The sequence below is a fragment of the Arvicola amphibius genome, chromosome X (genome assembly GCF_903992535.2).
Source record: "Arvicola amphibius chromosome X, mArvAmp1.2, whole genome shotgun sequence".
Classification (NCBI taxonomy): Eukaryota; Metazoa; Chordata; class Mammalia; order Rodentia; family Cricetidae; genus Arvicola; species Arvicola amphibius.
Genome location: NC_052065.1, coordinates 24175121 through 24319299, shown reverse-complemented (window position 1 = coordinate 24319299; position 144179 = coordinate 24175121). Strand labels below are relative to the sequence as shown.

The following is a 144179-nucleotide window of genomic DNA, read 5'->3' as shown; positions in this document are numbered from 1 at the left end:
AGAAGTCAAGAAAGTAATCACATGCATTATGAGAAGGCTTGCTAATATACTAAACACGCCCTATGACAACTAACCCACTGTTAGAGACAGCAGAATGGGAGGTGAAGCCCTTTAGGATTCAATTACTTTAAAATTTCATAGGATAATTTAATATTTTATTTGTTTTCTTTTGTATATATGAGTGTATTGCCTGCATGTGCATATGTGTAGAATGGGTGTGTACTGCCCACAGAGGCCAGAAAAGGGTGTCCTATCTTCTGGAACTGACATTACTAGTGGTTGTGAGTCACCATGTGAGTGTTAGGAGCCAATGCTCTTAACTGCTCAACCATCTCTCCGGCCCCATGGTTATAAAACTTTAACATGAATTTTGGAAAAGACCTTCATTCTTAGCATCAGTATGGCTTTCCAATATTAAGTGATAGATGTAGTGAGCCACGTGTTTTGATTTTTCTAGTATCAAATCAATTTGCATTTCTGAAGTCAGCTAAACAATGACTTGTTTTTTATTTATTTATTTATTTATTTATTTATTTATTGCCTTTGTTTTTGCTTGGGGTTTAAAAACCCATTTGGTTTTGTTTCTATTTTTCATAGTCATCCTTTTGTACATTTCAAGATTCTTTTTTATTTTAATTTATTTTTTAAATTTCATTTTGCATTCCATTCATAGTTCCCCCCTCACCCCTCCTCCTGCTTCCCTGTCTTTCCCCCCCCCCCAGAACACCCCCAATCAACTGCTCCCAAAGCGTAAAGGCTCCCATGGGAAGTCAACAAAGTCTGGCACATTAAGTTGGGGGCCAAGGCCCTTCCCCCTGCATTAAGGCTGATCATTGCATCCCAACATAAGGAATGGGCTCCAATAAGCTAACTCAAGCACCAGAGATAGATCCTGGTCCTACTGCCTGTTGCCTCACAGATAGTCCAAGCTTCACAACTTTCTCCCACATATGAAGAGCCTAGTTCAGTCTCATGGAGGCTCCACAGCTATCAGTCTAAAGTTCATGAGTTTCCACGAGCTTGGTCCAGCTGTCTCTGTAGATTTCTTCATCATGATCTTGACCTCTCTTGCTCATATATACCCTCATCCTTCTCTTGGATGAATCCTGAAGCTCTGCCTGGTGCTTTGTTCTGGATCTCTGCATCTGGTTCCATCAGTTGCTAGATGAAGGCTCTATGACGATAGTTGGGGTATTCACCAATCTGATTACAGAGAAAGGCCAGTTCAGCCTCCTTCTCCACTATTGCTAGGAGTCTTAGCTGGGGTCATCCTTGTGGATTCTTGGGGATTTTCCTAGCACCAGGTTTCTTCCTGACCCCATATTTCTCTATCAAGATCTCTCTTTCATTGCTCTTCCACTCTGTGTCTCTCCCCCTTCATGTTCTCCTCTCTCATCCCGCGTACCTCCAGTTTACCCAAGAGATCTCATTTAAGTCCACTTCCCTGGGCAATTCATGAGTCCCTCTTAGGGTCTTCCTTGATACCTAGCTTTTCTGGAGCTGTGGATTGTAGCCTGGTTATCCTTTGTCACATTTCAAGATTCTTAATGAAGTGTCTAAGACTCCTTCATGTATACTCAGTGATGACAATAAGCCATGTTTTTCTCTTCTTGTACTATGCTTGATTGATTATTGAATCAAAATTGTGCTAACCTTATCCAATGAATTGGAGTGTTTCCTTTTTTTTGGATTCATGACATGTATTTGATTTTACTGACATCCAGATATAAGTATTGTTTATGTGAACAGGATTGGCAAGATCCTCATTAAAGAAAGGTTCTCCTTACTTTTTATATCTGGCATGACAGACAGACTGTAAATACAATGTTTAAAGTGTGTTGATGGGGCCAAATTTGTTGATTGCCATAATTAAATCCACATCTTACTACTTTTCTGTTTTCCTTAATTCCTGAGGTAAATTTGTTAGTATTTTTCTATGAAAATCATAGATGTGTTCATTTCTTCTTGTATTCTTATTCTTTTTTATTGATTTTTATTGAGCTCTACATTTTTCTCTGCTCCCCTCCCTGTCTTACCCCTCCCCTTCAACCCTCTCCCAAGGTCCCCATGTTCCCAATTTACTCAGGAAATCTGGTCTTTTTCTTCTTCCCACATAGATTAGATCTATGTATGTCTCTCTTAGGGTCCTCATTGTTATCTAGGTTCTCTGGGATCACTCTCACCACTGGACAGGTCAGTCAGACAAAAAAAATTTACAGAAAAATAGGGGAACTAACAGATGTTATGACTCAAATGGACTTAACAGACATCTACAGAATATTCCATCCAAACAGAAAAGAATATACCTTCTTCTCAGCACCTCATGGAACCTTCTCAAAAATTGATCACATACTACATAACAAAACAAACCTCAACAAATACAAAAAAAAATAGAATAGCCCAATGTACCTTATCAGATCACCATAGTTTAAAAGTATAAGTCAACAGCAATACTAATTTCAGAAACCCACAAACACATGGAAATTAAACAATGCTCATCTGAATCATCAATGGGCCAAGGAAGAAATAAAGAGAGAAATTAAAGACTTCCTAAAATTAGATGAAAATGACCACACAACATACCCAAATTTATGGGACACAATGAAAGCAGTGTTAAGAGGCAAGTTCATAGCACTAAATATCTACATAAAGAAGCTGGAAAAATCCCACACTAGTGAATTAACAAACATTTGAAAACTTTAGAAGAAAAAGAAGCAAACTCACCTAAGAGAACTAGACAGCCAGAAATAATCAAATTGAGAACTGAAATCAACAAAATAGACAGACCTCTATCCAAATTAACCAAAAGGCAGAGAGAATATCCAAATTAACAAAATCAGAAATGAAAAAGGGGACATAACAAGAGACATGGAGGAAATCCAGAAAATCATCAAAAACCTGTACTCCACAAAATTGGAAAACTTAAAGGAAATGGACAACTTTCTGGATAAATATCACTTACCAAAATTAAATCAAGACCAAATAAGCAAATTAAACAGACCTATAACTGCTGAAGAAATAGAAACAGTCATCAAAAGTCTCCCAACCAAGAAAAGCCTAGGACCAGATGGTTTCAGCTCAGAATTCTACAAGATTTTCAAAGAAGAACTAATACCAACACTCCTCAAATTGTTACACACAATAGAAACAGAAGGAACATTGCCAAACTCTTCTTGTATTTATATTCTTACATGGCATATGCAAATGTATTATGTTACATCTTCTTGTTGACTTAAAATATGGTAAGAAAGAAACATGTTTATCCTTCTCTTGAGCAACACAAATATCCTAAGGCTTTCTCTTAAGACAACTTTTAGGCAGGTGGTGGTAGCATGCACCTTAATCCCAGCACTTGTAAGGCAGAGGCAGGTGAGTTTCTGAGTTCAAGGCCAGCCTGGTCTATAGAGTAAGGGCTACACAGAGGAACTCTGTTATGAAAAATAAAAAATTAAAAAGATAGCTTTACATGCAAACATAATTTTTAGTATGTTAGTTTTATATTATTTAGATGTCACTATCAGTATATATCAGTATATTTACTTGTTTTCGATATTCAATTTGATTCTACTCTTTAGCATTTGTCCTTAGCTCTGAGATTAGTTTTTCTTACTCAGACATGGCAGTTTTCGAGTGTTAGTGGGTGTGGTGGTTTGAATAAGAATGACCTCCATAGGCTCATCTATTTGAAAGCTTAGTCATCAGGTAGTGGCACTATTTGAGAGGGATTAGGAGGCGTGGACTTGTTGGAGGACATGTGTCATTGAGGTCGACTTTGAGGTTTCAAAAGCCCAAGCCAAACGCCAGTGTCTCTCTCTTCCTGCTGCCCGTGGCAGCTCTTCCAGCATCATGTCTCTGTGTTGCCAGGCTTCCCACCATGATGACAATGAACTCAATCTCTGAAACTGGAAGCCAGCCTCAGTTAAATGTTTTCCAACAAGAGGTGTTGTGGTCATGGTGTCTTGTCACAGCAATAGAACACTGACTAAGACAGGGGTTGGAAAAGCAGCACAATGTGAGATTTGATCCTCATTACAGAAAAAAAAATCTTCAATAAAGCATCTAACTTTAGTGAAACTTAGCAGAAACCTTCCAGACTTTCTATACTACATTGGGAATGCTGAGGCACCCCACCTTCTGGACTGACCTGCATCCAGTTGTCAGCCTGCCCGTATGAGAGAGCCACTGTGACCACTCTGACACCTGAGGCACAAAGCCTGGAACTGTTTCTGCTTGGTAATCTCCACTTTTTCAATCTCCTCCTAATTCTTTTTTTCTTCCTTCAGCATCACAGAAACAGCGCTCCCCCCTCCCCCGCAACACACACATACAAGTTAACTGGCTAAGGAGACATATGGTGAAAGAGTAAAAACTCGATCTGAGGCGATTTTCCTGAGGCCTCCATCTTGGCTTTGAAAATGTCAAGCACCTTCTCTCCAATCCAGTAAGAGAAAGGAAAAGGGTACCGGTAAGGGGTTACAACAACTTACTTTACAGATACTAAGCAGCCAAGGGAGCCCCCTCTCCATCTTCAGGTCTAGTTTTCCCATTGTTTTGACTAAAAGAGGTGTTGCATGGACTCTGTTTGGTTGTGAGTTCTTTCACTTTTAGAAACTTTGTTTTCTGTACTGTGTTTTAATCATGCTCTCGCCACTTCTCCAGCTCTTCCTGGATCCAATGGCCTTCTATACCCTCCTGACTTTGTGGGTCCTCCTTTTGTTTTGCCCATTAAATCTGATTTGTGCTGTCATATAGTCTTGGCTATATAGTCTTCCGCTAGAAAGGGCTTGATTGACCAGGGCCTAAACTCTTAGCAAAAAACTGATTCTTTCTCCCGGAAGCTATCACTGGCCAATTACTCTTCAGCCAGGGGTGAGAATTAATGTCCACCTCTCCTCTCCCTTCTGAGATTTGGTGTGGTTTCAACTTCCACAGCGCTAGTACATGCTGTCAGAATCACTGTGAGTTCATATATGGGGAGCTACCCTGCTGTGTCCAGTGGACACTGTTTCCTTAGAGTCCTTCACTATTCTGACACTTAGCATCCTTTCTACTGCCTCTTCTATAATGACCCTTGAGCCTTTGGAGGAGGGATGTTGTATATGTCAGATCCAAAGGAAACCCGGGCTTCTCCAGATTCCAAAAGGCAGAGGGGACAAATGACTATCAGAGGTGCCTATTAGCATATCAAAGAGCATGTTGGCCTCCAGGCTCCCTCAGTAAGACAAACACTTGCTACACATTTCAGAGTCCATGCTAGCAACTCAGCTCTTCTCACTTCCTCCCATACCATAAACTTCCCCCGCTCACAGGCTCATCTCTCCCTAGTTACTCATTTTTGGCTATGGCTGCTCTGTCTTCTTCTCTCCCTCTCTCTCTATGGCCCCTACCAGTTCTGTTCTTGCTTTTCTCATGGTCAGGTCAGATCTGCAGGGTATGTTCCATCTACTAATTTCTCTTTCCAATCTGGACTCTTTCAGATACCTCTAGCTGCTTTCCTGCATATATTTATATTAAAAACCTTCCCCTTAACCATCCCATGGAACAGGCATGCCATCAGTTTATATAGCATGTTTGTTCATTTAGGGGTAAACAGTCTGTGAGTCTCTTAGTCTCTGAGCCTTCAACAGTTGTGGTTCTCTTTGTTAATCACCATCTACTACACATAAAGGCTTCTCAAATCAGCACTGAGAGATGAATTAATCTATGGCTCCACAAAACTTAGGCAGGCTAGAGGGTCCATAGTGGGCAAAGTCCGGGTTTTAGCAAGTCCAAATGGGTGGTTGGAAACCTGGTTAGCAGCTGCAGAGTGGCCAGAATTGGAGAGGGAGTGATCTGTACATGTGATTAAAAAAATATTTAGCCGGGCGGTGGTGGCGCACGCCTTTAATCCCAGCACTCGGGAGGCAGAGGCAGGCGGATCTCTGTGAGTTCGAGACCAGCCTGGTCTACAGAGCTAGTTCCAGGACAGGCTCCAAAGCCACAGAGAAACCCTGTCTCGAAAAACAAAAAAATAAATAAATAAAATAAAAAAAAATTTAAATCACTTTCCTTACAGGTGAGTGACTCTTTGAACTTAGATTTAGGATGTTAATTGGTCATTTGTCATAGGCTTGAGGCATTAATTCTAATTTCAAAGAAACGGGAAATCTTTTTCAGTATCTGGTTCTACAGAGAAGTATTATTTCTGAGAATTTCTGAATTATCACTGTCAGTTGGGTCCACAACTCTACTCTTCAGTATACTGCGCTTTAGCTCAACTAATTAAATGAATAATGGAATAATATTTACTAGTCACTAAATTCTCTTTTTAAAAATTTCGTGTGACATGCACGTGTGTGTATGTATGTGTGTGTGTGTGTGTGTGTGTGTGTGTGTTATGTGCACATTTGCCATGTGTGATCCTGTGCAAAAGACTGTGGAGGCTGTTTCTTCCACTGCTTTCCACCTTGGTTTTTGAGACAGTTTCTCACTGAACATGAAGTTCATCAGTTGGGCTAGGCTGGTTGTCCAACAAGCTCCCAGGATCATTGTCTCCACCCAACAATGATGGGACTACAAGCACAGCTGGCCATGCCTGCTCTCTTCTGTGGGAGCTAAATTCAGATACTCTTATTTCCACAACAAGAGCTCTTAATCACTGAATCATCTCCCTAGCCATCCCTAAATATTCTTGAGCTCTTAATTCTGATATTAGAATTTACTTCCCTATTCCTGACAGGGGAACAGGAAGGCCAACTGCAGATCTTTACCCTTCCTCCAGTCCGAGACCAATCCTCTAGTCTCATCCCCAACTCTGGAGCAGACTACCCACTCTCTGCACCCATTCCCAGGGGACTAGGCAGATGCCAGGGGAACATCCTGCTTTCCTCCCTCCTGTGAAGGCCCTCCGCCACATCCAGCCCATCCCCATTTCTAAGTGTCGGGTCCCAAGACCTAGAAACACATTTAAACTGAATTCCCCAGAGGCCATGCCTATTAGGATCCTAGAAGAATTTCCTACCAGGAAACACATAGCTACCATACTCTGCAAAGAACCAGAGAGGAAACAGAAACCAAGGAACAAAACAAGCACCTAACAGAAAAGATCAGATATCCGAACCTAGAGTTACAATGTTCCTAAACCCACATGCCTAGGCACCCGGACAGAACAAAATCAATAACACCCAGGACAGTGACGCTTCCACTAGAGCCCAGCATTCATAGCACTGCAGGCCCTGAGTATGCATCAAATCTGGAACCCAAGAAAAAGACCTTTAAAACACCATGTATGAAGATCATAGAGGTTCTAAAAAGGAAATGAATACATCCCTTAAAGAAATCCAGGAAAATACAACAAACAGTGGAAGGAAATAAATAAAACTGTTTAAGACTTGAAACCAGACCCAAAAAGCGGAATATGGTACGTACTCACTCATAAGTGGATTCTAGCCATAAATAAAAGACATGGAGCCTATAATTCGTGATCCTAGAGAAGCTAAATAAAAAGGTCAACCCAAAGAGAAACATAATTGTTATCTTCCTGGATATTGGAAATTGACAAAATTGCCGGGCAGGGGTTGGGAGCACGGGGGTGGGGGTGAGGTGGGGATAAGGGAAGATGAGGGGAGAGAAGGGAGAAAGAGAGGATGGGGAGAGCTTGAGGGAATGGGATGGTTGGGATGAAGGAGGGGGAATATGGGAGCAGGGAAGTATATATCTTAATTACGGGAGCCATTTTAGGGTTGGCAAAAGACTTGACTCTAGAGGGGTTCCCAGATGTCCAAGGAGATGTCCGCAGCTTGTTCCTTGGGAAGCAGAAGAAAAGGTGCCTGAACTGGCCTTGTCCTATAGCCACACTGATGATTATCTTGCATATCACCATAGAACCTTCATCTGGTGATGGATGGAGATAGAGACAGAGACACACATTGGAGCACTGGACTGAGCACCCAAGGTCCTAATGAGGAGCAGAAGGAGGGAGAACATGAGCAAGGAAGTCAGGACAGCGAGGGGTACATTCACCCACTGAGATGGTAGGACAGATCTAATGAGAGATCACCAAGGCCAGTTGGAATGGGACTGATGGAGCATGTGATCAAACCGGACTCTTTGAATGTGGCTGATGGTGAAGGCTGACTGAGAAGCCAAGGACAATGGTGCTGAGCTTTGATTCTACTGTATGAACGGGCTCTGTGGGAGTCTTGTCAATTTGGATGCTCACCTTCCTGGACCTGGGGGGAATTGGAAGGACCTTGGACTTCCCATAGTGTAGAGAAACCTGACTGCTCTTTGGCCTGGAGAGGGAGGGAGTGGGTGTGTGGGTAGAGGGGAGGAGAGGGAAATGGGAGGAGGGGAGGAGATGGAAATTTTTAATAAAAATAAATAAGTGAATAAAAAAGAAAAAACAAACTGAGAAAAAACTGGAAATGAAAAACTTAGGAATTTGAACAGGAACCTTATAGGCAAGCCTTGCCAATAGAATAGAAGAGAAGGAAGAAAGAACCTCAGGCACTGGATACATGATAGAAGAAATGGATTCCTTGGTTAAAGAAAATGTTAAAACTAAAAAAAAAAAGTCCTGGCACAAAACATTCAGGAAGAAAATGATAGTATAAAAAGACCAACTATAAGAATAATAAGGTTAGGGGCTGGAGAGATGGCTCAGAGGTTAAGAGCATTGACTGCTCTTCCTGAGGTCCTGAGTTCAATTCCCAGCAACCACATGGTGGCTCTCAACGATCTGTAATGTGATCTGGTGCCCTCTCTGGCATGGAAATACACAGGCAGTAGGAACGTTGTATATACACAATAAATAAATCTTTAAAAAAAGAATAATAAGGTTAGAGGAAAGAGAAGAAACACAGGTCAAAGGTACAGAAAATATTCTCAACAAAATTATAGGGAATTTCTATATCCTAGAGAAAAAGATGTCTATATAGGTACAAGAAGCATAAAGAACACTAAATAGACTGGCCGGGAAAAGAAAGTGCCTTTGTCACATAATAATTCAAACACTAAAAGTACTGAACAAGAAAGAATATTAAAAACTATAAGGGGAAAATACTAAGTAACATATAAAGGCAAACATATTAGAATAACACCTTCTCAATGGAAACTTTGAAAGCCAGAAGGGCCTGGACAGATGTTCTACATTCCCTAAGAGACCACAGATGCCAGCCCAGACTACCATATCCAGCAAAAATTTCAGTCACATTCAATGGAGAAAATATGATGAATGTTAAAACCATGATGAAACCAAATTCATACTATCTATAAATATAACCCCACTGAAGGGGCTAGAAGGAAGATATCATTCATATCTCAACAACATATATGTTACAGTTGTGTAGCTTGGTCCTCTTGTGGACCTACTAACAGCAGAATAGGGACTGTCTTCAACTTTTTCATAGGCTTTTGGGACCTACCTCCTCATACTGGGTCACCTTGCCCAGTCTTAATACACAGGAGGGTGTTTAGTCTTACTGCAACTTGATATGCCATGTTTTGCTAATATTTATGGGGGCTCTGACCGTTCCTAAATAGAAAGAAGGTGTGGATTGGGGGGATGGGAACAGGAAGGTGTGGGGGAGGTGAAATCGGCCAGGGTGTAAAATAAATAAGCAGATAGATAGGTAGATAGATAGATAGATAGATAGATAGATAGATAGATAGATAGATAGGAAGGAAGGGAGAGAGAGAGAGAGAGAGAGAGAGAGAGAGAGAGAGAGAGAGAGAGATGAAATGGGACACAGATCTCAAAAGAGGAATCTCAAATGGATAAGAAGCACTTAAAAATTGCTAAAATCCATAGTCAGCAAGGAAATGCAAATAACTAAAACTACTAATAACTAAAAAACTAAGTTATCATCCTATACCCTTCAGAATGGCTAAGATCGTTAAAACAGTGACAGCTTATTCTGAGGAGGATGTGGAGTAAGGGAAACACTCAGACATTGCTGGTTAGAGTGCAAACTTGTACAGCCATCATGGAAATCAGTGTGGCATTTCCTCAGAAAGATGGAATTAATCTACCTCACAATCCAACTATTCTGCTCTTGGGCATGTACCCAAAGGTTGTTTCATCCTTCTACAGAGATACTTGTTCAACCATATTCATTTCTGTTTTCTTCTTAAGAGCCAGAAATGGGTAAGAACCTACATGTCCCTCAAAATATTGGATAAAGAAATGTACTAATCTACACAATGTAGTATTACTCAGCTGTTAAAAATGAAATAACGAAATTGACATGTAAATGGATAGAACTAGAAAAAAATGTATCCTAAGTGAGGTATCTCAGACCCATAAAGAGAAATGTGTAATGTATTCTTTTATATGTGGTTGTCAAGTCAATGATTACTAAGCTGCAATATGTAGTATCAGAGAGGTTAGGTATTGAATAAGGAACTAGGGGAGACAGATCTCATTAGGAAAAGGAAATAGAATAGACAGCTATGGATGGATGGGTGGGCCGGAATGGAAGATCAAGTAGGGAAGCAGAGGGAAAAAAGGGACATGGTAGGGAATATGGGAGAGACAGCTAAAATTTGAGGTCATTTGAGGGATAGTATGGAAACATAATTTAGTAGACACTTCCAAAATATATATACATATATGAATGTTATCTAAAAGATATTACCAAATAATGGGGGACACGGAGTCCCAATTGGCCACCTCTTGTCACCACATGAAGCTCCAGTACCAGGATTGGGTTACATCTAATTGAGTTGTTGACCAAAGGGTTGCCATGGAAGTCCCCCAAACAACCCAGGTGTTGCCAAGTCTATATAGGTTGCTCTCCACAAACTCACAGCAAAGGCCCTGCTGCTGAAGGCAACACGTAACACTCCTCATTGAACATGGAGAAGTCAAGCTGGTGCCTACATAGAGCTTTCACCCCTATGTTCTAGTATCTTTAGTTCAGGAAGGTTCTCTGACTGATACCAAAAAAGAAACATAAACATAACCACAAATCCTTGGATCAACATTGGTGTCCTGCCTTCAAGACATGCTAGTGTAATGTGGTACAAAGCTTGTGGGGAGTAACCAATCTATGTATGATTTGACTTAAGGTCCACTTGAGGAGTAGCAACCAATCCCCATCACTGCATGGGTGACCAAGAACTGAGAATAGCTAGCATAGGAACTAAGGGTAAAACCAAATACTACTAGTTTTAAAAAATAGCAATAAATATTCCTAAAGATAATCTGGCTGGGCAGTGGTGGCACACTCCTTTAATACCAGTACTGGGGAGGCAGAGGCAGGCACATCTCTGTGAATTTGAAGCCAGCCTGGTCCACAGAGGTAGTTCCAAGACAGCTAGGGCTGTTACACAGAGAAACCCTTTCTCAAAAGACAAACAGGAAAAAAACTAAACAAACAAAAGAATATTCTGCTTTACGCATAGATCAGTGCCTTGCTCAACCATCATCAGAGAAGCTTCCTCCTGAGGCAGATGGGAACAAATACAGATTCACAGATTTTGGGATGCTCAGCCATAAATGGAATGTCTCTATCATATCTCTCCCCTAAGGGTACAGGGAACCCTGCAGAAGAGGAGGCCTAAAGAATGTAAGAGCCAGTGGGGATTGGGGATACCAAAAAAGCAGGGCCTTTTAAGTCAATGTGATTAAATCTCATACACACTCAACAGAGACTAAGATAGCATGCACAGGGCCTGCACAGGTCTGCACCGGGTCCTTTCATGGCTTCTAATTTAGTGTTTCTATGAGATTTCTGAGTCTGTAGAAAAGTAGATCTCCAATTCTTGTGCCTTCCCTTGGGCTCTTTTTCTTTCATTTGTTTGTTCGGTACAATTTGTATCCATTAGTTTCTGTTTCATATTATTATATTTCATTTTAGTATTATCCTTTAGAAGCTTATTTGTTTTCTAATGAGAGACAGAAAGGAATGGATCATATTAGAGGGGATGTGGGGAGGAACTGGGAGAAATAAAAGGCAGGAGATACCTGCCTTATATATTATGCGAGAAAAAATCCTAATTTCAATAAAAGGGAAAAATTTAAAAATAGAACTGACTAGTTTATAATAAGATACTACTTATATCTACTATACTTTCATAAACAGTTTGCAAGATATGTAGTCTACAGAGCTCAGTACACTGTATCCTTATCTTGAGTATTCCTTCAAAGCAAAAGCAAACAAACAAAAACATCAACTTCTGGTTAGCTTTCCAAATTAGAGTGAGTACATGCACGAACTATTGATTGTCTGGATGAGCACACAATAACATCATCCATTAAGAACTCTAATTAGGAGAGCATCAATTAATGCAAATCAGGCCTTTGGCTGACAATAGACATGACAGAAAGAAGTCAGGATCTACTAATTACCTAATCATTAATGGACATTTGGAAGTTGAAGGGCAATATGACTCTCACAAAAACAATGAAAATTTAAAGGAAAATGCTACATGTTTATTATAAAAGAAGTTTAAAATGATAAACATGAAGAGAATATAATCATCTTAGCAAATACCATGACCTACACAGAGATACTAATAATATTTTTTAAATATTTTTCTAGAAATTCTCATGAGCTTCTATGTTTTTATGTGTATGTGTTTTGCCAGCATTTATGTGTGTACACCACATGTGTGCCTCGTGCCTGCAGAGGTCAGAAGAGGGTATCAGAATCCTAGAAACTGCAGTTATAGTCAGTTGTGATCCACGACGTGGATGTTAAAAATGGAACCCCCATTCTCTGCAAGAACAAGATAACAGGTGAACTACCTCTCCAGTCTCAGCCATAGTCTCGAAAAGAATCCCACTTTATCATGGTTTTGAGTATGCTATACATTTTATTTTCAAAAGTTTTCCAGTATTCACCATAAATTTCCCATGTTTCCATTTTATGGGTTACAAAAGATTAGCCTCTGTCTATCTGTAGCTGAAATGGTCATCCTTAAGAACACAATGCAGAGAGGCTTATGGGACCCATTGAAAAGCAGCTAAACATTTGGTTAACTATAGTGTTAGGGAAACCTACCAATACTGATGAGGAAGAGTATATTTAAAGTCATGGTGTTAGCATGTCCATTTTGCCTTATTGATCCCATGCTGGTGTTAAAGTCGTGGTAAGTTCATTTTGGTTTCCTTCTACATGGCTCTTCTTTATAACTGTTGTCTTTGTAATACTTCTTTTCATTGCTAAGCCACCTAACTTCAGTTGTTTACGTTTCCAGAATGTGATTGCTTCCATCAGGTAATGAATGGTCAAGATGGAGGGCCTGTCAAATTCCCTTAACAGTTATCTTTATCACAGAGCAAAGAATCTCTTCATTTGGAAGATTGGGGTTCAGGTCTGATTATAGTACTATTGTCAGGAATGAAGTTTTCAGAAGAAAAAGTAGAACAGTTTCTCCTTGCGTGATCAGGAGATAACATGAAAGAACAGAACCATTGGTTATGCAGAGGATGAAGCAAAGAGGAGTGTGTCAAGGTTCTTGCTTGGGCAATGAGGGCACCCTTCTTCTACCAGGAAATTGATTCTAAGTTGCACACATCACTCATATTACCAGGTGCCTTGTAATAGAAATAGTTGTTTGAATGGTCATCTCAATCTATAGTCCTTAACACTGCTTGCACATTAGAAATTTCTGAGATGCTTTTAAACTGCCTCAATTACTCGTTCTCATCTCCAGAGACACCGATTTAGACAGTGATTGTTCTACGATGTTCCTTAGGCATTGGATATCTAGAAGATTCTCAGTGATTCTAACACTCATAGTTTCAAATCGCAGGTGGAAATAAATAGAAAAGAGAAGCCTCATTAAATTTTAAATCTATAATTTAAAACATGTAAGATGTCACCTTGAACAGATTCTCAAACTCTGGGAGAGGAGAAAGAGAGTAGAGGGAAGACTTAGGGAGTGTTGCTTTCTTGTGCTTTGGTATTGTTGGTCTACAGATGGGATGATCATATGGTTGATCATCCAATTAAGGACACATTATACAGTGAAATGAAACTATTAGTAATGATACAGAACAAAAAATGTTAATTGTAACCATTCGTGCTACGTAATTGCCACTCTGCTTAGAACTATGTTTTGCCTCTATCAGTAACTGCTCAATGTTAAACTACAATGTTGTTGATGTTTTAATATTTCCCTGATTGGAAGAGTTTGAAGACACTTGTAAAAAGCGTATGCTGTCACCATACCAATTTGGGGAAACTTTTTAAAGAGTTTAAAACTTCTTTGCCCCAACATTTTATATTCACCTCTACTCTACCACTCTCTTCCAAGAGATGGGAAACGAAAACTACATAGGTGGGCATTAAAATAATTTAACCACAATAGGATACTCTCTAGGACCAGAGTTTAGTGAAATATAAGTTAGAAACTATGGTCTTCAATTAAGCTTTTTGATTTTATGTAATTTTTACACAAAAATAAGTTCATTTTTCATTAACAAAGAAAATTAATGTCATTGGAACTTAAGACAATCATGAATTCATAGTCTTAGTTAATTCCCTTTATTCATCAGCTCTGTTCTTCTGGCTAATGAAATGCCATTGAAAGCTACCCAAAGAAGTAGAAAGTACCTTCTAAATTAAAGTCATTATTATATCACAGAAAATTTAAAATGTATTTGTTTTGGGAGAGAAGGAGAGAGAGAATACATTTGTGTATGTGTGCACATTGTGGGGCATCACAGTGCATCTATGGAGAGGATAACTTTTGAAGATTTGCTCTCTTCTTTCACCTGGTGGATCCTAGGGATTGAACTCAGCTTGATAGGCTTGGGACAAAACACATTCACTTGCTGAACAATCTATATTTTATTTTATTTTTATTATTTTATTATTTTTATTTCTTTTATTAAAAATTTCCATCTTCTCCCCTCCTCCTCCCCCTTCCCTCCCCTCCCCTCCACCCATACCCCCACTTCCTCCCTCTCCAGGCCAAAGAGCCATCAGGGTTCCCTTCACTATGTTAAGTCCAAGGTCCTCCCAACTTTCCTCAGTTCCAGGAAGGTGAGCAACCAGACTGACAAGGCTCACACAGAGCCCATCCATGCCATAGAGTCCAAGCCCATCGCCATTGTCCTTGGTTTCTCAGTCAGCCTCCACCGTCAGCCACATTCAGAGAGTCCAGTTTGGTCGCATGTTCCATCAGTCCCATTCCAGCTGGGCTTGGTGATCTCCCGTTAGTTCTGTCCCATCGTCTCAGTGGGTGAATGCACCCCTCACAGTCATGACTTTATTTCTCATGTTCTCCCTCCTTCTGTTCCTCATCAGGACCTTGGGAGCTCAGTCTGGTGCTCCAATGTGGGGCTCTGTCTCCATCTCTATCCATCGCCAGGTGGAGGTTCTGTGGTGATATGCAAGTTATTCATGAGTATGGCTCCCTCTCCTCAGCTGCCCAAGGAACTAGCTGGGGGCATCTCCCTGGATACCTGGGAACCCCTCTAGAGTCAAGTCTCTTGACAACCCTAAGATGGCTCCCTTAATTAAGATATATGCTTCCCTGCTCCCATATCCACCCTTCCTATGTCCCAACCATCCCATTCCCCCAAGCTCTCCCCATCCTCCCCTTGGGAACATGGGGGTGGGGTGGGTTGGGGGCAAGGGGAGATGGGGAGAGAACAATCTATATTTTAAAACGACAACAAAAGATTAGCTTTCTGCTATAGTCTGAAATATTAGTGTACTTCTTGAAGTTTTCTTTCTAGTTGGGGGAGATTAATGTAGTCTACCACCAGTCTGCCATTCTAGAATGATGCTTGAGTCAAAGAGGATAGCTATAATATATTTCTGCCAATGAGAATTTACACACATCTAATACTGTCTACTTTCATACAATAAAATCATTCCTAATACTTTTTTAAAGTTGAGAGAAAATACAGGACAGAAATGTAGCTTCTGAGTTAAAGAACATTCTAAGCAGAACCTTATTTTCTGTATTTACTATTTTTAATAGTCAGGTATGGTGGTTTGAAGGAGAATGGCCTCGCAAAGTCTCATATATTTTCATGCTTAGTCCCAAGTTGATGAAATTTTTGGAATAATTAGGTAGTATGACCTGTTGTAGTAGGAATTTTCTAGTTGGGGGAGGTGTGTCACTGGGAGTGAGCTTTAAGGTTTCAAAAGCCCACATCAGACCTAGTCTCTCTCTCTGCCTGCTGCCTGTGGATCAGGATGCAAAGCACTCAGCTACTGCTACAGAACCATGCCTGTCTACTTCCCGCCATGATCATACTGGACTGACCCTCTAAAAATGTAAGCAAGCCCCCACTTTAATGCTTTCTTCTATAAGTTAGTTGCCTTGGTCCTGGTGTCTCTTCACAGCAACAGAATGGTAATTAAGTTACAAAGCCAACAGAGTTCACCCACTCTTGAAATTTTCTTCTCATAGATCAATAGTTAATGAATGGATGAATAAATTGTAGTATATCAATAAGAGGACCAGATCTCAAAAACATTGTGAATGAAAAGATGTTAGATACAAAAGACCACTTTTTGATTCTACTTCATAATACTTGAGGAAAGGCAGATCTGGTATCTAGAAGCAGAAAGCAGATCAATGCTGCCTATACTTGGAAGTGGAGAGGACTGACTAAAATAGAGTACAGTTCTAAATCCTTGGGGTTTGGAAACATTTTCTATTTATATGGTGAAGCTTCCAAGAATTTTTATATATTTGTCAAACTAACCAAAATATTCATTAAAAAGTAAGTGCATCTCCGGGGTCAAAAAAGTGGCATAGCAGGTACAGATGCTTCCCACCAAGCTGGGCAACATAAGTTTAATACCTGGGTCCCTCATGGTAAGAAAAAACTGACTCTTTCAAGTTGTTCTCTGACATCCTCACATTACAATAGTTCATGCCTCCAACACGAAGGAAAGGGAGGAAGTAAAATGATAAGATTCTATTTCAATTAAAAATTTATTTTTTAAATTTATTTTAAAAGAAATATGTAAAAATGTAAGAATGTAAGTACATTTTAGTGTATATAAACAGCATGTAAGTTTAGTTGATTAAAATGTCTTATTTTCAAACAAGCAGCTACTTGTTCTTGACAGTGACGAAATATTATGTTGAAACAGTCTCCTGTGTTATATAGACGAGTTGGTCTGCTTTCATCCCTTAGACATGATTCTATATCTTAAATTTATAAATTTTAAATGCAAATGCCAGTTCTATATTCACTCTTTACTTTATCCTCTGGATTATTATTTTTATTAATCTAATTTATATCCTCTAAATTATTTTTATTTAAGCCTCATCTTAATTCTTGTCTTTATACATCTTTTAGTATTTTCACACATATACACAAAAATACTGTCCACTACGAGACTTGGAAATTCAGTGATTCTGGTCAATTTCAAAAGGCATCTCATTACTGTGGTTAGTTCAAAAAATGAATGTTTCTTATATTCTATAAGTCTTTTCTTGAAATAAGCAGAAATTCAACCAAATGGGTTTAACAGGAGATATCCTGTTGATGAGAAATCTGGTTAAAAAAATTCTAAACAAATATACTATGGATTTAGGTATTTGTTCTTATTGTTATTGGTGGCAATGGAGATTAAAAAGTTCCTAAATATAAGGTTATTTAGGGATATTCACAGTAAACTTTTCCTTCCTAGAATCAAAACTGTCTCATGATATTGATGAAATGTGTTGTTTAGAGAAGATTTGCCATTGGGAAATGTGCCCAAAGGAAAGTATATAAGTGAGATTATAAATAACAAGTCAATGAAATAAATGTAGGAAAACCTATTAAGTAATTTCACTTCTTGGTGTAGGAGGTTATTCTATCTATGTGTTGCTTTCATTGGTTAATTAATAAAGAAACTGCTTGGCCTGATAGGGCAGAACATAGGTAGGCAGGGTAGACAGAACTGAATTCTGGGAGGAAGAAAGCAGGATCAGAGATTGCCACCATGGAGCCAGCCACCAGGTCAGACATGCTGAATCTTTCCCGGTAAGCCATTACCTCGTGGTGACATACAGATTATTAGAAATGGGTTGAATCAAGATGTGAGACTAGAGCTTATGGGCCAAGCAGTAATTTAATTAATACAGTTTCTGTGTGGTTATTTCTGGGGTTAAGCTAGCTGGGCAGCAGGACGCAGACCCCCATCCTACAACAACTTCTTGCGTATGAAGTATTTCAAAATCCTATAGAAATGAGCCCTTGTAAAGTTACAATAAGGATAAGAATGCAGAACACTGAGTTAAGGTAAAGCTGGTCTATATGTGATTGGAATAGGAATGTGTAGTGAAGACCTGCAAACAAAATTTAAACTAAGAAAAGGCCAAGTTCAAAACGTGTCCAGAAATTTAAAGACTATTATAAAAGACATACAAAGTTGAACAGCAATCATGATTTTTTTTCTATCATTAAAATATTTTTGCTATAAATTAAATATCCTTTCTTTCAAAGTGTTTTATAATGATAAATATACTTTTGTTTAGTAAGTTAATTTTTCTTCCTTCTTGTGAATGTTCCTAAGGAAATAATATTATCAGATAAACATTTTTCTTAAGTTGAAAGGAGAGTCAAGCTTAAGACTAAATTTGAAATATTGTGTATTGGCAGCAAAATTTGCTATCTACATTATCCCAGTCCTTAACTCTTGCTATTTCAAGTGTCGATAGCTAGTCCATAGCTAGACTGCAGCTATAAGGATCGCCTAAAATCGTTAAACGCTGATGGACCCCACACTCTACTTTTTGAATCAGAATCTGCATGCTACAAAACCCCAGAAGATCTGGGTACAATGCAGTTTGAGAAATTCATTCCTAAATTACTAATGTAACCAAACTTATTCAAGAAATTGCTATGATAAGTGGCCACCTCTGTTTAACTATATCTGGGACTAAGAGATGTTATCTTGTACTTGAGTTCAGCTTTAGAACTGGGGAGGAAAGTTTCTAGTCATGGATGTTATGAGCATGCTATATCAGAAACACATGTCTTTCCATAGTATTAGAATTTATTAATTAATAATCAGTTCACAAACTATGTCAGTTTTTTGCTGACTACAGTTTACCTAGTAATCCCCATTTCCCTTGATAGTGTCATAATTGCAATCACAAATCACTTTTTTCAAATAGAAATTACTAATATTAGCTTGCAGATTTCACATTACACTTTATGCAATAGTGTGTGTGTGTGTGTGTGTGTGTGTGTGTGTGTGTGTTGTGTGTACATGCATGTGCACATAAAACAGAATGGATATGTCCCTAAGATAGGGTTGAAGATGCTGCAGAGGTCATGAGAACACACTGGAAGCAGAAGCGGATGTAGAGACAAAGATAATCACTGCAGATGGCTTGATGAGATATTAATGAACCCTGTTGGAACACTGCTGGAGGGCGTGCAGAGCTGAGCTGCTTCAAGAAAGAGCTAGTTCAGGCAAGTCAAAGCAAGACACCAAACAGTCTAGGTAGACAAAGAGCAATTCAAGTTGTCAGTGTCGAGCAGTGGGACTAGGAAAGACGAATTCCTGGAGACAGTTGGGAGTTCCCTGCCTATTTGTGGGTTTTCACCTAGTGCAATGCTAGGTGTCCCTCTTTTTCTCCAGCCCTCCATTTAGGTGGAAGGGTGTATTCACTGACATTGTTTTTCCAAGATGGTTTTGATATGCTCATGATCCCACATGTTCACAATGAATTTGAATTGGTTTATAGGTGGTGCCTGTTCGCTGCATGAATAAGTTGTCAGTCAGCTCATTTGACTCTGTGGTGTCCGCGTGGACGAGCAAGATTCAGAATCATCTCACCTCTGCATTTTCACTCAGCGTGGAGCTAACTAGAAGACAAGGTAGACTTCCACAGACCTTCTCCCTTCTGTGTTTCCTGAGACACAGTCCCCCAGTCTCATCCCTAGTACTGTAACAAGGCACCAGCTGCAGCCTTCCCTCACCCCTGTCCACATCTCCTGTAGATCTACACAGACCTCCCTCATAACCTCCCCCGTCTTGATGCTTCATCCCAGATCCCAACTCCAGCAGGCATCCCTGCTAACCCAAAGACTGCTCCTCCCAAGGCAACAAGTACGCTGAAGGCAGACCCACACCATTCCTAGTGCTCCTAAGATCCAATCCCCTCAGTCTTGTTCCTCGCTCTGTAGCAGGAAACCTGCTATGGTCTCCCTTTCCTCTCTGATCCCATCCCCAAGGGATTACAGAGACCTTCTCATCCAAACTTCCTGTCCCCATGTCATGCCAGTATCCAGGCCTCCAGCACCAAAAAGCATTTCCTGTGAACACTCCAGCTGAACAGGCCAGGAAAATAGGCAACACTCAACAATCACCCTGTCAGAATATCCAGGGAGGAAACAGAAACCAAAAACAAAACACTCATCCAATGACGACAAATCCAGAAATCAGCACCTAGACCTGTAATCATCAACACCCAGAACCTAGATGTCATAAAAACACAATCAATAACAAACAGGGCAATATGTCTTCAATGGGGAGCCCAACAACCCCACAACAGCAGGCCCTGAGTATTCCGACATAGCTAAAGCACAAGAAAAAGAGCTTAAAGCAGCCTTATGAATATTACAGAGGTCCAGGAAAACACAGATATAGCGCAAGGAAATGAATAAAACTACTCAAGACCAGAAAATTAGAATAGAATCATTAAAGAAAACCCAAACTCAGGTAATTCAAAAATGAAACATCTAGAAATTTGCACAGGAACCCCAGAGGCAAATTTCACCAGTAGAACAAAAGAATTGGGAGAGAGGGCCTCAAGTGGATGTGTCGTCTACAAGAGCCAGTTCCAAGACAGGCTCCAAAACTACAGAGAAACTCTGTCTCACCCCCCCCCCCCCCCACACACACACAAAGCCCAGGTCCAGATGGTTAGTACTGCCTTTTGCCTTTAAAAAAGAGTTAATGCCAATACTCCTCAATTATTCTGCAAAATAGAAACAGAGGGGGCATTGTCCAATTCATTTTTACCCTGATGCCCAAGCCACAGACAGATTCAACAAAGAAACAGGATTGCAGACCCATTTCCATTATGAACACAGATGCAAAAACACAAAAAAAGGGTGCAAATCGAACCTAAGAACACATCAAATAATCATCTGCCGTGATCAAGTAGGCTCCATCCCAGAAATGCAGGGATGGTTCAACATACAAAAATCTGTCAACGTAATTCACCATGTAAACAAACTGAAAGATAAAACCCACAAATCATCTCCTTAGATAGAGAAAAAACATTTGACAAAATTCAGCATCTTTCGTGATTAAAGTCCTGGAAAGAATAGGGATACAAAGGACATTCCAAAACATAATAAAGGCAATTTCCAGAATGCCTATGGTCAACATCAACTTAAATGGAGAGAAACTCAAAGCAAGTCCACTAAAATGAGGAACAAGACAAGGCTGTCCACTCTCTATATATCTATTTAATATAATACTTGAAGCTTTATCTTGAACAATAAGATAACTACGGAAGACCAAGGGGATACAAGTTGGAAAGGAAAAAGTCAAAGTAGCATGATCTGCAGATGATATGATAGTATATATAATGACCCTAAAAATTCCATTAGGTAACCTTTACAGCTCATAAAAGTAGCTGAATACAAAATTAACTAAAACAATCAGTAACCCTTCTATATACAAACGATAAATAGACTGAGAAATAAATCTGGAAAATAGCATTTTTCACAAAAGCCTCAAATAATATAAAATATCTCTGGGTAACTCTAACTAAGCAAATTAAAGACTTGTATGATAAGAACCTTCAAGTCTTTTAAGAATGAAATTGAAGAAGATATCAGAAGATGAGAAGCTCTCCCATGCTCATGAATCAGTAGGATTAACATAGTAAAAATGGCCACCCTACCAAAAGAAATCTACAGATCCAACACAATCCCCATCAAAATTCCAACAGAATTCTTTATAGACCTTGAAAGGACAATTCTCAACTACATATGAAAAATACAATCAACAACAACAACAAAAACAAAGATAGCTAAAATAATCATGAACAATAAAGATTTGCTGGAGGTCCCATCATTCCCAATTTCAAGCTGTACTACAGAGCTATAGTCATAAAAACTGCATGGTGTTGGCATAAAAACATACATGTTGATCAATGGAATTGAGTTGAAGACACAGACATAAATCCATGCACCTATGGACACCTGATTTTTGATAAAGAAGCCAGAAGTACACACTAGAAAAAGGAGAACATCTTCAACAAATGGAATTAGTCAAACTGGATGTCTGCATGTAGAAGAATCCAAATAGATTCATATTTATCACCCTGCACAAAACTTAAGTCCAAGTAGATCAAAGACCTCAACGTAAATCCAGATAAAGTGAACCTACCAAAGGAGAAAGTAGCGAATATTCTTGAATATATTGACACAGGAGACAAGTTCCTACACAGACCACCAATAGTGCAGGCACTAAGAACAACAATCAATAAATGGGACCTCATTAAACTGAAAAGCTCCTGTGTGACAAAGGACACCATCAATAGGACAAAACAGTAGCCTACAGAATGGGAAGGTTTTCACCACCTCCATAACAGACAGAGGGCTAATATCCAAAATACATAAAGAACTCAAGACACTAAATTCCAACAATTAAAATGGGGTACATTAAAACGGGCTACAAATCTAAACAGAATTATCAACAAAGGAATATCAAATGGCTGAGAAACACTCAAAGAAATGTTCAACATCCTTAGTCATGAGGGAAATACAAATCAAAACTACTTTGAGATTCCATCCTATACCTGTCAGAATGGCCAAGTTCAATAACACAAGTGACAGCTCTTGCTGGCAAGGATATGGAGCAAGAGGAACACTCCTCCACTGCTGGCTGGAGTACGAACTTGTACAGCCACTATGGAAACCAGCATAGCAGTTCCTTAGAAAGTTGGAAATCGAGCTACCTCAAGACTCAGCTTTATCCCTCTTCAGCATATACTCAAAGGGTGCTCCATCCTGCCACAAGGACACTTTCTCATCCATGGTCATTGTGGCTTTACTCCTGAAAGCCAGAAACTGGAAACAACCTAGATGTCCCTCAACAGAAGAATGGATAAAGAAAATGGTGTATATTGATACAAATGAGTACTACTCAGATGTTTTTACAAAATGACATCATGAAATTTGCAAGCAAATGGATGGAACTAGAAAAAAATAATCCTGAGTGAGGTAACCCAGACCAAGAAAGACAAATGTCATATATACCTTCTTCTAAGTGGATTAAGTAAATGATACCCAAGCTATAATTCATAGACACAGAAAGCTTAGGTAAAGAAGAAGGGCAGGGGGGTACATGGCTCTCCCTGGGAGAGGGGCATAGAACAGATTTCATGGGCATGCTTGGAGTGAGTGAGGGTGAGAATGGGTGGATAAGGTTAGTGGGGGAAGGGGTAGAGGGAGAGAGTGTGGGGAAAGAAGTCTTGATTTGGCAGGTATTTGGGGGGTGGTGTGGAAACCTAGTACAGTGTTAATACAGAATCTCAACTGACAATCTCTTGTGGCTGGGCAAGTCTTCCAGTGGTGGGATTAGGTTGTATTCGATTAAGGTGTTGGCCAATGGGGTCCTATGGGAATCCCCAAACAACCCAGGTTATTACTAAGACAAAGAGCTGCTCTCTATATAAACTGACAGCAGGGCCCATTTGCCAGTGACAGTACCCACACTGGTCCCTACATGGAGCCTTCACTACTAAGTTCTAGTGTCTTTGGTATAGGAAGGAACTCTGCAGGCTACCAAAAGAGAAATGTAAACACCAACCCAACAACAAAACCTTTGACCTACAATCTGTCCTGACAGCAAAAGATGCCAGCTCAGTGTGGCACAAAGGTTAAGGTAGTAACCAACCAATGTCCCATTTTACTTAAGGCCCACTCCATGAGACAGAGCCCATCCCTAACACTGCTTGATTGACCAAAAACCAGAGACTACTTAGCCCAAAGATCTAGAGTAGAACAAAACATCATCCAACTAGGTTACAACCAAACACTGTGTATCTTAGAGAAATCAGTGAAATGATTCCTAATGCTGTTCTATACTCATAGATCAGGGCCTTATCAGCCACCATCAGACAGGCTTCTTCTGGCAGCAGATGGGAACAGATGCAGAGACACACAACCGCGAATTATGTAGATACAGAGTCTAAGTGGGATGTCTCCATCAAATCCCTCGCCTCGGAGCTCAGGAAATGCTACAGGAAAGGAGGTGTACAGATTGCAAAGAGCCTGACCATAAGAGCGAGTGCCTGACTCTTGAACCTATTCTTACGACTCTTCCTCCTGTTGAGTTGCAGCGTCCAACTTCAATATGATAGTTTTGGCTTTATTGCACTATATTTTAGTTCGTCATGTTTGGTTTTTATACCACAGAAGTCTGTTCTTTTCTAATGAGAGACAGAAAGGGAGGAGTTGAGGGAAGGTAAATTATAATCAGGTTATATTGTATGAGAAAATAACTTATTCTCCATAAAAATATGGAGGTGACCCCTTCTTTGCAAAATGGAGGCACCCAGGGAAAAGCTCAGCTCAAAAGGCACTGTTCCACATTATATAAAAGTAGGGCAAGGCAGTAACTTAAAACAGAGCACAACCTTAACTACAGAGTGAGAAAAGGGCTGTGTAAATGTTTAGTATCTTACCTCTGTTCTTGTACTTTATGTTTCTGCTCATTAGTTTTAAGTATTAAGAAAATAAATGGGGACTGGAGAGATGTCTCTTAATTAAGAGTACTGGCTACTCTTGCAGATGACACAAGTTTGATTCCCATGACCTACACGGTTGCTCACCACCATCTATACCTCCTGTTCCAGTGTATCTGAAGCCCTCTTCTGGCCTCTGTGGGTACCAGGTACACATGATCTGCACAGACATACATGCAGACAACATACCCATATACATAAAATAAACTAAAACAAATGGAATGAGAAACATCTCTTAGTTCACTATCTTGCTGGGCTCTTCCAGCTCTTTGATCCTCCCTAATCAAGAGAATGGATGGCACTAAGTGAGGTCCCGAGTGGATTTTGTAAAAACTGAAGAGTTAATATATGGAAAAACCAAGTTGGCATAAAGAAAGGCCAGATACTACTCCGAACACACACTACGGAATGTCTAAAGTTGACCTATAGTTCATCTTAACACTAAAATGTATATCTTCGAGGTGAGATTAAGGATGTTCATGCAACTTGTGTTGTTTGAAATTGTATGTAAAAGTACATGTAACAGAGAATTCATGAGAAAGTCCATGCAATGCAAATAGGCCAGTAGTGGCGTCAAATGAGTGGCATCAAAGCCTCATCATTTGCACAAGATGGCCCTTTGAGCTACTGGACTTTCTTAGCTCCAGCCCATTTCTCCTCTCCTTTGAAGCTTGCTCTTCCCAAACCAGCTATCTCTGCTTCTACTGCAATTGGAAATCTCTGCTCAATTCCTTGCTACAGGTGCAGAAACCTGGAATCCTTTGGGCAGTACCTCCTGAACTCTGATGTCTACTGGTATCACTCCAGGGAATCAAAGCACAGGACACCAGAGCTGAAAGCTTACATGTGCAAATATATTCTGTCAATGAGTTTTTGCCTCTATGTTAAAGTACTTTCTAAGCTCAAGCAGGTTCTATTCCTTTTCTGGGTTTTCATTCTGCAGTGAATGCATCCTGTCTGTGATCGTCTCACACCGCTGCAAAACTTCCAAAGAAGGCCACCAGGGATAGAGCTGTTTGCGCTCATTAGCAAGAAAACAAAGCTCTGTTTATTCCTCTTGCTACTGTCAGGGGAACCCTGGTTTAATTCCAACACAAGTCTGGGTGTTGGTTTCACGCAGAGGGATTACCTTGCACATCTGTGAAATTTCAAAGGCAGCCTCATAGGAGCCATTTGACTCAATACCGTGTGACTAGGGAAAACTGGGTATATATAATACACTATAATTTTCTTTTAGCATGTGATTAGCAAACAGTTGTGAAGGGAAATCAAGTAAATAAAATGCCAATGTCACATTCTTATTTATTTAGAATAGAGTGTTGGTTCTGGTCATCCCTAACAATGCCCCTGTGCATATTGTTAACCACCCATTGGATGGAAAGTGACCCATGAAAGATGATGCTGCCAGGGTTTCATGCATTGTAGCTCCCTGCAGCCTTAAATCCCCAATAGTCTGCATCTGTATCTCTTAATTGGATTCTTATCAGTGAAAAAATGGACATACACCTTCATGCTGTCACCTTCAGCACCTCTAGGAGTTCCCTTAATCTTTTAGGGGATTTTGACTTACGCAAACTCAGGAGGTGTGGTTTGTATCATGAGAGAAAATAATTTGGGGATTAGCTAGCATGAGGCAGGGTTAGTGTTGTACTAAAATTTAATGGAGCTATGTACTAAACTGGAGCCAAGGCTCAACAGTTAAAAGTGCTTCTTGTTCTTCCAAAGGACCTGAGTTAGTTTCCGAAATCAATATCAAGAGGCTCTAAGGAACCTGATGCTCTCTTCTGACCTCTATGGGCACCTCCATCACCCTCCTCGCTCCCTCCCTCCCTCCCTTCTTCCCTCCCTCCCTCCCTCTTGCCTCCCCACTCTCTCTCTCTCTCTTTCTCTCTCTCTCTCTCTCTCTCTCTCTCTCTCTCTCTCTCTCTCTCTCTCTCTCTCTCTCTCTCACACACACACACACACTTAAAAAGAAAAAGAGCAAAGTCACAGCCAAAGCATGAGCGTGGACTTTCCAGGAGAGAGTTGCAATTTGGTGTCTTAGCGTTTGTCATACTCACTTGGTGGCCTTTAAGAAAAATCTGAAAGGGTTGTTAAGAAACTTTGCCTCCCTATTATAGGGTAACCCAGATGTCTTTGATGAAATTACACTCTGATAAGATACAACCAGAAACCACTAAGGTTTCATAAGAGTTTTCTGGTGAAAGTCCCAGAAAAGTATAGGTTTTCTGCTGGGAAAAGAAAAAGCTCATAAACATTGGTTATTTTACTGGAAATTTTGTTTTTAAGTTGGTGAGAGGCTTCAGTCAGATTCCTGGTTGAGGGATTCTCTCTCTTCTTATGTCCCAGTCTTTGGTCCTACTTGCAGATGAGCACCCTCAAGTGGCTGGGGCTTGATTCGCCTTGAGAGAGAGAGAAAAGACAAATTATCTGGGAATCTGGATCCTTGAGGACTGCCCTTGAGCAGGCAGTGTGTGATGGTGAAGAGAATTAACACCCTAGCTCCTTTGGCATCAAGTGGGTACGTACAATACTGGAGTGCATCTTGCATTGTCTTTGCAACTCCCCTGAGTCCAAGCTAAAGCAACAGTCCTTAGATCTTTGCTTGCTCTCATAATCAGGCATCACCTCCTTCTCATCTTCTCTCCTAACTCCACCAACATGCTGCATTTTCATGGAAGTAATCCCTCATTCACTTCTACAGAAATCCTTGCCTTAAAGTCAGCCTTGGGAAACCTAAACAAAAATATCATCTAGAAAGCATCCTAATCTCTAAGATCCCAAAGAGATGAATTGCAATACTTGGCATCCAAAAGACCATCCAGCCTATGAAAATAGTTTCTACAATAACCATGATAGAAAAATGTATATTAAGACTACATTGGCCTACCATCCACCCCCTTATAACATTAAATTCTATTTCCCCCTTCTTGGACAATCCCTTTCCCTAGTCCTTTATGAGCTATATAAACTCTGTAGAGAGTCTAAATAAAACACACATATCTAAAGCTTAAAGGGGGGAATCCCACCCCTACCTAACCAAGAAGCTCTTTGCAATTGATAACTGTTGGAAGAGTTTTCTTCAATGGAGTACATCGATCACACTCTAGCAAAAACCTCATTCTCTCACTGGTCAACACAAAACTGACTCCATGTTTGCTTGGTTGGTTTGTTTGGTGTGTGTGCATGCTGTGTGTGTGTGTGTTGCTATGGGATTTTTGTATTTTTGTTTTATTGTGCTTTTATTTGTTTGTTTTTTAGGGTTTTTTGCACAGTATTTCTATTTATTTATATTTATTATTTGGGGATTTTAAATCATGAATCCTGATCACACTCACTTCCCTGTCCTCCCAGGTCCACTCCCTACCCTTGTCACTTCCCTTGACTGGAGCAAGTTCAGACTCCAGGTGCCCAGATCCTTAAAGAAAATTGAGTTCTTCCTCGCCCCTACCCTGTCAGAAGCCATCAATTGTAGAGAACTACACTTCAGGATACTTATCACAATTTTTATTAACATAATTTTATTGTTTTATTGGGAATTTCACATCATGCACCCCAATCCTGCTCCTTTCCCAGTCCCTCCATATTCTCTCCTCACCTCATAACATCCCCCCAAAAGAAAATTTTTAAAATGTTAATTAAAAAACAAGACAAAAATATCTCTACTTTACTCTTCCTTCTTCCCTGCTTCTCCAACACCTCTTCATTTGTCTTCATTGCATTAGGAGCTGTGATGTGACACTCAGTGTACCCTTTTGTCTACCCAGCTTCACTTGAAAATGCCCAAAGGATCACAAAGACCTCCAACCTTCCTTCCCCTACTCCGCCAGTTATCCAGTCTCCAACAGCAGCAGGCATTCCCTGGGAACACACCAGCTGAGCAGGCCAGGAAAACAGGTAAGATAACCAAAGACCTTCTCCATTTCCTCCTTTCTTTCAAAACCACACCCCCACCAGTCACATCCCTAGATCTGCAGCAGAACACGTGCTGCAGCCTTCCTCCCTGCTCTGTCCTCCCTGCTCTGTCCACATCTCCAGCGGATCCCAGAGACGTTCTCTCCCCAGTATTGCTTTATTCCAGCCCCCATCTCCAGCAGGCACTCCCTGCTAACCCACAGACCACTCCTACCAGAAAGCAGACAGGGTGCCTATAGATCTTCCCTCTCCTTCTCATCTTCTAGATCCAACCCTCCAACTTCATGCCCCAGCACTATAGCAGACCCTCTGAGGTGACCTCTCTCCACTGTCTCCCCCATTCCAAGGAGAGAGATTAAGCAGATGGCATAGTTGAACTCTCATCTCTCCTTCTTCCTGTGAACCCCTTCAGACTCCCAGCCTATGCCCATATCTATGTGTCAGTTTCTAATACGCAGAAACTCATTTTATCTGGAACCACCAGTGGGCATAACTATTAGGTCCACAGAAAATATCCTACAAGGCACCACATTGCCAACATACTCTAAAAATCCAGAGAGGAAATAGAAACGAAGGAACAAAATATTCATCCAACAAGACAAACCCGGGTATCAGCATCTAGGGCTATTATCATCCCAATCCTTGATGCCTAGATGCCAGCATACAGACACAATCAGTGACAACCAGGGCAATATGTCTTCACTGGAGCTCAGCCATCCTACCACAGCAGGCTCTGAATATTCCAACATAGCTGAAGTCTAAGTAAAAGACCTTAAAACACTCAGTATGAAGATGATAGAGGTCTTTAAAGAGAAAATTAATAAATCCCTTAAAGAAAAAATGCAAGAAAACAAACACAGTGTAAGGAGATGAATAAAACTGTTCAAGATCAGAACATAGAAATAGAATCAATAAAGAAAACCCCAAAATGAGGGAATTCTGGGAACGAAACATTTAGGAATTTGAACAGGAGCTACAGAGGCTTCTTGAATAGAATACAAGAGATGGAAGAGAGAATCTCAGGCTCTGGTATAAAAGAAGATATATACATAGGTCAAAGAAAAATATCAAATCCAAAAACCTTCTGACACAAGTCATACAGGAAATCTGGGACACTATGAAAATACCAAACCTAAGAATAATATGTATAGATAGTGTAGGAATTAAGATCAGAAATTAATAAATGGTACCTCACGAATCTGAAAAGCTTCTGTTAGACAAAGTATACCATCACACAAACAAAGTGTCAACCCACATAATGGGAAATTTTTTACCAATTCCACATCAGACAGAGAGATAATATCCAAAATACATAAAGAACTCAAGAAACTAGATATCAAAAATCAAATAATCCAATTAAAATTGGGTTACAGATCTAAACAGAGACTCCTCAATAAGGGAATCTTAAATGACTGAGGAACACTTAAATGTTTGTCACCCTTAGCCATTAGTGAATTGCAAATTTGAGATCCCATCTAACACTTGTCAGAATGGGTAAGTTCAATACCACAAGTGACAGCTCATGTGCTGGTGAGAATGTGGAAGAAGGGGAACACTCCTCCATTGCTGGTGGGAGCTCCAAATCGTACATCACTATGAAAATCAACATGACAGTTTCTCACAAAGCTGGAAATCAATCTACCTCAATATCCAGCTATACCCCTCTTGGGCATATAACCAAAGGAAGCTCCATCTTACCACAGAAACACTTGCTCAACCAAAATCATTGCAGCTTTGTTCATGATAGCCAGAATCTGGAAACAACCTAGATGTCCTTCAACCAAAGAATGAATAAAGAATATCTGGTACATTTACACAATGAATCAACTATTACTCAGTTGCTTTAAAAAAAAAAGTTATACCATGAAATTTGCAGGCAAATGGATGGGACTGAAAAAAATCACCCAGAGTGAGGTAACCCAGACCCAGAAAGATAGAATATTATTTTATTAGAATATTTGCATATATTTGCCATTAAATAAATGATAACCTAGAATAACCTACAATCTACAATTTGTAGTCCCAGAGAGGTTAGGCATAGAACAAGGAACTAGAAAGGACACATGGATCTCCCTGGGAAGATCTATATTTCACAGGTAGACTGGAGGCAGGTGGTGGAGGGAATGGGAGTATCATGTGGGAATGGATAGGGGAGATCTGGTTGAAGGAGGGGCTGGGAGGAGAGACAGCTGTAATTGAAGGTCATGTGAGGGATAATATGTGCAGTTAAAAACTCCTAAAATATTTGAAGTGATCCTAATGAGGTCTCCTAACAATGGGGGATACTGAGTCCCAACTGGCCATCTCTTGTCACCTAACGAGGCTTCTAATACCAGGACTGGGTTGTAGTCAGTTGAGTTGTTGGCCAGGTAGTTCCATGGAAATCCTCAAACAACCTAGGCTCTTGCTAAGATCGTGGCTGCTTCCTACAAACTGACGACAGGGACCCATTGCCACAGATAACACCCACACAACTAGTGAAACATGGAGAGAAGTTGAGCTGGTGCCTACATGGAGCCTGCACCCCTATGTTCTAGTGTCTTTGATGTAGGAAGGTACTCTGAAGTCTGCTTAAAGAGAAACATGGAAAACAACCCGGCCACAACATCTTTGACTTACAATCTGTTCTGCCTGCAATGTGGCACAGAACTTATAGGAGTTGCTAACCAATTTGTTTGATTTGACTTAAGGCCCATTTCACCAGATAGAACCAACCCTGACACTGTTGAGGTGACCAAGAACCAGAGACTAGATTGCCCTGGGACCTAGGGTAAAACTAAACACTACTGGTCTAACAAAAAATATCAATAACATTACTTCTAATGATATTCCGCTCTACTCATAGAATTGATAAAAATACAAGATGGAATTTAAGGTTGGAAATAACTAAGTACCCTAAAGAGGAGACTGGTTGAATAAACCACAATAACTCTAAACAATGAAATATTTGTTTACATTAAAAGGAGTAGGATATTTACATATTGCTATAGACTATTAGCATAATTTATAAAAAGCAAAGCGAAGAAGGATGCTTGGTATCTTTGATAAAAGAAAAGTCTTGGACACACACATACTTGCTTTTCTTTTCAGTAATGCACAGTAGAGGGAAATAAAAATCTTATTATTTATATGAGGCAGGTAGAAATATTTTGGAAGGAACAATGAAAGCAAGAATTTATTGAATGTAACTTGTTCTATAGTTTTGACTTTGAATCATGTAACTGTTGTAGACAAAAAGACAAAATTAAGTTAGAATAAGAAACAAAGCAACCAATAAAATGTAAAACAATTGGAATGCCAAATCTAATTATAGTCAGGTTGGGGCATAAGCACAAAGGACTTTAAAGTGTACCCCTTCTAAATCACAATTTATTCCTTGAGAAATACAGTCTAAAACTCAAATAATCCCCAAATCAATGTTACACTGCATATAATAGCCTTATTTCAATAATAACATTGTTATTTATGAAACTTTCAATGTAAATTTGCCTTATAATGGTCACTATACAGTCAGAATTATTTGTAATCTCTAAAAATACACAGATTTCTGAATTCTTTTCACTGAAAAAAAATACACAGAAGCAATGAAAATCCAGTAGGAATGAGAATCCTCAATGTCCCAATTATGATCTCTAAATAGTAGTTGCCAGAAAAAGATTCAGGACTTCTCAGAGTAATGCTTGGTTCCAAGTATGGAACATAAAATGTAAACATTACATTGTTCCAGAAAACAAGGAAACTAGCAAAGTCTTTGTGGGTTGTGTGAAATAGCAACGGCAGAAAGGAATTTCCATTGATGATACGCACCAACTTGTGTATCAAAAGAGCGATGGAGCATCCCAGATACAAAAATAGTTATGGGTTTGTAAGTTACAAAATGGGAAGAGATTCTTTGGAGGACTCTAGAGCATTGATACTGTTCTGAAAGCTGATAAAGAAAAATAATCAAACATTTATGGTATTTCTTATAAAAAGCCACATTTTAAGAAGTTGCACCATTAGAGAACAACATACAGTAAGAATCATCATAAGCATAAGTTGTCAAAACCATTAGGCATATGAATCAATACCTTAACCCTATGTCATCAGTAAAGATGTTACAGAATAAAACAGTATGAGACCATCAAATAAGATAGGTGGAAGATAGTTTAATAAAATGATTGCTTACCAATACTAATGCTACTTTTCCCATTGCTGTGACAAAATACCTAGCAGAAAGCATGCAAGAAAGAAAGTATTTATTTAACTCCCAGTTTCATGGATTTAAGTTCGTTATGGTAGAGAAGGCGTAACAGCTGGAGTGGCTCAGTTCATGTTGGGAGCACAAGGTGACTGATCATATTGTAATAGGCAAGAAGCAGCCACCCCAAACTGAATCAGAGATAAGTATAACTTTAAAGAACTACTTCTAGTAACCCTCCTCTACCAGCTAGGACCTATAGCTCCAAAGTTCCTAAACCTCACCAGATAACACCACACACTGGGGAGCAAGTATTGCAACATATGTGTGTGTCGGGGAACATTACAAATTCAAGAAAAACCTACAGGGAAAAACGAAGTGTCTTAACATTCTGATGATTGAATCTCAGTAACCCAAGGCCTAAACAGTAGAGAGGAAGCGCTAAATGACTAGAACCTAGACAAGAGAGTTACAGCTGGAAGAGAAGACCGCCTTTGTGGGGGCAGTAGCATTTTGTACAGAAATGTAACCGAGGAAGGAAAAAGAGGAAAGAATTACGCTGACATTGGAAGAGAAGCTTGGGAGAGGGAAGGGACCCACTGTCCTGATATCTAATCTGATTTTTCTTCTGAGAAAGCAAAGAAGTCTAAGATGTTACTAAAAGGCTTAAATGGCTCATGGAGGCAATGTATGTTTTCCAAAAGGTATCATGTCGAAGACAATCTAAATTGTGCTTACTTAGGCTCAGGTAATGCATCCCTGAAGACAGCTTAATCAAGGATGTCAAGAAGAGTAAATAAACAGCACTTACTTAGGGCCAAAGTGACATATAACCTGAGGACCCTCCCTTTCCTAACCCTAAATAGTGACCTCATAAATCCATTTTACACCTTTGTATACAAAGAAAAGTTCTTTAACTTTTAACCTTGTAACTAACTACCCTCTGTGGGCAATCACTGGAGATGTAACATGAGAACTAGTCACATCCTGTTTATACCAATTGTAAAGACATTTGGGTGCAACTTTTTCTTGAGAAGACCATACTCAAAGGAATGGATGTGTTGCTTTTTTGGGAGGGTTCACCTTTCTGTTTCTAATAAATTCCAATTCTGCATCATCTTCATTTCTCCTGAAATTCTTTTATTCATCGAGGCCATAAATCCCAGTTTTGCCTGAAGGGAGATTCCCTAAGGAGAAAAAGAACTCTTGAAACTATTGTGGAGGACAGGCCAACACAGAACCCAACTGTGCCTCTGCCTGTATCGTTATCACTGCCAACATAGAATGCAAGCAACTGGAGTAATAAAAGCTCTCTTTGCTAACTTCCTATTTAGTCGTACGTACATTTCTACCATTGGTCAAGCAAGGGCTATAGCCCATTTAGCACCAGTCTGCCTGTTTAATAAGCATAAAAGAAAGAACAAGCTATGCAGCAATGCTTCCAGCTCTCAGGACTCAGTTCTTCCTGCTTGTTAAAGACAAAATTGGAAGGAATAGGGTGGAGTTCCTTAGCCACAGATCATGTAATTGACACGTTTAAACTCTGTTCTTCAATTTCTAGCACAAAATGAAAGGAGAAAAGGAAAGACCAGCACTATGAAACAGGTTGGAGCTGCAGCTGATTCCATCAGCTGCCCCAGAATGAAGGCTACAGTGAGCTTGCTTTTGGAGCTCATCACCAGCAAGCAGGCAAAAACGCCGACATTATAATTAAGAAGATGTGGACCATTGTGAGCTCTGGGGACTCTGGAGAAAGATAAAACCTGTGGCAAACTCTTTCTTGTTCTCAATCAGTGAAGCTTCATTTCCATCACATCTTGGTCCCTCATCTTCACCATGTTCCTAGTCACAGGCCACATTTTAAGTAGCACATCTTTAGATAATACCCATGCCAAGGAAGCTATTGGCATAGTATTCAGCAGGTCAGTGAACTGGTGGAGACGAACCTATAAACAAATAACATACCGTAGAATACAACATGTAGGCGAACACAAAACCTACTTCAAAGTGTTACAAACATGGATCTGAGTTCAGAGGAGTCCACTGAAATTTCCAGGATCTTGTATTCCAAGACAAAAATTGTCCCAGGTATACGTGTTTAGAATGAAAATAGAGATATTTTATTAAGGAAGGAAAACTTTTTCTGGAAATGAGAATTGGCCAGTGAGCAGGGAAAAGACATCTGCTCAAAAGATGTTGCCCACAAAGCTCATGACATTTATGTAGTACTCGGTTCTGCTATTTGCATATTGTGGTTTGTTTATTTGTTTGTTTTCCTGAATATGCTGTTGCACACAGCTAAGCTGGTAAGAGCTTCCAGTCTTTCTCTACAAACTGGCTTCTTTTGCATGTTAATCTTTATGTTGTTTCCTTTAGTCCCTATTCTGATGCCACAATAGCACATAAACATATGTCCCCCAAACTTCATCTATCTGTCGAGAATGGCATATGCAATTCACAAAATACCAAATCAACTATTTAATGCACACAAACTATTAGAAATTATTTTTCTTTAATAAAGAAAATATATACACTCAAAATTTTCTGTTATCTTTTTGTTTGTTTTGCAAGGTGCTTTGTGAAATTAAAAAAAAAGCTCCGCTGGGCTTAGTAGTGCATGCGTATCTGTAATCACAGCACACAGGTGGCAGAGAAAGGAGGATGGCGAATTCAGGCTTTGCCTAAGATTCATAGTGAGAACTTGTCTCTACAGAAACTAACGTGGTGAGGAGTTGCTCATTGATACTGTCATGAACAGGTTTTGGTGAATGAAGATTTGGAAAGCTTCCAACTAATTACTGTTGGAGCTCTGGCTGACCAAGTAGAAACTCGGTCATAGTCTTATGCCTATGTCACATGACTTTCAAAAACTAAGACCCACCACCCATGGCAATGAGCACCCAAGGTACTAGAAACAAGTTTTAGATGGGTCAACAAGTATATGGCAGGTAGACAGGAGCCAGATCGTAGTGAGATGGAGCCTAGTTTCTTGGAACATGACTGTTTCTGGTTATCCCCTGCCAGACTGTCTCTTGAATGGACTATTGTCTTATGGTCGTCTTTCTGCCCCCTCCACAAGAAGAGATTTCTGAAGACAGACTGGTTTGAGAGCATTTGTGTTCGAGAGCCAGAAGAAAAACATGAAATGAAGTATTGATGCAAGTAGAGTTCCCCAGAAGCACGCATGGTAAGAAACAGATTGTTAGCATCAAGGTGTTGACGGAAAGGAACGCTTTTAGGGTTTGCTTGTTTATGCATGAAGAATACAGATGACATTTTAAAGAAGTTTTTCCAGCACTACATGTTTCTTTCATGAACTGAAATTATTATGCGATTCACCTATTGTAGTTCTAAGAAATGTGCTCCTTTAAAGGCAATGCCATGTGATGAATTGTTTTTGTCAATACTAGCTTACTATTTCCTTTAAGCCAGTAATATAAACTAGTAACATTTGGCTTGTCCCTATCAAAGTGTACACCGTTCAAAGAACCTTCTACACCAGAGCTACTACATCTTCCTTTAATAATGTTGAAAAGCCTGGTGCGTCATAGACCTGACTGACTCTTTATGTTTTGGCCATGGTAACATTGACACACTTAAAACTTGGGCAGCTTTTTGCTGTATAAAAACATACAAAACAGAGAAGCTGTAAGGGACATAGTATTAGTTTTACCAATGACTAAATTTAGGTGCTAAAGATTAGATGTCTGATCTAGGGACGGGAATTTCAATCAATTTAATCACAGTGCTGGCATAGACTCCTAATACATCATTTGTCTCAAAGAGAATGACCATGGAATTTTAGCCACTGGGCAGGTGACTATGAGCACAAAAATGAGGAGAGTTCCCATCAGTGTGCTTTTTTCCCCAGCAGCCTCTTTAGCCCATAGTCTTGCTCCCAGCACCAGAATGCTTCATAGCGGTGCTGTCCATAATGACAGACCATTTATTCCTTTCGGCGCATTCATAAAAAGACTTCACATCTGCTTCGACTCCAGATCCCAGCCTCAGCCTCCCTTTTGCACACATATGACCCTAGAAAAGCCACGCAGTCAGTTACATGAAACCGTGTTGGCATCTGGAGGGGCCGGACCACTGAAAAACCATCCAGTAAGATTTTTTACCTCAATTTTTCCAAGTGTGTCTTCACATATTTGCATGTGTACACCGATGTGTGTATAGTTGTTTGCATTGGCATGTGTGGGCTCAACGACAACTCCAGCAGCCATCATCCTCAGGAATGCCCGTCATGTTCTTCGAGACAGGGTATTTCATTGGCCTGCAGCTCATCAATTAAGCTAAACCGGCTGGCCGGCAAAATCCCAGAAAGTTTCCTGTCTCTGCTCTCCAGTCCCAGGTTTACAAGCTCACACTACCACACTCAACTTTGTAACATAGGTTCTAAGGAACGGACTCCGCCCTTGCGTTTACAAGGCAAGTACTTTGTGTACGGATTTAGAGCCTCAAAACTCTACTTCACTGCTTTGAAGGCCAAAACCTCGGAAAACCTTCCCAGAAAGAAAAAAACGGGATGGGACTAGGATAGTGTATGGAATTTGCTTGACACTACTTATATTTTATCATGCTGTAAAATCTTGGAGTCATTTCTAATAATAGATACATGCATAATTAGGTCAAAGAGATTCATTCTGAATTAGCCCTGCCACTAATAAGAGAGAAGGGCATTGACACCCTTGAAAGCTCCTCTCCCACGGGGGAACAGATCTATTAGGTAGCTATCATGTCCGCCCTTCCTGCAGAACGCAATTAATGTCATAGAAAATGCTCGAGGCTGGTGAGAGAGAACACTATATACAGCACATACCACAAATGTCGAAACCCTGAAATGTATGCATTTAATTTTCTCCAGAAGCAGTAGTCGCCTTGCCTTGTCACTGCGCTGCATTTTTTTTAGGATGGAGAAAGCCTGTGCCTTTGTGTTTGCAGTCTATTCTTAGAGCAGTTGATAGCAGTACAGACTTGGACGACGATGGAAGAATTTGTGGTCCTCTAACATACTCTTTCATAAGCTAATTTAAGGCAGGTGGTTTCTCCAGCTTAATGGTCTCTGTGACATTCTAGCCAGTGCCAATTGTTCATACAACAATGCTGATTTTGGTTGGAAGGGTGAGTTACCTGTTCAAAAGGAAGAGAAATTACTTTGGGGAATAAACTTCCTCCCAGCACTGACTCATTTTCCAAGATGCTGCAGTAAAATGTCATCTTGCCTAGGGATGTAGCAGGAGCTAGCCACAATTTGGTCAAGAACTCTTTCGTACTCTCTCTCTCTCTGGTGCTTGCAAGGCAGCCATGCAAAGTCGGCATCTAGCCAATGGACCATCATCTGCCTTTTCTTTGGATAGACATTTAAGTACGCAGCGCAATATGTGCTGTGTCAGGTACTCTGAGATAAAATTGACTGTGCAAGAGATTTATTTAGAAGGCCTTTAAGGACAAATTGGGGTAGGGGTTAGATGTGACCTGAGGGAACTCTTATAAATCCATTGGCCAGATCTTCCTCCATGGTCAAACTCAGAAAGAGAAGATTAGTGAGATTAATTATGAGCCTTGGGACTAGACTGGACGTGGGGCTGAATTCACTGCCTGTCCCCTTCTTTTCTAGCCCTTCTAATGTTCTATCACCCTAAGCTCTCATCCATACAGGTCTTGCTGGCTTTACCAAGAACTTTAATCTGAGCTGTCTATCACCCCTGATGCTTTGAGTCTTTGGCAATCATACATTCTGAGGTTAGGGCCACTGCATTTGCTCATTCATAGGCATCATCCGGCACAGGAGCACTGAGAACCATCCAAGTGTATCACTTGGGTAACACTTGGCCCAGGAGAGTTTAGTCCTAGTATATGAGAACTGGCCACAAGGTGTGATGAGAACACACAATGAGGCAAAAGATACAAATTTACACAGTTCCATTCATTTGGGACTCACAAATAAAAGTGTAATGTGAGTATCAGAAAGACCAGTGGATCACTGAAATTCAGGTCATAAGAAGGAGGCTTATATAGTGATTAGGATAAATGTGACTTTCGTGACTTTCGCGTGAGCTGAGATGAAGTAAAAAATATCAGGTTCCTTCCTGGTACGGATAGCAACAGGTCTGGCCATAAACTTCCACATTTCACTGATATGTTTTTATTTATTTATAGCATGCAGGAAAACTAGGTAAAGTAAAGAGAGCAGGGATACTCAAAGGTATTAATGGTGATGACAGCTCAACATCACTGCAATCAGACATAGCTGGATACAAAACACATGGTCTCTCATTGGATAAAAGCAGCACCTCTTTCACTTGAAAATAAGTTTTGTGCTTGAGCAGACTAAGGGGCCAATGACAGCGGGGCCAGAATTTATCACTAGTGCCCTAGTGCTTGAACTGGCATCTAGGAGCCCATTCCCTTTGGAGGGACACCTTGTTCAGCCTAGATTCGGGGGGGGGGGAGCTTTGGTCCTGCTTCAAAGTGAAGTGTCAGACTTTGTTGACTCCCCATGGGAAGCCTTACCCTTTCAAAGTAGTGGATGGGGGGTAAAGTAGGGGTAAGGGTGGAGCTGGAAGAGGGGAACGAGTGGGAATGGGGATACCTATGTAAAATGAGAAAAGATTGTATTAAAAAATTCTTAATAAAAAAGAAGAAAAAAAACAAAAGAAAAAAAGCAGTTTTGCTACAACTTGCTTGGTCTCCTCCAGTTGGTAGAACTATTTGAGACCAATTAGAAGAGGCGTCCTTATTTGAGGAGGTGTGTCACTGGAGGGTGGGCTTTGAGGTCTCAAAAGATCATGCCAGACCCAGTTAGTGCTTTCTCTCTCTCTCTCTCTCCCTCATGCTTGTGGATCAAATGTAACCTCTCAGCTACCTCTCTGGCATCATGCCTGACTGTCTGTTGTCATACTCCCTGCAATGACGATCACAGACTAGCCTTCTAAAACTACAAGCAAATCCCTTATTAAATGCCTTTTTAAATAAGTTGCCTTGGTCATGATATTTTGTCACAGCAATAGAAAACTTACATAGTGAGCAAAGGCTTGCTCCTTTTAGAACAATTGTCTCACAAGATCTCAAAGCGTCAGATTTATAACTACAAAGGAATCCCTCATAAAATGTCTCATACCTCCAATGACCTAAGGACCTCCCATTATATCCAGCCTCCCAAGGTTTCTGCAACTTTTCAACAGCACCACCCTAGGAACCATTTTTTTTTTTTTGTAATCACAATGGACCATAGCCATATACCCAGACCACATCTAAACAGCACTTGGTCAGCTCTTATTTTACATGGGAATCTTTGCTTATGGATCAGGCTTTCCTTAATCCCTGAATGGGGATGCTGGGTAAAGTTTGTCGGCAGGAAAGACAAGCTTATGTTGGAAAATAAATCCATTAGTGTGAAGACAAATTGCTAGCCCCTTATGGAAGGGCCTTTTATTGTCAACTTGAAACCAAGTGACCAGGAGCAAGTGCTATGGGTCATATATGAGGAGTTCAGTATGGGACCCTGTTTCTAACAAGATGACCATTCAGAAGCATCTTTATCTAAATCAGCCTTGGAAATCATCACTGGCCTACGCCTTTGCACCATGAATACACTGCATTTGTGTCTGGTGTGCCAGTTCTAAATGGTATAGAAGACTGGCTAAGTGCCCAAGTTATTATGCCTCCTTAGATGGCACTTTCCTGTGCTTAGTGGTAGATATTTTTGTGTGATGCAGAAATCTTTACATGCTGAATCACTTTTATGGGTCTCTCCACTAACTTCTATCTCAGAACTCCTTCTCTTTTTATCTTGATTTCTCTTCGGCCTCCTGACCATATAGACAGAAAATATAGTCAGCTGCCTGTTACCGTAAGTCCTGTCAACATAGCCTACCTCGCTTCCCCCACACAATGGATGATCAAAGGTACCATTCCAGTTCCACATGTTTAGAAGACTTTTTCCTCTGTCTTTCAGGCTACCAGATGTCACTATCCTTCATTTACAGCTTTCACACACTTATTGAGCAAATTCCTCTGAAAACAAATCAGGAGCTTTAGCCCTGCCTGTTGTGGAATATTAATTTAAGATGTGTTACATTCATTCATGATGTGGAAAGTTTGTTTAATGATGCAGAGAAATGTTGCATTCTTTTATGTTGCATTTGTTTAACTCTGTGAAGTTGTGTTACTTTGCTTGTATAAAACACCCAGTTGGTCTAGTAAAGAGATGAATGGGTAATAGCAAGGCAGGAGAGAGGATAGGCGGGGCTGGCAGGCAGAGAGGATAAATAGGAAGCACAAAAGAGAGGAGACTGAGGAACTAGAAGAGGAGAGGAATCCAGGGACCAGCCACCCAGCTACATAACAAACCACTGAAAAAGAAGTAAAGAAAGGCATAAAAAAGGTAAAAGCACAGAGACAAAAGTAAGACAGGATAATTTAAGTTAAGAAAATCTGGCAAGAAACAAGCCAAGGTAAGGCCAGGCATTTATAAGAAAGAATAAGCCTCCATGTGATTTATTTGGGAGCTGGGTGGTGGGCTCCCAAAGAGCCAAAGAGTAAAAACAAGGAGCATTCCCCTGTGTGAGTATAGGTGAAAGGCATAGGGGAGAGAAGCATAAGGTTAACTTCATCAGGGTGACCTGAGAGTTTGGCCTACCTACTCATGCAACTTACTTGTGTCCTTGGGTTTTATTCAAACTTCATCCTGGATGTTTAATTTTCATGTTAAAATGGATTATTAGGCCTGTTGGACTTTCTCACTTGGTTTACTGCAAAGTACCCACTCATAAGAGGTTGCTCAAATTACATGATTGTTTGCTACCCATTGTCAAGTATTCTAGCTCTGTCAGAGCCTAGTAATATACCAGGTCCTATTTCTCAAAAGACATAACATTTATTATTGTAGACTGCAAATCCTTGCCCCAAATTCCCAAGAATCGCCTTGTTTTTCTCCCATTGGATCATGCAATCCATGCCACATAGTTCTCCATCACTGACAATTGTAACACCATCTGGTATAGTAAGTAAGAGACTGCACAGATTTGTTTGTTTGTTTGATTTTTCCCACTAGAAGGAGCAGCCCATCATATCTCTGCCCATTCAGTTCCTCTACTGGGACATTTTCTCAATTTTCTATCACTGAAGTCTTTAGCAACTGGTCCTTGTTCCAGAGGTAAGTTACATCTCACCTATCCCCTAGTACAATGTTCTTTTGACATAATGGATAGTAAATGCCTGGATCCCAATGTCACATCCTACATTTTATATTCTCATACTACACCTAGTACTATTTCTATAGTCCAGATTTCCCTTGAACAGACATTAGATTAATTGCACAAGAGATGTAATATGAACCGTACCTAATAGGAAAGTTAAGAGGGAACCAGGCAAATCTGGAGGTCTTAAAGCAAAACAAAAAGAGAAAAGAGGAAAACTAAATGTAAACAAATGAGACTAAAATCCAGTATTTATTTTGATTTTTTTTTGTTTTAAAGACAGGGCTTCTCTGTGTATCCCTGGTTGTCCTGGAACTCACTCTGTAGGACAGGCTGGCCTCTAACTCACAGAGATCTACCTGCCTCAGTCTTCCAAGTACTGGGATTAAGGACATTCACCACCATTGCTCAGCACTCAAGGAATTCTTAAGGCAGAGTTAAAAACAGTCAATTCTTCTATCATTCATTGGCAGCAGTCTGTGAGAACATGGCTTTTTCCTTAATTTGGTTACATACTACTAGGACCATCAGTTACATACTACTCTAGGAGTAGACATGGCAGGCATGTTTTTGGGACTTCCACAAAAGCTTTGATTTCCTTCCCAGGAAAATACTAATATATATGTAAAAATGCCTGGTATCACTAGGTTTATAGATCTTTTTTTAGAACATTTAAAGCCACCATGCGGGTTAAGAAACAATTTTCACAAGTTGTTACTGATCTCTTCAATTGAAAATATGTAAGTGGAGAGCCGAATAATCACACAGAAACAATATTCATTACAACATTGTTTGACCAACAGCTTAGGTATATTTCTACCTAGTTCTGATATCTTAAATTAACCCATTTTTATTAATCTGTGTATCGTCATGAGGCTTTGGTTTACCAGTAGGTTTTGGCGTCTGTTTCCTTTGGCAGCTACATGGTATCTCCCTGACTCTGACTACTCTCTCTTTATATTTCTTCCAGCCTGGCTAAATTCTGCCCTGCTACTGGCCAAAGCAGCTTTATTCATTAACTAATAAAAGCAACACATATACAGAAGGACATCCCACATCAAGGAAAGACTGGTATGAGCTGAAAGATATACATCTTTAAGAAAACCATTGTAAATTCTTGCTGTGATTTGAATGAATGTGCTATTCCATATGCATACATTAGACCTTCAACCCCAAGGAATTATTAGAAGGTAGAGACTTTAGAAATTGAATGGACTCAGTGCCCTTATAGATGAGGATTCAGACATCAATCCATGTCTTCTGTTATCTGCTGACATAGCAACAGGTACTATCTTTGAAGCAGAGAGCATACATCAATATGGTTGTGGCTTCATCTTAAAACTTACAGATTCTCAAACTGCTGTGAAAACAGTTTTTGTTATTTCTAAATTATTCAGTCTATGATACTTTGCTATAGCAGGAAGATGTAATAAGACAGTCTTCAAAATGTGAATAACCTTTTCATTAAAATGCAGGAAGGGGCTATATATTCAATATGCAGAACAGTGAAATTGAAGGAAATATTCAGTATGAGGAGCAGTGAAATTGCAGAAAATTGGAGCATGTCAAATAGGTATCACATAAGAATGTCAAGTCAATTAGTCCTATTTCAGAAATAATTTTGACAGAAAATACTTAAATTATTATTGTTATTATTATTATTATTGGTTTTTCAAGACAAGGCTTCTTTGTGTAACCCTGGCTTTCCTGGAACTTGCTCTGTATACCTGACTGACCTTGAACTCACAGAGATACTTCTGCCTCTGCTTTCTGAGTGTTGGGATTAAAGGTATGCACCACCACACCTGGTATTATCATTATTATTAATTTTTTTCTTTGGCAATTGTGGCATATTGTCCCACTGACCTGATGTCAGAGGGATAGCAAGCAGCCCTCCCTAGGTATGAACCGCTGCTGGACAATACCTGGCCTGGCTCAGGAGTCAGCACACGATTCTAATCCATCTTTGTGCTGCAGATACCTTTTATTGCCATATGTGAATCTTGTCTGGGGGTTTCCCATGGGATACAAAGCCTATGCAAAACTTGGCTTAGAGGAACCCCTGAAAACCGTGGTACCTCATGAATCAGGTATTTGCATCTGTCATTGTATTTTTAGAAACTTCATTCAGTTTCTTTTGAAATATGGAAATCTACTAGCTAAAGTATGAATATAGAAAAAACTAAAGATGCCAAGAGGCAAAGGGAAAGTGCTTCAATTCACTGAGACTGAGACCCCTGCATTAACAGAGGCTAAGTTCATTGTCAAGGTGTCTCTGAGTCTCTATTTCACGGACCTGTGTGAACCCACACACCCGCGCCGAGTGACATGCAACAGACAACTTCACAGAAGTAGAAAATGGCAGCAGGTATTTTTCCAACTCTGTTTGTGTCCTTGTAGTTTGCATAGCAGAAATTTGGTGAGATAATCAATTGCAAAGGGTCCAAACCTTATTATTATAAACAAGATATCCAATTTGACACTTTAATCAAGTTGGAGGATATAAATGTAATTCCTTTCAGATAGGCAGTTCAGTTGGAGCAGCAGAGGGAAATACACTTCTAAATTCAGACAATGACTGTTGGTGACCCATTTAATTCCTATACTTTGGATTTGGGTATCTTCTTAATGTTTATAATATTAAGTGATCTTTATAATTTTAATTGAGCTAAAATGCAAATACACCCAAGTACAGAAATCTTGAGAAAGAGTTCCATAATTTTTTGTCCATACAGTCATGTAGCCATCGACCAGAATAAGTGGAATAACTGGATCACGGAGCAGATGAATGTTTAGCATTGCTAATACTGCCAAATAGTTTGTCTCTGTAGCAGTTTACATTTCCATCAATGAAGTATAGGAATTTTAGTTCCCTCTAAACATGGGTGGATTCGTGTCTTCTTCGTTGTTTCCTTTAGCTCCACTCACACTATCAGGCTGTCTTGACTTGTCTATCATGCTTTATTTCTAAAATGGCAAATGAACCAACATCTATTGCTTTGCTTGAGCTAGAGAAGTAGCAGAAAGGAGCCTGCATCCGCTATTACATTTATCCCTTGCATCTAGTGTTCTTAATTTTGGCTGGATCATTCATTGGGCAGAAGATGCTGGGTTATTTAAAATGGAGAAAGTGAGTTGAGCACTAGCCGGCATTCACCATTCTGTTTCCTGATTGTGGATACAACGGAACAGCTGCTTCAAAGTTCTCGCTGCCTTGACTTCCTCACCATCATGGACTGACTATGTGTTAAAATAAACCTTTTTCTCCCTTAAACGTATTGTCAGAATATTTTATCACAGCAGCAAGAAAACTTGCTAAGGCTGAGAATTAACAAGCAGAAATAAGTTAGATTGAAATATGAGTCAGGAGAAACTGTTAATTCTATCAACATCTACTGTTCCCCACAATACTCTTTTTATGGATAAAGTTCTATGGACAGGTTCGTTCTTGGCTCAAATTTGGTAAGCTATCTGTTCTTCGGTTTAAAGCTGGAAATGCTGTTTTATTTTGTTGGCTTGTCAACAGTTGAGTGGACTTCAGGGACTGTGTCATACCAACTAAATAGCCAAAAAAAATCAATGTAAATGTATATTTAGCATAGGGTATATTAATTTATAATGACTAAATTTTGATACATAATAATAGACTTTTATGATATATTGACTCAAAGTTGTCTTCACAGAACATTTCCAATTGATAGCCCCTATGATGCCCTCTAATTGAACTGAAAATAAAACCAAACGCTTTCCATTTGCCTGAGAGGTCAACATGGGGTAAGCCCTGCCAAGCTTTCCAGAGTGTCTCTGTGTTCATTTCTTCCTTGCTCACTGCATTCCCACTACCCTGTCCTCTCAGATACTTGAGTAACACAATTCCCCTTTCCATCTCACACCAATCTATTTACTACTCTCCCCAGCTGGAATTCTCTTCCTCTCCATTCTTCACTTAATTATATGGGAATTAGAAATTAAATACTTTAATTTCTTTTACTGACCTTAGTTAAAGAAATGTAATTTTTACAATTATATTTAATGAAAAGCCTTAAGGGGAGATAATCTTATTAGCACAAGTACTTTGAGAATTAATTTGAAGTGTCAAGCTGGTTGTTAACCTTAGCAACACAATGGAGTGAATTTCAGAGAACATTTATAGTCTACTGAGCACGTAAAAAGATACTACGAGAAAGAAACCTGTGTCGGTGGTTGTTTTTACTTTTTCCTCTTTGCTCTCTTAGAGCCTGTCACCCAGCTCCCAAGCAAATCACACATGGAGTCTTATTTTTACTTATGAATGCCTGGCCTTAGTTTGGCTTGCTCTAGCCAGTTTTTCTTGACTCAAATTATCACATTTACCTTTTGTCTTTGGAGTTTTACCTCTCTCTGTTCCTGTATATTTTTACTTTTCTTCTTGGTCCTTCTCTGACATTGTAGTTGGGTAGCTGGCCCCTTCTTTTCTCTCTCCTTGATCTCCTCCCAGATTTCTCCTTCCATTTATTTTCTCTGCCTGCCAGCCCCACCTATCCTTTCTCCTGCCTTGCTATTGGCTTTTCAGTTTTTTATTATTAGACCAATTAGGTGTTTTAGAGGGGCACAGTAACACAGCTTCACAGAGTTAAACAAATGCAACAGAAAAGATTGCAATACATCTTTGCATCATTAAACAAATGATCCACAGCAAAAAACAAATGTATCACATCTTATATTAATATTCTATAACATATCTGTTAGGTCAAAAGTTTTTAAAAATGTACAATCTATCCCATTTTTTTAAAAAAGTATGCATGTCTTTAAACACATTTAGATAGGTTACATATTTTACACATGTGACCAGAATTCAATTTTTTTATTTTTGAGATTATAATTTATCATTTCCCCCGTCCCTTTACTCCCTCTAAATCCTACCATACACTCTTCCTTGTTCTTTCTCAAATTGTGGCCTCTTTTCATTAACAGTTGTTAACACAAATATACATACTTTTATCTAAATATAATCTGTTGAGTCTATATGATGTTACTTATATGCATGTTTTCAGGACTGACCTTTTGGTATTGGATCTAATTTTAAAGAGATCTTTCAAAGAAATATTCCATGTTAAGACTTGTGTATATCCAATATAACCATTTATCCTCAAAACTTCTATTTGCTAAAGGAACCTGTAGCTGTTAACTAATGTAATAAACTATTTTTGTGATAAGAAATGGAATTCAGGCCTGGGAAGCTGGCTCAGTGTTTAAGAGCATTGACTCTTTCTGAGGACTTTGGTTCTATTACCAGCACCCATATGGCAGCTCACAGCTTTGTGTAACTCCAGTCCCAGGGTTATCCAATATCCTCTTCTGGTCTCCATGTATACTAGGCATGCACATGGTGTATAGATTTCCTTTTAGGCAAAAATATTTTTTAAAGAAAGAAACGAATGGGCTCACCCTAATGACTCAGTAAACTTGCCAGTCCTTATCGTGAGCCTCCAACACATTGGATGCAATTCCAAGGAGCAGCTTTGGTTTCCTAGTTGGTCTCATCACTCCAGATTCACTTTTTTTTTGTTTTGTTTTGTTTTTCGAGACAGGGTTTCTCTGCAGCTTTAGAGCCTGTCCTGGAGCTAGCTCTTGTAGACCAGGCTGGTCTCGAACTCACAGAGATCCGCCTGCCTCTGCCTCCCGAGTGCTGGGATTAAAGGCGTGCGCCACCACCGCCCGGCAATCCAGATTCACTTTTAATACCACCTTCTTTCAGAAGTTTGCTCTGGGAACTACATTTCAAGCCGTACTTCTCAAATTTTGGAAATCATTTTGTAGAGCCACAGAGGACCAAACGCTTGTCCATTTCCACAAACCAGAACTTCTCTATTCATTATCTCTCCAAGTGATCCTGTCACCCACTGAAATGTGAGATCTACTATCTAAATGTGTAACTTTTATAGTATCCCTTCGTTTTTCTATGCCATTTGTTTCCCACACAGCTCTTGTCACAAGCTTCCATTTACACGTGGTTATCAGTCTCAGCTACTAGGCCAGGAACCGTGAGAACAAGAAACAGAGCTTTCCTGACAATTACTTTCACCCCAAACCTCAACACAAAGACTAGCACAAACCTGGGGCTAAACTCTTAGATTAGTAAGATATTCTTTGTAACAGTGAATCATAAACCTTTTGGTATCCAGGAGAATGTTTTTGGAAGATAAAAGCAGAATCCAGGCAATTGTTCTAGTTTAAACAAGAATGGGCATTCCAGAGCCTTTGTCATTTGGCTTTTGTTGGATCCCTGAGGACATTATAGCACCATGATTCACAAAACGTAGTCTCTATACCACATGTATCAGGGAATGATCTGAAAGGAATGGTGGGTAAAACTCTTGACACTTTAGCAGAAGTTGAAGTTGTGAACAACTAAGATCTGTTGTATTCTTCCTAATCACACAGAGGTACTTTGAAAAACCATCTAGGCTCACTTTCAAAGGTCCTTGATTAAGTGGTAACAGGTACAAGTATCAAATTTTGACTAGTGAGTGCACATCTTTCTTATATTCTGTGTTAAAATACAGTGAATATTAGATCTTGTATTGCATAATGAAGCATGCACATGATAACATTTAAAAGTACATGTGTGCAGTTCTTTGAGTTATGTTATTGAGCAAGTCATTGTTTTTAAAAATTAGGATACTCATTTTACTTGGAAAAAATACTAACTATGGTCATTTGGATTTGGACATTTGCAAGACATTGCCCTATAAAACAAAGAGGTAAGAATACCACTTCCAAGAAATCAACTGATTATTGTCAAAGACACAACTTGAGATTTTAAGAACTATTTCAAATTCTATAAATTTGTATAGGCTTCCCAGTACTTAAAAATGTTTTCCTTTTGAGCCAGGCGGTGGTGGCACACGCCTTTAATACCAGCACTTGGGAGGCAGAGGCAGGCAGATCAATGAGTTCGAGGCCAGCCTGGTCTACAAGAGCTAGTTCCAGGACAGGCTCTAGAAACTACAGGGAAACCCTGTCTCGAAAAACCAAAAAAAGAAAAAAGAAAAAAAAAGTTTTCCTTTTCTTTTTTGTTGGTGATCACATTCCTTGTACTGATGCTTATATCAGCTATTCTACTCAACATCTTTGTCACAATAGGACATATATAGATATGTATATATGCATAATATATATATATATATTATATAGTTTTCCTTTTTCTTCCACAATTCTTTTAAAGAATTTAAGTATTAGAAATGCTCAAATACAAGGTCAATAATATTTACTTAGCATTTTTCTGGAGCAAACACTAATACATAATACTTTATTTAATCTTCCCAATGACCCTGTGAGATTGTTTACATTTTGGATATGATGAGAGCTTAGCAAAAGAAAGACAAAATGCAGGCCTCAATGCCTTCAAAGACTGAGCAATAGTTACAGCCTTGGTATGTGTGAGCTGCTGTGCATTTATACTTCATGGCTGTGAGGATGAAAATAACTTCCACAAATCTTTAGACCTACCTCAGACTAGCGATTCTCAAAGTGCAGTCCCTGGACCAGTAGCACGAATAACATTGGAAATTTGTTAGAAATGGAGACAGGGCTCACAAGGGCTCACAAGGGCTCACAGAGACTGAAGCGGCAACCACGGGACCTGTATGGGTCTGCATTGGGCCCTCTGCATATATGTTATGGTGGTTAGTGTTTTTGTGGGATTCCTACTACCGGGGGCAAGAGTGGTCTCTGACTCTTTTGCCTGTTCTTGGGACCTTTTTTCTCCTGCTGGGTTGCTTCTTCCAGCCTTGATATGGGGCTTTATGCCTAGTCTTGTTCAGTCTTTTTATGCTGTGTTTGGTTGATATCCCTGGGAGGACTGCTCTTTTCTGAAGGGAAAGGAGGAGCAGTGGAGAGGGGAAGTGGGCGTGGGGGTGGGAGGAGTGGCAGGAGGGAAATTTCTGTATTGAAATTTAGAGTATTAATGAGCATTCCTATAATGCATGAGAGAAGAAGAAAAAAGAAAAAAATAGAGACTGTCAGGCCTTGAGACTAGCAGAACCAAATTTGGGGATGGGATTCAGTAATGTGTGTTGGAAGCTGGAGAGGAATCTGCTGCACCACGAAATGAAAGCACTACTAAGGTATGTCAACACTACCTCAGAACGGCAACGCAGAGGGCAGAACCACTAAACAGTTCTAAAGATTGCCGATCTATAGCAATGCGAGATCACCATAGTAACACATCACAAGTACTGTGTCAGTTGGGTTATGTCTGCTACTCTGCAGCGAAGTAGATTGTTCTCAGTTCTGCCACATCTACATGATACATTCCCCGTTATAAATTTGAACACACGAGGGGAAATATTTGCTATTACTAATATTCAGAATACTAACATATGATCTTAACTGAAATGCTTATTGCTAAATACAACCTTGTCAATATCTGTCTAGTTGGTTCTTCCTACTTCTCCTTCAGTGCCTAAAGGATGAGTAGTCCTGACCCTCCACCTCCCAAAGTACCTTATTCTAAGACATCTTTGATCCAGTTCCCTGGAAGCAGAGTCTGGGGTGGGAATTCTGGTGTAGGCAATGTACTGAGGAAGCATTCTTGGAAGACAGAAAACAGCTTAGAGCAGCGAGGTTAAGCTAAGTATATTAGTTGCAGGGCGGCAGTGAATGTGACTTCCTGACTGAGCGTGTTCTCTGAATCCTGAGAGCAGTACTCCAGAGAAATGGGCGGCTAAGAGCCATTATCAGACCATAACAACTGGTGATGGGGAGGTGAGTGGAGAAATCCAGGCGGAGTAATCCAGAGGGACCCTCACCAGCAACTCTTACATGGATGCTTTTGTGACTCTGCTTATAGTGTTTGGTTTTTGTTTTTGTTTGGTTTTAGATTTTTTTTTAAGATAGGGTTTCTCTGTAGCTTTGGAGCCTGGCCTAGAAATAGCTCTGTCGACCAGGCTGGCCTCAAACTCACAGAGATCCACCTGCCTCTGTCTCCTGGGTGGAAGAAATGCGTGCACCACCACCGCCCGGCTTCTCTTTATCTCTGCCTCATGTCAGATCTCTCCTTCTGTCTAGCCTCTGACCCCACATCAGAACCATAACTCTGGACCAGCCAGTTTCCTGTTGTCAACCATACCTATGAAGAAATCAAGCCAAGTGGTTGTATCCTAAACATGTTTATAAAGGAGTACTTAGCCCAAGAATTCTCACTCTCAGTTGGCTGTATATTAGAAACACTGTTGCTGTTTCTTAATCTTTTCCCCCATAAAATGAAGGTACAGACTGAATTCCTGTTAAATACTGTTCCATTTTTTATTTTTAGTTTGTCGAGACAGGGTTTCTCTGTAGCTTTGGAGCCTGTCCCGGAACTAGCTCTTGTAGCCCAGGCTGGCCTCGAACTCACCGAGATCTGCCTGCCTCTGCCTCTCGAGTGCTGGGATTAGAGGCATGCGCCACTACCGCCTGGCAAATACTGTTCCATTTTTAAAATTCATTTGCCTAATGGCTTTTGCTCAGAAAATAGTTGTACAAAAGCATGGATTAAAAACTAAATATAGTACTGTTGACAAAATCAAGTATTAATAAGACTGGAATGTTTAAGCCCATGACAAGGAATTACATGCCATTTGACAGGACAATGATTTTTTTAGCAATAATTGATACCATTTTTCTTGATGATTTACAAGAAATTTCTTTATGATATCATAGTCATAGAACTGCAAAGTTGATCCATAAAACGTTGTTTCAGCTATTTTTATCCTGTATACATGCCACACAAAATCATCAAATGCCACCATTGTTTTTCGATAGGCTCTTACAGAAGTCCTCCCCTCAGTGGTTCTTTTTGTGTTTTCAGTGTTGCACATGCCTGAATAGGTGTTTCATTTTCACGAACACTATGGGGAGATGTTCCAACAGCAACAACCAATGGCATGTATTTCTCCTGGCTGAAAGGCCTGGAAGGCAACACAAGACTGCCATTGAGGTGCGGATCAGGGCTCAACCTTGCTTTGTTTTTGCACAGGGTACAACTTGCGGTTTTTGCACAGGGTACAACTTTCAGAGCATCAGATGACATTCCTGCTGGCAGGACCCCTTGACCAACTTTCCATTTTCAGTATGACCTTTCATATTTGTCAAAAGGCAATCCATCCTGAAGAACTGCTGAGTCATGCCATCTCTGAAGATGTGACTTCAAGAATGGAAGGCATCACTGAGAACTTCCAAGACAAGAAGGTCCTGAAGGAATGTGCCCTGGATACCTTGTCAATCAACATACATTCTCCACTCTTACCACGTGAGAAGACTTGCCCTGGAATTTTAGCAGTGGATCAAGGAATCCCCGGCATGGTCACTATGGTTCCAGGGTTATGTGCCACTGTGGTTTGAATACCAACTATCCCTCCATGGGCGCATGTGTTTGACAGTTGGTCCCCAATAGATGGCATGGAATGCTGTGAACCTTACAGGATGGGAAGTTGCACAGATAAAGGTGGGTCACCGGGGATAGATCTTTGGCGATTATAGCCCGGTTCTATGGTCCACCCTAAGCTCTTTGCTCCCTGAACTGTCCAGATCGGAACAAACTTTAAGGTCCTGCTACCAAGACCGTGTGTTCTGCCATGCCTTCCCAGCAGCACCTTCGGGAGCCACAAGAAATGCCTCTTTTAAGTTGCTTTTGCCAGGTACTTTTGTCACAGCGATGCAGGAAGGAAGCAGTATAACAAGCTGTCAGTTGTTGATCTGGGAAGCCGCTTCTAGCCTGGGATTTTACACTAATCAAGTCATTAGAAATATGTACATTAGAATTACCTGACATTAAATTGTTTTTCTGGAAGTAACTAAAATTGATCACCAAAAAAATAAAATAAAATAAAATAAAATAAAATCTACTGAAGATTCTTTCCCAATGTAGAAATCACTGAAGTGCAATTAAGTGTACTTTTCTATTTCCAATGTCACAGTGTTACAGAGAACTTGTTAGAAAATAACTCTTTGGCTAGTTTTGTTATTTAATTGGATGGTTTTCTTATATATGCCAGGGGCCCAGGGGTCACTGTTAGAGTTTTGTTAATCTTTGGAGTTTGGTGGTTTCAGAAAGGGCGGTTGAGTAAGAAGGAAAGTGTAAGAAAATAAAAATAGCATTTAGAAAAACTTTAAGGTCAAGCTTTCTTCTTCCACTATTTTTTTCTGATGATACAAATGCTTTCTTAAAATGAAAAGTTTTCAGAGCTAACAATTTCTTTCCAGTCTTGTTTAAAATAGAAGTTAAATCATGTGGAAAAAAATGATTGGAAAATTCTGAGGAAAAACTAACTACATCTTTTTTTTAACCAAAAATGATTTCAAGTTATTTCTGGTCGAGGAAGAACCCTAGCCCATGCATGTGGCTCAGGTAAAGTATGAGAGCCTATCACCATGGGAGAGCATCTGGTACTTAGAAGGCGAGGGCTTTGTGTATGTGCACAAGTGTTTGTCCATGTGTGGGTGTGAATGTCGAAGGTCAACATCTGCTATCTTCCTCAGTAGCTCCCCACATTATCTTTGGAGATGGATCCACTCACTAAACCTGGTACTCACCTACAAGTCAGACTGACTGTCCAGTGAGCTCTGGGTATCGGCCTGTCCCCATGCCCCAATTCCCCCATGGTTGTGTTAGGGTTACACACACACAAACCACACCTAGCTTTTTCAACTTGGATTTGGAAATCAGAATTCAGGTCCGCATGTGTATGTGGCAGGTACTGAGCCACTGCCCTCGCCTCATTACCTTTAATGTTTGAAGGTGAGCCTTCATAGTCCATGTAGTACCTGTGGGTTGGATTGTTCCAATATTCTTTGCTGGAAGAAGATTTTCCAGTAAACCTCATTCTATTTCTCTTTTAAGTGCTTCCAATAAACTTCAATAGATGTGAAGGTCACTTTTGACATTTACTGCAAAGTTTGATATTTTTCATGATATTACAGAATACTGTTTTATTGTATCTTTGTGTAAATCTAATTTTTTATTTATCTCTTGCTTACTCATTTAAGTCATAAATGTCTGCCAAAGAATATTAGTCAACCAGATTGAAAACATTTTTTTAAATAGAGGTGGAACATAAAGTAAATTACATTATTTGGTCCTGTGTAACATTGTTATTTTTAAGAACAACCACCTATATTTAGAATTTCAACTAAAACATTTAAAACCATATCATAGTCATTTGATGACGCAAATTTTGATTATCTACTAAGGAGAGCTATTCAAATTGTGATGAACACGGGTAGAGAGAAAATGACAAGCTAAAATAGGACAAATAGTATATTTATAGAAATAGTCGATTGTGGTATGAGTGGATTTGTGATAAACATGAGTGTGAACGAATTAAATTGCTCTTACTGGAAAAATCAGAATCAAGGGCTACTTCAGTCTCTAACGGACCTGCATTGCTACATGGGTACCCACAGCTTTACCACATGCTAACAGAGCTTCTTCCCACTTGTACCATGAAGTTGTCAATACTTCATGATTGACGGGCACAGAGAGATGGGCGCTCTTGAAGCACTCCCATCTTCCCATAAGTGGTTGAAAAACTTCAGTATGGTCAAGTTGTTGTCTTTAAAGAAAGTCATGATCTCTCTGTGTCTGTCTTCCTCATTGGCAGGATGTCTGTCATTTAACTTCCTCATTGGTCTTAAGGCCCATGGCCATAGCCTACAGACCTCCTAGTAGCTGAGTGCCTGGCAAATGTTTATTTATAAATGAGCACGAATAATCACTTATTAAGGTAATAAGCACAGATTACATTTAATGAGTTAGACGTTATTCATTGCCAGCATAGTATTTTATGTTTAAAGGAAGGAAATATGTATGATAATCAGTATGATACCCAAATGTAATTCAGAATGGTGAATTAAAGAGGGAGTTTAAACCCAGTCAAGCAGATATTAAAGTGAGTTGGCACTTAAACTACAGGCTTCAAGAAATGCTCATAATAACATACAAATAACATATGTATCATGTATTAGGGATTTGTTTACATTTTAAATTCTTCTCTTTTCCCATAAACTGACTGATTCTGTTGCTAAAGAGCATTGGTTTTCTCTTGATATATCACAACATCAAAATTTTGGTTTCTGGAGCATAGGTGAGTAGTCTGTCAGCAGGGATACCATGACAGCCTGGGAGGACATAAAAAAAAGAGAAAGAAATGGATAAACATTAGCATAACTCTGCCTTGGGACCTAAACTAAGAAAATTAGATTTCAGTTTTTCATGCCTAGAGTTAAAGTGTCTTCTCTCAAAGCCACAATAAAAGAACAGTTTTCAACTTTATATTTCTTTTTGTTTGGATAAAGGAAGGTCCTGAGACATTAGACAGACCCAAATATATGCATAAACTCCGTGCTTACTTAGGACTCGTTTCCCTTGAAATGTGATGTCACGGTGCTTGCAATGATTGGGTGTTCCAGTCAGTAGTCAGAACATGGGCACTGGCTGGTTTTATGACCAAATAATCCCTTCTAGCCCAGTTCCTCATATTTACTCCATGATTTGGACACTTGGAACTTAGAGAAGTTTGGTAGAAGCCATATGTAAGTAATAAATGTAAACTGCTTAGGCTAATGAATAATATTTGCTCTCTGAATTTCTGACCTCTGCAAAGGAGAAGTAGCTCTATAGACAGGAGTGTAACTTGCTCTTGGGCTATTGACCACAAATAGTTACTGTTGGTTTTACTTAACTCTCCCCAATATCCATGCTAGGGACGTAGAAATTTATAGTGAAAACACACACACACACACACACACACACACACATCAAGTGCTCCTTTTGTGGATGCTGGGAACTACACTCATGTCTTCTGCAAAAGCAGTATGCATTCCTAACTGCAGAGCGGAGCTATCTCTCCAGCCCCATGAATGTCCTTTCAAACAGCTAACCTATGCTGAGTGCTTTCTGTACATCATCACACCACTTTAAAACCTTTTATATTATATGAAGTGGTAAGAGATATGAAGTATAAACAATAAAGATGAGGGGCAATTCTTCTGAATGGTTGGTGGTAAGAAGTGGATCTGTACTTGCTTGTCCTGGGAATCTGATCTCTGTGCTCAGATAGCTCTTGCATCACTAAATCCTCAAGACAATTGGACTTTGCTTCTGCTTTTAGGCTCAGCTTTTTCAAGTGAGAAAATTTGGTTAAATGAAATTAAGATATTTTCCAAAGATCAGAAGACTGAATTTAAACCCATTTTCAAAAGCCTACATTCCCAAACCAGTATAATATACTGCCTGTAGGGTAAAAAACAAAATGCTTTGAACATATATTTAGGATGTGTTGCAAGCATGCTTCTAGGCATAATGCAGAACATCACAGACATGGTCATTGTTCTTAGGAATGATCTTTTTTTCTCTCATTTCAGTAGGAGAATGATAGACAAAGAAATAAAGAGTACAAGGTGTTACTTTTAGACAATATTTGAAAGTGGTTAAAAAGATGCCGAAGAATCAAGTAAGAGTAAGCAGCCTAGAGAGGCCTTGGTAAAGAGAGACACTGATAAAAAGGACCCAGGGAGGCCATGCTAGGATAAAAACATGTAACAGGCAAAACTGTTTAAGTTCTTTTAGGGGTTTATAGGTCGCATCTTCGGTTCTCCTTTATTGCTCATAGTCATACAATATGTCAAGCTGATAACACACACACACACACACACACACACAATTAGAAATAGTGTTGCCAGACAGACTCAAATTAAAAGTTACACTTACATAGAGATGTCAGCTAAACAATACATTTTTACTATACATATATGATGGAGGACTCTCATTGGTTAATAAACTGCCTTGGCTTCTTGATAGGGCAGGATTTAGATAGGTGGAGTAGACAGAACCGAATGCTGGGAAGAAGGGAAGTTAGTCAGTCGCCATGACTCTCCTCTCTGAGACAGTCGCCATGAAGCCCGCCACCAGGTCAAACATGCTGAATCTTTCCTGGTAAGCCACCACCTCATGGTGCTACACACATTACTAAATATGGGTTAAAGCAAGATGTGAGAATTAGCTAATAAGAGGCTGAAACTAATGGGCCAGGCAGTGTTTAAATGAATACAGTTTGTGTGTTATTTCAGGGCATAAGCTAGTCAGGCGGCCGGGAGCCAGGTGGGAATGCAGCCTGCGTCCCATCACTACACATATATTCTAAATACTATATGGAATATGTTTATATTAAAATACATTGTTTATCTGAAATTGTAATTTAACTGGTCATAGTGTATTTAATCTGCCAATCCTAGCTTGGAGGGGAGTGAATGATTTCAAGTACTATGAATTGTATTTGTAAAGGTGCTCCATACTTAAGAGCCATTCAGATAACAGAGCTTTTAAGTATGTGCATTTTCAAGGGTTTCTTCAGGTTACTTTAGCAGCATGGGTTAAAAAATGTAGACAGAGGAAAAAAAAATCTACCAGGAGTTTTATAAGTATTGCTTTCTTACTTCTTACTAATCACATAAAAATATTAAAACCAAACTCTCTGGAGAGGAAAGAGTGCCTTTTGTTAATGTTGCTAAATGAAAGGACCTAAAGACTTGTGCACTATGGAGAGAATGGTTTGTTCATGAGAATGCTGGGAATAGATCTGTGGGAAAGTACTTAATGTGGAGCAGACCCTGCAAAGGCACTGAATGAGTACACTTCTGCTTAAAGACCTTACACATTTTAGGAACAAGATCTATGTTCTGTACCTTTCAGTTGTCGTTGTATGCATCTCAGACATGGGGGCAAGGTTGTATCTTTTCTTCTTCCTTCCATCTTGATTTTAAAGGAAGTTATACAGTAGAAAATCATTCCCTAGAGGCGTGCTGCTCAATAGAACTGTCTGCAGTGATGAAAAGACACTGTCTATACTGTCTAATAAGGTAGCTACTAGCTACAGACAGTGTTGAACACTTACTGTGGGTTTTGAGGTTAGTTTGTCCGAGAAATTGAATCTTCAATTTATTAAGTTTAATATAAATTTAAATAGCTATGTGTACCTAGTGACTCCTGGACTGGTGGAACAATTGTAGGATATTGTCCATTTAGAGCATTCTGTAAAAATTATCACCGTGACCATTATGGACAAGCAGAGAATAATTTTATTGCCTATAAAACGTGGATGCAGTCTGGATGACCTCCAAGGTCTCATTCTGCTTAAACGTGTTCTGCACTTAGAAATTGTAACAGGCTATGTGAGGGCTGCATATTAGTCTCTTGTATTTTTATTTTAAATCCACTGATGCCTGACAGAGCATCTGGCAAAGTTTGAAAGCTCAAATCCTGTGGCTGAAATGAATTGAACTCCTAGGGACCTCCAAATCCTCCAGCATAGACACAAGGAAAACAGCCTTGTGCTGCTACCTTTTCATCATTCATGCCAAACTTGTTAATTAACCAGTTATGCCCCCTCTTTTTGTTCTACACCACAGACACAAAATTTCCTTTCACACAGGACTCCAAGTAGCCTATTGATGACATTAGTGCCCTAAATAAAATGAAGCCTCATTTGTAAGCTCTATGACTCAGTGAGCTCACTTTATGTGTGAGAAGATTGGAACAACTTATCCAAGGTGACACAGATGGTCTGCAATGAAACACTTTGGTAGAAGATGTTTCTTCATAGCCAGTTCAGCATTCTTGGAACTTTAGACTCTCTATATTCCTTTTTAACATAGTTCTACCTTCTAGATTTCATTAAGATAAATCTTTTCCTAATGATAGTATTCAAAGGCAAAGGGGATGGTGAAACAGTACGACCTAGATGGAAAAAGTGGGGTGTAAAGATTCATTGTATGAATGTATGGCTTAGAAACATTTGAACCACATCAATACATTATACATTTATTTGGAAGTAAACTGAATTTAAACATGTCGTGTGATAAGCTTTCAAAGTTCAGAAACATAGACTATCTCCATATTTGAGATTTTTAGAACTTTAAAAAGCATTTCCCCTAGTATTTCTACAACCTTCCTTATCAGATTTACTTGGATCATCTTTGGCAACTTTAATTGCTCTCTGATAATAAATAGAATCCGAGGGGGAAATTTTCTGTCTTTTCCTAAGTTAAATGTTGGAGAGCTTCCATTTTCTATTTTTCATCATCTAGATCTTTAATACTCAAATGGTGGTTCATAATACAATGGCACCTGGGTTATATAGGTTCTCATTAGAAACACCAACTATCCAGCTCCATCTCTGAACTAGTAAACATAAACCTTCACTTAACAAGATACTTGGGTGAGTAAAATGAACACTAAATCTTCAGAGACTAGCTTATAACATGTTAGCCCCTATACTAAACATTCCATGGATTAGTTAATATTTACAATGATCCTCTTCTCACTGATAAAGAAAAAATAAAGTAGTCCTTCCCAACTTGCTTTACTCTACTATGGTGATTATTAGAAGCTAATACTATGTTTTCTACATTTCCTTGAAGATTTAGTATAAGAATGGTAATGAGTTACATCCACTGAAGATGTGGAAATACAAGTGGACAACACACAATGGAAGCCATTCTCTGAATAATTGACTCTTCTATTCCGTGTGCAAGTAGAAGCATCTGTTTCAGGTAGTGCGTCTGATTCCAATGGCTGTGGGTGGGTGGGTCTGGATTTTTTCTGGCTATAGAACACTCACAGGTTTGGGGTAATTTCTCTGCCTATGATGTCCTTGCTATGTGGTGTTCCATAATGATTCACTGAATCCCTTCTCCCAAGAGATTAAAAATCTCCATAATCTACATAGGATGGAGTCTGTTGTTTGCAGTTAAGACTCTGAGTGTACAATAATTGAAATAGGTTAAACCAATTAAAAATGGTGGAGCTAACTTATAGCATGTGCGTATTCAGTTTTCCAGAGAAATTTACCACTGAATATTGCAAAGCAGTTTTTAAGGTTAATATTTCTTAGCATATCCATGATAAAAATGATCAATGGCTTTGTCTGAAAGGGACTAAAAACTTCTAAAGTAAAATTTGATATGAATTTTGGAAATATTCTATACCTATAAACACATATATCTATATGGCCAAACTCAAACGGAGAACTTCAATCATTTGCTTAAGGTATCAAGAAAAGAATGAACAAGAAAAAGAAGGGAAGAAGGAAAAGGATTTTTTTAATCCATTTTATAGCAGGCACTGAATTAGCAGCTTCACTGAACACAGACAGATTAGAATCTAAAAGTTCTGTAATATGTAACAGTTGGCCAGTAAGAGAAGTTAGTACTCACAGCAGTTAGAATTTTGATTAAAATTGATGAATTTGGAAGGGGATCAATTTTAGTTCATTAAAATATACTCTGTATGCTAATAAGAAATACTGACTGATTAACTTTCTGAACAAAACTAGATAAATACTAGGCTGGCAAAATGGCTCAGCAAGTAGAGACAACTTGCCAACAAACATGAGGAGCTGAGTTTGGTCCCAAAGACCCACATGGCGAAAGTAACGGACTGATGCCTGCAAAAAAAAAAAAAAGAAAGAAAGAAAGAAAAAAAAACTCCCCTGGTCTCCAATTACACCCCGTGATAAATGTGTGCCACCTCTGCATGTTCAAAACTAATTAAAGTATAATTTTAAAATAAAACACAGATGCCATATGAGCAATCAGTAGAGATGGATAACCTTGCTTGCTTATTTACCCAAAAGCATGGATTGTCAAAGTTGCAAGCACACTGAGACTTTCAGACTTTCTTACCCTTCCACACACACCCTTTTCCTTACCATGATTGTCCACTTTCTATTTTCTGCCTCTGGGAACACTAATGACCGTGGAGAATAAAACACTTCATCATCCACTTCTTCCGGCTTTCTAGGCAAGCAGTGTAAAAACGTCCAGTCAGACGCAGCAACTTTAGCCGTCTAAAGAGATAGGGACAAGATGGCATTTTAAGTATCAACTCTTCTATGCGGCAGTCATATATCTCTTCTTCAGGGTTTACTGACACAGTTGACTTGGCCTAATGTATCACTACAAAACAAAGGATAGAGTCAAGGTCTTGGTTAAAGACACCAATAATGAATTAATTCCTTTAACCTATGGCGCTTTGTACTCACTCTTTGCCATTTGCGAGATCATCACTTCAAGTTAAACCAGCAATTCACTTTTCTGATTCTGTCTAGAAGGGCAATGGCCAGTTTCAGTTCTCATATGTAGTTGGTAGCAAAAGGTGCCAATATACAGAGAAGTGACTTTGATGCAATGGTATTATATTTTGAGCTTTTTTTTTTCAAATTACAAGTGTTAACATTTGAATTACCTTGTCACAAATTAAACTAATTTTGAAGAAAGCAGTGAGGTAGGAGTACATTAAAAAGGATTCCGAGCACTCTGCACCACTTATTTTCTTCCCAATGCAAATGTGCTATGACTCTCAATTCTCACCCGCAGTTAATTCCCAAAAGTAACGTTCCCCCATCCACTTCCATTTCTTTCACTTACAGATTCAAACCTACATTGCCTCATGCTTTCTTACCTCAAAATTACTGCCTTTGTACTAAAATTTTATTTCACATTTAAGTTGAGAATAATTGAGCTTCTAAAGTACTGGAAAAATGAGATGGAAAGGAAGTAACATTTATACCTGTCATACATCCGGAAAATTATTATTCTGCAAGCTTACAGGACCAGAATCAGAAAATCACCCAAGGCAAGCAGGAGGCAAAGCATAGGTAAGTGAAAATAGTTCCACCAAATATTTGAAACATATACGACCAAAGATTAACCATAATGTATCAAAAGCTCCTACAAACAGGGACAAAAGGGCAATAGAAACCAAGTAACAATATGATAGCAATGTAAAGACATAGAAATGGAAGTGACCAATACGTATGAAAAGATCTTAGCATAACCAGAAATAGAGCAAATTTTGAAAATCACAAGATATAAAAGGTAAATAACAAGGATGTATGGAGAAAGAACAATAATAAACATCTAGAAGAGTTTAAACTATTCACTCTGTTTGCAAGCGCATCACTGGTATTTTTAAAAGTATATAACACATCACACAAAAATTCTTCCTTCAGAAACTTATTCTCTAGCAACGCTTTATAAGGAAATATGAATAAGGTTGTTCATTGTAGAACTGTTTGAAAGTAAGATTTTTTTAAAATACATCCATTAATATATCAGTAGGGATTATTATGGACAAAATTACCAGTCACTTGTACTTCAGAATCTATGGGCAGTACTGCAAAGAATAAAATATCTAAATAGAGTTAACTACCGAACTGAGCTGTGACTGGAAGGGTCAGAGACACTGGTGGTGCTTCTCCATCAAGATGCTGGGAATAAATTCACTTTGTGGAAACAGAACCATCTTTATACTTATGCTTTGTGCTTTTTGTTGTTGTTTAAATGCATGCTGCTTCTCAATGAAAAAAAAAACTCCATTTAAAAATCCCCAGGGGCTGGAGAGATAGGTCAGCACTTAAGAGTACTGGCTGTTCTGCTAGAGGAGCTGGGTTCGATTCCTAGCACCTACAAGGTGGTTCCCAATTGTCTGTAACTCCATTTCTAGGGGATCCCGTGCTCTCTTGTGACCTCGATGGGCACTGCATGCAAGCGGTGCACAGACATACATGAGGGCAAAAAAAAAAACCATAAACATAAAATAAAAATGAAAGTAAATATATTTTTACAAAACTAAAAATATCTAAACAAATTGATAAGAAAAATCTAATTTTTCTTAAGTGAAAAAAAGCAAGTGAGAATAATATGTCTAAAGTACCATGTATCAAAAATTAATCAGTATTTGTATAAAATGGGCAAACATATGTAAATGTGCAGAAAAGGCCTGAAAAGAACCACATTGTATTGGTAAATAGTAGCTATCTGTGAACATAATCACTGTTGAGAGAGAGGTAGAGAGAGAAAAAGTAAGCATGTTGGTTATATACCTTGTTAAAGGTGGGGGGACAGATTTGCTTTGTTTTTCAAGCTTCCATTCTATTTGATATGTAATAAGAAAATGATTTCTGTTACTTTATCCATAATTTTTGTGAGTCTTTGTGATGACCTCTCCACCCCAGTGTGCTCCTGTCATTTGCATTTGGGGTATGCTTTCAACAGAGGTTCTCAAAGCTGGGCCCTCAAGTAGCAGAACTGCATCATCCGGGAATCAGAGAAGATGCAAATTCCTATGCGCAGGAGCTACTGAGTCAGAAACCCTGGGGTTGCGGCCTTCCAGCAATGCACAAAGGCCATTCTTTTGATTGCTCAAGACTGATGGAAGCAGGGGGTGTGGAGGAAGGGAGAGTCTGGTGGTGGAGTTCTTTGATTGCTCAAGACTGATGGAAGCAGGGGGTGTGGAGGAAGGGAGAGTCTGGTGGTGGAGTTCTTTGCCTAACATTCACTAGGCCCTGGGCTCCACGCCAATGTCCAACGCTGCAGACAACAAAAGACAGAGGCGAAGAAAGGAAGGCGGCAGTCAGGAAGCAAAGTCTGATAGGCAGCTTTTTCTGATCTTCCTGGAAGGCATTAGATTGAAGGGGTGTCCCTTAGAGTCCCTAGGGAGGGTTGGAAAAGCTATCATGAATTTGAGAGACATTAGAAATGAAAAGGCCAGTTCCTATAGCCATACTGATGAATTTCTTGCATATCACCATAGAACCTCCACCTGACGATAGATGAAGAAAATGACAGAGCCCCACATTGGAGCACCGGACTGAGCTCCCAAGGTCCTGATGAGGAGCAGAAGGAGAGAGAACATGAGAAAGAAAGTCAGGACCGTGAGGGAACCTCCAGCTGGCGACAGATGGGGAAGGTGACTGAGCCCCACATTGGAGCACTGGACTGAGCTCCCAAGGTCCTGATGAGGAGCAGAAGGAGCGAGAACATGAGGGAGAAAGTCAGGAACGAGAGGGGTGCGTTCACTCATGGAGACGGTGGGACAGAACTAATGGGAGATCACCAACTCCAGTTGGAATGGGACTGATGGATCATGCGACCAAACCCGTCTCTCTGAATGTGGCCAACAGCGGGGGCTGACTGAGAAGCAAAGGACAATGGCTCTGGGCTCTGATTCTTCTGCATGGACGGGCTCTGTGGGAGCCTTCTCAGCTTGGTCGATCACCTTCCTGGACCTGGGGGGAGTTGGGAGGACCTTGGTCTTAGCGTAGAGTGGGGAACCCTGATGGCTCCTTGGCCTTGAGAGGGAGGGAGGGAAGGTATGGGTGGAGGGGAGGGGAGGAAAGGGGGAGAAGGAGGGGAGGGAAGGGGGAGGAGGAGGGGAGGGAGGGAGGAGGAGGAGGGAAGGAGATGGAAATTTTTAAATATAAAAAAAATAAACCATGAGGAAAAAAAATTTTCCCCTTTACTTTATAATTGTCTTGATTTATAATAAAGCCTAGGTCACCACAAATAAATCTTTGTCTTCAGAGTGCAGAGAATATTATTATTCCACATATTAAAAAAAAATCTGTGTACACAGAAAAAAAAATAGAAAGGAAAAGCAAGAACTATCCTGGCATGCACAGTTGTGGGCTCTTCTTATGGGAGAAAGCTTAAGAAATCGCATGCACCTGAAGTAACCCAATGTTCCCGAACTTACACACACAGTAAAGCATTTGGGGATCTCTATTGTTGTTAGAGGGGGGAAAACTTACTTTTCTCTACAGCCCAGGTTTCCTAAGTGGTTTTGTTTTTCCCCAGAGGCTATCACTGATGTTGGGGAGGACAGAGATCATGATGGGGATGCAGTGAGTTCTTAATAGGGAAGAGAAGGTCAGTCCCTAAAGAGAATGAGGGCTGGGCTGGTGCTCGTCTTCATGAATGCAGCTAATGAAGCTTCAGAGAAGCAGCAGTGTGTACCTTCATCGTAACCTGGTAACCCTGGAAAGCCTGGAGACGCTTTTTCTTCTCCTCCTCTTGCCCCATACTTATCCAAGTGTCTGTAATTAATACATTGCCGCCGCGTGCTGCTTCCAATGGATCATTCGTCATTGACAGCTTGGTACCATTCTAGCACAGAGAAATTTGCTGGTTAAAAAAAATGAAAAGTTCACGGGACAACAAAAAGCAATTCGAACATTACAAGAAGAGAGAGCATACCTCCTTGGCATACTGCTCTGCCTGCTTGACTATATTAGGATCCGGCTCATAACCCTGCAAGAAGAAAAAATAGCTGTTATTTAGGCAATTAGACCATTTAATTATCTATGACACTATTTAATGTATCTTATACATATCACATACCTAATGACTTAAGCCAAAACAAAATAAAGCTCAAGAATAGCCTCTCTCTTCGCTTTTTAAAAGATGTTCCATGTTCAGCAGAGCCATTGGCTTTCATGCTGTCCTTTGGACTTTAAAACGGCAAACAATTGGTCCATCTTTTCTGAACTACCTCTGCCTTCCTCAATTGTAAAGACAAATAAAGAGCATGGTATTTTTCTACCTCACGACAGAATTCTCTTTGACCTTTCAGTGGAATAAGAGTGTTAAATACATACTTGTCCAGTCTAGCGCATTTCTATCTGTGCCTTTGCACACAAAGCTCTTTTTAAAATCTAACTGACATACTTTCCCTCATCCATTCCGTGAACAATTTTTTTGAAAGTCTCTGTCTGAATGACTGCTCCCCAGAAAAGCCCCCTGTGAGCACTCCAGCTAAATATTAATGGCTCCTGCTTTATTCTTTTCCAAGGGAGCGCAACTTGCTTTGATATGCCATTTAGAATGGTTTGGAGAGGTAAGCAAGGTGCCTATTGAAGAGGTACTCAGTTTGCATGTTGGGGGTCTTGTTTGCTTACCCTACTCCTAGCACTAATGGACATTCTGCTGCTGACTAAAGTGGCTAAAGCTATTGCCATGCAAACGTGAACAGCTTCCCCCAGCCTCTTGCCTGTTTTGTTGACAGCGGTGTCAATTGGTTAGTACGTGCTCCTTATGTCAAAGCTGATTAAGAGTCTCCAGCCTCTGGCTACATCCCCGGCTTCCATCTCCTTTAATTCTTCCCACTGTACTGCCACAGGAAAGCCAATCTCCTTGGCGTCCCTGGACGTACTTTTGCCCTTTTCTGCCATACCAGCCTTTCACCCTTGAACACCTCCTCCTAGCGGGCGTTTTCATCATAACATGTCAGCTCACCAACTCTAGCCTCATCTCCAGTGCCTCATATAGGATTCGTGTCAGTTCAATCCCCACAATTACGCTTCCCCTCCTCCATCTTTCTCACTTTTTGAATTCTAAGCATTTATTATAAATCAATTGTTGTACATTTTTAAGTATTGATTTCTGCTGAATGTTGCGGTGTCCCCTTCACACCCACTGATATGGGTAATCACAATGAAAGGATGTACTCCTCTCTGTTTCTATGGTGATGCTAGCAGGTGGCTTCATCTGTCAGCCCCCTTTGGACACTGACTTAGCTATAGAAGATCACCTCACTCAAGCAAACACCGCCTTCTAGGGCCCCACAGATTCAAGGACTGATTGATAGGAAGATAGGAAAAGCAGAGCCTCTCTGCACATGCCCAGACAGTTCCAAGTGACCATTCCATATGCAAAATGCTCTGTAGGTCTACTGAATCTGTGGGCTGGGACCACATCATAGCTCAGCTTCTCCCCCTGCACATAAATGTGTCCTTACCCTGCTCTTTACCACAACCATTGATTTCAAGGACATGCTGCCATGGGCGTCTTATACATCCTACGCACTTATAAACTCTCAAAGTCTGCTGTCCAAGAACCTCAGCTTGTGACAGTCACGGCCAGGTACATTCATTTGAAATCTGGCTTCTTTACCCATAATTCTCCCACCATCAGATTCTAGAGGAAAGAAACTGCCAAGATATTGATTATGATAACTGCAGACATTTTAAAGGAAGCTTTGTTGTGTTCCCACTGCCATGAGCTTTTGGTGCCTGGTTTGGGGGTTTGGGGGAAAGTAATTAATAAAGATTTGTGAATTTGGTAACACATGCTGTGATCAGTCATACCAGTAAACATGAGTAAAGAGACCTGGATATTACACCAGGTGCCCACTGCTCAGAAAATGGAGTCTTGCCCGCAGAGAGCAGGTTTTAGACTAAGAATCATTCTTAGAGGAGGAATCAATAAGGACTTAGGGAACCGAGAGGAAATCACCCAACCTTGCACACCCTGAGCCATGCCATAGAATGCAGAGGCAGATTCTTCTCTCACATCTCAGCTTTCAGCACTAAATCATTCATTGGCTTCTACATAAATCTTCAAAGCAGATGAAGAAGGTGATTACCAAACAGAGTCTAAATAAATATTCACTTAGAACAATGGCGAAAAGCATTACTGTCGATGGCTATGGAACCCTGCCGCAAATCATGGACAGACTACTTAGTTTTGAACATGGAAGTTATTCTTGGGTGAGGTATGAGGAAATGGATTACTTATGACTTTGGAAACTGTGCAGTGTTTCTTAAATTTGTAAGAAATCTCCCAGCTTTATCTTTAAGGGAAATAGTTCCAATAACAAGCAAAGCCTTACAAATTGATGGACCAACTTCTGCACTATCAGACTTAACCGCAGGGTTTTTTTTTTTTAAACAAAAACTTTGCTCTCACCAAGATTTAAGTGGCTTTTGGTACACTTTATCATTAAAATGAGTTTCCGCAAAAAGAACAATACTGAAATTACTCTATAATATTGGAATTTTTCTCTTAATGTGAATAAAACATTTTTGACATGCAATCAAATGTTTAAACTGTATATTTCTTCAACAGAATGGAGCCATTCCAAAATCACCTTATGGCAGGGAGCAATTATGGCTAATGCACATTTTAGCTGTGAAAGCAAACGCAGTCACATTTTTGCTTTAATGCGGAGCCTTTCCGCAGACCAGTGTTTTCGTGAGAGTGCGCTCAAACCTGTCAGATGGGAGCTTTGATTTCAGCTTGTGCTAAATGAATGGAGTATGGTGGTTGTTGCAAGGGTCACCTCTCTGAGTCACTAAACTTCACTGTAATAGGAGAGCTTCCAGGGCACGCCGTTATTGCACGTGTTTGCCATCTGTTCTACAGCATGGCAGGTACATTTGGGCAAATAATGCCCTTAGAAAAGTCATGCCCTAAAGATAGAGCAGAACTCAGAGGCAAAGCATTTAGATAGAATATTTGAGGCCCTTACTTTGAACCCCCTGCACCACACATGTGCACGCGCGCGCGCGCGCGTGTGTGTGTGTGTGTGTGTGTGTGTGTGTGTGTGTGTGTGTGTGTGTGTGTGTGTGCGCGCCCAGTGGGAACTTCACTGCCCAATGGGAACCTCAGAATGTAACTTTATTTGGAAACAGGGTCTCTGGATATATAAGTACTTTACTTATGTGAAGTCATGGTGAGTGACAGTAGACCTAAATTTATTATGCGGTTATTTTGAAGAACAGGAACATTTGCAAATAGAGATATATAGGCACAGAATGAAGATGATAGAGGAAGGGATTGGAGTAATTCCAAAAGAATCCAAATAAATGGAATATGGCTGTGCCGGCACCTAGGTTTCAGACAATGTATTACTGTCCTTTGCGAGCCACCCAATTTGTGGTCTTTTGTTTTGGCCACCCTAGGAAACTAAGAGAGAAGAACACACTGACCGAGACTGACTTAATAGTAGAGAAAATGATGTAATGGGTTTTGTTGTTGTTGTTGTTGCTGTTAGCTTGTTTGGGATATAAAAGGCCACGCAAGTATGTTTCCAACACAGAACTTGCTGCTTTTTTTTTTCCAGAAAGCCCACTCTCTGGCTACCAGGATGCTCTTCTCCCTGTAAGTACCAGAGACCTTGCCACTCCACTACGCCCGTTGTCACTCAGCAGTAACTGCTCCAGAAGAAGGGAAACCTGCTCTCATGCCTCCAGGCTGAGACAATTGTGAAGCATATTTTCCACTATAGACCTCACTTGCTATATCAAGTTAAGCTTCTTTCTGTTTGACTGAGCATATCCGGGAGCTCGGGTGACCGAAACATCCTGGCTTCCCAAAGACTCTGGACATATTTAGCATTTCTCATCTCCAGAAACACCCAGGTCTAGGAAAACCAGGATGGTTGCTATAAATGGTACACTTCCTTGGCTGTTTCCTTAAGCTAATCTTCTACTAGCTCCCCGTATGACTCCTAAATCCCTACCCAGGGATACGTTAGGAGGAAAGAGGAAACTTAGCCTAAGACACAGGTTTGATTTGGGGGGAAAGTACATGAGGAATTCAAGGACTGGGTGATTACTATTCAAAAAATTCTGCTGTTTATCTTTATGGTATAATTCATGCTCTTGGTAGTTGGTAAGTAAAGGTCAATTTAAAAAAAAAAAAGCAGAAGCGGAGGGAAAAATTTTTGAAGTTCCCTCTATGTTTAGCTCATAAGGAGCCACGGATGAGACCACTGGGAACTAGCAACCGCGTGCTTGTTAGCCGACACTACCTCATCACTGTGGAGAGTTGTTTCCTAATATGATGGTCAATTCTCTTACCACAAATCAACACTTAGCTTCTGAAATAGTTTCGGTTTAGGGGAATTTTCCTTTTTAAAAGGCTTTTGAAAGAACATCAGAAGCTAAATAAGAAACAGAATGGGGAGAAAAGAGCAGCAGATCCGGGTGTTTAACACATTCCTTGCAGATCCTTCAGGGTCGGCTTGGGCTTCATTCCCTTAGGTTAATTCTTACATTTTCCAAGTTCTGTTCATTCTGTGAGGAACAAGGGTATCTTAACATAGAGATACTTCTAGGGAAATTTGCATGCTTTATTTTAATTTACTTATTTATGCATGTATGCTATTACGCAGATCAAACATTTATGTGCTAAGGAATTCAAACTATATAAAAGGACAACCCCCTGAAAAAAAATCTCCCTTTTACCTCTATGCTTGAACCTTTTAGCTCTATATAGAGGCAACAACCATTGTCATTTCCTTATATAGCAAGAGTTAAGATGTAAAAAGTACACATTCTATGAGAGTGTATAATCAGGATAGAAAATATGTATGGGTAATTTTCTTAGACCCGTAAGACTCAGATTTAAAAATCCCAAGAGACCCTGGAGATGAGGTTCGAAATCTTAAGTTGGATGCCAGCAATGTGTCCTTGACATAGGATTGACTTTTTCTTTTTCTTTTTCTTTTTTTTTATATCAAATTGCAGAGATTATAGCACCATTTCCAAGCACTGAGAATTCTACATTGTCTGGTTTTTCACTGCTTTTTTCAGCCTGTGTGGTGATAATAAACAAAGATGACAGTCATCATAATGACCGGTATTAAGGCATTTAAAGGCATAATTTGGATGTGCTTTTTATCACAGACTTGAGGAATAAAAGGCATCAGCCAAGACTAGCTTCCACTATAGAAATGGAAAATTGGGCTCTTAAGCCAGATAGCCATGCGACAGAAGGGTTGGTAATATAGCTTAAATTGTGTAGCCTCTGCTATGCTGTCCCTGGGCAGAAGCTTTGTTCCTACCCAGTAATAACATCTGACCAACAGGGAGGTTCTTCCAGGGCAGAAAGTTTTCCTACCTTTGGAGTAGCTGCTTGAAGGTGCATCCCGAATTTTGCAGCACTCATCATGATGGAGTGCAGGATGTTGTTCCCATCCCCTATCCAGCTGAGGGTAAGGCCTTTGAGAGAGCCATAGTGTTCCTAAAAAAGAGGTAAAGGGGATTAAATATAGGGAGAAAACCCACTTTTATGAAACAGTTCCTAGAGTTAAGATAAAAAAAAAAAACAGTTTTCCACTCAAAATAAATGCCTTGGTAGAATGAATAAACTATATTTTGCATTAAATCCAAAAACATGTCCATATGATCACAAAACAGTAGTTAAAAGGTTCTAATATCTTGATCAGAGGTCCAGCTCCCAAATGGGAAGGAGACCCTCTGCTCAACCATAGGCCACCCTAACCAAAAGACAAGAAAGGAAACAGAAACCAAGCAAGCCAAGCAGTGAAGACAAACTCAGAAATAGGCACCTAGACCTATAATCACTCCAAACCCAGATGCCTAGACACTCATGTAAGAAGACAGCCAACAACAGCCAGGGCAATATGTCACCACCACAGTCCAGCTTTCCTACAGCAGCAACCCCTGGATATTCCAACACAGCTGAAACATAAGAAAAAGACCTCAAGGCCAACTTTATGAAGATGATAGAGGTTCATAAGGAGGAAATGAATAAATTCTTTAAATACATCAAGAAGACAAAAATTAGAGGAAATGAATAAATCCCTTAAAGAAAGCCAAGAAAAAAAATCGAACAGTTGAAGCAAACTAACAAAACTCTTTAAGACCCAAAAATGTAAATAGAAGCAATAAAGAAATCACAAACTGAGGGAATTCTGGAAATGAAAAATCTAGGTAAGTGAACAGGAACTATAGACGCTAGCATCACCAACAGAATACAAGACATGGAAGAGAGAATCTCAGGCATTGAAGATATGATTATGATAGAAAAAATGATACCTAAGTCAAAGAAAATTTTAAATATAAAAAATTCATGGCACAAAATATCCAAGAAATCTGGGACACTGTAAAAAGACCAAACTAAGAAGAAGTCCTTAAAAGTCTCTCAACCCCCTACATCTCTCCCCAAGAAAAACAGTGCTGGACAGTTTCAGCACAGAATTCTATCAGACTTTCAAAGAAGAGCTAAAACCAATTCTCCTCAAATTATTCCACAAAATAGAAGCAGAAGTAATATTTCCAAATTCTTTCTATGAGGCCATAGTCACCCTGATACCCAAACTACATAAAGATTCATCAAAGAAAGAAAATTAGAAACCAATTTCTGTCACAAACATAGACACAAAAAATAATAAAATACTCGCAAACCAAATCCCAAAATATATCAAAAAGATCATTCACCATGATCAAGTAGGCTTCATCCCAGAGATGCAGGGATGGGTCAACATATGAAAATCAGTCAATGTAATCCACCATATAAAAAAACTGAAAAAAGGGGGCTGGAGAGATAGCTCAATGGTTAAGAGCATTGCCTGCTCTTCCAAAGGTCCTGAGGTCAATTCCCAGCAACCACATGGTGGCTCACAACCATCTGTAAAGAGGTCTGACGCTCTCTTTTGGCCTTCAGACATACACACAGACAGAATATTGTATACATAATAAATAAATAAATTTTAAAAAAACTGAAAAAAACATGATCATATCATTAGATGCTGAAAAAGCCTTTGAGAAAGGCCAACATCTCTTTATGATAAAAGTCTTGGAAAGATTAGAGATAAAAGGAACATATCTAAACATAAGAATGGGTGGTCAGGAGCATCTCCCTCACAGTTTCCATCCCAGACCCCCAGAATAGCAGGAGGGGCTTAGGGAGCCCTACTCTCTTGAATACCATCAATAAAGTTCATTGCACCCCTCAAAAAAAAAAATAAATAAACATAAGAATGGCAATTTACAGCAAGCCTATAGCTAAAATCAAACCAAATGGAGAGAAACTCAAAGCAACGCCACTAAAATCAAGAAAAAGAGAAGGAAAAAAAAGAAAGAGAAGGCTGTCTACTCTCACCATATAGTACTTGAAGTTCTAGTGGGAACAATAAGACAACTGAAGGAGATCAAGGGGATATAAATTGGAAAGGAAGAAGTCAAAGTATTGCTATTTGCAGATGATATGATAGTATACACAAGCAAGAGCAAAACTTCTAGCAGGGAACTCTTACAGCTGATACATGCCTTCAGTTAAGTAACTGAATACAAAATTAACTCAAAAAAATCAGTAGTCCTCTTATATACCAACAATAAATAGGCTAAAAAAGGAATCAGAGAAAAAACACCCTTTACAATAGCCATAAATGATATGAAATATCCTGTGCTAATTTTCACTAAGCAAGTGAAAGACTTGTATGATTCAAAATTTCAAGTCTTTCAAGAAAGAAATAGAAAATATCAGAAGATGGAAAGACCTCCCATGCTCATGGATCAGTAGGATTAACGTAACAAAAATATCGATCCTACCAGAAGCAATCTACAGATTCGATGCAATCCCAATCAAAATTCCAGCACAACTCATTACAGACATTGAAAGGACAATATTCAATGTCATAGGGAAAAACAAAAAATCAGGACATCTAAAATAATCCTGTACAATAAAAAGAACTTCTGGTGATATCGGTATTCCTGATTTCTGGCTCAACTACAGAGCTATAGTAGTAAAAACTGCATGGTATTGGCATCAAAACAGATAGGTTGTTCAATGGAATCAAATAGAAGACCCATATGTAAATCTATACATCTATTAACACCTGATTTTTGACACAGAAGCCAGAAATACACAATGGAAAATAGAAAGCATATTCAACCAACGGTGCTGGCATAACTGGATGTCAGCATGTCGAAGAATGCAAATTGCTCCATATCTACCACCCTGCACAAAACTCAAGTTCAAGCGGATCAAAGACCTCAACATAAAACCAGATACACTGAACATAATAAAAGAGAAAGTGGAGAATAGCCTTGAACACATTGCCAAGTATTTCACAAATGAAGATCAGAGGCGTTTAGGATTTTTTTTCTTTTTTTAATTTTTTTTATTAAAAATTTCCCCCTCCTCCCCGCCTCCAATTTTTTTAAATGACAGAAAATGCTCCCCTCTTTCTATTACTAAGCAGTAACAGACCATCTTGAGCATTTGAACTAAATGCCTCTGATCTTCATTTGTAAGTTACAGAGTCTGGTGATTGTAGAATAACGGTATTAACTACCTTCTACAGTGCTTGGGTGAAATACTTGGCAAAAGCAAGTTAAGAAAAGAAAGGTTTATTTTTGGCTCAGAGACTCAAGGATACTGTCTATCATTGTGGGGCAATCAAGGCAGCCAGAGCCTGAGGCAGCTGGTCACACTGCACCCAGAATCAATAAGCAGAGAGAAAGGTGAATAACAGTATTCAGCTCACTTCCTCCTTCTTGTCACTTCAGGATGCCAGGTCATGGACTAGTGCTGCCCATAGTTAAAGTGGCTCTTCCCACCTCAGTTGACCTACTGTAGACAGTCCCTCGCGGACGTATCTAGAGGCTTGTGTTCTGGGTGATTCTAGAGCCTACCAAACGGACAATCTTGAGTCACTTAAGTCACGGTAATTCTACATGCAATTGCATCCCTTCTTCATCCATTGTTAAACAGAAAGCAAAGTGATGAAAGAACAGAGGATGCGAGAGGAGCTGGAAGGGGGTTGGAAATGGGATTGGGAAGAAAAGGATCATACAGACTCTACAGCAATGCACTGTTTTCTAGCTCTTTAGCATTCACACATATGCTATAATTATTTTCAGACAAGATATTCACAATAATGATTAAACATCATTTAAGTAAATGGTTCCACTTGATGGTAGTAAGTAATTATTTGGTTTTTTTTTTCTGTTTTGTAAAGCAAAGAAATATACCAACCTGGAGTGTGAGGTAATCAGCCAGGATCTGAATAGGATGATACAAGTCTGAGAGTCCATTGACAATTGGAATGGATGCTTCCTTAGCCAGGAGGTCCAGATCTGATTGCTTATACACTCGAGCTAACACCGCGTCTGTCATGCTAGATAGCACACTGTAACAAACCAAGAAAAGATATTCTAAGCAAGTTCTACCTAATAAACCCATCTTTAATACAAGCTCCTAAAAGATATGAATAATTGCTAACAAATTAAAATGTGTATTACATATACCTATGAACATGATAGACTGAAAAGCTAACATCAAACCTATAATCATTACAGAAAAAAGATGCTGTTCCACCCCCATCTTATACAATGACTTTGTTACATTTTTACGGACATAAGAAATCAATTTTTCAGTTCAGCAGACATGATAAATTATAATTGATAAATGCCAATTTGTCAGTTTATCTATGTTTAAATGGAGAACAGCAAAAGAGAAGACATGCAAAGAAACATTAATGGCCTGAACCTGAACCTGGAAACAACCTAGATGCCTTTCACTGGAAGAATGGATGAAGAAAGTGTGGAATATATACATATTAGAGTACTACTCGGCGGTAAAAAACAATGACATCTTGAATTTTGCATGCAAATGGATGGAAATAGAAAACACCATCCTGAGTGAGGTAACCCAGGCCCAAAGAGATGAACATGGGATGTACTCACTCATAATTGGTTTCTAGCCATAAATAAAGGACATCGAGCCTATAATTCGTAAAAAATCCTAGAGAAGCTATATAAGAAGGTGAATCCAAAGAAAAACATATAGTTATCCTCCAGGTTATTGGAAGTAGACAAGATTGCCAGACAAAAAAATGGGAACTTGGGGTGGGGTGGGATGGGGGAATAGGGGGATGGGGAGAGAAAAGTGTGAAGTGGAGGATGGGAAGAGCTTGGGGGAATAGGATGGTTGGGAAATAGGAAGGGTGGATATGGGAACAAGGAATTATATATCTTAATTAAGGGAGCCATTCTAGGGTTGGCAGAGACTTGACTCTAGAGAGGTTCCCATGTGTCCAGGAAGACGCCCCCAGCTAGTTCCTTGGGCAGCTGAGGAGAGGGTGCCAGAAATGTCCAGATCCTATTGCCATACTCATGAATATCTTGCATATCACCATAGAACCTTCACCTGGCGTTGGATGGAGAAAATGACAGAGCCCCACATAGGAGCACCGGACTGAGCTCCCAAGGTCCTGATGAGGAGCAAAAGGAGGGAGATCATGAGCAAGGAAGTCAGGACCGTGAGTGGTGCGTTCACCCATTGAGACGGTGGGACAGATCTAACGGGAGACCACCAAGTCCAGTTGGAATGGGACTGATGGAACAGGGGGCCAAACCGGACTCTCTGAATGTGGCTGACGGTGGAGGAGGACTGAGAAACCAAGGACAACGGCGATGGGCTTGGACTCTACAGCATGGACGGGCTCACTGTGAGCCTTGTCAGTTTGGTTGCTCACTTCCTGGACTTAGGGGAAGTTGGGAGGACCTTGGACTTAACATAGTGAAGGGAACCCTGATGGCTCTTTGGCTTGGAGAGGGAGAGAGTGGGGGTATGGGTGGAAGGGAGGGGAGGGAAGGGGGAGGAGGAGGGGCGGAGATGGAAATTTTTAATAAAAAAATGAGAAAAAAAACAATTTTGTACCAGCTTTCCTATTCTTGATAATTAAAAATACAAATCTTCCGAGTAGAATGCCAGTTTCCAACTCTACTGCAGAAAAGTAAATCAAAGGAAGTAGACAACTCAGTAAGATCTAAATCATAACCAACCAATAAGCCCACATTTAAAGAGAATTAATTTTATGACACCTACAATCTCATAAGAGAGATGCAGTGAAAGACTTTGGAGCACCTCAGCACTACTGCACCCCCCTTCCTGGGAACCAGAACCCTGGTAACCAACCATGCGTGCACTGGAGCTTTGAGTACTTTCCATCCCCTTTGTAGTCTTTCTTCAATAGACCCAGACTCTGGAACCGGGGTGAGAAGACCTGCAGATAACCTGAAAGTGTTCCTCCTTGTTCAACCAACCCAGCAACCCCCATAGCATTGATCAGTTAGAGTTAGCTGACCATTAAATGAACTAGTCAAAATAGTTGACAAATGATTTCTGGACTCTCCCTTTTGATTCTCCACTACCCCCTCCCTGATTCTGTGGTTTTGTTCCTTTAAAAGAGCCTGTAATAGACAAAGCAGGGGTCCTTCTCCTCTCGAGGCAGCCGCAGCAGCAAAACAAAAATCCCTCTTGCTATTGCATCAACCGCACTGAGAGTGTCTCTTGGGGTGACCTCCTCCTTTGGTGGGGCTTTAGGGCCCAACAGCAGAAGTATGTTTGAATGTATATGTCATATTTTAAGCTTCTTTAAACATGAGTGACTTCTTAAAGTGTATACATATGCCCCCAAACCCAGCGGCTTTGCCAAGGTACCACCTCCTAAATTTTCATCACCTCCTATTATTCTAGCAGTTTATGTTCGTCAATGAATGTGTTAATCTACTGATGATGTCACAGCTCTCATGATTCAATCACTTCTCACCTCTGGACATTGCTGCACTACTGACTAAGCCACGAACCTGTGGGGGATATGTCAAAACCAAACCACAACAACCCCTGTGTGGAAGAGTAGCCAGGCATGGAGAGAAAATGCATACGGTATGAAGACTTAGGTGGCTGAAATGAGGGGAAGACAGCCCTGAACATGGCCCTAGATTTGGAGCAGACAAGTACTGTGAATGTATGTCAGGAGAATTGTACTCTAGAAAATTCTCTGCACTGTACAAAGAAACTGGAAATGGAATCTTGTAGTAACACTACAAACCAGCCTTCAGAAAGCAAAATCAACTTCTGCAGTATTCCAGCTGTTGAGCCATTTTGAAAAGGTATGAATGAACTCACGAAATGTCTGCTAGCACATGCTCTACAAGTTCCGTGCCATAATAAAGGGATGTAAACATAGAAAAGCTGGCAGAAAGAGCTGGGAGTGTCAATCAATAAAGCACTTGACTAACACACATGGGCTCTAGTTCCATCACCGACACTGAAGGGGAAAGTTAGGTATGATTGTGCATACCTTACTTACAGCACTCTGAAGGTTGAGATAGGAAGATAACCACTGGTTCAAGGCCAGCCTTAGGCAGATAGTAAGGCACTCCTCACCCCACCCCGCATACACCAAGCAGAAATAAGTTTCCATTCTAATTTCTTATGCAGGGCACAAAAAAACATCATTTGGGATAGTTCTTCAAGATCATGAAGAATTCAGGGTCAGAAGAAACATTTGTCATGGCAAAATGGTTCATGTACTTCTCACTATTGGTCCATTACAGTGACTCAAATGCCAGAAAGAACCTGCTGTGTGCTAATAAAGTTCTTCGTGTGTTAAGACAGAGAGAGAGAAAGAGAGAGGGGGGGAGAGGGAGAAAGAGAATGGGACAACAGCATAGTATGATAGATGGGAAGGATTAAGATTTTATACACATATTAAGAATTTTCATTTCAGCTCAGTCAGTTACCATGAGTGACAGTACAGAAGGTGGTTTTTCCCCCTAGATCCCTGCAAAAATCTTTAGCACAAAAAGATTGGTCTTTAAAATTGTTCTATTTAAAAAAAATAGAAAGGGAACCATTAGAGGCTATTTAATTCAATGTCCTTGGCAGGGTAAAATCAGAACAGTTCTGTAACATCACTTTGTTGCCAGGAGGCAAGAGAGGCTTTTCATTGGCAAGGGCGCAGTTAAGAAGGAAGTCAACTTAAGGAAGCTTCCATTTTCCATCTATAATTATTTAGAGCAGTAAAAATTATTACATAAAACAAGTTCAATTTGTAAAAGGCAATGGTACTTGTAAGAGATGGATTAACAGGAAGAAAACGGACAAACATAAAAGGGAAATATGAAAGATAAATGAATAAAATCTGCATTTAAATTTATTTAAACAAGTAGGCATACCTACATATGCACATGATTCAGATAGATATTTTATGGGTATTTTTGTTAAATATATTTCCTACATATTAAGCATATATATCTATTATTTTCAAATTGCATAATCCATAAGAAATTGCCTTAATTTTTTTGTCAACTGGTCCTAGAAACAGTAGAAACTGCTCCAAAAAAGGCCCTCGCAGCATCTGTGGCCTTTTACAAGAGAGAAGCTGCAGTGTCTCCTGCAGTTTACTAGCACCAGTTGTCACGAGACTTCCAAAAAAAATGTGACAGAACTGTTATTCCAAAGATAATTATTCTTAAACTTCAACTTCACATTCCTGCTTCTCTGAAGGGGAAATCTTTTCATACTTAACTAATTCTAATGCAATGCAAAGAAACAAGGTGTATACTTAAACATATTGAGAGAGGACAAGAGTATTGCAAAGCTGTGGCAATGGGTCATGCCAGAAAGACAATGCAAACTCCAGAATGGACAAGAAATGTTATCATAAGGATTCTGTGGCCAACAGAAGAAATGGTTGCAAAGATGCCCATATTCCAATCCTCAGAACCTACACAAAAGGAATTTCACAGCTATAATCAATGTAATGATTTGGAGAAAGGAAGATTCCACTCGGTTAAACTCAATAGGATCTCAGAGGCCTTTGTAAGTTAGAGAAAAGAGCTGAGAAATGGAAGAAGATGCAATGGAGAGAGGTTTGGGGATGAGCTGAAGGATGTGGGCAACCTGGAAAGGGCAAGAATTCAAATCTTCCCCGAACCTCCTGAAAGAGGCACTGCTTCTAAATTTCTGATTACCAATTTAATAATTAGCAAATTATCAAAATAGGAAGTTTGTTTTCTAATTGCATAAGCCATGACCTTTGGGACGGTATGTTCAAGAAGCAACAAGAAACAAACAACCTCACGACAAAAGTGAAAACTATGGTGATAACAGGATACACAGCCCAGTAGTTACAGGTGGAGTTCAACTCACCTAGATCTTAGCAACCAGTTCTCACTGACCAATCAGAATCAAGTGCCTAATAACTCACTTAAATTGTATCCCTGTGTTCCTGAGATTATTTTTTATCTTTCCATCCAGGTCAAATTATTTAAACCCTTAGAGGATGGAAAAGAACATACAGCCCAATAATGTTTAAATTCCAAGACTGTGAAAGAATAAAAAAGAAGATATAAGAATAAATAAAATCATATCTATGAAACTAATAACAACATTGCAGCCTGTTTTATCATCTGTAATCAACATGATACTTTAGGTGTGCATTTTCCCTTGTAAAATGCTTAGGGCATTCTGGGAAATATGAAAGGTTAAGCTGTGATTAAGTGTTGAAAGCATTTGATTAAGTTTGCAATCAATATTGGAATGTTGGAGATTTCTTACTACACTATTACACATTTGATTGTATAAGCAGTATGTGTCTTTTCTTCTTGTAGTCCTAGGGATAGAACCCAGGACTTTGTGCATGCTATCCAAGTGCACTAGCACTGAGTTATACAGTCAGCCCTTACATACACATCTTAAAGAAATGCAAACTTGAATGCACATCAGAGTCACCAGGAGGCTTGCAAGGCACCATCAGCTCTATTTCTCATTCAGTGGGTCTGGTTTCAGATCTGAGAGTCTGCATTTCTAACAAGCTCCCAAGGGTTGCTTATGTTTTGCTTTGGTAACCACATTTTGAGAGTAAGTGATTTGCAGGAGTGCATCCTGTATTCTACTGAAAGGATTGGAAAATGTTTGATAAATTCATGTGGTTAATATATTGGACCAGAAACAAAGGACAGTGTAAGGAATATCGTAAAACAGAAGCATGTCAAAACTTTATCGAAAGCACCACATGATTCCCCTTTAGCCATAAAAGGTGCAGGTGAGGCGGCATGCAATGGTGTGCCGATGATGTGGGCCTCCTGAGAGGAGAAGTTCCCAGAATGTTTTTTCATTAGAAACACTTGGGGGAACAAAGATATTGCAGACACTTTTAGGTAATTAGTGCATATTATTTTGTCTGTGGCATTGGTTTCTTCATGCTTATAGTTACTAGAAATAGAGAAGTCACTCTTTTATGCTTCCAGGCTAATAAAGACCGTTTAAACATATAAACAAACCTTCTCACCGAAAACAATGACAAGCTTGCAGCTAGAGCTGGGGGCTTCACGCAGCTGTCTTGTAAAACCCCAGCTTTCGACAGATTAAGATCTTGGTTATACTTGCTACAGAAGGAAGGCTGGCAAGTCAAAAAGACTTCCTGGCTCTGTAAAGTGTTTTCATTTTAGTCTCTTTTCATTTCTATTGAATGGAAATGGAGTTCTGCTTGATTTCCAGTAGGTTCCTGCAAGCTTTCAGATGCTCTCAGGCCTCCGCCAACCATTATAGCAAAACAGCTTTGGCAAAATCTGCGTTTCTTGTATTTAAATCGCCCCTATACACACCAGCATGCCATAGGTAGTTAATAGCCAATACTGGAATTTTTCAAAGATACATACAGCTTAAAATATTTATCCATCCTATTTTGTCTCGATACTTGATAAGGCAAACAATCGCTTGTTCCTTTCTGCTCAGCAAAAGGAAGGACCAGCTGGAGCAAACAAAAACATCAGCCACATTCCAGGACCTAAGGTGCCAGGGTTTGGTTATAAAGTTCCATAATACTGCTCTCATGGTTTTTGTGTATGTATCAAGAGAGAAGAATGTCTTAGGGGCAATAAGGATGGCCACAAATCATGATATTCACAGTGAGGTCAAGATAGAACCTACAAAGTTATATATCGGGAGCTCCTGAGTACCGGCCTCAGCACTCTCTCACAGTTCAGAATAGGACTTCTACAAGTGAAGACTGGCTTGGGAACAGGATCTGAGCAGCAGAACAAACGGACTGACTTAGGCACGTTTTTCTTACATGTATCTTTATTTCTTGGGGGAAGATGAGAGAAGGGAGAAGAAGAAGCATAAGGGCATAAGGTATAAGGGTAAAGCATCAGACAGAAAGGTAAGGCATAAGGGTAAAAAGCGGGCATAAGGGCATCAGGCATAAAGCACAAAGGGGTGAGGGGGAAAAGGAGGGGCATAAGGCTAGGGTAAGGTGTGGTCTCCACAAAACTTTCAGTTGATATGGACATACAGACAAGTTAACAGTCCCAAAGGAGGAAACAATGGTATCAAGCATTCATTTTCCGCAGAGTCACAAGAAACAGGTAGATCTGGCAAGGAGGCACTTTACCTCTCCGAGGGGGTGTGGCTGTGAAGTTCCCCTGTGGCTGGGAATACAGCATTGGTAGCTATAGGCGCCTGCCCTGAGGACTTGATTAGTATTAGCATCTAGCTGGTTGACTTAAAAGGAATCTGTTCTGGAGACCCTGCTTTTTACTCCAGCAGGGTGCCCTGGTGAGAATTTTTCTCTCTGAAGCTAGTTTTAGCAACTCAGGCCTTTTTCCTGTATAAACAGTTAGTTTCCTAGGCTATGACCCTATGTTAGTTGAAGCCAAAGTAAAGGGTAAATACAGAATGTTAGTAGCCTGTTAGGTCAGAGCAGAAGATCACACCTTCCTGAGTCCCCTGTTAGAGCAGTCATACTACCTCCTGTGTGAGGCAGCTTTCTTATTGGTGACTCCTGTCAATAAAGTTTGTGGGGGACTATTTTTATGTAGATTTTGGCTGTGAGAACAAAGGCTTGACTGAATCCTTTTCAGGCCATGGCTTCATGGTGTGTGTGTGTGTGTGTGTGTGTGTGTGTGTGTGTGTGTGTTGTGGGGGGTGGTATCCAGTTGCCCTACAGGAAAAGTCAGGTTTATACACTGCTGGGATACTACAGGACAGAGAAATGCCATGATTTCACAAGACGTTTACAGAACTGACAGTGACTTATCCAAAGGACAGGTATGCCCGTAGCTCTGCAAAAACAGGTTCTCCAGGTGGAGTGCCGTATGCGCTTCCCGTGGGAAGTCCAACAGATCTGTCAGCTGTACATTGACTGTATAATACTTGTGGGCTCGCCACAGTCAGGCCCAAATAAAGTAGTCTTGTAGGGTCCTGCAATTCACATCTCCCCTTGTTCCTACCCTACCATCATCCAGACTGTGTACCTTCCGGACTCCGGTGTTTCAGCAGTGACATACATTACTTCAACAGCTGACTAGGAAAGAATGGGAGAAAATGATGTTCATAATGACGACAGTGAGAACTTCGTAATCATTTTCAAAGTCCCTCCCTCCTTCCTTCCTTCCTTCCTTCCCTCCTTCCTTCCTTCCTTCCTCCCTTCCCCCCCCCCCCTCCCTCCCTCCCTTCCTCCCTTCCAATTCCAAAACAGTCCAGACCCTACAGTGGCCACACAGGTGGTCTCTCCAGTGTAAACTGATCAATACTCGCTAATGCGTATGTTCCAGGAAAGAAAATATCCTAGGCCTCTAGCATCTCTAACCAGGTGAAAATAACCTTGGCTGCTTTGGGTTGTATTAATAAAAATTGATAGAGAAACAAAAAAAATATTGCTTCAAGAAACCTAAATGCAATCTTCTCAAATGGATTGGTATTAAAAAAGTAGGAATGAATTCAATTCCCATATTCTTTTCATTATGAAATTAGCTCCAATCACCAGATTGTTTTGACTTAAATGTTAGATTCTGAGTCTGAGAACTACAGAGTAAAAAATCTTTAAGGTGTAATAGTATATGGAACGACCTTCTCACAATGTGCCCTGGCAACTTCAGAACTGAGTCTCTGCAAGCTGTCTATGAAACCACAGAAATGGCTGGAGCTGAGTCATAGAGTGTCCTGAGATTGCGTTAAACCATATCTTGCTTCAATCAACATTATATGAACTCCTTCCATGCCCATGTCCTTTACAGCATGAACTCATTACCCTTCATGAAACTCCTGAAACATTATTATCTTCATGTTACAACCCAGTAAACTGGGAATCAGAAATAACTGAAGCGACCCATAAGGGCTAGAATGTGGGAAAGCTGTGACCTGGACTAAAACTGGCCCTGTTTCAATGTCCTTGCTCTTTACCCTATACTGTCAGTCCTTAAAAAAAAAAACATAGCAGGATTCAAACTTGAAGAAATTGGTTTTCGTGACCATTTAACCAAGGCCATATATCTGTCCTAGACATATCATCTGGGTTGTAGCAATTTATTAGTATCTAATTAGGCACCTATTTCTTGTTTGGTGCAATTTTGAAAATGCTTTATCAAAAGCCTTGCTGATATGATTTACCTTTCTGATATTAACGTTGCTAGTATAAATACTTTAATACTATTATTTCATCTTTTGGGTTTTTTTTTGGTTTTTTTCGAGACAGGGTTTCCCTGTAGTTTCTAGAGCCTGTCCTGGAACTAGCTCTTGTAGACCAGGCTGGCCTTGAACTCAGAGATCCACCTGCCTCTGCCTCCCGAGTGCTGGGATTAAAGGCGTGCGCCACCACCGCCCGGCTCATCTTTTTACAGTATTCTTTCCAATAAGATGATGATTCGCTCCTCTTTTAGCTGTTTCCCACGCTCAATGAGATCCTTCCCTCAAGTTCATCCTTTGGAATATCAGCATGGCACCCATAGGAAATTCTCCCATGCTGCTGCAAGAATAAGTGTCTCTGTGACCATTGTGCTTGACTGGTGTCCTTCTAAACACCTGTCCACCCAGAAACTCAGAATGTGACCTTGCTTGCAAATAGGGTCTTTGAAGACTAAATTAGTTAAGAAGAAATTAGAGTAGAGTAGGAGAAATCCTAAAGCCAATGGATGCTGCTCAACACAAATTCAACTTTCTCTTCCTCCTCCTCCTCCTCCTCCTCTTCGTCCTCCTCCTCCTCCTCCTCCTCCTCCTCCTCTTCCTCCTCCTCCTCCTCCTCCTCCTCCTCCTCCTCCTCCTCCTTGTGTGTGGGGAGGGCACAAGTGTGGGGGTGGACCAGGGAAGTGTGATTGGGGTGCATGATGTGAAATTTCCAAATAATCAACAAAAATATTATGTTTAGAAAAGAAGAGAGGATACAAAGAAACACATAGAGAAAAAAAGGATGAAGAGAAAATGGGGGTCGACTTAGAAGTGAGGCAGCTTCAAGCCAAGGAATCTGAAGAACTGCTGAGAGACAGCAGGAAGGGAACCAAGATGCTGGTGACACATGGATACGGGTTTTCTACCCTCCAGAATTGTGAAAGAATAAACAAACTCATCTTCTAAATTTATGCCAACCTTTATGATAGCTCCCGAAAACAGATCCAGGGGGTGCCGCTGCTCTCTTAACATCCCATCAGCAGAACACAGGAGCAGTTGCTACCATAAGGAAATTGCACCCGTGGTGACAGTGATCGGAGTAGAACAACATCACACTATTGGTTTCTTATATTGAGCCTTTTGTGCACATGGCTCCTGAAGTCACATTACTAAGTACTGTATTAAAGCGAAAATGACTGCGAAGCCATCATGCCCCTGTCAACAGTGCACTCAGATCATTAGGCATGAACAGCTGTCATTATGGAAGAAACCCAGAGCCTGGGAACTAGAGAGATAATGTCTTACTGTTGTAGCCAAGCTCTGTCTGATTTTAAAATTCCAAAGAATTGGTGACTTGAGTCATAGTTAAGTGTCACTCCTGGTGTGACATCTTAAAGTACAATGTCCAGGCAAGAAACAAAATACAATACCTAACTCTTAACCCCAGTAGAACACCAGAGAATCTAAAAATACCTTCAAATCTGAAGCAAATTTTATGAAGCGTACACAGGCATGTTTTGTGTTTTCTGGTACATTCGGTGCTGGAAGAGTGTTGCTAAGAAAGATTGCAAGAAAGGAAAGGAAACAATGGAGTAGATTTGATTCTGTGGGATTCCAGTCCTTCAATGACCCGGGCTCCATTAAGGAAATCAGTAAAAGTTTAAGGCTGTCCTAGCATGGTATAGGATAAATTCAAGTTCTCTGACCAGTTTTTAAACTGAATTTTGCTTGGTCACTGAGAAGCTTCCCCTTTATCAGTGAACACTGGAGAGGGAGCCTGAACATCTTCTAGGACCTTGACCTCCTGTGCAAAAAGAAATAAAATAGGGAATAATTGTTTAGAAAATGAGTGCCTAGCTCTCGATGGTGTCATTGTGTCCAACCAAAGCTCCTCATACTGTTTCCTGGGTAGCAAGGTTGAAACACCTTCTTGTGCAGGAAAGAGCTATATACCAGGCTTGACATGGCAATCCTTCAAAATGGCCTGCTCACAAGAGTGGCCCAGGGCTGGCATCTGGAAATGCAGCATTTAGTATGTGTGTGTGTGTGGGGGGGTGTTCCTGAACTGGTAAGTATATACACACTTTGATTGTGTGGAACACCTTCTTTCTAAGATGCTGGAATGTGGATCTAGGGTAGGCAGATGGCTGAGGTCCCCAATAAAAACTCTGGGATCTGTTTTGCTGAGGGAGTAATTAAGTGTGTTTATGTGACCAGTCTCCAATAAAAACCCTGGAAACTGTCTTGCTGAGTGATTTAGGTACCTCCTGTGTACTTCACTTAATGAAGATTAGAAGTTTGTGGCAATATGGTCCACATTTCACACATATGTCTTTTCCCTTTGTGATTTTTTTGCAGTGTTGGGATGAAACTCAAGTCCTTGTGCCTGCTAGGCATACACTGGATCCCTGAATTATATCCTCAGCTCTCCTTTTGTGTTTTTCACTTGTAGTTTTTAGTTGCTGTAAATCTTGGCCAAGAAGCAAGTCAACCATTCTAATGAATCCCTGAACCTATATATGGTGTTGTGATTCCTCAGCATAGCAGTTCCTCCCAAACACTACTGCTGTGGGAACTATGGTATTTTGGTTCTGGACTGATCAGACGAACAAGCAGCCTCCTCCTACATACCACTGGACATGCCAGTCTCTTATCTTTCTTTCTTTTCTTTCTTCCTTTCTTGCTTTTTTTAGTGTGCTTTTCAAGACATGGTTTCTCTGTGTAACAGCCCTAGCTGTCCTGGAATTCACTTTATAGACCAAGCTAGCCTCGAACTCAAAGAGATCCGCCCGCCTCTGCCTCTGGATTGCTGGGATTAAAGGAGTGCGCCACCACCGCCTGGCCCTCATTGTACTTCTTAATTTACCTACCTTCAGATTATTCAGAATTCAACTCAGGTTTAGCTAAGGAGAGTTTATCCTCAGTATCTTGTATGATAAACAAGTTATATTATTATAAATCAAGAAGAAAAGAAGTAGAATATTTGTTCAGCAATTGTAAAATCATCCTTGGGATACATTTCTACTAGTCTTTAAGACCTTACTTGACCCTAAATATATTTTTTAAGGTAGGAAACATATGTAACATGAAAGCTGAATGAGAAAACCAATCAGAAGAGCAAAAAGGTAGGTAATCTGCAAGAAAAGGGAAAATATTTGTAATACATGCATCTGAGCACAGAGGTCAAAATGCCAAATATTTAAGGAATTCCTACAACTCAACACCCAAACAAATCCTAATTTCTGAAATGGGCAAAGCATGGGAGTTGGCATTTCTGCAAAGACGCTACCCACTGGCCAACATCTATTCTGAAACCGTGTTCAGTGGTGATTCGAAGGGCAATGCAAATAAAAATCTAAACCACAAGGAGCTACCACACCCGCTAGAATGGCTGGCATCAAAAAGACAATAGGTAAGTGGAGAGGAAGGAGGGAAACACAACAAAGCCTTGCTTGTATGCTGGGTGGGAATGTAAATCAGAATTGGAATTAGGAATGTGGCTTCAAGCCGGACGGTGGTGGCACACGCCTTTAATCCCAGCACTCGGGAGGCAGAGGCAGGCGGATCTCTGTGAGTTCGAGGCCAGCCTGGTCTACAAGAGCTAGTTCCAGGACAGGCTCTAAAAAAGCTTCAGAGAAACCCTGTCTCGAAAAACCAAAAAAAAAAAAAAAAAAAAAAAAAGGAATGTGGCTTCATGTAATTTTTTCCTTCCTTGGGTAGGTAAAATTGAGTTGTAAACACACATACACATGTATATAAGGATTTCCAGACTTAAAATCGATATATTTGCTAATTTTAGGACATTCCTGGCTTCCCTTCTGCTCCTGAATAAGCAGCTTGCTGCCACTTTATGCCCTTCTCCAGAAGTTCTTTCTTTGTGTGATGTTCTTCCCACGGGTTTTCATGTCTGACTCTGTCTTTTCATTACTCTCTCAGCTTGATTGTCACGTTCTTAGAGAAGCTTTCCCTGAGCACAGAGTAAGGTGACCTCTGTAGCACCGGCAGGTCACACTGCTTTTGCCTTCATCCCAGCACATCTTCCAGTCTACTCTGCTCTTCATTCTTGCTCACTTGTTTAATCAAGTAATAGCGTAGATTCCCACCCCCAAGAAAGATCTTGTCTGACCTAATCAGCATTCGATTCTCAATGCTTCAAAAGGGTTCGTAGAAAAACCCAGGTATTTAACAACTGGTTTTGAATAGATGAATAATTAAAGCATTTGAAAGAACAAGTTATATTCTGGAGATTGCATTTAACAGTTATCAAGAGACCAGCCAGCTTTGCTTTATCCCTTTACCTTTCAGTGGCTGGCATCTATTGAATCCATCTCTACCAGTTTCATCTTCCACCAACATAAGACACTTTTTATTGTCCCCGGCCCCCAAAGCAGCCAGACAGGTTGATTGGCAAAGCGGTACCATCAATCAGTGTCACGCGCGCACGCGCACTGTCATTCAACCACCACACAGTGCCTTTGCATCTTCCAAAGCTAAATTTCTACAAAAAGCAAAGGATCCAATTGCTAAGGGTTGTTCCGTGCATATTGCAGGGTAGATGTCATTAAGATTCACCTCCCTCCTTGCCCTGTTCAGTTGCTTCTGTGGAAGGCAGGGGATTTCTCTTGTCTTCTTCAATTTGGGTTTATTGAATTTCTGAATCTCAGCATACCTTGTTTGTCAGATAGTTTGACAGATTAAGCGGTAATGGGATACAGAGAAGAGAGTCAATGTCTACAATAACTGCTACTCTCTTCTGACTCCCCCATCTCCCAGCCCAGCCTCTTCTTATATTCAAGTGCACATACTCTCCTTTTTACCTAATTGCATCTGCCCTTGAGGTATGACCTTCTGAAATTCTTCCACAATGAACCTGTGGAGTTCGGTTTTTTAAAACCATTGAGCTGATACATATGTCTCCAGCTTTCAATGTCACCCAAGGTGCTTATCTCCACTGGCATATAGAAATACGTACTTGGAGGTTCAGCCTTTAATGCAGTATGCCCAATAGCTAACGTATTCCTTCTCCCAAGGTCAGAAACACACACATACTTTATTAACAACACATCTGGGATAATTTAACCACTATTACTTTTCACCTTTTAGAATCAGTTGTCATGAAGCCATGTGGATCTCTTATTATTTATCCCTTTATTTACCATGACTTCATTAATAGATCACTGCCTAACAGTCTGGATTTCCCACACAGCTTCCCAAGTCTCCCCTTTATATGTGATGTATGCACATTTTCATATGTGTATGTTCGCACAGATGTGTGGAGGCCAGAAGCTGACATTGTGACACTAGTGTCTTACCCACTTGCTCTCCACCATATTTATTTAATATAGGCTATCTCACTGAACCGGAAGTATTGATTCCGCTAGGCCTGTTGGTTGGCCAATGAGCTACAAGGATCCCCTGTTTTCATTTCCCACCAGCACCGGGGTTAAAGTGTCATGTCACACAGTACCTTGCTTTACTGTGGATGCTGGGGGTCAAAGCCTGGGTCCCTCTGCTTGCACAGCAGCGACTTTGCTGAACAAGCCTTCTCCCCAGCCCTTAAGGTCTCCCAAAGTGATTCCAATTGCTCTTCTATTGTCATTAGAGTCATACAAACTATCTTAAACTTAACTGAGGAACAAACCTGTAAGTGTGGGGCCAGAATTTTACATTTTAACAAACTTACCAGTTCCCAAACTAGGTTTTAAAAACCCTGTCATTAATCTCCTTATCTTTCATTTCTACAGAAATCCAAATTACTTTATAACTGTTCACATATGTACGGATATCTACATTGGGACACAATTCTGTTTAGGGAACCACTCCTTTATATGTTATACATTACATGAATTTGATAAAAGAATGTGAATTTTAGGGTTGGTGAGAAGGCTCAGCGGGTAAAGGCACTTGCTACCAAGTCTGATGACCTGATTTCAATCTTCAGAATCTACATTACGGAAGGAAAAGAACCAACTCCCACAAGTTGTTTCCTGATTTCCACATGCACAAATACGTGCTGTCTCACACACACACACACACACACACACACACACACACACACACACACTGGTAGCCACACATAAATAAAAGAAGCAGACAACATCATCTTTTAAAAACTAAAAAAACAAAGTGGATCTTCAGGATCAGAACTCCTTCATCTTATAGAGGATACAATGGTTTGAATTAACAAAGCAGGCCTGACTGTTACCCTTTAAAAGACCCAAATTTAAGGCTGGCTCTTGGAGTAACATCTGGTAACTTCATTTGGGGGAGTTTCCACTATTCCCCAGAACACTGTGCCTAAAATGTTTTCATAAACAATATGGCTTGAAATAAACACATGCTTTATGTTGGCAGGGGGCAAGAATTTGGTTGGAATGTGCTAATGTGAACAGTCTTCAGCAAAAACTGTGAGCTGGGTCTACTGTGGGCCAGTATTTCTTTTCTTTTCTTACCAATGTTTCGCATACTGTGTCACATGTATTAAGTCTATCCTGTGCGGCCCCACCAGAAGAGTTTTGGAAGCTCGTATCTGGTGTCTTCTGGACTCTACTCCATATGTCTTTTTTATTGTATTTGGTATCTTATTGTTTATAACAATTTAGAACCATGAGTATGACCGTGTAGAGTTCTGTGGGGGCTAATGCAGTGACTCACCAAACCTCAGCATGGTCTTGGAGAGCGCCCACAAGTCAATATTGTCTACAACTTATTTTTTCCCATGAAATAGAAGCAGCAAGAGTAGGTAATAAAAGCATGGAAACCCAGAGTTAGCATCTAAGTTTCATTACTTCTGTGTCTCATGGCTTCTTTGATTATAAAACTGAGCCAATAATGCTGACTTTGCAAACATTTTACAATGACAACAGAAGAAGTCTGTGGTAAACATCCTTTAAGAAGTAACTATTATTTTTATTTAACCTTTTAGGTTGGGTTTAATGATCAGAAAGAATTCTATGGATCCAATTTTATCCTTATTCTACCATACATACACTAGAAGTAATTGTATGAATGCAAAAGGTCACAGATACACTGGAGCTTGTGACTAGACTGTTTGGCTCTGGAAATGTGTAGAGCTTCTCTAAGGACCCACAGGAGGAGTTGCTCAGAGAGAAGGCAAAGAACGGTACATGTTTATATTCGGCCCCAGCAATCAGCTACGGTTAGATGTTTGTCTCTCGCTTTGAGTCTCCCGACAGTCCACTGATTTCTGGACCCAAGTATTGTTCTAGTTGCCAGTATGCATTGCTTTACCTTTTCTTGGATGATCAGCTATTTCCTCAGCTGGGTACTTCTGCACCCATTGGTTCACAATGACTTTTTCACTCCTGCTCATTTGGTGCTTTCTAGAGGTTCCCCCTCAAAATGTCTCTCCTGGATGTAGTCCTGTCCTTTTTCCTTTCACTTGCTTTTGTTATTTGCTTATGAATTAAATGTGCTTTACTTTTGTGTAATAAAATTACTGGACATATATAATCTCTGTAAGTAGCAGCATACTTGGAAAAATATCCTAAAAATGTCATGTTCATTTATTCTTTGTATCCCTACTGTCCAAAAGACAATGACATCACCTCTGAGTACTCCTATTGCTTTATATGAAATAACACGACATCTTCAAACATAAAAGGCTTGAAGAAGAGTTGTTGCGATCTCTTTAGCAAGTCAACTAAGGCAAATTCTCTAGCATATGCTTGAGGAGCTGGAATAAAAAGCAGACATTATTTGGAAAGAATTGCTTTGTGTCATGAGATGTTTTGGGGGAAATTAGTTTTCTCTATTGCCATAAAACATTCAACACAGGTATTTACTGTGTCTTTATGAGCTAAAGATGAACAATCATAAGATCCTTACACAGGAAATCAAAAGACCGATGTTCAAATGTTTCAGTATTATATAGTGAGCTCAACTTTCTTCTCGCTGAGTATGAGCTACTAGGACTTGCCAGTGTAGTGTTGCTGCCATTGGCTGTGGTATTTCTCTGGAAGATGGCTTTGAAGTGAATATAGCTTTTTCACGCTCCCTTCTCCTAGGATTTGACTGGAGGTTGACATCCATAGTGACCTTGGAGACTACTTATTGGATATGAGAGAGCCGTTCTGTGTCAGAATTTCTAAGTGAGCATGTATTTTAATGGCCTGTCGTTTTCTTTTACCAATCAAGAATATCTGTACTATATCAATACCTTGGCATTTGAGACTCTGTGCTATCACAGCTAGTATGTATGTTCCTGATTATAGTGTTTCACTTTTGTGTGCTAATCTGTTCAGGCTCATACTAGGGTAAATGCTTTAGAATAATACTTGCTCATATAGTGACTTAAATGTTAGCTATTTGTATTATTGGTACAGATGAGCTATGAACCATTGAACATGGCAGTTTTCTTAGACTCACACTTCCTTGATTGTTAAATATAAGAGTCATCTTGATAATTTTTAAATTTTATTAAATTTGGAATTTTTTAATACACCTCTGTGAAACTGCTAAAGAGAGATGGAAAGATTTCTCAGTGGTTATTTGCAATGGTTGTTGTTACAGAAGATCTAGGTTCAATTCCCAGCACCCACATGATGGCTCACAGACCTCTGTAAAGCTTATTCTGAAGTTTCCAATGCCATCTTCTAGCCTCATAAGGCACCAGGCATTTACATTGGGCACAGAAATGCATGAAGGCAGATCAAACACGCACACAAAAATAAATTGCTTAGGAAAAGACTTAAACCATTCTCCTTGTTAGATTTTTGTGTCTATGTCAACTTGATACAAACTAGCGTTGAATGGGAAGAGGAAACTCAGGTGAGGAAATGACTCCATCAGATTGCCATTGGGACATTTTCACTGGGAGTGAAGCCACCCCAGGGCAGGTGATTCTGGATGGTATAAGAAAGCAGGCTGAGCAAGCCAGGAAGAGTAAGCAAGGAAGCAGTGCTCGAACATGGCCTCTGTGTCAGTTACTACCTCTAGGTTTCTGTCTTGAGTTCTTGTCCTGGCTTCCTGTATAATGGACCTTAAGATGAAATAAGCCCTCTTCCTCCCCAACCCACTTTTACCTTGGTGTATATCATAGCAATGGAAGCAAACTAAGACTCTCATAGAAAGGGGCTGTAGAATGAAAGAGAGGCATTTCAAACATTAGGCAAAGAGTCCAGTAAATGGGAGGGGCACAAAGGACCCTGAGAGGGGGAAATCATTATTGAAGGAGAATCGTCATCTTCTCTTTTATGTGAATCCATCAGAGTTTGAAGTAACATTTGGAAAGAAAAAATTTTTTACAAACCGAGCTGTGTCCGTAAGACTTTCATTCACACCCAGATGAATGTCTTGGGTGGTAAGAAAACAAGGGTGTCCTCCCAGGAGAGCAAAGCCTACAATGAAAGAAAAAGAAAGTTTTTGGTATTTTTTTTTTTTTGGAAAAAATAACTAAAGTGCAAAACAAAATCATGAGGCATTGGTACGAGTACCATCTCAACAGCAAAGTCTACACCACAAAGCTCTTCAACCATTCTGTTGGGAATTTCCAAGCATAATGAAGTGATAAATCTAGGAATGAATATGAAAAATATGCAAAAATATGAATATGTAAAACCACTTACCTTTCTTTTGAATTCATGCTTATCCCCCCCCCCTTTTTATTCAGGAACTGGAAATAATGGGACATTGCTCCCTTTGGGGGAACTGTGCCTACTTTTTAATTCTTCCAATATAGAAAGATAATCTTCTAGGATGACAGAGAAATAAACTTGAGTTATATGGGATGTCCTAGGTGACAACGGGGTATTAATCAGCAATAAAAAAGGAATGAACCTTCAGAAACATTATGCTAAATGAAAGAGTAAATATTTAGTGTAGGGAAATGTCTAGGAGTAAATATCTGGAGTAGAAGAAATGAAAATAGCTGTTGCTGTAGCTGGGCTATGTGTGAGTGACTGGCAAGGGGTACTGCAGTGTTTTTCTGTGTTAAGTGAGATAGTCTACATCTTCACGGAGTTCATAGGTTACACAGACATGTACATTTGTCAACCTTGAATTGCACATTTAATATTGGCCATTTTCTATACGTAAATTTTACTTTACGTTTAAAAAAATAAAGCAAGCACCGAGGTGGTAGTTTCAAGTTACTAAGAGATAAAGGGTTACTGGTTATCATCTTCTAATGAAGACAAAGCTAAGTACCAACTGGGACATGGCCCTCACTGTTTTCCACCATATGTGTGCTTAGAGCATTACAGGTGCTGGAGCACAGGAGTCTGGCTCGCCCTGTTCTCCCAACACATTCTATTGAGCATAATCTCAAGATAACTCTTGTATTTTGCAAACATACTTTATATTGTAATGTGTCAAATTTATGTCCTGGAAAACATATAACTGTCACAGTTTGCTAATTGCATCTGTTTAGGGCATTTACTTTGTAAGGAGGAAATCATCAATCACCCAGGGAATTGGGTGAGGCATTCTGGACCTACAAATGGGAGCTGAATTCAAAATTTCCTGAAACTCTTTACTGATGTATAGGCATAATTTGAAGAATATTTCAGTATGGACTATGTCCTGGCTAGATATGTTTTTATCAACTTGACACAAGTCCCAGTCATCTGGGAAGAAGGAACTTCAGTTGAGAAAATGCCTCTATAAGATTGGGGTGTAGATAGGCCCGTAGGGCATTTTCTTAATTAGTGATTGATAGGGGAGGGCCCAACCTATTGTGGGTGGTGCAATCCCTGGCCGGGAGGTCCTGGGTTCTATAAGAAAGCAGGCTGAGCAAGTCATAGGAGCAAGCCAGTATACAGCATTTCTCTCTATGACCTCTGCTTCAGTTCCTGCCTCCAGGTTCCTGCCTTAAGTACTTGTCTTGAATTCCCTTCATGATGAACTGTGACCCGAGAGTTCTAATTAATATAAGCCATTTCCTCCCCGAGATGTTGTTGAACATAGTATTTATATACATCAATAGAAACCCAGACCAAGAGAGACTGTTATTGAATGTTATTAAGGAATCATTTTGTTCATGACATTGCAGCTATTGATGAAAATATTCTGTATTTTAAATAATGTAAAGGAGGGTGTGGGGGATAAAATGTCATAGTTTTAATTTATATTAAAAGTACTTTAACAATGAGAAGAAATAGACAAACTAAGGAAGATAATATGCTAACAATTGTTAGATTGATATAAGGGGTATTGTGTGTTCTTCATGCACTCTTTCTACTTTGTATTGACTTGAAAACTTCTATCATAAAAATAAACATCAAAAGCTACAATAATTAATTATGTTACAATGTCTACCATTTTACTAGAGGCCAGAATGTCCTGAATCTTACAATACAAATCAAGAGCACTCACTGGTATTTTATACACCTTTCTTTTTGATTTTCCGCTAAGAAACAGTCTAATAAGTTCTATTATGAATTCTATAAAGCATAACTCTTTGCTTTCCTGTAACTTGTATTCTAGTGGTGAAATACTGATTATAAAGCAAGTGAGTAGCCCCATATAGATTAGATATCAGATACTGGTAAGTGTTATAAAATTTGAGTAAGAAAGGACAACAGAAAATGTAAAAGAGGAATTGCCATTTTAAATGTTATGGTCATTGAAGAGCTATTTGAGTGAAGGTTGAGGAATGTGATAGTGGGGACCATGAGCAACCTATCGGATGGGCAAAAGACTAGTTATTTGTCTTGTGCAAGGGCCACAGCTGGTGGATTCAGGAGCTAGCAAGAATGTGGGCATGGAAAATACAGAGTGTGTGAAGAGGAGTATAAGAGAGGCTGCAAAAGGAAGGTGGGAATAAGAAGCAAGAGCTGCATTTGGTCTGAGAAAAATGTAAATCTATCGAAGGTTGGAGCAGATAAGTAAGATGATTAGACTTTGGTTTTAATGAAATATATACATAATGGGGCAGAATCAAGGAGGCCAATAAGGAGAGACATTTGTAAAATTTGGATGAATGAATGTCCAGAACTCAGACCAGAATGGCAGTCCCTAAAGTAGTAAGAAAGTGGTTGTATGATTAATCTATACATATCTTGAAGGAAGCAGCAGCATTAAACTGCTGGGCCTATTTCCTACCTCAATGAGAATATTACAGCTATCAGAGGACTTCCGGGTTCCTTAGTAACACTCCACTTACCTACATCTGTGTCCATATATTCTGCTTTATTTCCCATTAAGTGTAGGTAAGCTTCTTATCTCTCATGTTTCCAAGTCTCTTCCTACTGTCTTAACATGCCCAATTCACCCATATTCTTTAGATCTTTACTCAAATGCTTAACAATTCATGTGTCATCTTTGTCCCATGCTCCCATTCATGCACTAGAAGTCAACCCCTTTAACTGTTCACAAATATAATCAATTCTTTATCTCTTTATGTCATAGTTATCAAGAACTATGCTCAATCATTAACACAACATTTTTCTTGGCACTATGTTCACTTTCGAGTATCACTTTAATTCTTTGCTCCCCTCTAATCAGTCTATCTACCTATCTATCTATCTATCTATCTATCTATCTATCTATCTATCATCTATTTTTCTCCCTCCCTCGTTCCCTCCCTCCTTCCCTCCTTCCCTCCCTCCCTCCCTCCCTTGAAGGGAGGCTTTGCTAGCCATCACTGCGGCAAGACTCCTCCCATCAACATCAACATGACCTCCACATTGTTCCTTTTGCTCCTTTCGTCTCAATTTCTTTAACAAAATGGAACAGCAGTCTCTCCTTAATAACCATCCTTTATATGAACTCCAAGATACTACACCTCCCTGCTTTTATATCTAGTTTGTCAATTATTCCTTCTTGGTCTTGATTTCTGGTTTCCACTATTTTCCTTGACTGCTAAACACTGGAGTCTTCCAGGGTTAGTTCTTGGTCCTCTTCTTTTAATCTAACTTCACTGTATCAAGCTCTCTGGCTTCAAATACTCTCTCTATGCTGATGAACACCTCTTTCCAGGTCTTTCTCTTAAACTCCAGACTCACAAGCGCTTTTCAACATCTTTCTTTGTATGTCTAACAGACATCTCAAACTCGACACAATCAACAATGAATGTCTGGCCATTTGCTTTCGACCTGTTCCACCTGCAACTTTCATCATTCCTAGGCAGAAATCTTGAAGTCATCCTTGACACCCATCTTTTGCCAAGTAAATTTAATTTCTTTGCATCTCCTTTCAAAACATATTTAGAATTCATCCCTTTTATCTTTCTCATTACTACCACACTGGGGCTAGCCTTCCTCTCTCTACAGCTCCTGCCACACTGATATATTTTACTGCTTTTGTATTGTTTCCATACCCCTCACACCCACAGTCCATTTTCAACAGAGTAGTCAGTGTAACCTTATAAAGTGCAACTTAGAGTATGTCTACCTTTCCCCCGAACTCTCAGGTGGCCTATTTCATTCTGGGTAAAAGCACAGGTTCCAATAATGATGCAAAGCTTTCTGCTTTGTCATTAGAGCCATTCTCTGTGCTGAGAGTATGCATTGCCATTCACCATGCTCTATAATTTGCTTATTGATTATGTCTATTGTTTGTTGTATCTGTACCCACTAGAAAGTAAGTGCTATAAGAGAAGGGGGTTCCCTATCCTTTGTTTACTGTTGAGTGAGTCACAAACATTTCCTATAAAGACTGTCAAATATTAAGGGTATCAGGAACGCTTGTTAACTCTATGAGTGAAGGAAGGAAGGACATTCGCTCTGAAGAGAGGACCCATTTCCCAAACCTCCGTAGTGTTGATGAAAAGATTAGAAACTTTAGTTTTTTTTCTCAATTTCAACCTTTTATTAAGTTCATACCAGAGACCCTCAGAGGTACACAGGATTTCGGATTATTTGGTCAGGCTTATTGAGTCCATTCTTCTCTCGCTGGAGTCTCACATGTACAAGAACAGCTCCAAGGCAAAACTGGCTCATCTTACTGTGTCCTCTGCACTGCAGTGATTGGATCATCTTTAGACCAGTTGCTAAGGTGGGAGGAAGACTCTGGACAGATTGACTTTGATTAAGGAACCTGAGTCAATGTACCAGCAATTAACTCCCAATTAATTAGCAACGGTCACATCGCTATGTAAGGAACTCGCCATCTCAGCAGTGTGCACAGAAGTGCCCCCAAAGAAGCGACATCTACTTAACATTCTACAAGGCTGATGGATGAATTAGAATTGTGGGCAGTTGGAACATTGCAGGTCCAGAGCCCATTGATAATTTATCTTCTGCTGTCTTCGCTTTTTAAAGAGCACTTATTGCCCACTTCTCTTTGGAACCTAACATCTTGGTGAGTACCAGGTAAACCCTTCTGGAATTGTGTAACAGACACCTCAATTCCACCTACACAAAGACTACGAATGTCATAAAACAGCATACAAGGCCTACAGTAGAGGCTTTCCCATGGCTGTAGCTGAGGTACCCACCATTGTATTTGAAAGGGCTCATAACTGTCTTTGCTCTGTTGCTATGAGACTATTACATGGCCACTCATATCTGCCTTCAGAATAAACTCTCTTACTCTGAGGCAGAAGCTGTGTCTTCGTGTACCAACAGCAGCATGCAGCATAACCATGTGTTTCAGTCCTGTGTCTGCAGCCCACCTGGGTTAGCTGTTCTGGTGTGGGTTGTTCCATGTGTTTCTCATGGTTGCTCTTCCATGAAGAGGGCACAAAAACTACAACATTCAAATCAGCAGTATCTATGAAGTCAACTCCGGAGGTCAGCGATGAAGTCACACTTCATTGCTGACGGAAGTCAGGGCAGAAACTCAAACAGAGGAAGAACCTGAAGGCAGTAGCTGATGCGGAGAGGATGAGGGGACACTTCATGCTGTCTTGCTCTCCATGATATGCTCGGCCTGCTTTCGTACAGCACCCAGGACCACCAGCCTAGGGGTGACAGCACTCTCATTGGGCTGGACCCTCCCCATCAGTCATTAATCAAGAAAATGCCTTACAGACTTGACTACAGGAAAATCTTATGTAGGTATTTTCTCAACTGAGAATCTCTTTCCCAAATGACTCTAGCTTGTGTCAGGCTTGACACAAGACTAACAGGGTCAGATACTGCTTCTGAGAAGGGGTTTCTCTTTTTCACTGGTCAAAAAGAAACTCAGACCCCAATCCAAAGGTACAAGTCGACTATTTGCTAATTTATCAGGCCTGGGCGGTGATGTGGTATTCAAAGGGTGTTAGAGGATTTGAAAAGCACTAAGAGTGGCCATGGCAGAGGAGAGGACAGAAGGGTGGGTCTCCACACTCCCTCACCTTTTATAAGACACATCTTTTTACCTCTTATATTTATTCCTGTTTTCATACCAGATATATTTTCATTCAATGTTTTTTCTCCTGTTAATTTCTCAATTTTCATTTGAGAAAATAAAGCGAATCTTATGTTTCTCTTTGTTCTTCTTTACATTTCCCTGTGGGCTTTGGAGCAAAGGGTGTAAGTAGAATCCATCCGGTATAAATAGGAGGGATTTGATGCCTCTATCTGGTAGATCTGAGGCAGTCATTAACCTCTCCATGCCCTGCTTCAGACTAGAATCCCAATCTTCGTATTGGTACCTTTATAAAGATGATGAATTTGAAACAGCTGCTACAGTACCAACTTCAATTTCACCTTGACGTGACATGCTCATGTTAAATAATGGGAAGAACCACCACTTGGAATTCCCTGTGTGTCTTTCTCTCAGCTACTGCATTTACTAGGATTTTAAAAAATATGTATCTATCAACTCAATTAATTTGCAATCAAAGAATACAATTGCCAGTAGATACACAGGAGAATTGCCTGGTTTGCCAAGGAACCATACCCTGAGAGATGCAGAATGAATCGTCTAAAGCTACACACAAAGACATGGACGTTGTCTTACGAACATAACGCAGAGCAGAGAACCCAGACACAGAAGAGCACATGCTGAATGGTTCCTTTAATACTAAGGTTGAAAGCAGGCACACCTAGTTTGTTGTAGTAGAAGCCTAGATAATGGTTATCTTTGCATGGATGAGTAATGGCTGGAAGGAAAAACAGGGTTGATGCAAAGGGCTTCTGAGTCCTGTTAGCATTCTTCTTTCTTGGGTATCGGTTACAATTATGCATTTACTGTAAGAATCCATTGAATTGTCATATACTTAGTGATCTGTACACTTCTCTAAAAGTTTGCTAGACTTAATATACATGTTTCATGAACAATTAATATGTGTGGATAATCATGTCTTTTTCCTGAAATAAGTAGAAACATTGCTGGATCCCTGAACCTCGGTCTTAAGATGGAACCCTTAAGGACGATACTATAAGAATTGCCTCATCCTGGGGAATGGCACAATTTTGTGGCAGCAACTGATAATGAGATACAAACTATTTTAATTCTAAATAGCAAGGATGCTGTATGTGTTGGAAAATGATATCAAAGTGCAACCATTAATATGCACATACAGAGGTGGGGATGCAGTGCTGTGACAAATACCTCAAACAAGATCCTGGTGTCTGTTCCCCAGTGATGCACTCAGCAGAACTGGTTTGGCCATGGCTTTGTCATTTCTGCAAGCATTTAAGGCAGCTTCTCACTCTAATTTGTCTGTTCCCGAGTTTGGTTGGCAGCATGCCATGTCCAATTAGACCCATAGGGGATTTACGGAGGATCATAACAAATACCCTGTGAACCATAAATTTTAAAGACCAACTATTCCTGTCCTCGTGCATTTGTTGATAGAGTTTGCAATGTTGTGCAGGTTTCAGAGCACTTCTTCAGAGACAGCTGTAGTCTAACAAAGTGCTGAGTGCCATTTGCGGAAACAATATCACTAGAATAAAATGTGAGCATCCCATACTTCAATTAAACTAGATTTCTTAAAAAAGTAAACTTAAACAATTGCATCCGATCACATGTCTGCCATATGCTAGCTATGTGGACTTGGTCATTTCCTGAACCTAGATCAACCTGCTCTCCTCTATCTCACTTCCTTAGCGTCGTCATGACGACGAAGTGTGGTGATCCATATAATTAATAGGGAGCACTGTCGGAGTCATTATCCAAACTCTGTGACAGCCTCACTCTTACCATTACTGGTGGCTTTAATAAAGCATTATGGAGGAAACTATTCAGGGATATTGCAATATCAAGTATAATATTTAAACAGAAAATTGTAGAACCACTAAAACATAATCACTTAAAAAATTAAAAACTGAACAGTTTTTATATACTAATTCTTTAAGTCACCGAAAGTACTCTTGAAGTACTAATGGCTAAATTTTTAATAAGATAAAATTCTGCCAGATTCCTAGAAAATCAGTGTTAGAAGGAAACAGAGTTTGAGAATGACTGGCAAGTTTATTCAGTTCTCCCCACAATCGCTCAAATGCCAAAGAAATGTCTTCCAGGAGCCAGATTTAAATTTTTTTTTTAAAAAAAAAGGAGCCATCTGTTTCCTTCCAGGGACTTCTAAGATTAGGTGACATCTTACAGATTTCCCTCTTCCCGTTTCCTTCTCTCAAGGGGCAAGGGAAGTATTTTAATAAGAAATGTGGTCTTGAGGTCCAAACCTTGGTGCGATTTTTACTGAGTGAACTTAGAGGTCACTTAATCCTTTTGAAATTCTTTGGGGGGGGGGCTATCTATTTGATGGACTTCATTATTAATCACTATGAGGTCAAATTACATGTACTAGAGTAGTAGCTCACATGGAAGCTTGAAAAAGTGCTCACCGATGCTTGTGAGGCAGGGGGAGGCATTGGAGGACTGAAGAGTCAGACAATGTTTATGTGGTACTTCCTCCTCCACCCTGATTGCTCATTTGGATGACACTATTGCACGGAGGTCTGATAGGGAAGAAATAGAGAGAAAAAGAGAAGAGGTAATGTGTGGCTCGTAAGTTTCAAAATAAACTTTTTGAAACTCATTGTGGAGAGAACAGCTTTAGACACAGACAGTAGTACTAGATTTGGAAGGCAGAGCAGGTTTGCTTCTAGCTCCTCTTTTCCTCACGCGACCTCTAACACAGGAACCTGGGAGGGGAACAAGGAGAGAATGAGAGAAGAGGTAACAGCAATAGAAAGAGGCAGACCTTAGTCACTGTACATGCTATGTGCTCCCACGACCAACTTCCAAGGAATGGGGAACATGAAATTCTCACATGGGTTTGAGGAACTCTGGTGCTGAGAACATCTGTTTTCTGCCCTTAAGACAGAGCACTGAGAGGCAAGAAATATTCCAGGGTTCCTTGGCACTGTCTTTGAGAAAGGAACAATTAGGTAAAGGTGGCCTTAAGGTATCTCTGTTCCAGAGAAGTGTGGCATACCATCAAGAGCTAAGACAAGAGAATCTTAAGGTCTTAGAATCAGAGTGAGACAAACCTTGCAGCAAAATGCAGAACCAATGGAGATATAAAGTAGAAATATAAGGTCCCAGGAGGCTCCGGTGTAAACATCAGATGGCAATGCCCTGATGACCAAGCACCCTAGCTGATGCCTAGCTTTCCAGACATTCAAATATCCACCAGGGCTTAGGTATAACTGGAGACAGGGAAAGGAGACCCGATATCCATAAAATAAACCTTAAGACAAATAAGGACTGTCGAATGCGGAAGAGGTAAATTCCCATCATCTAACAGAATAGGCACAGAAGAAAACATTCATGAGTATAAAGACCCATTTCTCAGCTGGAGTTTTGGGCCTCAGGGTTGGTGTCCACTTACATTTCGCCACACATGGGAAGCTATAGCTAAAGTGGCTAGTCAACTTTTCACAGCCGTCCTACAGATGAGGCTGGCCTTTCTGCCTATAGCTTTTACAAGAATTGAAGGACACCCCTGCACTGCTGCCCCGAGTGAGACAGCTGCTCTCTGTGATTGCTAAAGAGCCACAACAAACTCCCCAGTGACGGAAGCCTTCCTTGTGCCGATCCTCCGGCTGGCTCTTCAAGCCAAGTGTGAGTTGGTCAGTGGACTCACCTGTTTCCGTGGACAGTCTTGTTCGAGTACTTCTTTTCTCAAAAATCATCCCCAAGGATTTCCCTTGCAATAAAGGCAAATACTGAAAACCAAGGACAAAAATTACAATTAAAATGCAAGGTATACTTCCTATCCAATATCACGGATTGTATTTCAAAATGCTAATAAAAATACAGGTCAAATAACGACTACTTCAGAATAAATGGACACAATATTGTTTAAAAACTGAATTTAAAAGCATTTCACATGCAATACACACAGCTTATTAACATGAAATTAGGAATTAAGACTACTTTTGGATACAGGTTTCTCGTGTAGTCCAGGCTAACCTTGAACTTGCTATGTAGCAGAGGTAGGCTTTGAACTCCCCATCCTCTTCTTTCCATCTTTAAAGACCTAGGGTTACAGATGAATGTTGCTCTGCCTGGCATATATTACTGCTGATTAGTGAGCTCAATTTGGGAGCTTATTCACAGCAGAACATTCCCCACTGGAGCCATAATCTTACTGAACTCTATCGCAATCCCATTCAATTTCCAGAGATGCTGAAGATACTGAATTCGGAGTGACTTTCTCAGCTAGTAAGATCCTACTCTCTCACATGGGACACTAAGAGTCCTACTTAGGACACTGATGAAGCTCAGTTTTTCAGACTTCATATTCATCAGTCTCCCACATGAGAGAACATACAGGCTTTGTTCCTGGAAGTCATTTGAAAACACTACGGGAGCTTGAGTACTGGGTGGAGCTCTTTCTCCTTTCTCTTGTGTTATTACACTTCCTGTTAGGATACGCTCTGGTCTTTTGGTCTTCAGTTAGCAAAGCATAAAAAGTCTTCTACAAGAGCATCCACACAAGAACGCTGAGCATCACCTAGCCTCTTCGGAGCTTGGAGAGCTAGCCAGCTAGATAAGAAAGCCAAAGTCATATCAACTTTCTTCAGCCTGAAACAAAATATTTTTAAATGCCTTTGAGCCAGGCAAAGTGACACACCCCAGCACTGGGGAGGCAGAGGCAGGGGATCTCTGTGAGTTTGAGGCCAGTCTGGTTTACATAGCGATTTCCAGGTCAGTCAAAGGTATAGAGCAAGACCCAGTCTCAGAAACAAACAAACAGCTTTTGAACAAATTCATAACACAAATATGCTTTCACAATTAAGCAAGCCCTCTAGCTGAAGCCACTTCATTTAGCATTTTGAAACAGAAATTGCTCAAAATGCAGAACAATGTCCATAGTTAGGCACCACATTCCATTTGTTCCCCGATTTGGCTAGCATTTGCTTGTTCCTTTATAATTGAAATGCTTTTAAAAACACAATTTCATCATTGTGACTATTACCATAATAATGACATAGCTGCTATATTTCCAGAACAGAAACGTATTTTTAAAAACCAATACATCATCTTTAAGTTTTAACTGATAGAAAACACAAGAGAGAAAAGAGACGCATAAGAGCAAAATCTTTCTAGACAAATGATCTCTCAGTTTCAGATCCAGTTACTAATGAATTTCAGCGTTCTTCTGGGAAAAAAAAAGACTTGTCGTAGAATAACTGCTTTTCATGCTTATTTACATGCCTGTACACTCAGTGCTAATCAATTACCTTGCCTGAAGTTTCATTACTCAGCTAACGTTCAGGAATTTTAATGCATTTTGCTTCCCTCTGCCTTAGAAAGCTGCTTCCAAAAGGGCTATTGATTTGTAATGGAAGGGAAGAAAGAAATGTCACCTACTTCTCCTTTGTTCTTTATCCGGAATTTCAGATCTGCGGAGAGCCATAACATGTACTGAATCTCCTCTCCGGTGAAGTTCTTCAGGGTCAGGAGGTCACGGCCTTTCAGCTGAACTTGGTTCTGTAGCGGCTTCCCACACCTGGAAAAGAAGGGAAAGTCCAGAAGAGGGCAACATGTATTCAAGACGACAGTGCTGTGGGGTGATCCATTGGCCTATTTCTTGAAGTCGAACATAATAAATCACATGGTATAGCATGTCTCTCACAAAGTGCTAGGAAAACTGATATGGCTGTGGTTTCAATTTTACATATCCAGTAATTGTTATGTTTGAGAGAAAAGAAGAATTTCTGGAAAGAAATAGAATTCTGACATGCTCGGATTAGCTGAATGGGCATCTTTGGCACTTACTAAATCATACAACTTGAGGCAAGTTACCCAACCTCTCTGCAGCTGTTTCTCACCAACACAATGAGTGTAATAATTCTATGACGCCACTGTGAACATGAAACTATTTAGGATATGTAAAGCAGTGCTCAGCAGAAGCTGCACCAGGTAAAACTTATCTACTCTTCTTGCAAGCAAGACTTATAATGCACACGAGAAAACTGTGCTGTTTACCCCTACTCCTTTCATCCACGAGTGAAGACTTGCATTCCTTTTGTCCGTAGGTGAAAACATAGCTTTTTTTAGTACCACGCAGAAAGAATTTTGAAAGTTCTCTGGTTATTTTTGCACCCAGAAGAATGATAGTAAACTAATAAACAATAATAATATAACAATGATAAGCACTTTTTTTAAGCTTGGGAAATCCGTTGCAAGGTGACATCTTTTACCTTCAGCTCATGTCTGATTCACATTGGTCTCCTTTATTGGCAGAAGACAAGCCAGGACCTGGTTGCTCCATTTCATTGCCTTCAGTCGCTCAAGGTGAGGTCAACAGGAGAGCAAATCAGTTATGTTCTAGCTTTCTAGTATTGGCATAGGGGTTTGAGGGCAACTGTTTGTGTTATATTTATGGGAGTCCTCTAGAGAGACTCTCTCAGAACAGTTTTGGATATGAAGAAAAGCATTTCCTCAGGTATTAATGGTTTTATGTTTATCAGCCGCCACCATCCCAATGAGATCGTTATGCCTCTCCAGGACATCTCTTGTCATGATCAGAAACAATGTCATGTTACCAGTTCTTTTTCTTATTCCACCCTGTCTCAAGGGAAGCACTCCATATTGCTTGACCCGACCAGGTCCACTGTATTATAGAGTTCTCTTTTATTTTGCCATCAAGACAGTGAACTAGTAAGTACCTCTTTAATCTCTCCCCCTACCCCGCATGTGTGTGTTCTAGAGCTTATTCTTCCTGCCTAATTTTGTCCCCTTTGATGAACAACTCTCATCCCTCATTAACCACTGCTCTACTCTCAGTTTCTGAGTTCAACCTTTTTTTGTTTTTCAAGACACGTTTCTTTGTGTAGCCTTGACTATCCTAGAACTAACTAGCTCTGTATACCAGGCTTGCCTCAAACTCACAGACATCCTCCTGCCTCTGCCTTCCAAATGTTGGCATTAAAGGCATGCACCACCACTGTCCAGCTGAGTTCAACTTTTTTTTACATTCTGCATACAAATAAGATTCTGGGGCATATGTCTTTCCCATTCATGGTTTATTTCACATAATATATAGTATTCTAGGTTAGTGTGTGTTGTACCAAATGCCAGAATTTCATGGTATGAATGATATTTGGGGGAGTACATACGTGCCACACATCTCAATCCATGCATCTATTAATAAACATGTAGGCTGTTTCCTTATCTTGACTTCTGTGATGAGGTCTGTCAAGATGGCTGGACTACTATATTTTTAAAAAATCCTCTGTTAATCCCCACCCCTTCACTTGGTTTCTGTAACTCATTTTATAATATGTTAGCAATAACGTATTTTATAAAAGTGATTCTTGTCTGTCTACAAGTCTGCCTTGGGGACTCTGACTACTCACTCTGATTCAGTGAGAGCAAAGTCAGCACTGGCTTGGCCCGGGTACAAACCAAGACAGAAATACACCTATTTTAGCATTCTGCTGATTCCCGTTGAGGTAATCATTGTATAAAATGACAAATTTTATTTAATTATTCCCAGTGATGTCTATCACACTAGGGGGTGAATATTAATTAGAAAGATGACAGACTGAGGGAAATTGATTTACCATAACTATTAATTTTTACCAAAACATTAATTTTTACTAGGCACAAGCTAACTGTCACAAAGTGATCATGCTTGCGTTCCATCATAAAGAAAGAATTTAGGTATATATTCGGTTGAGATTTATATATACATTTTTGCAGTAGTGACATGGTCATGGGTATGAACATCACAAATTCACTCAAATTGTTGATTCCACGTCATGATGTCTGACAGCATGAACAAATTTTACCAAATAACTTTCTAGCAGAGTTAACTTGTTCATCTACAGTTCAATAAGTGAGTACATCTTTTTCAGAACATGATAGGAACTGTACATATCCAAGTTTTCAGTTGATAAAGAAGAGTAATTACACCAGGACTGAGAGGTTGTAGGTGGGTTGGCTATTTAGTTGACTGTATTAATATGAAATACTAATGGTATATTTACTAAATATAGAAAGAAGTTCATTTTTTCAGTTTTTGTGTAGAACCAAATTTTGGTCCATACACCTATTTCAGAGATGCGAGGTTGTCTTCAACTTCACAAAATACATGAATAATAGACTCTACAAATTGGAATTTCTTTCTAAAAGTGATTTTCAAATTTCTAGCTAACTTTCAACCTTGGGTTAGAGAGATTGCTGAGTGGTTATACTGTTTACTCTTCTTGTAGAGGACTCTGGTTTTGTTCCTAGCACACATATAGTTGTTCAAAATGCTCATAACTCCAGTTCCAGGGAATCTAATGTCCTCTTCTTACTTCTGCAGGCTTCTGCATTTATGTGATATACATACATACACTCAGGCACACACATATGCACATACAATTTAAAGATATTCATAAAGAATTTTGAATATAAATATATACTTATTTATAATATGAGCTAACATAGTAACAGATTGCATATAACAAATCATAATAAAAATTAAAAGTAAAATATAAAGAACAAAAATAACAAAATACTTAAAAAATAAATTTTAAATATACAAAACATTTTGCTAAGAAGCTTCTAGAACAAAGTGTCACTTCCTTCCTTCTACTGGAGTCCTAGCTAAAAGTATATAAAACTGTGTACAATATCTCCATGCTAGTAAGTCATCCACTGGGTAACTTTAAGTCATAATATTTATGTAGAAAATTAGAATTCATAATAAATCTGGTTATACATTTGATTCTGATAATATTAAAGTAATGATAATATTAACAAATACATGGCATATTGCTGCAGGAAGGTTTACAGCTGGTAATTACCCGCCTACTGGGGCGTGGCCTTTTACACTGCCTGGGCTGCAAGCTGCCTCTCCTCTCCTCCCACCTGGTTCCTGTTTGCTCCTTCGGTTTGTTTTGGATGCCATCTCCATCCACCGTTCAAGCAAAGAATCCTGATTTTTAAGTTTTTCCCCTATATAAATAACTATCTATCACTCAGTTCTGAGCTAGTGTGGGATTTCTTTTAAGCATTTGATCTCTCCGCCATCAGCATATATATAAGTGCTTGATGTTGTTGATAAGTTAGGCTTTGACTAATATTTAAGCAGCTCCAAGGTCAACTGCACCATTCTTACGGAGCTCTATAAAACAGGTTTTCTAAATCTGTCTTGAATAGAGGTGTGGTAGCTTAATCTTTACTACTTCACATTTAGGGCAGTTTTGAAAATATGTTTTCTTCCGGAATATAATCAAGGTAATATATGATTATAGATGGTAAACTCCTTTGGCTCTACTTGTTATGATAACACATTACTATTATATTGCCTGAGGTTTCCTCCAACATTATTTTTTTAATTTTAAAAAATTATTTATTTCTTTAAAAAAAACATCTTTTTCTCATTTTACATACCAATCCCAGTTCCCTCTCCCTTTCTTCCTCCCACTCCCTCCATCTCCCCTCCTCCCTACCCCCATCCACTCGACAGAGAGGGCAAGGCTTCCCATGGGGAGTCAACAAAGTCTGACAAAACATTTTGAGGCAAGACCAAGCCCCCCACACACACCATATCAGGGCTGAGCAAGGTATCCCTCCAAAGAGAATGGGCTCCAAAAAGCCAGTTCGAGAAGTAGGGCCAGTGGCCCCAAAGTCTGCCCTAGCCACACAACTGTCACCCACATTTCAAGGGCCTAGTTTAGTCCTCTGCTGCTTCCTTCCCTGTCTGGCCAGAATTGGAGAGCTCCCATTAGGTCAGGTCAGCTGTTTCAGTGGGTGTCCCCATCATGGTCTTCACCCCTTTGTTCATATCCTCACTCCTTCCTCTCTTCTCCTCAGCCCAGTGTTTCACTGTGGATCTCTGAGTATGTTTCCATCAGTTGCTGAATGAAAGTTCTGTGATGACAATCAGGTAGTCATTAATCTGATTACAGAGGAAGGCCAGTTCAGGCTCTCTGTCTCTCTCCATTATAGTTTAGGGTCTTTCTTCACAAGCCTCGAAAGAAAAATACTCAACTTCATACCGAAAACGAAAAACCCAGGATAGCCAAAACAATCCTCTACAATAAAGGAACTTCTGGGGGCATCACCATTCCTGATATCAAGCTCTATTATAGAGCTACAGTAATGAAAACAGCTTGGTATTTGCATAAAAACAAACAAGTGGACCAATGAAATAGAATCAAAGACCCTGGTATTAATCCACGCACCTATGAACACCTGATTTTTGACAAAGAAGCAAAAATTATATAATGGAAAAAAGAAAGCATGCGTAAAACTCAAGTCCAAAATGGATCAAAGAGCCGGGCGGTGGTGGCGCACGCCTTTAATCCCAGCACTCGGGAGGCAGAGGCAGGCGGATCTCTGTGAGTTCGAGACCAGCCTGGTCTACAAGAGCTAGTTCCAGGACAGGCTCCAAAGCCACAGAGAAACCCTGTCTCGAAAAACCAAAAAAAAAAAAAAAAATGGATCAAAGACCTCAAAATAAATCCAGTCTCACTAAACCTCATAGAAGAGAGAGTGGGAAGTAGCCTTGGATGCATGGACACAGGAGATCACTTCCTAAGTATAACACTAGTAGCACAGACACTGAAGAGCAACAATTAATAAATGGGACCTTCTGAAACTAAGAAGCTTTTGTAAGACAAAGGACACAGTCAATAAGACAAAACAGCAGTCTACAGAATGGGAAAAAATCTTCACCAACCCCACATCAGATAGATGACTGATCTCCAAAATATATAAAGAACTCAAGAAACTAGACCTTAAAATACCAAATAATTCAATTAAAAAATAGGGTACAGATCTAAACAGAGAATTCTCAACAAAAAAAACCTCAATTGGCTGAGATACACTTAAAGAATTGTTCAACAGCCTTAGTTGATGTGGGAAGTCCTTTTGTATATGTGTTGCTTTTATTGGTTAATGAATAAAGAAGCAACTTTGACCTGTGATAGGGCAGAGTAGAGCTAGGCAGGAAAACTAAACTGAATGCTGGGAGAAAGAAAGCAGAGTCAGTGAGATGCCATGTATTTACTGGTAAACCACGAGCCTCTTGGTAAAATATAAAATAATAGCAATGGGTTAATTTAAGATATAAGATCTAGCTAGCAATACGCTCAAGTGATTGGCCAAGCAGTGTAATTATTTTGGCTATGAGCAGCCGGGAAAGAATGAGCAGCCTCTGACTACATGTAGTCATCAGGCAAATACAAATCAAAATGACTGAGATATCATCTTACATCTGTTAGAATGGTTAAGATCAAAAACACCAATGACATCTTATGCGGGAGAGGATGTAGACTAAGGGGAACACTCATTCATTGCTGGTGGGACAAACTTGTGCAACCACTTTGGAAATCAGTATGGCAGTTTCTCAGAAAGTTAGAAATCAACCTACCTCAAGACCCAGCAATACCACTCTTAGGTATATACCTAAATGATATACTACAAGGACATTTGCTCAATTATGTCCATAGAAGCATTATTCATAATAGCTAGAACCTGGAAACAACCTAGATGCCCCTCAACTGAAGAATGCATAAAGAAAATATGGTACATTTATACAATGGAGACTCAGCGGGGGAAAAAAGATATCTTTAAATTTGCATGCAAATGGAGGGAACTAGAAAAAATCCTGAGTGAGGTAACCCAAACCCAGAAAGACACAAGGTATGTACTTACTCATAAGTGGCTATTAGACATAATGCAAAGGTTAACCAGCCTATAATCCACAACCCCAGAGAAACTAGGTAGCAAGGAGAACCCTAAGAGGAACAAACATGAATTCCCCCTGGGAAGGCAAAAGAGACAAAATCTCCTGAGAAAATTGGGAGCATGGGGGTGGGGGGAGAAGGGAGGGTGGAAGGGGAAGACAAGGGGAAGGGGTAGGAGAACATGAGGGAAAGAGAGGATCTAGATAGGGAAAGGACAGAGAGGGAGAGCAAGGAAAGTGCTATTTTGATCGAGGGAGCCATTATGGGGCTAGAAAGAAACCTGGAATTAGGGAAAGTCCCAGGCATCCACAAGGATGACCCCAGCTAAGATCCAACATTATTTTTAAAGCATAAAATGTTCTGTTGGAAAACTCCACCTCCTGTGTTTCATGGAATATGGAAAATGCCACTATAGCTGTTGGATTCATACTTAACAACAACAGGAAAACAAACTCCTGGGCTCATTTTATTTTATTTTATTTTTTAAATATTTATTTCATTGTCTACATATTTGCCACAAAATCTTTTTCTTTTATTCTCATCAGGAATTCCCTATATTCAAAGTCAAAAATCTAGCTAAAAATGGAAATTATGATTTTTTTCTTTATTATTATTATTATTATTATTACAAATTTTCACCTCCTCCCATTTCCCTTCCCCCTTTCCCCTTCCCCTCCCTCTCCAGTCCAAAGAGCAGTCAGGGTTCCCTGCCTTGTGGGAAGGCCAAGGTCCTCCCCCCTCCATCCAGGTCTAGGAAGGTGAGCATCCTAACATACTAGGTTCCCACAAAGCCAGTACATGGAGTAGAATCAAAACCAGTGCCATTGTCCTTGGCTTCCCAGTCAGCCCTCCATGTAAGCCACATTCAGAGAGTCCTGTTTGATCACATGCTCCATCAGACCCAGTTCAGCTGGCCTAGGTGAGTTCCCAGACCCAGTCCAGCTGGCCTTGGTGAGTTCCCATTAGATCAGCCCCACCGTCACAGTGGGTGGGAGCACCCCTCAAGGCCCTGACTTCCTTGCTTATGTTTTCTCTCCTTCTGCTCCTCATTTAGACTTTGGGAGCTCAGTCCAGTGCTCCAGTGTGGGTCTCTGTCTCTATCTCCAACCATCACCATATGAAGTTTCTATGGTGGTATGCAAAATATTCATCAGAGTACCTATAGTATAGGGCCAGTTCAGGTGCCCTCTCCTCAGCTGCTCAAGGAACAAGGTGGGGACATCTCCTTGGACACCTGGGAACCCCTCTAGAGTCCAGTCTCTTGCCAACCCTCAAATGGCTCCCTTAAGATATATACTTCCCTGCTCCCATATCCACTCCTCCTCCATCCCAACTGTCCCATTCCCCCAAGTTCTCCCCATCCTCCCTTTCTCACTTCTCTCTCCCCATCTCCCCTTACCCCCACTCCCAAGCTCTCCATGTTTGCCTGGAAATCTGGTCTACTTCCAATATCCAGGAGGATAACTACATGGTTTTTTTTTGGGGGGGGGGCTCACCTTCCTATTTAGCTTCTCTAAGGATCATGAATTATAGGCTTAATGTCTTTCATTTATGGCTTGAATCCACTAATGAGTGAGTACATACCATATTTATCTTTTTGGGTCTGGGTTACCTTACTCAGGATAGTGTTCTCTATTTCCATCCATTTGCATGCAAAATTCAAGATGTCATTGTTTTTTACCACTGAGTAGTACTCTAATGTATATATATATTCCACACTTTCTTTATCCATTATTCCATTGAGGGGCATCTAGGTTGTTTCCAGGTTCTGGCTATTACAAATAATGCTGCTATGAACATAGTTGAACAAATGCTTTTGTAGTATGATAGGGCATCTCTTGGGTATATTTCCAGGAGTGGTATTGCTGGGTCCTGGGGTAGGTTGATCCCGAATTTCCTGAGAAACCGCAACACTGATTTCCAAAGTGGTTGTACAAGTTTGCATTCCCACCAGCAATGGATGAGTGTTCCCCTTACTCCACATCCTCTCCAGCAAAGGCTATCGTTGGTGTTTTTGATTTTGGGGCTCATTTGAAAGCTTTACTTTTGGCCTGGCATTCAAGCTCAGTCTTCTGGTTATTTTTAGAGTACACAAAAGCTGGGTTTCCAACCCTGTGTTCTTAAAGGATCAACTGCCTAGCTCTTCCTACCATCCTCTGAAGCATTTTGGTATATATTTTCTAACTCCTGAGCAATTGTATGATTCCCAGTTTCATTAAACAAACAAACAACAAGAAGAAAGCCATAGAGTGGGGATGCAGTGGTGGCTCAGCTTCTAGTCAGGAGTGTTGGCTGAGCTTCTAGAAGAGCCGGATTAAATCCCTAGCACCAACGTGATGCCTCAGAAACATTGACAACTCCAGTTCCAGGGGATCTAGCATTCTCTTCAAGCCTCTGTGGGTATCATCATCATCATCATCATCATCATCATAATCATCATAATAATAATAGTCATAGGCTTTAAATAGGTATTTTTCTGGTTGAATTTCATGAAATAGATTTGGAAATGAAAAGGACAAATTCTTTTTCAAACACCTTACATTTTCTTCCTAATTTCTATGAAAGAAAACAGAAAAGAGGATCAATGCCTTTTAGTAATTCAAAGCTTCTAACTTCTTGATCTTATTATCCTTCTTTTTAAAAAAAAAGACAGGTTGGAGGAGGTTTAGGGTCTCCAGGTCTTCCTAATATTTGTTCTTGTATGTGTTAAATCCCATCTTTAAGGCTAGTGTCAATGTCTTGCGATTGAGATTCATAGTAAGATGCTGATACTGATATTTCTCCACTGACTGAAAAGTTGAGTACTAATGTACAAGTGGTAGGCAAACATGTCTGTCTATCTTTTGGCCAAAACCCTTTAATCTGTAAGTGTATATACAGCAGAAGTCGCTATTTTTTCTCATAGAGTGTGGGGGACATAAGACTCTCTGTATGCCACAAGCTTGATTTTCCACAGCATCAGCTGATAATGCTGCCCTAACTCTCATTGCGCAGAGACTGTCCTAGTACCAACCGTTAGCAGCCGCACTTTCCTGACCAGAGACTCCCCGTGTCTTTGCCTTTGTTTTGCAGTAAGGAAATCTAGTCTCTTTGCAAATGTTGATGTGGAAAATACCATCTTAGTAATCACAACTACTGCACCGTAGAGAACATTCAGAACTTGTTTGCGCAGCATAACCCAAACTTTATATTCATATGCCTCATTCTCTGGCCTCACAATCACTGCTGTAGTCTCTGTTCCTCTAAGATGGGCTAGGTTTGGTGTGGTAGGTCTGTGAAATTATGTCCTAGCTGTCCTTCAGTGACCGGCTTAATTCATTTAGTGTAAAAGCCTCCAAAGCTAGCTTTAGAAAACATGCAAAGTGTTTTCTACCTCAGCATGGTAGTGTTAGGTAATAAATAACCATTAAATCTGAAACAGTACAAACCAACATTAATAATTAGTGGGAAAATCACTATTGTTCTGTGACTCCTAAAAACTCCTTGCCAGAGCATTAAAAGCTCTCCTATTGTCCACCGTAAACGTAGAGAATTGCAAAAGCATCACAGCAGATGTGTCTCTAGCACATTGCCACTCTGAAAGGAACGGTGAAACTCGCAATGCTTTCTTCCTTTATGATTTCACAGTGCTAGATTTTATATATATATATATATATATATATATATATATATATATACAGTCTTTTCAAACAGAGCAAGGCTCTCTTCTAATCTTTGGTGAATTGCCATATTCCTTCCTCAGACTGGATTAACTTCTAGTGATTTATCCTTTGCACTTTCGATGCTGTATATTATCTCAGAATTTTTTAATATCAAGGGTGCCGTCAGTATCACTACCTCACAGGCAACTTTGTTCTTTCCTCCCAACCATTCTCTGCATTTAAGTCGATAAATTATTCTTCCTTAAGTTGCTCTGGCTTTGTAATTAGTGTCTTTCGAACAGAGGCACAAGCAACAATTTCATAGCCAGTTGTTTGTTCTACAATTTCATGTGGATTCAACTCAAAGACTTGTGAGGCATGGAAAATATGAATTGTAGCCTAGAATACTGCTGAAGCTGAGACTCCCCTAGGACTCAGCTACTCGGTCACAGGATTTGATCTACTGAGAACAATGAATGGGCGTGGATTCAGAAATGAGAGTACATCCTAAGGCATATCTCTTTAAGTCAGGTGCCCAGATCTAAAATCCTAATGGGAAAAACAGGTGGGATCAATGTGTGCCCACCACACCAAGATGGCTGAATTTTAAGCATGGCAATAGTGGGCCACAAGCCCCTTTTGGACAGAATAAATTGAAATGGTTCTCTGGGCCAAAAATATAGATAAATAGATATGCTACATTTTGAGACACCAATATGTTAGGACTTATTGACTAGAAAAAATGATTAAGATTAAATAAACGTACCTCAACCTGTTTATACCATTGAAAATTAATTACAGCAGTCATTATCTTTGAATTCTATCCAGAAGGTGGGGCAGGAAATGTTAGCTTGGGAAAAAAAAAGTTGTTTTTCGTAGATACCAAGAACTAACCAGGAAAATTTATCATTGAAAGGAAAGCAAACACAATGGCCTTAGTTTAATTCCTATCCTGTTTATTATCAGCTCATAGAACTTGCCTTAGCTGCAAAATGAAACTGCCATACCTCTTTCCTAAGCTAACACAAATTAGAGAAAAGCACAAGCGCTCCATAATTGGGACATATTGAAAGAACTGAGTGAGACACAACGCTCGTTTTTTTCCTAGTCCTTGTTCAACACTGTCCTCTTTGGGGTGAATGAGTCAGGTAAAGGTGCTGACAGCGTTACTAAGTCCCAATTCTGATCAGACACAGCCTGCTCTAGCTCAGGAGAACCCAAACTAAGGCAAGAATCACTCTTTCTCAAAAGAGATTTGTTTCATTTTTGTTTGTGTGGCTGGTGGAAGGGGTATGTGCATGGAAATGCGGGTTCCTGCTTGGCCTAGGGACCCTCGTTCCCCGGGGCTGGGGTTAGAAGTGTTTGTAAGCTGCCAGATGTCTGTGCTAGGAACCAAACTTAGGTCTTGTGCGAGAGCAGTACAGGCTCCTGGCAACTGAGCCCTCTTTCCAGCACCACACAAACCACTCTTCATGTTTCCCACGAACTATTTACCTTTATTGTGCTAAAGCATATAAGAAAGAGACGAAAATTAAACAAGAAATCACTTCTCAAACCAGAATGAAGCTACATTATCATTCTCCTTTTTTTAGAAATACATTTTATTTTATCTTATTGAAATATGGGGAATTTCCAGGGCCTTGTGCATGCCAGGAAGCTCCCTGCCAATGAGTTCCAGCTAGAATCCCACATTATCATTCTTCCGCTCACAAATAACAGAAAGAGCAAACCATTGGGGCAAATGAGAATTATGTACAGATTTTCCATCAATGCTATCAAGATGATGTGTACGAATAACCTGTAGTTGGGCTTTACTCAATATTAGATTCATATACACGAGTCTCAATATTTTGTGCCTTGTAACAAATATATACAAATAGTATGTGTCGATTCAAATGTAAAATAAAATAGGATTTAAAAACCAATTTGCAGTCTAATTAGAGCCAGAGCCTTTGAAAAAAAAAAGCACAATTAGTTCCTCAAATTACGCCATTTGAAAAAAAAAATAAATGAAGAGCCTTCTTAAGCCCAAATCACTAACTTCTAAGAAGCTTAGCAAAGAGTCACATATGAGGTTTACCTAAGTGTCTTTCTCACTAGAAAATGGAAGTGCACGGGCTACTGGCAGCAAAAAGCCTTTCATCACTACAGTCTACATTTTCCAGTTCTGACAGACTAATTGGTGGGTGGGTGGGGGACAACGACTTGGATGTGTTCTTGGAAAAACTGTATTTCATTGAAAGAGAAACTGCTTGATTTGTATAAAATGTGCTCAGTTAGAAACTGACTTTTCCAGAGAAGGAAAACCCTGCCTGTTAAGTGACCCTCTGATCCCTCCAGAGAACTTAATGAAGGCTTTAGCTTTTGGAAACATTAGAGAGAGCCAATGGGCCTCATGATTAAGATTTTGATGCTTCTTTAACTTTGCAGTAATGTGAAAGTCAATATATATTTCCTTATTTTTCTTTATTTATTGACATATTCTGGCTATATCTGAAAAAGGATATTGAACCATTGTGGGTTGGTCCGTATCGTCAATTTAGAGGATTCAAAGTTTCAAAGTTGAGTAATTACTTTTAAGTAGTTGAATTGCAGTCCTAGGCACAGGAACAAACTATGACCTTGAGGAGGTCATTTGCCACCTCTGGCGTCAATTTCTTTTCGGAAAAGCTGAGTCAGGAAACTAAGTCAATGGTTCTTCATGTCTTTCTCTTTCACAACATCAATAAAGTTAATAACCACAAGAATTTACAATGGCCAGCTTAAATTCCATTCACCTTCTTTCTTAAAAGGGTACAGTAGAAAGCAGTCGAGGGGCTTCATTTTCACAAAGCTCTTGAATGGATCCCCTTGGATCCATTTAAAATTATCCAAATTTAAAACCTTTATTACTAGCAGTTATAATAATTTTAACAAAACTATTTGAAATCTTCCTTACTGTTGCTATATGCACACATGTGCTGTAAATGATTGTTGATAATTCAGTGACTATTTCTAAAAACATCTTAGAACATCGATATTGAAAAATTGTGGTACTTCTTTGAGAACTGAAGAATAGAGACCAGCACCAGCTTTGTGTGGACCTATTGCTAAAATCCTGAAGACTTTTCCTAACACGAGAGTGCTAAAAATATGTGGTTTCCATTATTCTAACTAAGTTACTAAGTGGTAGATGGGGAAGATCCACTGTTGGCCATTCCAGTTTGGTCCCATGCCTTGTATGCGTTTTTGAGGTCACAATAGGAAAAGTGTTTGAAATCATTTGAATTTTGACGTTAAAACACAATCAAAGATCATTCATGCTTGCCTCTCCTCTACGCAGTGTCTAGGATCACTTCATCTGGGTGTCCGTGTGTGTATGGGTGCAAGTATGTGTGGGACAATGGAAACATAATAATGAGTCATGTGAGTCCTTGTGGAGGTCTGGAATGAAAGACCCGAAAAGCAGTCACCTCCGCCTCCAACCCATAACCTCCACAGAATTGGCTGGCTTAGCTCAATATTCTCTGAAGAAATTTCTATTTGGAAGATGAAATTGAAGTGCACTTATAAATTGGTCTTCTCTGACAAAGAAAGAGATTTTTAGTGGTTTCTTTAAAAGCCATAAGTGGTTTTCCTAACGGGCGACAAATCATAGAGCACTATTCTCCAGCCCTAGCCAGGCTCCACAGCCTTGTGCGTGAGATAGGGTGCCTGATGATTTGCTGTTTTCGCCATTCTTCGTGTCTGACCCTATTGATTTTGAAAAAAAATGAAAAGAAAAAAATTAATTGGCTAAAATTGATTGATCCAGGTGTCTGCGTAGATGGTTTCAGTATCACTTTGGCTATTATTTTATCACATACATTGCAGTATATGACTATACACTTCTATTAAATCTCAGCTTTGCGGCACTGCCAAAATCCTAATCACATATTTCCCGTTAGTCTCTAGTGGTAAATTCATATGGTATGCTGTGTAACAGGGACCCTCCTCTCCCAGAGATGGAAAAGAGAGAAAGAACTCAAATTTGGGTGAAGGCAGAAAATCAAAGCAAAAGTGTGACAATGTTTACAGGGAGCATCCCTCTGTTATCAAGGAGCCTTGTCAAAGTCTGAGAGTCATGATAGAGACTGACAGTTTGGAATTAATCTCAATGTAGCTAGTGTGCCTAAACAAAGCAGTAGGAATACCAAATGCACATACTACATGAGAATACACTATGCAGAGCCTTTCAGGGCGTGTCCATAGCTTTTGTGTCATTGCCATTAAGGAGACAATAGAAACAACTTACGGGAGAAAGTCATCTCAGGAAGTTCAGTTTATTGTGCTTGAAACAATGCATCATAGAAAAGCAGCTTACCTGATGGTGGCCAGAAAGCAGAGAGAATAGGCAAGTTTTCCTAATGAATTCACCCTCTCTGACACACTAGAGCTATGCTTTCCTAATATCTTAGATGCTAGCTACTCAGTCCAGTCCAGTTGAAGAGATTAACCATCACATAGCACTCTCTTCTTTTTCATGGGACATATACCATTCATTTTCTCAAAAATCTAGATGACACTAGTATTTTCAAAAAGCCAGTACAGTTTGGGACTAATTCAGCTGATTTTGCTCCATATCCTGTTTGCCTTTAGAGATGGCTAACTAGGATTTTAGAATATTAGTACTGAGGTTAGTAGATACAAATAAGAGAATATTAGTACTGGACAAAGAAGACAACTATTTGCGAGAGGTTTTTCTTATAAAATTCAACCTGCTAGGATTATAAAATTAAGGTTGCATAGAACCTGCTAAAAAGGAAGTATATCTAATTTCAAAGCATTGGCTGTTTATTCACCATATTTAGATTCAGTGATTTTTTTTGCTGAAAACTATAAAGTAAAAGGGAACCACCTTTTTATCTGATGTTACCCAGTGAGGTGGAGTGAAAAACAGCGAGCATTGATCTGTTACTCTACAGGTTTTGCACAAATTATCTCAATTATCATTAGAGCGTGACGTTATGTGACTGGAATAAAATATTTTATGTAGTGATTAGGATCTCTATTACTGTGATGAAATTACCATGGCCAAAGCATCTTGGGTAAGAAAAGGTTTGTTTAGTTCATGCTTCCACAGCGCTGTTCTGCACTGAAGGAAGTCAGGACGAGGACTCAAACGGGACAGGAACCTGGAGGCAGAAGTAGGTGCAGAGGCCATTCAGGGCTGCTGTTGATTGACCTGCTCACACGGCTTGCTCAGCCTGCTTTCTTATAGAACCTAGGACCACCAGCCCAGACCTGGCACCACCCACAATGGGCTGGCCCCTTTCTCATCAATCACTAATTAAGAAAATACCCTACAGGTTTGCCTACAGCCCCATCTTGTGGAGACATTTTCTCAGTTAAGAGTCCCTCCTCTCAGCTAACTCTAGCTTGTGTCAAGTGAACCTAAAACTAGCTAGCACGCCTTATCTACCATTGCTGCTCAAACACAATGCATACTGAGTGGACCAAATTGGGGACTCAATAAGTATTTGTTGAATGAGTGATTGAAATACCCTATAATAGAGAGCATATATTGTGCCCCATCCATTTTGTAGGTGAAGTGCATTGCAGAAACATTCAGTGACTTGCTCGAGGTCATGCAGCCAATTAGTAATGCTGCCAAGGCTGGAGGCCATCGCTACAGATTCCAAAACCTCAGGGGAGATTATACTTTCAGGGATTATTTCCATAGCTTGTTAAAACCTGAAGGTTTCCTCCCCTCCCCACCAGGTGTTTTAAAGGATTTATTTAAATGATGTGCCTCTGGCACTAATTGATAAGACACGCACTCTCCCTGGGCTCCACTTATCCTATCTATCTATAAAATAAAAGAATGCATGACTAGATGACTTAAGTTCACAGCTGGACTGATAACATGGGATTCATTTACAATATAATGTATAACATTAGTCTTGCACCTGAGAGCGGTATACCAAAGAAGGGGTGCCAAAGATGGAGTCCAGTGGACCCTATCAGGTAATTGAGAGCAAGGAAGCCCACGGACCACTGTCACAGATACATTTCTTTTGTTCGTTTGTTTTTCAAGACAGGGTTTCACTGGTTGTAGCCTTTAGTGTCCTGGATCTCACTCTGTAGACCAAGCTGGCCTAAAGCTCCTGAGTGCTGGGATTAACTGCATGTACCACCACCACGAACTGACTGACAGAAACTTTTTTTTTTTTGGAAGGGGGGGGATTGTTTTGTTTTGTTTTTCAAGACAGGGTTTCTCTGTAGCTTTGGAGCCTGTCCTGGAACTAGCTCTCGTAGACCAAGCTGACCTCGAACTCACAGAGATCCACCTGCCTCTGCCTCCCAAGTGCTGGGATTAAAGGGTGTGCACCACCACTGCCTGGCAAGAGATACATTCATTTCTTAATAGTGAGAGAAAACTGCCAACAGGAACCTCCCCTTAGTAATCGTTTGCTGGTAGGTTTAGAGTGCAAAATGGCTCTGGCAAAATTCTGATTGTCATCAAACAACTATTCTGGAAGCTTTCTGCCCCTGACGGCTTTGCTAATCAGCTAACTCCTCTTGCCCCCCACTGGCACATGGCATGCCAACTTCACCCATGTGCTCCGTGACTGTCAGAGGTCAGTAGATAAGCTTTTGTAATGAATTCATTGGAAACACACTCTTTTGCTGTACATAAAAGAAAAAACAGTTGTAGATACCATAGCCACAGATCCTTAAGCTTCTGCAAGTGTTCACTTCACTTACATTTGAAGCTTTTTTTTTTGTCTTTTTAGAACTGAATTAGTCCCGACACCCTAGAGAGACACATTGTTTTCCAGAAAAACCAAGTAAGAGTAGAAGGCCCTTGTAAATTCCAGCCTCTAGTTTCCTTCAGCCAGTAGCTCATTTAGAATGTACTCGGATGGAAGATGTCAAGAACATTTAGTCTGTTGTACTTGCCTTGGTTAGCTTGGTATAATCAACATCACAACGACGGAGAGATGAAAACTCAGCTAGAATTAGAGATGTCTTATACATTTACTCAGCAGAAAGAAGCACTGTGTACACTCCCCTGCAGAACATAATCCCAGCATTCAGGACTGACCAGATCCCATTCTCTGTCACTTACCGGAAATTTCGAACCATGGAATTGTGACCCTTTCTAAGGGTTGCATTGTTGAACAGGATCCTCAACTTAGACAGCATCTTCTTTTGCTCGTGCCAAGGAGGAAATCTCTGCTCTGGAGAGCTCCTCAGCCAGTCAGGCAGTGGGGGCCACTGGCAAGCTGAGAATGCTTTCAGTTGAAGAGAGGGAGCAAAGGTCCTAGCACCTTATCAGATCAGCCTGCTTAGAGACAGAGCAGGCCAGGGTGCGTGCGGGGCCACTTGAACTTTAAGCCTAACTCTGGTGTTGTTTTTAAAGAAAAAAAAAATCCTAACTCTTTCAGAGCCTAAGCTCTTCGTTTTTTCATAATGTATTTATGCTGTCACTTGCTTGTATAAAATCAGATGACAAGTATCCATTGAGCATGTAATATATGCAAGGCACTGCAGTGCTGGCTGCTGCGAAGGGACACAGAAATAACTCATTCAGAAAATGGGAATTGGCAGCACAAAACCCCAGATGGAGATATGACAGCCCTGAGAATTCCTGTTGATTTAGCTTTCTTACCTGCCACTCCCAGCCTTTCCACAGAAACAAATAGAAAGAGGGTCGACTGGAAGTTGGGTTTCCATGGCAAAGAGCATAGAGGCATAGAGGAATAATGAAAAGATCTCAGTCCCAGGGTTCCTTTTATGTCTTGCACATAATAGGCCTTTAATAAATCAGTAGGCATTTATGGATTCTGGTATGAGCTTACATCGAGTACCAGTGATTCCCCCATTAACTCCCAGGTCATTGAGGTCTGTGGCTTCACATCCATGCATTTATCCATAGCTTGAAACTGACTGGTTTCAAATTCTCTTCTGGGTCAGACAACAGGGTAGGCTAGAGTTTCAAAATAGGAAATGATCTCATCACTGCGGAGCTTAAGATTTCAACAACTGTGATAGCATTTGTAAATAAAATTCCTAGTGCACGTCCATTTGGAAGATTCAGATAAAGTTGTTCTGCATAACACAGAAGTGGAAAACCTTTAAGCCAGGAAGAGTGGAAGGCAATGGCGGGGGGTGGAGGGTGGGGGGGGGGTGGGGGAGAGGCAGCTGTCTCCTCTTGTCAATTCATATGACTTAGCAACCCCTGGTAGGCACCTGCTAGAAGTTTGTAGAATACCACAAGTAAACGTCCTTTGAAAGTCAGCTATGGCTACTTCAGGAACAAACACGGTTATGAGTGCATCATTGATATTGGCAAGGAAATAAATCTTGACTCTTCCCTTCTATTTATGGAGAATGATTTTGGATGAATAGGGGGAAACCGAATTTCCAAACTTCTGCTAAATCTTATGTTCTGGAAAGAGCACACCAGGCAGAAGCAGTTGTTTGTAAACGCACAGGACAGAAGGCAGAGGGTGAATGTGCCAAGGAGAGTGGATGGCTGTGTGTTTGAGAAGACAGTGAAGCACCTTTGCGGTGGAAAGGCAGGCCAGCCGGACAAGTCTGAGGGACGAAAGCCATTCTTTGAATACGCGGAGTGGGGGGGTGGGGGGCATGCTGGTCCAGATCCTGAAGAGCACATGCCGCTAGAAAGCTCCGAGCTGCACCCCAATGTTGTTGGAAATTTGTGCCATCCACACAACCAACTCATAGGTGCAGTGTTTGGGCAAAATGCAAGACTTTAAGCTACAGAATGTGGGCAGCATTTCAGAAAGTAAGTCACCAGCCCTTCTAATTGAAGGAAGTAGAAGCTCAGAGTTGGAGAGGGCTAAGAGAAATTGAAGTTACCACAGAGACTGGGTTAGAGGCCCCGCACCACAGTTGGGAGGGAACGAAATGCTATTTCCTTGACTCTCAAAATGAAGTCAGTGGAATGGAGAGGTCCATCTTAACTAGGCCAACTCTGATTGCACCACACATGGAGGGTTGTTTTTTTTTTTTTTTTTAACCATTTAGGCTTTTGTGCTTCTATTAGTTATTTGTCTCATCCTTGCTGTTGTTCTCCTCTCTTCTTTGTTCTTCTTCGCAGAGGAGGTTGAAAGGAAACTCAGGATGCAACAAGCCACATGCAACCGGCTTAATTGCAGGGAGGGTGGAGCATCCTCCACCGTGAAGGGAGGAAAGGAGAAAGAGCAAAGGCATGGCGTTTGGGCTTTTAAAGGGGACCCCCACGCACGTCTGTCAAACGTAACCCTTATGTTCTGCGTCTGCGCGCAGGGTCCCTCGCTTCGGACGCTGGGAGCGAGCGTGTGCTCCTGGGAAATATAGTTCCCTAGGCAAGCGATGCTCAGGGGCCTCCTAGGGAATAATAGTTGCCACAAAAAAAAAAAAAAACAAAAAAAAAAACGCCAAGAAAAAATAATTTAAGGACTAAAAGGATGATTTTGTCTTACAATCATATGGTGACGATGGCCTGGCTGCAGGAGCCTGAAGTAGCTAATTGATGGTTAATTGAAATTAACCATCACAGTGGTCATCCTCAGAACTCATCCATGTGTACTTACTTAGCATCAACTGCCTTCTTTGGCTCCTTACCTTTCCATTGCAGACATTCATGCATCTCTACCACAGAAATGAAAGAGCCATGCTAAATTGTTGTCCTGGGTGGTCTCAAAGAAATACAGTGATAAACAGGGAAGATGAGTCATGATTTATGTAGTGTTGTGATCCAGCTGCCCTCACTCTCCCTGACTGACAGCGGAACTTCCTTGTGGTCTGTAATTGACAAGGATGTTTGTGTTCTTTCTGGCTGGTGGGTCTCCACAGAAGGAGTAGAGGTATAAAAGGTTGCTGGGCAAAATAAAAGTTGCTGTTCTTCCACCTGAAAAGAAGCCTCCCTGTCTCAATCCCGGCACCCCCTGCCGGTCTTGGCTATCCAGGCTGCGCTGGCTGCAGCAATGTGTATATACATATACACATTGTATATACATATGTATATACATATATATTTGCAAACCTCTATTTTCAAAAATATGTACACTACAATTCATAACAGTAGCAAAATTACAGTTCTGAAGTAGCAAGGAAAATAATTTTATGGTTTGGGGTCACCACAACGGGAGGTATTAAAGGGTTGCAGCATTAAGAAGGTTGAGAACCACTGCTGTAGAGCACTTCTTAATTAGTGATCGATGGGGGAGGGTGGTGCCATCCCTGGGCTGGTGGTCCTGGGTTCTATAAGAAAGCAGGTTGAGCAAGCCACAAGAAGCAAGCCAGTAAGCAGCACCTTCCATGGCCTCTGCATCAGCTTCTGCCTCCAGGTTCCTGTCCTGCTTGAGTTTTTGTCCTGACTTCCTTCAATGACAAACAGTGCTGTGGAAGTGTCAGCCGAGTAACAACCCCCAACTTGTCTTTGCTCGTGATGTTTCATCATAGAAATAGAAACTCACCCACTGAGACGGTAGGACAGAACTAATGGGAGACCACCAAGTCTACTTGGAATGGGACTGATGGAACATGCGACCAAATCGGACTCTCTGAAAGTGGCTGATGGTGGAGGCTGACCGAGGAGCCAAGGACAATGGCGATGGGCTTGGTCTCTACGACATGGACGGGCTCTGTGTGAACCTTGTCAGTTTGGTTGCTCACCTTCCTGGACCTGGGGGGAGTTGGGAGGACCTTGGACTCAACATAGTGTAGAGAACCCTGATGGCTGTTTGGCCTCAAGAGGGAGGGAGTGGGGGTGTGGGTGGAGGGGAGGGGAGGGAAGGGGGAGGAGGAGGGGAGAAGATGGCAATTTTTAATAAAAAATAAATAAACTGGAAAAAAAGAAACCCTAACGAGACAGATCTCTTTCTATATACATAAAATAAAGATAAAATAGATAAATAGTTTTTAAAAGATTATGAATTTGAGCTCTGTATAAGTAAGTTACATTACTGTAGTGACAAGTACTAATTTATTTCAGTGTTACTAATCGCATAAATAATTTTATAGCATGTTCTCTTTATGATTTTTAGAAATCAGGGCTAGACAGATGGCTCAGTGGTTAAGAACATTCCCTGCTCTTCCAGAGGACCCAGTTTCATTTTCCAGAACTCACTTTGGATGGAGTTGCTTCTAAGTTCAGGCTGAGGAAATCCAACACCCTCTTCTGGCATCTGCAGGAACACACACACACACACACACACACACACACACACACACACTTCACATACTCACACATGCACATGGCATACACTCACACACAGACATCTTCTTACATACATATATAATAATGAATATTTAAAGAGCCTTAGAAGTCACAGAATTTGCATACAGTACATGTCTAGATCGTAAAAGTTTTGTGAAATTGTTGAGGTGAGGGTGATATACCTGAAGCTGAATTTGAACAAATGGGCTTATTTTGCTATCTGAAATGAGCATACATCATGTGAGCAGGACGGAAAGCAACCTTAGAATGAGGTTGTGATTGGCAGTGTTAGAAGGTGGGAATGAATCTTAGTCATTCATGACCTTATTAAATTTCAACACCATTCAACCTCATGACCTTTCCTACCACCAAATCCCCTTACAATCTAAAATAATAAATGTCTTTACTATTTAAAGCATTCTGAAATTGGATTTTTTTAAAAAATTGTGCACTGGTAGCCAAATGCCAACAACACAAAATTAACTTAGTGTTTGAAGGTTTATTTCTCCTGTAAGAACAAAGAAATAGCAAAATCCTTCTAATAGGTATGGATTCTGGTTCAGAACCACATATATTGGTTGAATAACCTTGAACAGGTAAGTTTCTTTGCTTGCAAGTGGAAAACAATACTTATAGAATTTTATTTTTGTTTAAATTGATGTATTTGATCTTTAAAGACTTATTTAATTATTAATTATGTGTGTTTGTGTGTGTGAGTATGCATGTGTGCACACATATATGTGTGTGTGCATACATGAGCACACATGCAGACACCCATGAAGGTCAGAAGATACTGCTGTATCTTCTGGTTCTGGAGTTCCAGATTGTGAGCTAACTGGTGTGGATACTAGGAATTGAACTTGGGTCCTTTTTAAGAGCAGTATGTACTTTTAACCCGCTGAGCCAGCCATATCTCCAAACTGATATGCTTTGTTATTGATTAAAAACTGTAAATTCGTATATCATAATCTTAACTTTTTTCTCTGTTTGCATGAATTTTAAGACCTCCCTAAAATTGAGAGGAGACTATTGAAGTGTCTCACTATATTACTGTGTAAATTGCACAGATTAGATAACCACCACTACATCTGGGGCACAGACTAGTTCTAACAAACCAAACAGCACCTTTGAAATGAACATGTAATCACATTCACTTCTCTCCTAAGCCATGAAATATTAATCTTTTCTCTCCTGCAGTTTTTCTTGTTACATAATACAATACAAACAGAATCATATAGTATAAACTCTTTTGAGACTGACTTCTTTCAGTCAACATGACGTCGATGAGATTTATCACTTATCCATATTATTGTACTATCACTACGGTGTTCCGTTTTATTAAGCAGTATCTCTTTGTGTGGATATATCAGTTTATTTCCCAATTTCTTCCATTAAGGAACATTTCTGTTATCTCTTGTCCGAGAACTTGCCAATAGATCTTCTGCAACCATCTATGTATAGATTTTGGTAAAAGTATAAATACTATTCATCTAGGTTAAACACCTATAAAAGATGTCTTCATTACACAGTAGATGTGGGCTTAAGTTTTGAAGAAACTGTCAGTGTTTTCTAGGAATACTACATGATTGCAGCATCATAAGGAATACAAGAAAGGTCTAATTGCTACACATCCATGTCAGCAATGGTATTCTCAGTATTTTTCCATGATTGCCATCTTAATTTATGATAATAATTTGCATTTCACTAAAGGAGAATAATGTCAAGATATTTTCCCTGTGATTAGTTGTCATCCCTATATCTTTTTTTAGAAATATAGGTTCAATGGCCGTTCTGTTGAACTTGTCCATATTGGGTTTCATGGTCTAAGTTGATGAGGACGACTGACCAGGTCTCTTCCTCAAGAGGGCACCAGATCTCATTACAGATGGCTGTGAGTCACCATGTGGTTGCTGGGAATTGAACTCAGGACCTTTGGAAGAGCAGCCAGTGCTCTTAACCCCTGAGCCATCTCATCAGCCCCCATAAGACCTTTATTGGGTGTAGTTTTTAAATTCCTTTAATTCTTTTATATCTTAGGTCAGTACCTTTCATAAAACAAAAAAAAAATGTAATCTGATCAAATTCAGTTTATCATATTATTTTGTTGTCTTCTAAAGATTTTATAACCTTACATTTTGTATTGAATTCAGATCCATGATCCATTCTTAGTTGTTTTATCTAAAGTTTTAGGTTATGTTGAGCCCCTCCCCCTCATAAATTGGTGTGCAATTTCCCTTTTCTTATGGTCCTTTTATGTCCTAGGTCATATTCATGTGCTGGAGAATCCAGTAATTCTTATTATTTTGGCAGTGTTTCATAAGCTGTATATAGCTTGGATGTGCATGAGAACTGGCAATGGGAAATAAAATTAAATCAAGATAGTGAAAAAAATCAAATTACCTATCATCTGGCTATATTTTTCTTTCCGTGTATAAATATGTCATCTGAGGAGCTCATGATTTATAGAAAATCTGAAAATTACTATTCAATTAACAGATGGTAATGGGACTTTGACTAAAAATATTGACTTAGGGATGTTTTCTTTCTACGTCACTGCTAAATATTTGTTCAAACAGGCAGGCCTTAGGGAAAACTGTGAAATCAGTAAAGATTATCTGCACCCCCTTCCTCACCATCCCCATTCAACGGAGACATTTGAAGACCAAAGTTCTGAACCATGTGGAATGCTGATTAACAGACTGAATTCTAATATTTCTTCTCTCTTGTGAAATAGAAAATGTTACTGTTGAAGTCATTCTCCTTTTATCATTTACTCTGGCAGTTCTTGATATTTGAGCAGAGCTAAGAATTTTGCAGAGTTTAGATAGCAATGAAAAATCTCAACTGTTCCCGGGTGCTTTTCATTTTGTGATCTGGTAAATTTCAGCAAAACAGAGAAGACTGGGAAATTCATAGCACAATTATAAGATTGGAAAAAGGCAAGTATGTATGGTAAGTAATCCAAGTTTGTGTCTGGGGCAGATGAGATGCACAGGGCCAATTCTCTTTCAAAGACACCTTTTGTTTGCTCAAGATCCCACTTAGAATTCTAGAGCCATCTCCTCTCCCATAGGCTGATTCCTATCCCACCCCTTAGAAGTTCAGAGATCAACCTGTGCATAAAGGAGATTTATCAGCACACCAAAGGCTATCAGGCATTAAACAAACAAGGAAATCACAAAGGTTTAAAGTTCATCAAACATCTAAGTGACTAACAGACACTTCCATGGCCAGGATAATGGAACCGCTGTGAGAACCTTGGCACTGTTTTCCATTGAAAGGGGCTTAGTAGAAAAGCGCCGTCTAGGTAATAATTTCCATGACAATATTCTCTCTTGGAGCCCATGTCAGTCACATGTCCTTGAATACCCTCAAAAGTCATTGGTGAATGCCCATTTTACAATTCTAGTTCTTGATGAAACCTGTAGTCATTTTTTGGTTGATACTTGTTTCTTTAAGCCTACTTGTGAACTCATCTTGCTCAATGTGCTTAGATCATATCTGCTATCGTTTTTCTCTAGTCATCTTTTCTTAAGACTGCTCCAACTGTTAATATCTCTGTAGCCTATAGAATGGGACATAGACATATCTAGAAGGTGATTTTCATAAAAAACCTTTTGAAACCGTTATTAAAATTCGCATTGTACTTGGTTGAGGATTGTCACTGGGTTTGGATGCTCACCATCCCTGATCTCCTCCTCCACAGTTTTCCCGATCGGTTGGACAATTTCTTCCAGGGAATCAAGTAAGATATTCAGTCACTCTGGGTTATTACCCAATGTACTGCCATTAGGGGATATTCAGGTCACAATGGGAATCATAAGGAGAACTGATTCAAAGGTTTAGGAATCAGCTATAGGATGGAGAGACTCTTATTGTATGTGAATTATTTAGCCTCTCTAAGTCTCAGTTTCTTTCCCCATTAAGAGGTGGCACTAGCAATTCCTGTCGGTAGCATTGTTATAAGGATTAAAGATTATAGTAGATTGTAGAGTGCTGTAGCAAAGTGCATATTCCAGCACTTGATAAATACTTCTGAAAATTGCAACTACGAGTGTATGGGGAGCCCACCTCTGTCCTACTTGTAGGCAAGTTCTAGCTATTTTCTTAGTAATAAAAGTATTAATGTCCACTTCTTTCTTTCCTCTATTATTTGGGATCGAGTTTAAAAAGTCACTTTGCATCTACTTGCCAACCTCTTAACTAATCAAAGATTAAAAAGAAACAAATTCAGTGTTTCTCAATGAGAAATGGTATCTTCTCATGGATTCTTTTCCCCATAAATGATGTGAAAACAGAGAATGCTGTTCTCAGTATATAGACTACCTAACATTTTGAGTTTCTAATCTCTTACTGTTCTTGCATAACCCTGTCATGCTAATCAACCTACTTCCTTTGGGACGGAAAGAAGATAATGCAATTAGTGATTGTGAAGTGCCTAAAAATGCAAAGCAGTCTATAATGCCAAGAGCAGTTTTTGCCTGCCAGTAGAAAGTAGAAGTATAAAAATGGCTCGCAAAGTCACTTCACTACCATGACCGCAACCCTACTCTTCCAGTTATAATTTGCAATTAAAGCCTGTTTATTCAAAGCAACAAGAGACATGAAAGCAGTTCAGTCATTTTCTAAAGTAGGCTTCTCCCAATCAAGATCAGATGACAGTAATGTATGGAGAGCACCTTCAGTTCCTGATGTCACTGACTCACCTAAGCCAGAGTCCCTTTCTGTAATTAATGAATGTACTACTCACATCTCTTTTGCACGTGCTGGTTAGCTTTCAAATGTTCCTCAACTTATAATGGGGGTTATGTACAAATAAGCTCATGCATTCAAAATGTGTGCTCCACGGAAAGTCGTAGCTTAGCAACATAGCACATGGAACACAGCTGGTTATTTCTCTTTGCAGTTGAGTGGGCACTGTGGCCTGCTCTTGCTTTCTAGCATAGGAGCTTATCAGACTGCATGATGTTCGAATGGAAAAGGTTTAAAAATTGGATTGCATGCTTATTTTCTGTTAAATTGGTATTGTTTCATACACTGTAAACTTATAAATCACAAGCTAAGATAGATATCACTACCATGTATTGTTTTCCTTATGTGCTTTGAATCATAGCAGCAAGACCCCTGGCAGAAAGGACAACTAATCCAGGCAATCTGGTTTCAGAAAGGGGAGAAAGAAGAAGTGCATCGTTTAGTTTAAAAGAAACTGTATGATCGACTTAAAACAAAGGCTATTTGCTAGTTATCTTGCTATAATTCTAAGTGGAACGATGTTTTAAACTTGCCAGATGAAACTGCCTGGAAGCCCATCCAATTTTGTGTTTGAAGGAATCTGGGGACTTTCATGAGAGGCTACAAAAGATCAAAGCATGCAAAAGGATGAAAAAGAAATCGTGTTTTCATTGAAGGGTATGAACATGTCCTTCACTCAGAATTTAGAGCTACTCTGGAACCAAAGTCATATAAAAGTATTTCACAATTTTGAAGCTGACCAAATTCTTCTGAACGCTCTGTGCTGGTTTCTTGTTTTGATCCTGATAGTGCCTTTGTTTTGCTAAAGTGATGCTGGCACCTGACTTTGCTCCTTAACTCTATTAAGTAAGTATAATTAAAAGTTATTTGTGTTCAATTATTTGCTTATCTGCTTGTCTGATTGTGCTCTCTCTTTTCATCAATACCAATTTTCCCTTTATTTAATCAAAGTGGTAAAAATAATTAGATAGATAAGAGATTTAAAGTAGAACTCAAGCCTCAACCTTGATAAGACCTTAAGGCCTCCTAAAATATCAACTTCCTTTATCATTGCCTGCCTTTAGATTCACCTTGATTTTTATATGCATTTTAAATTGGTAGAGACAAGTTATTAAGGAAACTACTAAAATCAATAAGAAATCTCAAGAAGCAAGTCAGGAAAATGCTTCTGTATTTAATATTATAGAGAATTCAATAAATACATAGAACCTGGCATGTGTAAAAGTCCCATATTAAAAGAGAAACTGGCTTAACACGATCATTTGAAACAACTCATTATATAAAAAGGAAAATCTTACATGGTGTATTTATTACATTTTTATTATGAACATAGTACCTTCCAAACTACAGCCAGGAACATCAGCAATCATGTTTTAGACAGATGGAGCCTGAATATCTTAATCCAGTTCTCTTCTCCAGGAACACTAGAAAAGTAGAGTAACATTCTCCAAAGTCAAAAAGGCGGGGAGAAAGTGAGAACTAGAAAATAACTTCGGTGTTCCTAATAAACGTGGTTCCACCATGGATTGAGAAATAAAAGGAGATTTTAATGCACAGCATCAGACTTCGCATCCAGCTCCCATCATGCACCTTACTGTATTGCCTTCCCTCTCTAACCCACAAAGCCAGGCTATGCGCAGAGGACCCAGTGGACACGAGGGCCCACCTAGGACATTGAACCTTGGATTACTGAGGAATAAGGCTGGTGAGATGAGATTTACAGTATCCTTAACAATAAACAGTGCTGGTTGTGTTGAGTTCTTAGCCTGGCCTTGCCTTGGCATACCAAAACCAATCCCTGCAGACTATGCAAAGGCATCAACTGTATCCAGACCCAAGCTTCTGTTGCTGTTGCTTTCCTTCCCCAGTTTAGAACCTTTACCCAGACACTTCTCTCCAGAAAGCCTGTTAATTCTGACTTATATGATATTTTCTTACTAAATCCTTTTTCTTTCAAGAACTCTGATTCAGAAATTGCTATCATAAACTAAGGTGCAGAAAAATTTGATAAAAATCAGCATTGGTTGACAGGCAGTACCATTCCTCTTCAGAAATGCTGCAACAAATTAGCTATCAATTGCCTATAGTCACCTGCAATGCCCACCATGTATTTGACTCAGAAAGAATAGCATGAAGGGTCGGAGGAATTAATCCAATGACAGTTAATGAGGTGGCTGCTCTTTATAACAACTAGCTTAATAGTAGAAAAGTCATTTGCCTTAGTAGAACTGAGGTGGTCAAATATAAATTCAGACTTTGATCCAGTGTGCTGATGAATTATAATATCAGTGGTATTCACAGCCCTGACAGGTTTCAGTGGTGCACATTGTGGTATTATCTGGGTTAGTGGCAATGCTGAGAAATTGACACAGAAATATATGAGAGGATTTAGAAGTCCCTATGAAGGCTGAATCCTTAATTCTCATCTAATCTCCCTTGCCAGATTAAGAAACCTCTCCTACCTTGCCCGCTGAAACTGTTGTTACCTTGATTGAAGATATTATTTCACCTGCTCGAGTCACCCCACAATGTGAAGCCAATTCTCTTCCTCCACTTCACTTTCATATTGGTTGTTGGATTTAACACGACCCTGAGGAGGTGACATTAACAAAGTCAAAAGCCAGAGAAAGCAAACACATTTCTAGCTTTCTAGTTTATTTGTAAAACCCTAAGGAATGCACATAGGGAAAGGGTATGAGGATGCTTATTCAAGGCTGAGAAATGCAATTTTAGATCAGAATGCATCTAACACCTCAAGATGCCTTGTAGATTGGGCAGCTCTCCTGAATCCAAGGTGTGCACAAGGCAAATGACCCAGGGAACAAAACTTCCCATGGAGCATTGCTCTTAGAGGGGAGAAGATCTGCGGCACACACCTTCATGAGTAGAGCTTAATAGTTCCAGAGACATGAGAAGATGGAAGGAATAAAATTAAGGGCTGGGGTGAAAAAGGTTTTGAGTAGAATGTGAGAGAACTTTCCATAAGGTAAGATGTTGGTGGTCCTGTGAAGGTACACTAGACGACACCATATGGAGAAATCTTAAGTCTGTCTTACTTAGTACTCCTAAATATTTCCAAAATAAACTGCTCTGACTCTTAAAAATGTTACATTGAATTTTAAGACCTTAAACATTTTATAAATGTCTATGTAAATGGTGGCTAAAAAACCCAAGATTGTATTGAACGTCATTTGTATTCATTGCAGTTTAGAAATCAGTAACCCCAAAGGCTGAGTGGCCTCGTATATGCGTTTCAACTGCTCAACATTTGATTCCTAACTAGAAGTGGAAGCTAGCCATGCATCACTGTATAAAGATCTAGGATGATAAAGGCGGAAGTGGAATTCTTGAGAACAGGAAATGGAGGAAGGAAGTGAGACAACTTGAAATTGCAAATACAAAACCAGGCCCTCTGTATTCTCTATTGTCTTACTGTTGTAGATTAATAAGGATTTAAGAGGCCATTTAGCAGTGAAGACTTCTTTTTTTTTTTTAAAGGGACAGACTATTCTTTCTGAACTTCATTTATGTACTTACACTGAAGATTGAACCTCGTACCTCGTACATACTTGAGAAGCACTTTACCTCTGAGTTGTAGCCGCATTCCTGAACTCTTTTTGTTAATATCTGGATGTCTTCAATTATTTGAGTTTTTAAAATAGGACCACTGAAAGAAGGAAGCACATGATTTCCCAGCAGGGAAGTCTAAGGTTTTCGATATTGTCTATTCCTCGGCAAAGATGTAGGCTAACGTCACCCAAATGGATGTTCTCACCTAGGACCTTGCTCTTGAGACTGTGTCCAAAATATAAAAGGACAATGAAATTAGCAGCATGCTGAAAGCAATTGTGCCTGGCACTGATGTCCTATCCAGGTTGGTCCTGCTAGGTCGCCATTCTAAATCCCTGTCTTTTTCTAAGCCCTGCCTCCTCATTTAGTCTCTGATTCCGCTAATAGCTTCAAGTGATAGGTATCATGCTTATGAGGCACGTGAACATAGACTATATCAAGGAATTATCATGTCTTCCAGCTCTTGCCTGTGGCTGGCCACTGGAGTCGCACAGGGAGAATGGAGGGATGGAGTGAAGTTACATATTCTAACTCATTCTTCCCCCCCTTATGCTGATACCTTGGTTTGCCTTAGTCTCAATAGAAATGCAGTTTTTCTTAAGGCAGTAGTGCTCTAGTAGTGCTTTTCCCATTTGGGTTATAACAAACGCTCTATTCCTTCATTGCTTTGGGCCACACGATAGCAACAGCTCCACTAAGTACTTGCACCATTATTTCTCTTTCTTCTCACCACTTTTAAAATTAATTTTTCTTAGCAAATTCTTCTCAAATAATTTTAATAATAGACTGCTATCTGTCAGTTGGAAACTCAGCTAACAGATATGTAAGCGCATCTCTTTCTGGTTAATGTTGTCATAAAGAAACACAACAGACAATAGCATCCTACAAAAAGGACCAAGGTGGAACAATACCTCCGAATTGACATGAAAGGTGAAAATCTTGGTGAATGGTTACAAATAAAAAGGAATGGATGTGAGGGCCCCTGTTGTACAAAAGCCATTAATGACCAATAGGAGAGGAAGGGGATGGGAAAATAGAGGGTATGAATATGGTAAATATCATGTACTTGTATGAAAGTATCATTTACAAAACCTATCATTTCACTGAATATATGCTAACAAAAATGTTACTCACACAAAGGCACAGATGAAAATTGTTCAAAATACATTTAGAAAGTTTAAAAGCCTGATTTCCAGTCACAAAGGGCAATGACAAATAGCTGCTATAAGAGTTTGTGTTCATAGGCACATAATTGGCTAACATTTGGGACATTCATTTTGAAATGTGAGGGAGCCATTAGGTTCTCCCTCCCAATTCCTGTAGTGCTGTTCAAAATGTAAAAAGCGTGTAGGTTCCTCCAGATGCCTTTTCTCCAGTTTCTTTGCTGTCAAAGAGAAAAACTGTGCTGTTTCGGAATGAAGCAGCGTGAGAAAGCTATTAATCTGGCTCCATCTAGGTGCACCAAGTTTAACTGCAGGGCTGCCTCCATTTGAGAATGGGAGTGTGTGGAAGCCATGTGATTTAAAAAGCACAGGTAATGAGACACAAGAAATGGAAATGAAAACCATGAAATATGATAAGGAATATGTGAAACGCAACACTGTCGACTTTATTCACACCCTCTCTCAGGTGTTTTTTGTTTTTAGTTTGTCGAGACAGGGTTTCTCTGTGGCTTTGGAGCCTGTCCTGGAACTAGCTCTTGTAGACCAGGCTGGCCTCGAACTCACAGAGATCCGCCTGCCTCTGCCTCCTGAGTGCTGGGGCTAAAAGTGTGCACCACCACCACCTAGCCACACCCTCTCATCTTAAAACACACAATCCTGCAAGCTAGAACTTAGAATCCAAATTAAACAGAAAAAGAATGAGAGGTAGAGTAGAAACAGCTTGCTTGCCTGGGCTCTAAGGCAGAAATTAACAACAAATCACGTGTTGGAAGCCTGGCTTACATCAGGCTTGGTCTCTCAATTGAGGGGATGACTCCCCTGGGAGTGCTCACGGCCATCGGTCTTGTTGAAGAAAGCAAATAAGAGAACATCTAGTTATGCTTCCTGTCCTAGTCTGCTTTCTATTGCTGGGATACATACCCTAATCAAAAGCAACGTGGGGACGAAAGGGTTTATTTGGCTTATAAATCAGGATTATGCTCCATCACTAAGGGAAGTCAGGGCAAGAGCGTCAAGGCAGGAACTGAAGCAGAGACCATAGAGGAACTCTGCTCACTGGTTTGCTCCTTTTGTTCAGCCTGCTTTCTTAGACACCCAGGCCCATTAGACTAGGAGTGTCACGGCCCACCGCAGACTAGACATCCCCACACATTAATCACTAAGCAAGAAAATGTCCCACACTCTCGCCTACAGTCAAGTCTCATGGAAGCATTTTCCCAGGTGTGATTCCCTCTATTTGATGACCCAAGCTTGCGTCAGGTTGACAAAAAAAAAAATTAATCAGCACAATGATCATTATTTGTTTCTTTTTGATGGTGTTCTAAGTGTCCATCAGCTTAAACTTCAAATTACTCTTCAAAGTAACTTTGTTTTCTAAACTTTAATTAAATCTGTTTTTTTTTTAAAATTGTGTTTCAATGTGAAGACCAAGTATATACTTATGGCCTTTTGTTATGTATCAGAACATATCTTATGTTCTAGCACCTGTTTAAAATGAAGAGTCAAAAACAATTCTTAGTAACCAAAGAAATGCTAGGCTGAATGACCTGCTAAAGACAGTAAATGTCTCATTTGAATGCCTAAGTTATGCCCGTGAGAAAAGAATTCTCAAGGTACTGCAAAACTCTCTCCATTTTATGAGCGCATGGCGTAATTGGGAGAAGTCCAGTCATCCATGTCTAATAAAACTAGGACTGAATCATGGCCCAATATTTTCTATTAGAATCACTTACAGATCACTAACCTCTATAAAGTGATTTAATAGTTTCTAGGACATATTTATTAAGCCATGCCAGGTGGTGCAAGTCTATAGTCTCAGCCACTTGGTAGGCTGAGGTACAAAGATTGCAAATTCAAGGTCTGGTTGGCTGACCTGGTGAGACCCTGGCCCAAAGGGAGAGTGAAATGAGGACTGAGTTCAGTGGCCAGCACTTTCCCAGGCTAGGCCAGGCCCTAGGTTTCATTCCCTGGACCACAATCCTTACTGCAAAAAAAAAAAAAAAAAAAAAAAAAAAAGGAAAAAGCAAAGAAAGAGAAACTAAATTGTGTTATTATATTGACATCATTTAGACACCTTTAATTTTATTCTAACTATGATATACTTTTAAAAAACACAGTCTTACAAAGATTATTTGCTTACAAGGAATAAGGTTTCATTATGACACCGTCTAAAAAATGTTTCTCTACCCTGCACACTCTTTCCTATGCCCCTCTGTGTGCTTCCCATGCCCAGCAGTCTCCTTTCCATGTTCTGCTCTCATGTGACCTTTTGCTTTTTTCCTCAAAAAGGGTAAGACCTCCCATGGGGAGTCAACAAGGTCTGGCATATCAAGTTGAGGCAAGACCAAGCCCCTCCCCCTGTATGGGGGCTGAGCAAGGTATCCCTCTAAATGGAATGGGCTGCAAAAAGCCAGTTCATGCACTAGGGATAAATCCTGGTCCCACTGCCAGTGTCCCCACAGACTGACCTTTATGAGGAGTGGATGGGGGTTGGGTTGCGGGGAGGTGAGGGAAGTAGGAGGAGGGGAGGGGAGGGAGGGAGAGAAGGAGGGGGAGAGAGGGAGGAGGGAGGGGAGCAGGGGAGGAGGGGGAGGGGAGGAGGGGGAGAGAAGGAGGGGGAGGGAGGGGGGACGGAGGGGAGGAGGGGAGGGAGGAAGGGAAGGAGGGGGAGAGAAGGAGGGGGAGGGAGGGGGAGGGAGGGGAGGAGGGGAGGGAAGGAGGGGAGGGAGGAAGGGAAGGAGGGGGAGAGAAGGAGGGGAGGGAGGGGGGAGGGAGGGGAGGAGGGGAGGGAAGGAGGGAGAGAGGGAGGGAGGGAGGAAGGGAGGGAGGAAGGGAGGAAGAACTCTGGTTTGTATGTAAAATGAGGAAATGTTTGTTTTCATTTATAGTTTCAGATGTTTCCGTCACGGTGGGATTGACTATTCCCTGTGGGCCTGTGACAAGGAATGCTTGTTCCTACCACTATAGTAGGAGCATGTGGCTGAGAAAACTGCTTCAGAGACAGTCAATGTGTAAAACTTTAAGACAATTCTGAAGTCATTTATGACAATTCCGAGCCCTCTCAGTCTCAGCAGTAATGCTTCCCCCACAGTCCCCTCTGGGAACCAAGGACCTAACAATTGCCCACATGTACTGAAATGTTGGGAACTTTCCATCATCTCCCTGAGTCCTTGTGAATGTTCTCCAAATAGAACTCAGTTATTGAATAGGGGCAAGATTACCCTTAGGTGTTGACTCAGTTACTGATGTTTTGACTTAGGCCCTGAGAAAAGGGGCAAAGTGACCCTCAGATGTTTTCCCTTACCTCATCTGATCTGGCAACCACTCTCCAGCCAATTATTGGTAATAGCCCTTTTGAATAATCCAATCATAATAGTTAAAGAACAACCCCCAGAAACCCCTTCCTTCTGTGGTTTTTCCCTTTTAAAACAGCCTGTACCAGCCATTCGGGGTCTTTCTAGCCTCCTGAATGCTGGAAGACCCTGTCATGACAGAATTAACAAAATCCTGATGCTTTTACATCAGCTGTGGTGGTGAGAGACGGTCTCTGGGGGATGACTCCTCCTCGGTGATTGACTCTAGGGTCCAACAAATGGACCTAAGAAACAAGCTGGTATAGCCCTTTTAATATCTGATAAAATAGACTTCAATCCAAAACTAATCAGAAGAGATAGGAAAGAACACTATATACTTACCAAAGGAAAAATTGACGAAGAGAACATTGTAATTCTTAATGTCTATGCACCAAGCACAAGGGCACCCAAGTTTATAAAAAGAAACACTGCTACACTGGGCAGTGGTGGCGCACGCCTTTAATTCCAGCACTCGGGAGGCAGAGGCAGGCGGACCTCTGTGAGTTCGAGACCAGCCTGGTCTACAAGAGCTAGTTCCAGGACAGACACCAAAGCTACAGAGAAACCCTGTCTCAAAAAAAAAAAAAAAAAAAAAAAAAAAAAAAAAAAAAGAAAGAAAGAATAGAAAAGAAAAAGAAACACTGCTACAATTTAAATCACATGTTGACCCCAACATACTAATTGTGGGAGACTTCAGCAGCCCACTCTCACCAGTGGGCAAGTCATCCAAACAAAAACTAAACAGAGAAATGCTGGAGTTAACGGATGATATAAACTAAATGGAACTAACAGATATCTACAGAACATTCCACCCAAAAGCAAAAGAGTATACTGTCTCAGCAGCTGACAGAGCGTCCTCCAAAAGTGACCACATTTTCAGACACAAAACAAGTTCCAAAAAATACAAGAGAATTTCAATAACTCCTTGCATTTTATCTGATCACCATTGATTAAAGTTGGATATCAACAACAGGGAGCTTACAAACGCATGGAAACTGAACAACTCACTACTGAATGAAAAAGAAATCAAGAGAGAAAATAAGAAAAAATTAAAGATGTCCTAGAATTGAGACTTCCTAGAATTGAATGAAAATGAATACACAACATACCCACACTTCTGTGACACAATGAAGCTGGTTCATAACACTAAGTTCCTACATAAAAAAAAATAGGAGAGATCTCATGCTAGCCACTTAACAGCACACCTGAAAGTCCTAGGCGGTGGCGCACACCTTTAATCCCAGCACTCAGGAGGCAGAGGCAGGCGGATCTCTTTGAGTATGAGGCCTGCCTGATCTACAGAGACAGTTCCAGGACAGACTCCAAAAGCTACATAGAAACCCTGTCTTGAAAAACCAAAAAAAAAAAAGAACCAAAAGAAGAAATCACACCCAAAGGATTGGATGGCAAGAAATAATCAAATTCATGGAACAAACACAAAACAAAGAATCAATAAAACAGATTTGGTTATTTAAGGAAATCAATAAGAATGATAAATTCTTATCCAAATATTTTAAAAGGCAGAGGGAGAGTATACAAATTAAGAAAAACAGAGATGGAAAGGGGAACATAAGAGACATAGAGATAAAATCAAGAGAATATTAAGGGCATTCTTTAAAATACTCTACTTCACCAAATTGGAAAGTCAAAAAGAAATGGATAATTTCTAGATACATGCCACTTGCCAAAGTTAGATAAAGATCTGACAAGCAATATAAACAGAACTATAGCCCCTAGTGAAATAGAAGCCATGATTAAAAGTCTCCCAACCAAGAAAAGCCGAAGGCCAAATGGTGTTAAAGCAGAATTCTACCAGACTTTCAATGGAAAGTTAATGCCAACATTCCTCAAATTATTCTGTGAAATAGAAACATAAAATAGACATTGTCTAATTTGTTTTATGGGGTTACCTTGATACACAAATCTTGATACCCCAACAAAGAAATCAAATTATACACCAGTTTCGCTTAAGAACACAGATGTAAACATTCTCAGTAAAATACTTGAAAACTGAATCCAAGAACACATCGAGAAGATCATCCACCATTATCAAGTGATCTTCATCTCAGAGATTCAGGATTGCTTCAACATATATAAATCTATAGTTGTAATTCACCATATATATACAGACCGAAAGACAAAACCACATGTTCATTTCACTAGACACAGAAAAGGCCTTTGATGAAATCCAACACCCCTTCATCATAAAATCCTGGAGAGACACAAGCATCACACCGCAACATGATAAAGTTAGTTTACAGCAGGCCCATAGCCATCGTCAACTTAAATGGAGAGAAACTCAAAGCAATTCCATGAAAATAAGGAACAAGACAAGGTTACCTGCTCTTTTCATACATATTCAATATAGTATTTGAGGTTTTACCTGGAGCAGTGAGACAATTGAAGGAGATCAAGGGCATACAAATTGGAAAGGAAGAAGTAAAAGTATCTGTTTTGCATATGAAATGATAGTATATAATATACATAAATGTCCCCCCCAAAAAAACCACCAAGAAACTCCTACAGCTGATAAACACTTTCAGCGAAGTTGCTGAATACAAAATTAAGTCAAAAATCAGCAGCCCTCCTATATACAAATGGCCAACAGTTTGAGAAAGAAATCAGGGAAATAATACCTTTCAAAAGAGCCACAAATAATACAACCTATGCTTATGCTGAGATAACTCTAAGCAAGTGAAAGACTTATATAATAAAGAATTTATGACATTGAAGAAACTGAATAAGATATTTGAATATGGAAAGATCTCCCATACTCATGGATCAGTATATGATTAATATAGTATTACTGCAATAATATATATAATATAGTATTATTAATAGGATTAGTATAGTAAAAAATGGACAGCCTACCAAAAGCCACCTCTAGCTTCAGTGCAATCCCAACCTAAATTCCAATGCAATTCTTCACAGATGTTGAAAAGACAAATTTTGGCTTACTATAGAAACACAGAAAACCTAGGCTAGCTAAAATCATCCTGAATAATAACAGAACTGCTGGCAATGTCACCATCACGGGCCTCAAATTTCCATGGCAACCTCCAAACAAACTAGGTTGTTCTCCGCAAGTGGACAACAAGGCCACACTGATGAAGACAACACCTACACAACATACTGGACCTGGAGAAGTCTAGCTGCTGCCTACCTAGAATCTTTACCCCTGCTTTCTAATGCTTTTGGTATAGGGAGGTACGCTCCCTGCTACCAAAGGAGAAACAGAAACACCAAGGCAGTCACAAAACCTTTGGCTTACAAGGATGACAGCCTACAGCATAGGCTGGTGCATCTGTGGCACAAAGCTTGTGGGAGTAACCAACCGATATCTGATTTGACTGTCAGGCACTGCCTTTTTTGAGGGGGGGGGGGTGACTTCTGCTGTGATCCTAGTCATGGCAGATTCGTATGTTCTAGGGTAGGGGTGTGAGGATTAGAAACGTTAGGTAGTAGGAACAGAGATAAGAAAGAAACATAGAGACATAGGATAGTACCAGCAGGGCAACTCAGCGGATCCTGAATTCTAATTAATTCTGAGTTCTGACTCCTGAGTCCTGAGTCCTGAGTCCTGAGTCCGCCCATGATTAATTTTCCATACACTTTTATACCCCAATACTAAAGGGGAGAAGAAGGCAAGAGACTGCTTTAACATGATACAAAGGACAACTATAACAGTTACTTGCTTCAATACTTTGAGACATCAAGTCATTAATTCTTAATGTTCGAAACACCAAGTAACCATACCCTAGGTTGGGGCATGTAGCCAGAGTTGTTGTCCATAACATCAAGCAAGTTAAAACTCTCTGATTCAGACAAAGTGGAATAGGCTTGCATTTTTGGGCCTCCACATTTGACTTAAGGCCCACTCCATGAGATGCAATCCGTACTAGACACTCTTGTGTGACCAAGAACCTGAGACTACCAGATAAAGCAGAGACCCGGGGAAAAATCAAATACTTGTCTGAAAAAAAGAGAAAGAAAACAAAACATAGTAATAAAATACTCCTAACATTTTGCTATACTCATAGATCAGTTCCTTGCTCGGTCATCATCAGAGCAGCTCCCTCCTGCTGCATATGGGAACAAACACATTATGCAGAGAGTGGGAGCCCTTGGAACAATCAGCCCTAAGTGGGATGTCTCCATCAAATTGTCCTCTCCAGAGCTCAGGGAACCCTAAAGAAGAGAGGACAGAAAGAGCCCGAAGGAACAAAGAGCAACCAGGAAAACAAGGCCCTATAAAGTGACATGATCAAATTCCACGTGAATACACAGAGACTGAAGAATTCCCAGGCCTGCACAGAGCCTTTGCATGTATAATATAGTTTAGTGTTTTATAAGATTCCTGAGTATGTGCACAAGTGGGTGTCTGTATCTTGTGCCTTCTCTTGGCTTCTTTTCCTTCTGTTTATTGGTTCTGTCCAATTCCAATGTGTTAGTTTGGGGTTTTTCTTATTCTGTATTATTTCAGTATTAAAATTCAGAAATCAAAGAGATCATTAGGATCTATCATGTGAGTTTGGCTGTTTATGGAACCCCACAATGCCGTTCACAAAGTACAGGCATGATCGTTTATGCTCCTGCAAACTGAGAAAGAGTGAAGGCAGCTAGCTGGATTGTAATGTGCCTCAAAACGCAAACCTTGGAAGTTGTATTGAATGCTAGCAAGTAAGAAATGAAATTCAGCAAAGTAACACAGGCCATCCAATGTCCTTCTTGTTCATACATGCCTTTGTTTTTAGACTCCAGAAATCACTCACAGCTAGAAGTAAGACAGTGAACAACCAAGAGCTGTACATCTTTCCAGATGTGTGGCGACTGCGGGTTATCTGAGGTTTGGGCCATGTACGCAGAGGGCATCAAAAGGGAATATAACTACATTTGAGAGTTAGATGATTCTACCTAAGTCCAGAGCTTCTTAATCTTTTCCAGGTGTGACCCCCTTTTCACCCAAGACAGTTTTGCATGACCCTGGTTTTGAAAGTAGGTAAAATAGGTAATACATGTCAATTGTTCCTTGAAAATAGATCACAAGGAAAGTTATTTTAAGATGATTTTTATGATGGTTGTGAGCCACCATGTGGTTGCTGGGAATTGAACTCAGGACCTTTGGAGGAGCAGGCAGTGCTCTTAACCTCTGAGCCATCTCTCCAGCCCTGTTTAATGATTTTTTAAAAATAAAATTCCAGTCACCAATTCAAGTAGTGAATTTTAAAACCAAATATTCTAGTACAACATAATCCAAGTATTATGATTGAATCCAAGTATTATGAGCATATAATATTATTATTATGAATCCAAGTATTATAAGCATCACTAAGTTGATGCTTATGTGCTGAGGAATGACATGAAGAAAATATTTAAAAGGCTTTTCCAGTAATGGATGCATCGTGTTTCCGTATGGACAACGAAACACTGCAGTCCGTCCCATACATCAGCCTGAAGTCGGAGCTGCGGCATCTCAGGCAGTTTGTTGGCACTGCCTTGTGGGACAGCACACTCAGTACAAAGTGCACGGCGCCCGTGTTTAGGCGTTAGCCTGTGGTAATGTCACAGCAGACAACACAGGTAGGTGAGTGCTGCCAGAAACACCTCAGTTCACCAGGCATTTGACTTGAAATCATCTTTTGGTCATTATGTGTTCAAAACCTTTTCACTGTTGACGAACACCTTGTTACCTTCCACATTCCGTTTCCCGGCCCAGTGTGATTGTACAAGTCACAGTTTGGAAAGCTGAGACTTAGGCACTCCACCCTCTCCGATATGAAGAAAATGACTTCATGGGTTGAAACATTATAACTGAGGGGATTATGCAGGAGGCCCTTACTGCTTGTTGAAGGGTCAACCTCTCTCCCTCATTTTCCAGTACCCTTGTAGAACATTAAAAAAAAGCCCTCTTCTGATCCAAAACACTGTATTTCTATCCCCACTCTCTTGCCTTCATGTGGTAACCCAGGAGGCCATGCTCATAATACAGCCAAAACATAGTT

General features: G+C 40.0%; 1 protein-coding gene across 2 annotated transcripts; it reads right to left on the bottom strand.

Moving 5' to 3' along the window:
- Positions 1-54705: 54705 nt before the first annotated feature.
- On the bottom strand, positions 54706-121463 carry Otc (ornithine transcarbamylase). 2 transcript variants are annotated; one of them, XM_038316963.1, is made up of 10 exons: positions 121239-121457; positions 104191-104329; positions 102458-102539; positions 92804-92891; positions 74332-74485; positions 70447-70569; positions 65020-65073; positions 64780-64929; positions 60693-60830; positions 54706-55104 (listed from the first exon to the last, which is right to left on the bottom strand). In XM_038316963.1, exons 1-10 carry the CDS (start codon positions 121313-121315, stop codon positions 55045-55047), a joined length of 1065 nt encoding a protein of 354 aa, XP_038172891.1. In that variant the 5' UTR covers positions 121316-121457; the 3' UTR covers positions 54706-55044. The 2 variants fall into 2 exon arrangements, with proteins under 2 accessions (XP_038172891.1, XP_038172890.1); XM_038316962.2 differs by lacking the exon at positions 54706-55104 and adding an exon at positions 58778-60428 and having other exon boundaries at positions 121239-121463.
- Between the last annotated feature and the right edge of the window lie 22716 nt (positions 121464-144179).

Excerpts from the sequence above, each read along its gene's own strand:
- Otc (XM_038316962.2), bottom strand. The coding sequence starts at position 121,315 with ATGCTGTCTAAGTTGAGGATCCTGTTCAACAATGCAACCCTTAGAAAG. Across the intron at positions 102,540-104,190 it reads GGATAAAGAACAAAGGAGAA|TATTTGCCTTTATTGCAAGG; the intron begins GTAGGTGACATT and ends CTTGGTTTTCAG. Across the intron at positions 60,429-60,692 it reads ATAGAAAGTGGACAATCATG|GCATCAGTCCGTTACTTTCG; the intron begins GTAAGGAAAAGG and ends TTTTTTTTGCAG.